Source organism: Somniosus microcephalus, chromosome 13 (assembly GCF_052327205.1).
Source record: "Somniosus microcephalus isolate GS21.2 chromosome 13, FLI_Smic_1.0, whole genome shotgun sequence".
NCBI lineage: Eukaryota > Metazoa > Chordata > Chondrichthyes > Squaliformes > Somniosidae > Somniosus > Somniosus microcephalus.
In genome coordinates this window covers 131452657-131596835 of record NC_140999.1, presented here as the reverse complement: position 1 = coordinate 131596835, position 144179 = coordinate 131452657, and positions in this window count along the sequence as shown.

Here is a 144179-nt window from a genome sequence, read left to right as displayed (position 1 = left end):
TCAAAAAATATAAATGCCTTTGGCAAATGGTCCACCTGTTGCTATTTCCATAGTGAGAGGGGGTCGAATGCCAACTGCTACGCCACTTTAATTCATTACCATTTTTATTAGCCTAGAATAACACACTGGTTTACAATAGGGAAACTACAAGCAGCCAGTAATAACAATGAAAGTAATAATATTTTAATGAAATGAGTTGTTGAAGAAAAACAAAAAGTAAAAATATAATAATGAAGACACAGTTACAATGCTCACTTCAGTAATTAACATAGAACTTAACAGTTAGAGCATTATACCATAGTGCCTCTCGAATCCCACAAAGACAGATAACTGGCCACTGGATAGTGCGAAAAATTACACGTTAAGTACAGTGCCATTTTGATCACCTCCTTACACTTAGAGGGGCTGCACATTGAATTCATTTGCTTTATAAGCTCCTAGGTTGTTTCACAGTCTGTGCGGTTAGCTCATCTCAGTTGGAGCTGCAGTGGAGGAACTACAATTGGTCTCCAGTGCCTCTGAGTTAGGGAAGAGAAATCTGCCAGAGGTCCTGCTCTTGATCATTATTAAATGACCTCTGCTGGGGAACGTGTGTGCATTTAAAGACAGGAATAGGTCTGCAGTGAAGCCTCGACCCTCATTCCCTGTTGATATTCACTACATAGCCTCACAGGTGAAGAATGATTCCCTGGAATGTACAGCATACCTAGAGCCAAGAGTCAGTGCTTTCAGAAGAGAGGTGAGAATAGTAGAACAAGTGAAAAAATAAGAATCCTCATACAAATGAATCCTGAAAAATGCATTTCTAGTTTACAAAGAAATGTAATACCTAAACACGGATTAAGCTGTGACCAAGATTTCTGTATTTTGAATTTATTTATAGCCACAAGTCATTCATTTATCAATTAAATCTAATCAAACATAATTAAAAACGTATACTGTACACAATCTCTCAAAGTGAAATGTACTGGCAGATTGACTATATTTAGTGAACTACTCACTGGAAGGAGACACTGCAGGACACACTCACTGGAAGAAGACACCGTGGGACACATTCACTGGAAGGCGACATCGCGGGACACACTCACTGGAAGAAGACACCGCGGGACACATTCACTGGAAGGAGACACCATGGGACACACTCACTGGAAGAAGACACCGCGGGACACATTGACTGGAAGGAGACACCATGGGACACACTCACTGGAAGAAGACACCGCGGGACACATTGACTGGAAGGAGACACCGTGGGACACACTCACTGGAAGGAGACACACTATGAGGTCGGGACCCAGGAGCGAGGTCGAGGCCCAGGCGCAAGGATGAGGCCCAGGAGCGAGGTCGAGGCTAAGGGGCGAGGACAGGGCCCAGGAGCAAGGTCGAGGCCCAGCAGCGAGGTAGGGGCCCAGAGTTGAGGACGAGGCCCAGAGGCGAGTGTGGAAGCAAGTCATCCTTGGTTCCGAGGGACTGCCGAAGAAGAAGAATTTAGTGAACTGAATATTCCTAACCCAAATAATTGGTTAATATTTAGGCTGGGATTGGGAATTCTGTACAAGAGAAGAAAATAGGTGACATGAATCTTGCCATTCATGTAGAAATGACATATGAAATAATACTGGGTGGCCTGCTGGTGGCACTGTCCAGGGAGAGTATAAATACTCGGGCACGGGCCCATCTTGCTCAGGACATTTTGTAAACAGGAACTAGTGAAGGACAACTAAACCTCCATGTTGGGAAACAGTTGATTAAAGCCTTGTTTAATACTCAGACCAAGTGCCTAGGAGTTTTCTTACGTCAATTTAATCAACTGAACCTGCTCCACACTCTGAGTGGTTTTGGGAACTGACGGCTATGACTCAAATGGTAGAAGGGAACCAGAGGTAGTAATCAATCCATCATGGAGAAACTAATCCGACCCACCCGTCTTGACCTAGTCCCGAATTCACCTACAACTGCTAAGGTATGGAAACATTGGTATCGTACCTTCAGCAACTTCCTCAGGGTGTGTGGTGAGAATGTTCCTGATAAGTTAGAGATACTTGCCAATTACGTATCCCCTCATGTGTTTGACTATATCGAAGACTGTGTAGACTATGAATCCGCTATCCAAATACTACAGCAACTATATGTTAAGGCCCTAAACGAAATTTTTGCTCGGCATCTACTGGCCACAACTCGACAACAACCCGGGGTATCACTTGATGAATTCCTTCAAAAGCTTCGCAGGCTCAGCAAGGATTGTAATCTCAAAGCTGTCTCAGCTGAGCAGTATCAGGAGGAGTTAATTCATGATTCTTTTATTAAAGGAATTGAGTCTCCCTTCATACGCCAGCGTTTGTTGGAGAATAAAACACTCAAGTTACAAGCTGCCTATGACCAGGCATGTTCTCTGGACTTAGCAAAAGAAAATGCAGATGCCTATCTTTTACTGCATGCCCGGTCTGCTGCTATCACTTTTGGTAACTCCTCCAATGGGCCTCGGGCGGAAGCCCTCACTGATGGTGACTCTATCCTAGCTGATGACGACTCTACCCTAGAAGCCCTCACTGATGTTGACCCTGCCCTAGCAGCATCTTGGCAATCTGGAAGGAAGTGTTTCTTCTGTGGAGGTGCATTCCACTGTAGGAAATGTTGTCCTGCTCGTAATGCAATCTGCAATCATTGCAGTAAGAAAGGTCACTTTTCTAAGGTATGCCAGTCAAGAGCCTCTGTTAGTAAGAAAGGTCACTTTTCTTAGGTATACCGGTCAAGAGCCACTGTTAGTTTTGCAGCTGCTATCTATAAAATTGCTCCTCCCACAAGAGCCACTACTCAGGTTACAGCTGCTATCTATAAAACTGCTCCTCCCCCAAGAGCCACTACTAAGGTTACAGCTGTCAAGGGTAAAACTGCTCCTTCTCCCATCACAGCTGCTTTTCCCCAAAGCCTGTCCCATGCAGTCACAAAGGTTTCGGTAAATGGACACATTTTGAGTGCACTAATCGACTCATGCAGCTCTGACAGCTTCATCAGTGAGCAGGCTGTCAGTAAGATAAAACTGCGTATTTACCCCTCGGACAGGGAAATTGCAATGGCTCTGACGACACTGACCACCAACTCTTCCGGCTTTTGTCTTGTCGACCTTATTCTCAATGGCCGCACTTACTTCCCCACCCGGCTCGGAGTGCTCAGAAACCTATGCAGTGATGTGCTCCTGGGACAGGATTTCCAGAAACAACACAAAAGACTCACTTTCAAGTTTGGAGGGTCAAAGCCGGAGCTTACTATTTCCAAAGAACCGTTCTGTGCGCTTTCAGCGGCTTTGCTCGACGAGCCCTCCTTGTTTGCCAATCTTTCCCCCCAATGTAAGCCCATAGTCATTAAATCACGACGTTTCAGCCAAGATGATCTATCCTTTATCGAGGCAGAGATCTCTCGCCTTCTAGCTGATGGTATCATTGAGCCATGTTCATCTTCCTGGTGGGCTCAAGTCGTCATTGTCAAAAATCCTCTGAAGCAACACAAGAAACGTCTTTGCATCGATTACTCGCAAACTATTAACCAGTATACTGACCTGGATGCCTACCCACTACCACGCATCGATGACATGGTCAATAACCTTGTCAACTACAAGGTATTTTCAACTTTTGACTTAAAGAACGCATACCATTAAGTACCGTTAAAGGACTCTGACAAAAAGTATACGGCCTTTAAGGCCAATGGTCAGCTTTACCAGTTTTGTCGCCTTCCATTTGGGGTCACCAATGGGGTGGCCGTCTTCCAACAGGCAATGGATAGCCTAGTCAGACAGGAGAACTTAACCGACACTTTTCCATATCTGGAAAATATCACCATTGCTGGTCATGACCAGAAGGAGCATGATGCCAACCTCCAGAAATTTCTTGATGTTCTCCGTCGTCGCAACTTAACCTTAAATGCATCCAAATCTGTGAAATCAGTGCCATCAGTCAACATCCTTGGCTATTGGGTGGGCAATGGTGTCATCAAACCGGATCCGGAGCGACTTCGTCCGTTTCAGGAGCTCTCTCCCCCTACGAATCTCGGCTCTCTTCGTCGGGCCCTTGGCATGTTCACCTATTATGCGAAGTGGATACCACACGTTTCCGACAAGATCCAGCCCCTGCTTCACGCAAAGTCATTCCCGTTGAAGGCAACGGCTATTTCGGCTTTCGAACTCCTCAAGCAACAACTGGAAAAAGCCACGCTTCGTTCCATCAATGAAAATCTCCCTTTCATGGTTGCGTGCGATGCATCGGAGATGGCGATCTCGGCTACCTTGAATCAAGGTGGTCGACCCGTTACATTTCTGTCCAGAACTTTGCAGGGTAGCGAGCTCCATTATCCTCCTGTCGAGAAGGAGGCTACGGTTATCATCGAAGCAGTATATAAATGGAGACATTTTCTCGCTCGTCGCCATTTCATGCTAATAACTGATCAGCGCTCTGTGGCCTTTATGCTGGATAACCGGAAATGCACTAAGATCAAGAATAACAAAATACAACTCTGGAGGATGGAATTCACTGCCTTTGGCTACACCATGCATTATCGACCTGGCAAAGTGAATGTGGCCCCGGATACCCTCACGCGTGCATTCTGCTCTTCCATGTCAACTTCGACACTTGCAGATCTTCACACTGACTTATGCCATCCTGGCATAACCCGTATGTTACACTTTGTGTGATATAAACATCTCCCATTTTCTATGGAAGACGTGAGAAGAACATACTCCACTTGTAGAATTTGCACGAAATTAAAACCGCAATTCTTCCGTCCATCTATGGCTCGCTCATACACGTTACACAGCCGACGACACAAAGCTGGGGGGGAGGGTATGCTGTGAGGAGGATGTCGTGAAACTCCAGCACGATTTGGACAGGTTGGGTGATTGGGCAGAAACATGGCAAATGCACTATAATGTGGATAAATGTGAGGTTATCCACTTTGGTGGCAAAAACAGGAAGGCAGATTATTATTTGAATGGTAATAGATTGGGAGAAGGGGAAGTGCAAAGAGGCCTGGGTGTTCTTGTACACCAGTCGCTGAAGGTAAGCATGCAGGTGCAGCAGGCGGTTAAGAAGGCAAATGGTATGTTGGCCTTCGTAGCAAGAGAGTTCGAGTACAAGAACAAGGATGTCTTGCTGCAGTTGTACAGGGCCTTGGTGTGACCACACCTTGAGTATTGTGTGCAGTTTTGGTCGCCTTACCTGAGGAAGGACGTTCTTGCCATGGAAGGAGTGCAGCGAAGATTCACCAGGCTGATACCTGGGATGGCAGGAATGACGTATGAGGAGAGATTGTGTCGATTGGGCTTATACTCACTGGAGTTTAGAAGATTGAGAGGGGATCTCATCGAAACCTATAAAATTCTGTCAGGCGTGGACAGACTAGACGCAGGAAGGATGTTTCTGATGGCCGGGGAGTCCAGAACCAGGGGTCATAGTCTAAGGATAAGGGGTAAGCCATTTAGGACTGAAATGAGGAGGAATTTCTTCACCCAGAGAGTGGTGAACCTGTGGAATTCTCTGCCACAGAGGACGGTGGAGGCCAGTTCATTAAGTATATTCAAGAGTTGGATATATTTCTTAAGGCTAAAGGGATCAAGGGATATGGGGAGAAGGCAGGGACCGGGTACTGAATTTGGATGATCAGCCATGATCTCATTGAATGGCGGAGCAAGCTCGAAGGGCCGAATGGCCTACTCCTGCTCCTATCTTCTATGTATCTATGTATCTATGCAGCAACTCAGCATTGACTTTAAAGGGCCACTGCCTTCCTCAACGCAAAACACCTACTTGCTTACTATGGTGGATGAATATTCACGCTTTCCCTTTGCTTTCCCCTGTCCCAATATGCTTACTTCCTCAGTGATCAAATGCCTCGATCAGGTCTTTTCCCTGCCGATACAAACTAAGCGACCCAGGGACCAAAACACATTCTGAGGAGACGTGCCTTCCGGCCACCAACGGAGATCCAAACGCACACAAAGCCACAATCTCCCCAGTCCCCCTCAAGTCGATCAAGGTGACACGGACTCTGCCAGCCCGCTGGTGCGAACTAAGCGACCCAGGGACAAAAATACGGTCCGAGGAGACATGCCTTTCAGCCACTGATGGAGATCCAAATGACTACGTCTATTCTTAGTCCGATTAATTCGGTAGAAAGAAGCCGCCGGACTTCCAATCTTTCAGGTGTGAAGAATAACATAAATCTTGCCATTCATGTAGAAATGACTTATGAAATAATATTGGGCGGCCTGCTGGTGGCACTGTCCAGGAAGTGTCAGGGTTGGGGAGCCACAGGGCCATGTAGATACGGGGCCGTGCTCTCCGGGCAAGGTAGGTTCTGGACCCAAGTGCAGAAACCAGGCTAGAGGCAGGTATACAATCTTAAGGAACAGTACTTTATTCATTACTTAACAAGATTCACACATAACTAGATTCATACAAGGAACACAACAGCATGCGTAAGAACTCGAGACAGGAACACCACATAATACATAGAACTCGAGAGAAGAACAATATACATAGAACTCGAGACAAGTTACAAAACGGCTAGTCAAGAATAGGAACTCAGGACAGCTTCCATGAGGCAACATACTTGTCCAAACTGAGCTGGGATAAGCTTACCACAAGCGCAACCAGCTTGCCGAAACGGGACTCGAGACAAGCTATCACGAGGGGCTGCCACAGGGGTAACAGGCTTCTCAATAGAGCTCAAGACAAGCGCCAACATGGCAACACGCCAGTCCAGTCCAGCACCTTATCAAGACTAAGAAAACAAGGACACAAAGTTAGTTACATCTTAAATACAGAGCTCGAGAATACATCTTAAATACAAAGCTCGAGAATACATCTTAAATACAAAGCTCGAGAGAACTATGGCAACCAACTAGTTAAAGCCAGGAGCCACAGAGCAAGGGCTAGTCCCCCCGGTTACCCAGCTAGGACTGAGCAAGGAATGAAGCAACCACAGAACTTATATACCAAGAAAACCAGGTGCAACCCATGAACAGCTAACAGGCCGTTAAGCATAAACACAGGAGGCTAGGAAACAATTAACAAAGGCCTAGCAAACAAACAAGTGAAGGTGCCATCTAGAGGTTACAGAAGGAACTGACTGGCACCCTCACAGGAAGAGTATAATTACTTGGGCACGGGCCCAGCTTGCTCAGGACATTTTGTAAACAGGAACTAGTGAAGGACAACTAGACCTCCATGTTGGGAAACAGTTGATTAAAGCCTTGTTTAATACTCAGAGCAAGTGCCTAGTAGTTTTCTTACGTCAATAGGAATTAGATATTTGGTATGAATTCTAGTCAGGCCAAGCATCTTTTTGTCTGAAGTGGTCTTATGATCTGTTAAATGGACACAAAAGATGATTGCCAAGAATCATTCGGATAGTGTTGGAGTAGGCCATTTAGCCCCTCGAGACTGTTTTGCCATTCATTGAGGTCATGGTTGATCTGATCTTTCAGAGTATTTAAGGACTTCCTTTGCCTGGAGAGGATGACAAGATGCAGAGTAGTTATGAACCCTTTGCTTATACTGTGGTCTGGGCACACTGGTACTGGGATTGCTGTTCTCCATGGTATGAACTCAAACCATCTTTCAAACTCAGCTCATAAGCATATTATCATGGGACTCCCAGTATAGTACATGATGCACTGTGAACTCACTAGTGTCATGGGGGGAGTTTTTCGGGGGGTCAGCGGGCGCGATCGGTGGTGGGATGGGTGGGAAAATGTCAACCTGCCGCCACGCGCTTTTCCCAAATGTCGGGTCTGTCAATGCTGAGCAGACCCGACATGCAGCGGTGGGGGAGGCAATTCAGGTCATTATGATCTTGTTAAAAGACCATTAAGAACTATTTTGAGCTCACCTTCAGAGTTTACCAGGTCGCTCATGTCATCTGCCACGGACGCGCCAAGCTTGGTAAAATTCAGCCCATGGAGTGGAATGTCAGCCAGCAGCTCTTAATGTGCTGATGCTCACCTTTTAAAGCCAGTCTGCTGCAGGAGAGGGGAGAAATAGCTGGAACAAGGCAATGAAGCAGAACTGTCCCATTCAATTAAGCAGCTTTAGAAGTTCTGTTGCATAAGAAATAATCTATTTTGAGGGTTTCAAAAATTATATCCAGCCAATTTTCTTCTTTATGCTCAGTTCCCAGGCACAATAGAGAGGAAAATCTGCATCTGGATCTCTACCCCATTATGTTGCCCTGGAATTACCTGTGTTCCCGCTGAGAAGAAGGGTCAGAGTGCTTGCAGCAGACACAAGCTTGCAAATAAGGTTGGAAGGATGTAACGGTGTCTCCGGACTCAATTTCTGTGTGATCACCCAGAAGCTGGCATTAGGCCTTAAGCCAAACCCATTTAAGACAGGAAGATCTGAGAGGGGCAGATAGTAAGACCTTGGATGAGCCAAAAAGTTAAGTGCTCTTTTTATCTAGGTCATTGAGCCTGGAGGCCTTCTGGCTGCTGATTTTGAACAGCAGCCAGAAGGCCCCAAATATGGTGGTCATTACTGTTACAACAGGCCTCTTGAGCCTGCAGCAGTGGTTGGATTTTCACACCCAGTTTCTAGGCACAAGGGGTAGGCCTGCACCTACTGTGCATTTTGCCTAGGTTAAAGACCTTAACCCACAAATGCCAGTGGGTTCAGGTCAGACGGTATGTACTCCGCATAACTTGTGCTCAAGCGGTGGGGGAGGAGAAGGAGGAAAATTAGCCCTTATATGTTTTAACATATCACAACTTGTGGAACTGCTATGATGTCAAATTATGATGTATAAATATTAGTGTGTGAACAACTAACATGGTCACACAGAATTCCTTTTGCCATTGTTTAAACAGAAACACTCATTTGTTTATTTTATATGAATTAACGTCTCCATCAAAAGAGTAGGCAAAGAAACTTCATATGAGCAAGTTAATCTTTCACATGCAAATATTTTTGCAGTATGATTTCAAGGCCTACAAGAGTATGATGTTTGAAAATAAAAATGAAATGCATGCTGTAATGATCAGTAACATGTCATTCTAGAATGGTACACTAGGTGGAGCTCTATGTTGCTGTATGTAGGAGCTGTGTGTATATAAGAGTGGGACTACCCATGATGCACTAGGCTACCCAGAAGGCAGTAGTCAAGATGGATGCCTGCATGGATGCTGTACAAGTCCATATGGCTGAATAAAGTGACTAGCTCAAGCTAGCTGTTCATAATGAAAATGACTAGTTATTAATGAACATAACATGGTACCAGGATTGGTAAAATCTGCTGAATATTGTGAAATGCGACATGGAGACTTTAAGGCCACCGGAGGGTTTGAAACTCACGGGGAATGTTGACTGCAATTGGCGGACTTTCAAACAACGATTCGAACTCTACATTGCTGCCATCGGATTCGGTACGAAGCCAGACACAAGGAAAATAGCATTGCTGCTCACAGTTGCAGGCCCGCAGGCGATAGAGGTATTTAATACATTTGTATTTGATCAAGAGCAGGACAGAAAAAAATTGGACGATGTGCTAAAGAAATTTGATACATATTGTTCTCCCATAAAGAACGAGACCTATGAGAGATACGTGTTCTGTTCACGGACACAGCAGCAAAATGAGACTTTTGATAGCTTTGTGACCGATCTGAAACAGAAAGCACAGGCATGTAATTTCTCTGAACTGAAATAATCCATGATTCGTGACCAGATTGTGTTTGGTATTCATGATAAAAAGGTCAGGGAACGTCTGTTAAGAGAAACCGAACTAACATTGGAAAATGCTGTGAAAATATGCCAAGCCAGTGAGCTAGCTCAAAAGCATGCGAAGACTTTCAGTGAAAATAATAGTAAGTGATAGTGCTGCTGTCGGTGCTGTGTCCTACAAAGGAAAGAAACGTGGGCAGAACAGAAATGAAAAGCAATCGGAGGAAGGAATTTTTAATTGTAAACGCTATGGTTACAAACACCAGTCACGACAATGCCCAGCATTTGGGAAAATGTGCACAAAATGTCATGGAGAGAATCACTTTGCCAAACAATGTTTTTCAAAAGTAAAAACTAAGAAAGGGTAACAAGTCAATATAATTGAGGACACTGATTTAAGTGAGACATTTTTTGTAAGAATGGTGTCATGTGACAACATAGAAAAGGATACAGAAAATGTGCAGCCCTCAGGAATGGACAATGCTGAACATAAGGTTAATGCAGTAACAGAGGACAAATGGATGATGTCACTGCAGGTAAATGGAGCATTAGTTACATTGAAACTAGACACTGGGGCAAAAGCAAACTTAATCAGTATGAGTGACGTTAAAAATATGAAAGAAAAGCCCAAAATACAGAAAAAGTCAGTACTACTGAAGAACTATAATGGACAGAAAATAGATAGCTTAGGTGTATGCAGACTTAAAGTGACAGTCAAAGACAAAGTGCATCATCTCATGTTTTCTGTTGTGGCTGAAGGACTTGATTCACTACTAGGTGACAAAGCTTGTGAGGACTCAGAACTGGCCAAGAGAGTCTACCGTATAAACTGTGCCATAAGCAGACCAGATGACTTGGTGGATTCTGTAGTGAGTAATTTCCAGGATGTGTTCAAAGGATTTGGAGTTCTACCATTCACTTACAAGGTCCAGCTAAAGAAGAATGCTCAGCCAGTGGTACATGCTCCACGGAGAGTTCCAGCACCCCTACATGATAGGCTCAAGAAAGAACTGGAGAGAATGACCACACTAGGAGTCATCAGGAAAGTCGAAGAGCCAACAGACTGGGTTAACTCCATGGTATGTGTAAAGAAAAAGAACAATGATCTAAGAATATGCATGGATCCAAAGGACTTAAATGCAAACATAAAACGTGAACACTACCAGATTCCCAAGCGAGAAGAAATCACCAGTGAAATGTCAGGTGCCAGATACTTCACAAAGCTCGATGCCTCACAAGGATTTTGGCTACTAAAACTGGATGAAGAGAGCACCAAATACTGTACCTTCAACACACCATTTGGCAGGTATTGTTTCCTCAGAATGCCTTTCGGGATAATATCTGCATCTGAAATCTTTCATAGAGCGATGGAACACATAATTGAAGGTCTGGAAGGAGTTCGGGTCTATGTTGATGACATCATCATCTGGGGCTCCACACTGATGGATGCCTGCATGGATGCTGTACAAGTCCATATGGCTGAATAAAGTGACTAGCTCAAGTTAGCTGTTCATAATGAAAATGACTAGTTATTAATGAACATAACACATACCACTCTTTATAAACAAGGGGCTAGAAATTCAGTAGGCTTTGCGCCCAGTTTTCGCCCAAAGAGGGCTTTTGCGCCACTTGCTGAGCTTTCGCCAATATTCAGCACTGCGGTAATGGCGGCGTTAGCCAGTAGCGCTGCGCCGCCACCAATGATGGCATCAGTGTGCGCAGTGCCCCGCTATCGCCCCGCTACCGGCCCGACCGCCATATTGAGTTGCGGCCACCTCTTCCGCAGCGGCCGCAAACAGCGATCAGAAAACGGGGCCGTACTGTAGCGTTAGTGGGGCGAGTTAAGGCGGATGTGCGGCTGGCCGCTTTTTCGGCGGCCGCCTGCCCGCACCTCCTTCCCCGGCCTCCTCCACCCCCCCCCGCGGCATTGCCGGCTGTTTTCCGGGAGCCCGACACTTCTCCGTGGTGCCGGGCTCATTTGCCGGCACTAGCGAGCGGCGATCTCGCTGTTGCAGGCACCCCCCCCTTAAGAGAGGGAGGAAGGCCTGCAGTACCGCAGCCTGCCGCTCCGCAGCGGGTGGCGCTGCGGCACCTAGCGCGCCGATATTCAGTTTCAGCGCCCCAAGCGGGGGCGCCGAAACCCTTGAATAGCGGCCGGCTTCGACGTGGGGCGCTGAAACTGAATTTCCAGCGGGCGCAAGTGGCACCGCGCGCAGCGGTAACTTCTGGGCGCAAGCGAGCTGGCGGGCCCAAACTGAATTTCTAGGCCAAGATGTCGTACTTTCAAAAGTGTAATTTTCAGAAATACAAAACCAGAGCTGTGAAGAATGTCCACTGAAGGTGCAGTTTCTAACTGCAGTATTTATTTTGGTTACAATGGTATTCATTAATAAGAATAATAAGCAAGTAAAGGAAGTTGATTCCATCTGTAATAGTTTGTCCTGTGTAGATCATTAATTGTACAATCAATCTCTGATCAATTGGGAGTTTCAAGCAACCAAATTTTAAGTGCCTTTTTCAAGCTCATTTATTTCCCCTTGCCAATGCCTTTTGGGATCAATACATTTCAACTCCCCACTACCTCTGCCAGTGGAAGTAGTCTAGAGTTACGAGAATAGCAGCAAAATTCTTCAGCTGAAATATACATTAATAAAAAATGCCATTAAAGAAATTATTAAAGAACTTTAATACTTTTGCTCCTGCCTTTAATTGATTTTTTATTGTAATTAGCTTCATATCATCTGCAAGTGGTGAGATATATCTGTTGAGACTGATTTGTTGGAGAAAAAGAATATCTCTGTCCTAGATATTACTTTTGGCATAAGTCACTTTGAGGAGCTGAAAGTATCTCAGTTAGGTTATTATTGTAAAGTCAAATAGTTAATCAGGGGATGGAAGCTTGCATCTTGAAAACAGCTAGCTGCTGTTATGGGCCTTCTCAATTGTAGCTAGAGGACATTGCCCTCAGTGAGTAGCACAGCTGGTTATCTAAGGAATGGGATAGGCGTATTCAAAGGTGACCTCTACTAATCACATCAACATGACAGGAACAGCAAACAGGGAGATCATTTTTCACATTGTTATGTAGTTAGTGAAAGTTGGAGAGAGATAGACGAGTGCGGTCTGAGGTGAATCTTTAATTCCTTTGAGATGAGATAGACCAAGATAAAGACATCTGATGTAACTCTAAAGTTCTTAAAGCTCGCTGAATGTTAAATATGTGATACTATTGAAATGCATACACTGAGGTGATCAAAAGTTCAGTTGCTCTTTGGCATAACCTCACTGAGACTCTTGGGTTCTGCTGACGCAAATGTTAGTCTCAGCACTGAGATAAAAGCAAGAATAGCTCATACATCCCAAATGAAACATAGTAGAAACCTTTCAACGGGAACGCCTCCATGATAACTAATTGTTCTATTAAAGAGGCACTTTTGAAAAGTGTTTGGCAAACAGTTTTACTGTGTCTCTCCTACAATTTGTGTTGAAACGTGCCATTGCACTGTGAAAATGTAATGTCCTTTGCGTTATATAATTATCATTTTACCTATTCTCTCTTCCCAGTGATACAAGCTAGAAATTGCAGCTAATCAAGACTAACTGAGCATTCCTTAAGCTTTCTGAGCATTATAAAGCACATTTGCTAACCCTTGATTTTCTTCTTTTATGGAGCAGTCATAAATTGTGCACTAGAACATATGCCAGCGGGGTCTCTAATGGAGTGAAGAGATCAATAAATAAGTGCCAGCACCTGGTAACACTGCTAACCAGCCATGTAAACCTTTTAAATAGTGGATGGGAGAGCAGCCCGGCTTTTAACAGTGCAATATTAATATGTTATGAAGACTGTAAGGCAATGGAAAACCAGGGGTGCCAACCAGATGCTGCAGGGAGTGAGGGAAATCATTTATGATGAGCAAGGCCACTCTTCCTAGGAGCACCATGTGCAGCAGGCACAGAAGAAAATTACAGAAAGGGTTAATGCTATCTCCTGAACCCAGAAGACCTGTAAGTATGTTAGAAAAAAGATGTCAGGCCTAAAGAAATCTGCTAAGGTAACCCCAAAGTACTGATCTTGTGACAGGCATCTGCCATAAGTAGACATACAACAGAATCTGATGACAGATTGATTACCCTGGGTCTTCACTTTCTTGAAAAGAACAAACAAGGAGGAGATATGGTAGAATTGTTTAAAATTAAGTTGGATCCAAGTAAGCATTTCTGCCATGTATAGAATTTACACTCAAGTGGTCATATTTACAAATTAAGAACAATAAAAGAAAATAGGACGTACAGGAGCAACATTTTTTACTTAAAGGTGGTAAGTATGTGGAACAGATTACCAGCATGAGTGGTGGAACAAGAAACCTTAATGAGTTTCAAGAAGGAACTCAACAGATTCTTGTCAACAAATAGGATTCAGTGTTAAGAGAAATGCATCAAGGGAATATGATAGACTGGTGGACTAGATGAACCAAAGCTTCCTTCTCCTGCTTTCTCCTGGTGCTATGATATTATGTTACGCTAACAGAATCTCTCACAATTAAAAAAAACCCTATTCAATCTCTCCTTAGTCTTCTCTTCTCCAGTGGAAATAATCCCAGTATCTCAACCAGTAAGGGGAGGTTAACCAGTGGCATGAGGGATTTAGGGCAATGAATGTTTAGCACAAATGTGAAAAGATTCATTGAACAAATGCACATGCCAGCCTACATGTCAGTAATGCAGGGAGCACAAGGATTGTTTGTAAATGAACCTGTCAGAATGATCCCTGTTCAATTTTGAAGCTATATTGCTGCACAGCATTATTAGTGCTCCATGAACTTTCCAAATCCTAGTACTATTCTTCTGCTTGCAGGACAAGATGGTATATAATCACTCAGTGAAACCTGGTCTGCAGAAAGAAGAGAGCCTGGATGGTAAGTGTTGAACTTTCCTTTCTGGAGTCAGGTGGAGCAGGAGTGCAAGGACAGTATGGGCCTCTGCTGTCCCGCGCTCCCCCCACATCCCACTCGTGAGACAGTGCCTATACCCTCCACCTCGTGACTTACCCATGTGCTGGTTGGCAGCCTATGATTCACCTAAACTTCGCCTGCCAGCAGCCAACAAACTACTACTTTGCACCAACTCAGGCAAGACTCTGGTCAGTGGGATGTAAATGAAGCCCGGAAGCTAAAATAGCCTGGACCCAAAATTGATGACACTGGGGGGCGGAGTGTGGGGTTCATGCAGGCCATGTTCCACATCCACCCGAAACCTGCCCCCAGTTAAAATCCTCCTATCTGTCTGATGCAAATTTGGTAATAACATGTCCTTTCAATGTCCCGAATCTAAAGAAATTAGCCTACAATCAATAGATGGTTTTCATTAAGGTCACAAGATGTAAAACTGCTACTGAACTCCAAAAGACAGCTGAAGTTCATTAAAAATCTACTGAAACACTGATTTGGCCTCAGCTGGAGTATATTGTCCAATTCTGGGCACCCCACTTGAGGAAGGATGTGAAGGCCTTAGAGAGGGTGCAGAAAAGATTTATGAGAATGGTTCCAGGGATGAGGGACTTCAGTTACGTGGATAGACGAGAGAAGCTGGGTTTGTTCTCCTTAGAGCAGAGAAGGTTGAGCGAAGATTAGATAGAGGTGTTCAAAATCAAGAAGGGTCTAGACAGATTAGATGGAGAGAAACTGTTCCCATTGGCAGAAGGGTCGAGAACCAGAGGACACAGATTTAAGGTGATTGGCAAAAGAACTAAAAGCGACATGAGCAAAAACTTTTTTATGCAGCGAGTGGTTAGGATCTGGAATGCACTGCCTGAAAGGTTGGTGGAGGCAGACTCAATCGAAGCTTTCAAAAGAGAGTTGGATAAGTACGTGTAGGAAAAAAAATTGCAGGGCTACGGGGAAAGGGCAGGGGAGTGGGACCAGCTGAAGTGCTCTTGCAGAAAGCTGGCACGGGCTCAATGGGCTGAATGGCCTCCTTCTGTGCTGTAACCATTCTATGATTCTATGGAACAATCTTACCATGTTGACTTTGTTTGTTTAAAGTACTTGTATTGGCGAAGTCAGTACCAAGCCCATTGTGAGTTCACAGTTTCAACATAAAAGCCAATCAGGTACAATTCTACTTCTCATTTTATAGTTAAATTAGAAAATTAGATGTTTGTGTAGATTTGCTTATACTATCTGCTCTGCGATGCAGGTATGTGATGGGGATTTTGTATTTATTCTTCCCTAGACAATAACCTTCAAATGATTTGCTTTGCATTTATAATGATTTATTGCATTGGCTGAGTGATATCAGTCAACTCTTTGTAATAATGTTTCACTCTATTAAAACCATGTGAGCCTCTATTATTTCAGTGACATTGAACTAGTTCTCAGATTTAACGGCCTTACACATAAATCAATGGTTATTCTATTAGAATGGATGAGAAATTAACTGTCCTGGGTAAATGTTTCCTTAATCAAACATTCCCAGTAACAGTTTTTCCATTATTGGTTTAGGAAATAGGAATAGGAGTAGGCCATTCAGCCTCTCGAGCCTACATACAGCTAAAGGTTTGTTAGAAAAGAACAGGTACAGAGTACCATGTTATCTGAAGGGGAGAAATTTGAAGGGCTATGAAGAAAGAGCAGGGGTGCAGGACTATTTGGATAGCTCCTTCAAAAAGCTGGCGCCTGATAAATGGGCCAAATGGCTGTCCTCTGTGCTATATCATTCTATGAATCTATGGACTGGATTTTAACAACCTCGGCGAGTCCATGGCGGGCGACATTGGTGACGGGTCCCAGCCTCGCTGCCAGCTCCAGCCCGCTGTCCAAAATGATGTTCCCCTGATTGGACTTGTAAAGCCCGCCCAGCACGTTTCTCGGTCAATTGAAGGTAGCGTGTGTGATGACATCATTCGATGATGCGTCATCAGCCGGTTTCCTTAAAGGGCCCATACGCAAATTAATATTGACATTTGTGCTGCCAATATTCCACAGCATTGAGGTGCTGCAAACACTGACATTGACTGCACAAAGGCTCAACCAGGCTCTCCCAGGACTCCCTCCACAGGGAGATTCCCTTCCCTTCTCATAGGTGGAAGAGACCTCCCCAGGAGACCAATGCAACCTGGGGTTGCACATTGCCCAGTTGGACACAAGCAGGGATGTCATAAGGAATACCCATTTCTCCCACACCAGTCTTTGAGCCACATTTAACTCTTTAATTTTATTTATCCTAGCCAAATTCGCTCGTGGCTCAGGTAATAACCCAGAGATTATTACCCTTGAGGTTCTGTTTTTTAATTTGATCCCTAGCTGCTCATACTCCTTTAACAGAACCGTCTTCCTTGTCCTATCTACGTCGTTTGTACCAACATGGACCACGACAACTGGATCCTCCCCCTCCCACTCCAAATTTCTTTCCAGCCCAGAAGAGATGTCCTTAACCCTGGCACCGGGCAGGCAACACAGCCTTCGGGACTCCCGCTCTTGACTGCAGAGAACCCTATCTATCCCCCTAATGATACTATCCCCTACCACTACAACATTTCTTTTTACTCCCTCCACTTGAATGGCCCCCTGTACCACGGTGCTGTGGCCAGGTTGCTCATCCTCCCTGCAGTCCTCGCTCCCGCCCTCACAGGGAGTAAGAACCTCGATCCTCGACCTCGATAAAGCACCAAAGCAAAATAAAATATGAGCATTTTATTTTGATTTCTGGGAATTCTTACCCCAGCAAGGGGACTTTTCGTATTTTTTATATAAACTGGAGTTTCACATGAGAAATATTTTGGATAAATTCACCCTCAGTGCTGGATAAGACTGCGATAGCAGAAACAACTGTACCACTTGTAACTGGTGTATCATGCAACAAGCAATATATTATATAATATTTTGCTTTTCCAAAATAGGAAGTCAATTTGTATATTTTTTAAATAATTTATTTACTCAATGGGTTCCCTCTCAGCAATGTTGTAGGTCACAAATAAACACCTTCAGTTGAGAATAAACAGAAAGAAATTAAATCATTTGGGGAAATATTGCTTTCCGATGGCAGGTACTCCAAGATATCTGAAAATAGATCAAGTGCTGAACCACATGAATAAACGTTCCTCCTCCCTTCAGTCGAGAAGTCAAAAGAAATACAAATGTTGCTTCGCAACTTTTGTTCCAGGTCTGTTTATATAGGATTACATCGGATATATAGCACAGAAACAGGCCATTCGGCCCAGCCAGTCTATGCCAGCCTTTATGCTCCACTCGAGCCTCCTCCCGTCTTTCCTCATCTAAATCTATCAGCATAACCCGGTGTTTCTCGCCAACAGGAAATTTGTTCTCCTGAGAAGAACTACTCCACTCCCTGTGTATCAATCATGCTGAAAATCGCTAAAATAATCAAAGATTATTCTTTTTTAGACAGACTTTTCAATAATGTAATTGCAGAAACATTTGACAAATACGACACGGTATCAATAAATAACACACATGTAAGAATAAAATACACATGTAAACATAAAAAAGATAAAAGCGAATAACTCAGCAGTTAGTGCTGAACAAAAGACCACAATAACTTATGAGTTGTCACTTTAGGAAAGATTAGCTGCATTGGGTGTTCAGTGGGGTGTTTTCATCTGTGTAGAATAGTACTGAGACTGGGGATGAATACTTGCATGAGTTTAGCCTGTGGATTCAGGTTCTTATCCAAAATTCAAATCTTCTGAATCCAATGTTGAATTTAATAAAGGCACTGCATGAGTGCAGGAAAATCTCTACTGCAATACCAGCAGGTTGGGTCCAGTAATGCACCAAAGACATGGACAAGTAGCCACCCTATTGCCTCGGAGGCTTGCCACAGCAGGAGAAGAGTACCAGCTGCATGAAAATTTTAATTTTTTTTCAAACATATTTGCTACTGCCCTCTGGTGCAGGACTACTATCCAAGGGCTGGATTTTAACTCGGGTGCGGGCTATTGTCGAGTTATCTGAATTTCGTGTTTCCCACACGAACCTAAATGTATGTGGGAGATTGATGCAATTTTAACTCAATTGGCCAATTGATTTCCAATGTGTAGGAAGCCTTTGCAAAAGGGTTTTTCATGACTGAATGTCCCCTCCGATGACATCATCATTACTGCTGCATTTAAGGTCCACAGCAAGCCTTGCTTCTTCTGCAGGCTTCCAAGCTTCCTCCATTTGGTGTCAGAGGGATCTGCAGGAAAGATAACAAGCGGGAGGGCAAGATCAGCTCCTCACTTTGACGAGGCGGCACTGCAGGCATTAGCCGATGGGGCTAGGGCCAACAGGGAGGTGCTGTTCTCTTCATCAGGGAGGAAGAGGCCTCCCACTCAGACCAAGGCAGTGTGGATGCAGATGGCTAAGGAGGTCAACTCCTTGGGAATCACCCGCAGAACCTGAATACAGTGCAGGAAAAGATTTCATGACCTTCAGTGCACTGGAAAAGTGAGTGTGAATTTCCCATCACCTTCAATCTGATCCCCATTGCCTTTCCTCACCAGCACTCAGCTTTAGCAATCTCTTCCTCCACATCCCACTTGACACTGACATCCATGCACCCTTACCCATTCCCTCTCTCTCTATGCTCACATTCACATAACTATTCCACCATGCAGCCCTCACACTCCCTATCACTCTGATGCTTTGAACACAACCGACAACACACAGGGAGGGCCCTTGGTCTTGCAACCTCACTCCATCTTTGTCTCCTTCTAAGTATCTATGCTATGCAATCTCTACACTCACTCCTTCATTCTCACTCAACCTCCACTTGTCTCCCTCATTGCAGGAAAAGAGAGCTCACAACAAAAGAGAGCGAGCCAGGACAGGAGGAGGGACAGCCTCATTAGCCCACCTGACCCCCTGGGAGGAGGCCGTCCTGGAAATCATGGGCATTGAGGATGATTCGCGCATGGGGGACGGACAGATGGGTGCAAAAAGTTTCCCATCTCCCTCGTTGACATTGCATGAGTCGCTGATAATGATTATGAAGCTGTAATAGATGGACTTCTGCAAAAAGCTATGTGCATGTAGCCTTTGCATCACATCTCTGACTCTTTCCTTTACTCCCCCACAGGACCATCACAAGCATCCATCCCACATAGCCAGGAAGAAGAGGCTGAGCAGCCAGAATCCTCAGAGGAAGCTGCAACCTCTGAGGGCGCAGCGTCAGCAGAATTCAGCGCACCCAGTACCAGCACAGACACTCACACCTTCGGGACATAGAGTAGTGTTGTCATCTGGTGTATCACAGCTCACAAGTGAGCATCAGCAGATTGTGGAGACAGGGACAGCAGTGGAGAGTTCTAGTCGGAGGGCGCACGACTCTGCCAGCTCGGCTCAGCAGCATGTCGACCCTCTGCCTCTGGGTCCATCCATAAGATCAGAGGTGATGGAACTCCAGGCACAGATGCAGGAGTCTCTAGCAGGTTTTGTCTCTAGGTTCGCTGCAAGTGTGGAGCGAATGGAGGAGTCCATAGTGAACATGAGCAGAGCCTTTGTGGAGTCATTGGCGCATGAACGCATCACCACGGAAAGGATAGCTACCTCCGTGGAAACAATTGCTACCTCCATGGTAAGGCTGGCTACCGTACAGGAGAGGATGGCTATGGTAGAGGAGAGGAGGGCTACGGCCATGGAGGAGCTTAGTCACCAGGGTATGGAAATCATGGTCATTGTTCAGAATAGAATGACATCTCTTGAGGAACAATAGGCATCTACTGAACAAAGAAACCAGTCCTTCATGGAAGTCCTTCTGAGTAGGACTGCCACTGCAGATACGGGTCCCCACTTGCAGGCGCTGAGGGGGACCTGACCCATGAGAGGGAGGTTGGTGGCATACCTCAAGGAAGTGGGGGCTCCTCTCCAAGCGCTCACACTTCCATGCCACTGCTGAGCCCGCGGTCAGAGCCCCACCGGAGTCCACACCCAAGTGAGATAGACGTCTCAACCCCTGCACAGCCGCAGGAGCAGCAGACTGTTGACGAGCCCTCACAGGCTCGCAACCCCAGAGGACGCCTGCCAAAGGTGTCGAAACAGGAGCAGCAGGAAAGTGAGCAAGGGGCCTTCACATCTGCTGAAGCCACAGGGGAAGCATTACGTAGGAGCACGTGTAAGAGGGAGATAAAGCACAAGTAGTCACAAGGGTAGTCACATGGGTGGAATTTTGTGTTTAGTGTAAAAATGCCATCACATCGTAATTGTACATAAAAATTCTGGTGGCAAATGTTGCAGTTGTGGCGTCTGTCATTTCGCTATTGGGACTTCCACACTGAGGCCTAAGGAATACTTGCACCTGTCAGTATGGTGGTCAGAGTGCTAGGAATCCTCTGATTCTTGGCCATTGTCAATGCTCTGGTAAGAAGCTGCGAGGCAAAAGTGTTTGATAGACTAGGCTAAGCAAATCTGGCCAGGATGAGTGCGTTCCTTGCATCCCAGGCAGCAATGTTCTCGCGTAATGCTGCCGCTGGTTGATGGGCCTCTGCAGGATGTTCGTTTTCACCCTCCTCCTCCTCCTCTTCCTCCTCCTCATCTGAGGAGGATATGTGAGGAGCCACTTGGTCCTCAGGAATCTGCAAGCCACGATGCTGTGCCATGATGTGAAGTGCACAGCAAACCACGATGATTCTGGAGACCCTGGCTGCTGAGTACTGGTCTATCCAGGCATCTGAAGTGCATCTTCAGCAAACCGATGGTTTGCTCGATTATGGATCTGGTGGACATGTGGCTGGAGTTGTAGCTCTCCTCAGTTTCGTTGGATAGGCTCCTCAATGGCGTCATCAGCCATGTCCTCAGGGGATAGCCGTTGTCTCCAAGTACCCATCCGTTAAGTTGGTCTGGCGGACTGAATAGCGGAGGCACACTACACTGGCGCAGTATGAAGGAGTCATGGCAACTGCCAGGGTACATGGCACAAACACGCAAAATTTCCTTCTTGTGGTCACACACCAGCTGAATGTTAAGGGAGTGGAAGCTCTTGCGGTTGACAAAAATACCTGGATTGCGATGGGGTGCCATAAGGGCCACATATGCGCAGTCAACGATGCCCTGCACCCTTGGAAAGCCTGCCAGATGAGCTAATCCAACCTCTCACGCCGTGACACTTGCTCGATCCTTGGTGAAATGGATGTGATTGTACGCGAGGGCAAAGAGGGCATCGGTTACCTGCATGATGCAAGTGTGTGCAGCCGCCTGGGAAATGCCACTGATGTCTGCTGCTAATCCCTGGAATGAACCTGAGGCAAAAAAGTTGAGTGCAGTGGTGACTTTGACGGCCACTGGTAATGCTTGCCCACCTGGTCCTCTGGGCAGCAGGTCTTGCTGTAGCATTGCGCAGATGTCAGTCACTACCTCTCGCGAAAGTTGGAGCCGCCTTTGGCACTGCTGCTCAGACATGTTGAGATAGGTGACCCTGCATCTGTAGACCCTGTTTGGGGGGTATCTCCTGCGCCGATGGGCTTCCAGGCGCTGGCCCCTTCTGGCCTGTGCAGCCTCAGGTGGGTGAGCAGCAGGCTGGTGCTCCTGCTGCTGCTAATGTTGCAGGTGCTGCTGATGTTCCTGGTTCTGCTGGTGCCGCGGCTGGTGCTCGAGCTCCTCTAATGCCCAGATGGGAAGGAAATAAACGGTTCCCATGCTTCTGGTATATGCCTCCGTTGAAGAAGCGCTGAGTGAAGGTGGCGAGAGGGGTTTCCCAGGAGGCCACACTGGAGATGGGTGTGAGGCTCCAACCTTCCACAGGTGTGGTTAAGCCTCGTAAAAGTTGCCCCAGACCTGAGACCACTAAGACCTGCCAGCTGCAAATGATGGCTGATCAAATCTCTTTAATGGTTGACCTGCAGTTGATAGTCAGCAATGCAATAGTGCTCCCGCCTGATTTCACATTCGTGTTTCCCACCAGGCGTGTTTTACGTGGGGAAAGGGTTAAATTTGCAAGAGCCTGTTAAAATAGGATTATGGAGGCCATTTAGTGGTTATTAAGGGCCTTAAAGACCAGTCCCACCTGTTGGATGTGGGACGGAGACGGGACCATCAGACATGCCTGAGTTAAAATTGCTACGAGTTGGGAAACAGTTTTTGCGATTTTAACCCCCCGCACGCCTCTGAGCCCGACTCCACGGCTCAATGAAAATCGAGCCCCAAGAGTATATACAAGGGCCGCTCTGCAATCAAATCTCTGAGGCCCCTTCCATTGACCTTTGAACTCTGGGGCCTAACAAGTGGCTCTGGATGTCCAGCATTTGAACACTGCATTCCCTCATTTCCATATGCTTTGCATGTGCCTGCACAAATGTCACTGGGCCCAACTTCTGGAAAAGGAGGGGCAGGGCAAAGTAGAAATGTGGTGGAGTATGTTCCAAGGACCTTTCCAACTCCACCCATCCTAGAACCAGCAGGAGGTGGCCAGAGAGACTATGCTATTTTCTCTCTTCCCAATTAGACTGCCAGTGATTTGGGAGCTAAATCATGAAATCACTGAATGCTGCATATTGTATCCTTCTATGATTTGAGTAAAGAGAAAATTTAACCAGAAGTATCATTTTAAAACTCTATGCAGGGAATTGTGATTAATGTTAACCTCCTTTATTTTCCATTCATCAATGTCAGTCTTTTAAAAATAATCAGATTTAAATAGTGAGTAGTGAAGGCATAATCAAGGATACTGGTGTGACAAGTTATACTGAAGCAACATTAAGAAAGAGCTGATTGTACATCATACAGGCATATCAATTAGCCCAAGGGTGAATCACCAGTAAACATAGCTGCTAAACCAGCCCACTTATATTTTCAGGTTTAGGACCTTATTCAAGTTTTTGTTTCTTCATTCATGGGATGTGGGCGTCGCTGGCAAGGCCAGCATTTATTGCCCATCCCTAATTGCTATTCAGAAGGTGGTGGTGAACCGCCTTCTTGAACCGCTGGAGTCCATGTGGTGAAGGTACTCCCACAGTGCTGTTAGTTCCAGGATTTTGACCCAGTGATGATGAAGAAACGGCGATATATTTCCGAGTATCTTGGAGGGGAACTTGGAGCTGGTAGCGTTCCCATGCGCCTGCTGCCTTTGTCCTTCTAGGTGGTAATGGTCGCGGGTTTGGGAGGTGCTGCCGAAGAAGCCTTGGCGAGTTGCTGCAGTGCATTTTGTAGATGATACACACTGTAGCCACGGTGTACCGGTGATGGAGGGAGTGAATGTTTAAGATGGTGGATGAGGTGCCAATTAAGCGGGCTGCTTTGTCCTGGTTGGTGTTGTGCTTCTTGAGTGTTGTTGGAGCTGCACTCATCCAGGCAAGTGGAGAGTATTGCATCACACTCCTTACTTGTGCTTTGGGGAGTCAGGAGGTGAGACACTCGCCGCAGAATACCCAGCCTCTGACCTGCTCCTGTTGCCACAGTATTTATGTGACTGGTCCAGTTAAGTTTCTGGTAAATGGTTACCCCCAGGATAATGATGGTGGGGGATTTGGCAAAGGTAATGCCGTTGAATGTCAAGGGGCGGCGGTTAGACTCTCGCTAGTTGGAGATAGTCATTGCCTGGCACTTGTGTGGCGCGAATGTTACCTGCCACTTATCAGCCCAAGCCTAAATGTCATCTAGGTCTTGCTGCATGAGTGCATGGACTGCTTCAGTATCTGAGGAGTAGTGAATGGAACTGAACACTGTTATTAGCCAGAACAATGTCATCAGCATTCAATGTTTGAATAAAAGTATCCACAAAATCAACTAAAATAGACAAAAGAAAAGGCTATAAAAGGATACTAAAGGGAGCAATACCCCATTATTTAAATGGGTTAATACCTCCACTGAGAGAGTGGATGAAGGAATGTTGCACAAGCCTTTTAAGCAATTGGCAGCAATATCACAAACAGTAATTTCTAGGCTAATATTTATGTAACTGTTTGAGTTTTAGTAAAGTGGATCACTACTTACAGGGAAACATATGTCCAAAGCAGAACTTGACCAAATTGGGAAAACTTTGATGTTTCAACAAAAAGAAAACACATCAAAATCTGAATCCTTTCCATATCAGGCTTTGACTTAGAAATCCACAAAAAGGCACCTCCACGCCCCGAGTCTGCAGTTACATGAACAACATGTTTTTTTACCCTTAAAACGATTGTTATAGAATTTCAGCACTGCAAGTTTCTGCCAATGGAAAAATTGAAAGATGTGTGAAGCCATTTGGTCTGAAAACCTTTTCAAATAAACTTAGTTTATGTCAAGCTTACATTCAGTATGACATTATGGTATAATTTTAGTGTAGACCCAATGCATGAGTACAGTCAATTATTTTTTTGAACAGCACCATGATAGCTCCCTCAAAACTTTGGCCAGAATTTTCCCGTTGCCGAGCAAGCGGGTTTGGGAGCGGATTGGCAGTAAAAATCCCGGAAATTGCGAGCACATCGGGAACCCGCTATCATCCCGCTGCCTCGCACATTTAACAAGGACCCAATCAGCAGAGTTGTGCAACCTCATTCAAGTCATTAACTGCTTGTTGAGAGACCCTTAAGAGGGTTTTTAACACCAGCTTTTGACTTTTACTGCAGGAGCACAGGATTTACGCAGCTCGGGAACCTCGCCTGTGAAGGGGAGGAGGAAGCTCAGTGGCCATTTGCGAGTCCAGTGATTGAGAGCTGGGAAAAGCACATAAATACTGCAACATTACACCTCATTACTTGCCTCATGGAAAGGCTCTTGCTCACTCCATTTTGTCCACAGATTGAGGTGTCAGCACTTTGCAGGTCATTTCTGAAACCTCAGAAGCCACTCTCACCACATTGCTACTCAGTATCAGGACATTGAGGGACTGGCCCTTTAATCTCCACTTTATCTGCCATCTACTACATCAGCATGGGAGCTGCTTATACTGCCTCACCTTGGTCCTCAGAATTGGACCAAGATGAGCCACACCAGCCACACCAGCAGCAGCAGCAACCACAACAGCAGCCTTCTCCTCAACGGCCTGATGCTGCACAGGAGAGAGGGAGTCAGCACAGGGCTGCACCGTGCCAGAGGCGATACCCCCAAAACAGGGTATACAGGCAGAGGATGAACTTCCCCAACATGTAAGAAGTCACACAACACCAGGTTATAGTCCAACAGCTTTATTTGAAGTCACAATCTTTCGGAGCGCTGCTCCTTCATCAGGTGAAGTGGAGAGATGCATAAAGACACAGCTTATATAGTCAGAGAATAATGTCAGATGTTTACAGGTAATCTTTCTAACTGCCATTTATCACACCTCGGCAGAGAGATAATCACAGCAATCAAAGGTGTGAATGGTGTCCAAACAGGTCAGTCAGGAAAACATTACATCAAAGAACAATGTGGTGGGGTCACAAGGGGTCAAATGTTGTCCCCTTGTGTGAAAAACAAAAAAACAGCACAAAAAACAGACAAAAAACATTTTTTTTGCTGGAAATCACAGCAGGTCCGGCCACATCTGTGTAGAGAGAACAAGCCAACAACGACTCGAGTCTGGATGACCCTACATCAGGTGGGGTTACATGTAGTGTGACATGAACCCAATATCCCGGTTCAGGCCATCCTCATGGGTGCGGAACTTGGCTATCGTGCCAGGTCATCGCAAACATTTGTAGCTTGCTGGTACAAGACCTGCTGCCCAGAGGTCCTGGTGGACACGCCTTACCAGTGGCTGTCAAAGTCACCACTGTCCTCAACTTCTACACCTTAGGCTCCTTCCAGGGATCTGTAGCAGACACTTGCGGGATCTCACAGTGGACCGCCCACAGATGCATCACACAGGTCACTGATGCCATGTTTCACAAGTCAGCCAATTATATTAACTTTGCCACTGATGAAGCCAGTGTTACTGAGCAGGCACTTGGCTTTGCGGCTCTGGCTGACTTCCCACAGGTGCAGGGCATCATCGGCTGCACACATGTGGCCATCAAGGCACTTCCTCATTATCCAGGGGTGTTTGTGAACCATAAGGGCTTCCATTCCCTCAATATACAGCTCATCTATAACCATAAAAAGATAATCATGCATGTGTATGCCAGATTCCCTAGCAGCTGTCATGACTCTTTTGTCCTTTGGCAGTCCACCCTCCCTCAGCTCTTTGCACCTCCAAACAGACTTGTCAGCTGGATGCTTGGAGACAAGGGCAATCCACTGAAGAAGTGGCTCATGTCACCCTTGAGGACACCAAGTACTGAGGCCGAGGAGCATTATAATGAGAGCCACATGCCCACCAGATATGTCATAGAGCAAACAATAGGTATGCTGAAGATGCGCTTCAGATGCCTTGACAGATCTGGAGGAGCCTTTCAGTATGCACCAGCCAGGGTCGCCAGAATCATCGTCGTTTGCTGCACGCTGCACAACATAGCGCAGCAGCGAGGATTGGAGCTGCTGGAGGAGCAAGACACAGAGCATACAGCCTCTTCAGAGGAAGACAAGGAGGAGGAGGAGCAGATGGAAGATGAGGAGGAGAATGAGGAGGTGGAGGAGAAACCTGAGGTGGAGATGGCACCAGCACATTGCTGCCTGGGAGGCCTTATCATGGCCAGATTTACTTAACTTGCACCAGTGCTAAGATCCCCCCACCCCGCAACAACACCATAAAGCAGCCCTACAATGACCAAGCCATTTTACTCACCCAAACCCCCAGTGCTCGAGATTAAGTAATATCCTACCATTCACCCCAAGTGACAAAGCCACTTCCAAGGTCGCAGTCAAAAATGGACAAGTGGTGCAACAAAATACATTTGTCTGTGTCATAAAAATAACTGAAATGTATCACTAACATTTGTTCATATACCAATGTGCATACCCTTGTGCATCTACTTTTGTGTCTTAATTCTTTGCTAAGCACTTCTATGAGGTGCAACCCCTGTGGCTTCAGCAGAGGTAGAGGCAGGCTGCCTACTTCCCTGCTGCAACTGGTTTGACACTTTTGGCGGACGTCCTCTGAGTTTTGGAGCCTGAGATGGCCCTGCCAAAGTCTGTTCCTCCTGCAACTGTGCAGCGACAGACTCAGCTATTGGGATCTGAGGCAGCATGTGGGGCTCTGACTGAGGGGGAGGTAATGGGGGAGAAGCATGTGCACTGTGAGAAGAGCCCCCACTTCCATGTCCCCTCTCAACATCACCCCTCTCATGGGCCACCCGCACTTCCCTGCTAGCAAGGAATGGGAGAGCACATTGCTGCACAGCAGTGGGGCGATGAAGGGCCAAGCCTACGTTTATATCCCTCCTCGAAATGAGGTTTATGAGCATCTGCCATCTGTTGTCCACAGCAAGCATGTGCACATGTGACTGGCACATTTGCTGCTTCATGCAGGTGGCCATCCTTTCCATGGAACAGCACATCGTCACCATCGCCTGCGACATGGTGGTGCTCATGTTGGAGCTGGACTCCTCCATTCTCTGAACATTTGCAGACACCGCGACTGCAAAAGCTGCCAGAACCTCATACAATTGTTGCTGCCCCTCCAAGATCACCCTCTTTCTCGATGGCCCCTGAGGTTCAGGATCTGCATGTAGCTCAGCAGAGCTTGGAGCATCCTGTGTCCTCCGGCGAGGAGTCTCCACTGCTGTCCCTATCAACACCATCTGCTCTTGCTTACTTGTGAATTGTGAGACACCAGGTGACAACTTTACTCTATGGCACACAGGACCCACTGAGATGTGCATATCTGCGCTGGTGCTGGATGAGCTTGGGCCTGATGACGGTGCACCCTCAGAGTCTGGAGCTTCTTCTGAGGAGTCATCTTCCTCCTCCAGCTGGACAGTTGGGGGGGAGGAGAGCACTTGATGGACCTGTGGGAGAGTAAAGAGATGAATTAGAAGTTTTATAATAAGAATGGGTAACATTACCATTATGCATATGATGGCATTTCACTGGCTGCTGACATCAGTCACCATATGAGTAACTGCTGTATTCCATGTGGCTGTATGAGATGTAGTTCTGTCACCAGGTTGCTGGGATGTCACCCCTCTCTCTGTCTCCCACCGCCAGTAGCTCTGCAATGCCCAATATCTCCAGGGCCCCCACCTTTGCTGGTGTCAGTTGCGTGAATACTCGACCGCCACCTCTGGTTCGCTGTCTCTCCTGCATGTTCTGGGCTCTTTTCTCCTGCAAGGAGGGAAGAAAGAGAACTTTGAGCGAGAGTGATGGAATGAGTGTAAGAAATGGATGGGTTCCATCTGTAGAGGGAGTGGGATGCCAATGCCAAATGGCCTTCTTCTGTGGTGTTACTTGCTATGATTGCATTAGGATGAGGGTAAGTGTCAGTGGTGGCTAGTCAGATGGGGATGTGAGTATGCACATAGTGAAAGAGAGTTGGGTGGACTTGCAAGGTATGTTGATGTGAGGAATGATGTGAAGGAGTAGGCTTGGGAAGGCAGAGTGATGGGGATGTGGTGACAGGCACATTAGGATGAAGGTGAGTGTGGCATTGCACTCACCTTTCCTGACCTCATGAGATCATTGAAGTGTTTCCTGCACTGGATCCAGGTCCTCCTGACCACAACTCTGCTATCTCCAACCAGGCCCTTTTGGTGTCTTTCGGAGGTCTCTTGCACCTATCTGCAGGGAACAGGACCTCTCTACATGCTCTCACTGCCTCCACCAGAATATGCAGGAATGCATCAGAAAATCGGGATGCATCCCTCTGCCTTTGAGTATCCATCATTTATAGTTTAGAACTCAGACCTTTCTATTTCACCTTCCACACTCCTCAGCAAACTTCAAATGTGTTGAGTGCAAGGCTGCTTTAAATATCGGCACTGGAAATGAGTCATCGATGACGTCATCAGACCTGTTTCATTTAATTGGGCCGGGAAACACGCAGGACTGCTTTCAGCGGGGCCATTAAGTTAAAGTTGCCCTGAAGAACACACTGAGCAGAACATCGAGTTCCCGACCCATTACGCAGTCCACACGCACCCGACCCAACTCCCTGGTAAAAATTCCGGCCTTTGTGTCAGCCATAACTCGGTGGTAGCACTCTCATCTCTGAGTTAGAAGCTTGGGGCTTTAAGTCCCACTCAAGGGACAGAGCACATAATCCAGTCTGACACTTCAGTGCACTACTGAGGGAGTGCTGCACTGTCAGATGAGATGTTAAACTGAGGCCCCATCTGCCCGCTAAGGTGAACGTAAAGGATCCCATGGCATTGTTCAAAGAAGAGCAAGGGAGTTCTCCCCAGTGTCCTGGCTAATAGTTATCCCTCTACCAACATCACTAAAAACAGATTATCTGGTCATTATCACATTGCCTATTGTGGAAGCTTGCTGTGCACAAATTGGCTGCCGTATTTTCTGCATTACCACAGTGACTACACTTCAAAAGTACTTAATTGTAAAATGTTTATGGATGTCATGAGATCGTGAAAGGCGTTATATAAATGTAAGTCTTTCATCTTTTCTTTCTTTGGGTTAGAAACATGACACTCTGCCTGATGTGGAGGGTTGGCAATTCTCTAAACTTAATTTCTGATTGTCAAAGAAATTGCCGGTAACCAGCATTCAACCCTTCATTATACTACAAAGGAAGTTCAGTGATTTGTCATTGCTAATATTGTGGATCTGTACAAGGCAAGATCACAGTATATAATGAGAACTTGTGAAAGCCATACTAAATAAAAAATAAGGTAGAGAAGGTTTAACTGGCATATCTCTGACTTAATTTCCTAAGTTGGCTCAAGTCTTATATCTATCCTTCTGTAAAATTCTTATGTGAATCGCATTCTAAAACAATGAGAATTGGCCTGAAGTCACATGTAAATCGGTAAGAAAATGTCTTCCTTTTCCACTTTCTGCCTGCATAATGAAACATCCCAAACACAGTCCATTCATACAAGTCCTGCATGTAAGAAAAAATTGAAGTTTTCTTTTCTTTGCTGTTTAAAATATTGGATATTTTCACAGGTAATTTACTATTTTTAATATTGGTTTACTTGATTTCTTTTCATCTTTTAAAATACATCTATCTACAATGTTAAATCTGTATTGCCCATCATGAATTTCCACAGGGTTCCCTTGATCTCCCACTTTATTCCTACAAGGACAGAACTCAGCCAGTGAAGAGCAGGAACGTGAGCCCTTTGTGCAAATACACTTTGTTACATGTGCTGCTCAAGTCAGTCCTCATGTGAGTGGGGCGGATGAGGTATCAGGGGAGAGTGCACAAGGTCAGATGATTCTGAGGCCCTGTGGGCTCTGCAGGGGAATGTTGTTTCAGTAACAGGAAAATTAGATTGGAAAAATTGTGATTTCTGAATTATTCTATTTTTTTACGTGTTTAGCAGTATTTAGTGAGGCAGGTGAGGAAGGCTTTTGACAAAGTTACACATAAGAAACTGGTATCAAAAATGAGAGTGCATGGAATTGGAGGCAATTGATTAGCTTGGATAGGAAATTAGTTCGGAGGTAGGAGACAGAGAGTAGGGATAATGGGTATGTACTCAAATTGACAGGATGTGACTAGTGGGGGGCCTTAGCTTTTCACTATATTTATAAATGATTTGGAGGAGGAATACACAGCCGTATATCTAAGTTTGCTGACACCACGCTTAGGTGGCACAGTAAATAGTAGATGGGGGCAGAAAGTTGCAAAGTGACGTGACTAGATTAGGTGAGTGGGCAAAACTGTGGCAGATGGAGTTTAATGTGGGGAAGTGTGAGGTCATCCACTTTGAACATAAGAAAGATAGATCAGAGTATTTTCTAAATGGCGAGAAGTTAGAAACTGGAGGAGCCGAGAGATTTAGGGGTCCAAGTACAGAAATCACTAAAAGTTAGTGGAGAGATACAAAAAATAATGTAAAAGGCTAATGGATTGTTGGCCTTTATCTCATGAGGAATACAAAAGGGTGGAAGTTATGTTACAGCTGTAGAGAGCTCTGGTTAGACCCTATCTGGAGTATTACCTTCAGTCCTGGGCACCACACCTCAGGAAGGATATATTGGCTTTGAAGGTTCACCAAAATGATACCTGGGAGAACAGGGTTAAATTACGAGGGCAGGTTGCATCGACTAGGCTTTTATTCCCTCGAGTATAGAAGATTAAGGGGTGATCTAATTGAGGTGTTTAAGATGATTCACTAGAAGGAGACACCGCGGGACACACTCACTGGAAGGGGACACCGCAGGACACACTCACTGGAGGGAGACACCGCGGGACACACTCGCTGGAAGGAGACACCGCGGGACACACTCGCTGGAAGGAGACACCGTGGGACACACTCACTGGAAGGAGGCACCGCGGGACACACTCACTGGAAGGAGTCACCGCGGGACACACTCACTGGAAGGAGACACCGCGGGACACACTCGCTGGAAGGAGACACCGCGGGACACACTCACTGGAAGGAGACACCGCGGGACACACTCACTGGAAGGAGACACCGCGGGACACACTCACTGGAAGGAGACACCGCGGGACACACTCACTGGAAGGAGACACCGCGGGACACACTCACTGGAAGGAGACACCGCGGGACACACTCACTGGAAGGAGTCACCGCGGGACACACTCACTGGAAGGAGACACCGCGGGACACACTCAATGGAAGGAGTCACCGCGGGACACACTCGCTGGAAGGAGACACCGCGGGACACACTCAATGGAAGGAGACACCGCGGGACACACTCACTGGAAGGAGACACCGCGGGACACACTCACTGGAAGGAGACACCGCGGGACACACTCACTGGAAGGAGACACCGTGGGACACACTCACTGGAAGGAGACACCGCGGGACACACTCACTGGAAAGAGACACCACGGGACACATTCACTAGAAGGAGACACCGCGGGACACACTCACTGGAAGAAGTCACCGCGGGACACACTCACTGGAAGGAGACACTGCAGGACACACTCACTGGAAGGAGTCACCGCGGGACACACTCACTGGAAGGAGTCACCGCGGGACACACTCACTGGAAGGGGACACCGCGGGACACACTCACTGGAAAGAGACACCGCGGGGCACACTCACTGGAAGGAGATGCACCGCGGGACACACTCACTGGAAAGAGACACCGCGGGACACACTTACTGGAAGGAGATGCACCGCGGGACACACTCACTGGAAGGAGATGCACCGCGGGACACACTCACTAGAAGGAGACACCACGGGACACACTCACTGGAAGGAGACACCGCGGGACACACTCACTGGAAGGAGACACCGCGGGACCCACTCACTAGAAGGAGACACCGTGGGACACACTCACTGGAAGGAGACATCACGGGACGCACTCACTGGAAGGAGACATCACGGGACGCACTCACTGGAAGGAGACACCGCGGGACACACTCACCGGAAGGAGACACCGCGGGACGCTCTCACTGGAAGGAGTCACCGCGGGACACACTCACTGGAAGGAGACACCGCGGGACACACTCGCTGGAAGGAGACACCGCGGGACACACTCACTGGAAGGAGACACCGCGGGACACACTCACTGGAAGGAGACACCGCGGGACACACTCACTGGAAGGAGACACCGCGGGACACACTCGCTGGAAGGAGACACCGCGGGACACACTCACTGGAAGGAGACACCGCGGGACACACTCACTGGAAGGAGACACCGCGGGACACACTCACTGGAAGGAGACACCGCGGGACACACTCACTGGAAGGAGACACCGCGGGACACACTCACTAGAAGGAAACACCGCGGGACACACTCACTGGAAGGAGTCACCGCGGGACACACTCACTGGAAGGAGACACCGCGGGACACACTCACTAGAAGGAGACACCGCGGGACACACTCACTGGAAGGAGTCACCGCGGGACACACACACTGGAAGGAGTCACCGCGGGACACACTCGCTGGAAGGAGACACCACGGGACACACTCAATGGAAGGAGACACCGCAGGACACACTCACTGGAAGGAGACACCGCGGGACACACTCACTGGAAGGAGACACCGCGGGACACACTCACTGGAAGGAGACACCGTGGGACACACTCACTGGAAGGAGACACCGCGGGACACACTCACTGGAAAGAGACACCACGGGACACATTCACTAGAAGGAGACACCGCGGGACACACTCACTGGAAGAAGTCACCGCGGGACACACTCACTGGAAGGGCACACTGCAGGACACACTCACTGGAAGGAGTCACCGCGGGACGCACTCACTGGAAGGGGACACCGCGGGACACACTCACTGGAAAGAGACACCGCGGGGCACACTCACTGGAAGGAGATGCACCGCGGGACACACTCACTGGAAAGAGACACCGCGGGACACACTCACTGGAAGGAGATGCACCGCGGGACACACTCACTGGAAGGAGATGCACCGCGGGACACACTCACTAGAAGGAGACACCACGGGACACACTCACTGGAAGGAGACACCGCGGGACACACTCACTGGAAGGAGACACCGCGGGACCCACTCACTAGAAGGAGACACCGTGGGACACACTCACTGGAAGGAGACATCACGGGACGCACTCACTGGAAGGAGATATCACGGGACGCACTCACTGGAAGGAGACACCGCGGGACACACTCACCGGAAGGAGACACCGCGGGACGCTCTCACTGGAAGGAGACACCGCGGGACACATTCACTAGAAGGAGATACCATGGGACAAACTCACTGGAAGGAGACACCGCGGGACACACACAGGAAGGATGCACCACGGGACACACTCACTAGAAGGAGACACCCAGGGACACACTCACTGGAAGGATACTCCGCAGGACACACTCACTAGAAGGAGACACCGCGGGACACACTCACTAGAAGGAGACACGTGGGACACAATAACTGGAAGGAGACACCGCAGGACACACATCAATAGAAGGAGGCACACTATAAGGAGGTCGGGACCCAGGAACGAGGACATGGCCCAGGAGTGAGGACGGGACCCAGGGGCGAGGTCGAGGCCCAGAAGCAAGTTCGGGACCCAGGAGCGACGACGAGGCCCAGGTGGGAGGACGGTGCCCAAGAGTGAGGATGGGACTGAGGAGCGAGGTCGGGAGCGAGGACGAGGCCCAGGAGCGAGGACGAGCCCAGCAACGAAGTCAAGACCCAGGAGTGGCGCAGAATTGACCAGCAGTGGGGTCGGGAGGTCCACAGTGCAGCCTATGAAACCCAGGCAGAGAGGACCTGCGGGAAGGAGGGAGGCGGACAGTAGAAGTATGCATGTGTGTGTATATGCTATGCTGATGTAGCAGAGCCTGGTCTCCAATCATCTTGGACCCACTTGCCATTGGACCAAGACCTTGCTCTGTCAAGCCCGTGTGGTAGCTGGTGTCTAACGGCCACCCCACATTAAAAGAATTCACACACAGGCATCTTCCACCCTTTAAAATGAAGTTCAGGACCTGGAACGTCAGGACCCTCATGGACAACCCCAACAGCAACAGACCGGAACACCGTACTGCTATCGTTGCCCGGGAGCTCAGACATTTCGACATAGACATCACCGCCCTAAGTGAGACCCGGCGGGCAGGGGAAGGCCAGCTCAAGGAGCAAGGAGGTGGTTACACCTTCTTCTGGAAAGGCAAACCTGAAAAAGAACACCGCCTCCATGGGCTAGGCTTCGCCATAAAAAATGAACTCGTTGAACATCTCAGAGGCTCCGCTTGTGGAATAAATGAACGCCTCATGACTCTACGGCTCACACTAGCCCAGAACCAGTGCGCTACGGTCATCAGTGTGTATGCCTCAACACTGGAAGCCACAGACGAGACCAAAGAGGAATTCTACTCCAGCCTCGAACAATCCCTGTGTCAAGTCCCAAGGGCAACAAGCTGAACCTCCCTGGTGACTTTAACGCCAGAGTTGGAAAGGACACAGACCTCTGGGAGGTGTGATCGGCAGAGACGGGGTAGGGAAAGCCAACTCCAATGGTACCCTCCTCATGACGAAATGCTTAGAACATGGCTTTGTCATAACCAACACCTTGTTCTGTCAGAGAGACAAGTAAAAAGCCTCATGTCAACACCCTCGCTCCAAGCACTGGCATCTGCAGGACTACGTCTTCATCCGAGCGAGGGAACGCAAGGACGTCCGCATCACCCGCACCATGACAGGAGCTGAGGACTGCTGGACAGATTACCACCTAATCCGCTCTGTCACCTCCATCAATGTAGCCCCAAAACAACAGCGGCAACAGAAGCAATGCCGCAGGAAAATCAATGCTGGAGCACTCAAAGATCCTGCTAAGAAAGCCCTATTCAGCCTGAGCCTCACAACCAACCTGACAACTCCCAGTGATGTAGAGAGTGTCCACAGCTCCTGGTCTGCACTCAAGGCCTCCATAATCAGCACCATGAAACACCAAGACTGGTTCGACGAGAATGACCAGGAGATCCAAGAGCTAATAAGCTGCAAGCGCAAGGCATTCCTGATCTGGAAACAGCAGCAGAACTTGAGAGCAAGAAAGCAGCTCTACAGAAGCCTGAAGGCCGAGGTCCAACAAAAAACTCGCAAGCTAAAGAACAGATGGTGGGTGGAGAAAGTGTAGGAGATCCAGCAGCTAGCCGACAACCACGACGTGCGTGGATTCTTTTGTCAAGACCACCTACGGCCCAAGCACCCAAGGTCCTACCCCACTGCAGGCCAAGAACAGAGAGGTACTTATCAAGGACAGAGAGGCAGTCAGTGACCGCTGGAAGGAGCACTTCGAAGATCTCCTTAACCGAGACTCTGTCTTCGACGTGAGTGTCATCAATTCCACCCCGCAGCATGCTACCCGCCACCACCTCAGCACAACCCCAGCCTGGCATGAGGTTGAAAAGGCCATCTGACAACTGAAGAACAACAAGGCCTCAGGAGCAGGTGGAATCCCCGGCGAGGCGCTGAAACATGGCGGAGGTGCGAATAATTTCTCTTATTTGGAAGGAGGAGAGCATGCCAGGGGATCTCAGAGATGCCGTAATCATGACCATCTTTAAGAAAGGTGACAAGTCCGAATGCAATAATTACAGAGGAGTCTCCCTAAGTGGAGGAGAAGCACCCGGGACGGTGCCAGACACCTTGAATCTCTTTGCCGGGAGCAAGCAGAAGCCAAGCACAAACAGCGGAAGGAGCGCACATCAACCCAAGAACCCCACCCATCCCCCCCTTCAACTACCATCTGCCCCACCTGTGACAGAGACTGTAGGTCCCGCATTGGACTCATCAGTCACCTGAGAACTCATTTTTAGTGTGGCAGCAAGTCATCCTCGGTTCCGAGAGACAGCCTAAGAAGAAGAAGTTTAAGATGATTAAAGGATTTGATAAGGGTAGATAGTGAGAAACTATTTCCTCTGGTGGGGGAGTCCAGACATAGCCTTAAAATTAGAGCTAGGCCATTCAGGGTCGATGTCAGAAAGCATTTCTTCACACAAATGGTAGTGGAAATCTGGAACTCTCTCCCCAAAAAACTATTGAGGCTAGGTCAATTGAAAATTTCAAAACTGAGATTGATAGATTTTTGTTAGGCAAGGGTATTATTATGGGTTATAGAACCAAGGCGGGTAAATGGAGTTAAGACACAGAATGCTGTAGTAGGTTCGAGGGGCTGATTGGCCGACTCCTTCTCCTATGTTTCTTTGTAACAGTCATGGGAGCTGCCTTTTAGAGATTTGTTTTGCTGGAATTTAATGTGGTAGAATCTTTTTTCCTGGCATGTGATTGGGAATCTTGCTGGGGGTGTAATGTAATTACAGAGAAAGGTTTCATGTAGTATGAAAGTAGAAAGGAGAAAAATAGATAGGGGTAGAATTTCTGTTGGGGTTCACTCCATCTCCCACTGCAACTTTGGCAGAAACCCTGGAGAAACAGCATAAATGACTATTTTGCACTCGGGCTGTGCTCGTAGGCCACCTGGGTTTCATGCAGCCGGCTGCAGCAATAAGACCAGCTGCCAAAAAGGCCCATTTTTAAATATTACTCAAGCAGAATGCTCATGTTTTGCTTTAAGTCAGTTGAAACAGTTCCTTGCTGGATATTTTGTTTCTTCTAAAACACATTAATAATATGAACTCAAAACTAAGAGAAGCTACAACAGAAACAAAATAATTAGGATGCTGTAAGTATGAAATAAAAACAGAAAATGCTGGAAACACTCAGCAGGTCAGGCAGCATCTGTACAGCAGTTTCGGTCTGCCTGGGGACTGCTGGTCTGTTGTCAAGTGTCAGCTGTGGCTCAGTGGGTTGCACTCTCTAGGTGGGAGGGGCTAGGAGTGAGCCAGGTGTGACTGGTTGCCTAATTGCAGCTGGGTGTTGGAGGAAGTGTAAAAAGTTGGTGGAGGGCTTTGGGGTGTTGTTTTCAGGTTTTAGGGCCTTTTTGGCCCACAAAAAACAGCCAGATGGCTGCTGAGGGGTCCGGAGTGCCGGGCCCCTCAGAGGACAATATTCCCGAGAGGAATTTTATTAGGGAAGAAACTGTGGTGGGAAGGGGAAAAAAAAGGCCCAAAGATTTGGGCCGGGACCTCAGGAGGTTTGGTAAAGAAAATACGGTGGTGGTGCAATGTGAAGATAAGAAGATTCGAGCCTGGGATATAATCTAGGCGGTTCATGAGGACTGTGGTGAGGGAAGCTGTTTTGCCTGCCGACCAAAACCAAATGTGGGATTTGAGGTGACGGTCAGTGGCCGTGAGGAGGTGCAAAAACTGCTGCTCAGTCTGAAAGTTGGGGAGAAATTTTAGGAGGTGACTCTGCTATATTCAGAGGAGGTGGTGGTTTCATTTTTGAACTTGCCCGTGTACATCGAGGACGAAGTGCTGAGCAAAAAGTTGGAGTCGTGGGACATTAAAATCCGTTCCGAAATAAAGAGGAGGTACTATCCGGGAACACGGGTAGCAGACGGAACCCGGTATGTAAAGGTGCGGTTCCCAGAGGGGGTGAGGTCTTTGCCTTACAGTATGAAGTTCGAGACACTGGAAGGAGTACAGTACTTTTCTGTGCTGCACGATAACCAAGTAAAGGTGTGTTACGATTGTCTGGGACATGACCATCTCGTAAGAAACTGTCCTGATTTGTATTGTTACAATTGCGGTGAGTCGGGACATATTGCGTGGAGCTGCAAGGCAGAGAGCTGTGGGGTGTGTTGTAAAGGCCCCACCCGCTGTGAGTGTGTGGCAGAAGGGAGCGAAATGAGTGATGAGGAGATGGGAGAAGGAGCAGGAGAGGAGTGTGGAATGGCCGGAGGTGCGGTGCAGTCGGAGGACACAGCCGGTAAAATGAAGGAAAAAGGAGCACAGGAAGAGGCAGAGGTTGGCGGAGCAGAGATCGAGATGGAGATGGCGGAAAACATGGCGAGTGCTATGGAGGGGAACAAAGACAGCAGCGGGCAGCAAGGGTCGAGTGCAGACTCGAGCCTTAGTGTAGTTCGGCTCCCCCTGGGGAGTCTGGTGTCTGCGGGGGGAGAGGAGGCAGGAGCGGGGGGTGTGGTGGATGTGAGTGCTCCAGGGAGAGGCGGGGAGTCAGATATTTTGGTGAGCGGGAGGGGGCAGGGCGGGGAGAGGGTGCAAGAGGCAGGAGCCTTAAAGGGAGAGCAGAATGGGATCAGCGAGATAGAGACGTCAGAAGGGAATAATTTAGGTGCGCCATTGTCCCATGGAGTGAGGGAACAAGGTGCAAGGGTCAGAGGTAGAGATGTGGTTGAAGGGGGCGGCACAGTGGGAGAAACTGCGATAGCAGGAAGACTCTCTATGGGAGATAAAGTATCTGATGGGGAGCAGGATTATGTATCTGATGGGGAGCAGGCACAGGGGGTTGCAGAAGAGCTTGAGTGTGAGGAATTAGAGGGGGACAGAGACATGGAAGTCGGGGATGGGGTGGCACCATGTGGAAAGGGAAAGGTTAGTGAGGGGCAGAAGGAGGGAGAAAGGGCAGCTCCTGGGTCCAAACTTAAGGCAAGGAAGAGGCTGAAACAGCAGGGAGGGGTCAAACAGGAGGGGAAAAAGAGCCGGAGGCTGCAGGAAAAAGCAACAGCTGCCCGAAAAGTTGAGAAGGAGCATGAGAGGAGGGAAGAGCCAGAGATTAAATGATGGGGAGATTATTGGGCATACTTCCCTTCTTTGGAGCCATGATTACATTGGTCTCGATCAATGTGAACGGACTGAGGGGTGAGAAGAAATTGCAGCAGTTGTTGCAGGGTTTTAAAGGCACGGACTTGTTGTGTCTGCAAAAAACCTTTTGGGATGAGGATATTCTAGAAAGAGTTCAGAAGGTTTGGAAGGGAGAGGTGTTTGCAAGTTGTGCAAACAATAACCGTAGCGGGGTGGCTGTTTTGGTGAGTCCGTCCATAGAAGAGAACGTTGCCTTGGTGGACAAGGACACTGAGGGGAGATTTTTACAGCTAAGGGTAAAATTGGAGGGATTTAATTATGATCTTTTTAATATCTATGCACCGAATGACCATTGCAAGTGTCGCGAGTTTTTTCGGGGGTTATTCACTGAAGCGGCAGAGGTGGAAAATCCTTGTATAGTGGGGGATTTTAATGTATTTTTATCTTGGATGGACATTTCAGCCCAGATGACCTTTAAAGAGGATAACTCCAGAGGGATGATTATAAAAATGATGGCAAATTTAAATTTGAGAGACTTATGGAGGGACCGGAACCCCATAAAAAGGGGTTCTCCAGAGCAGGTTGGGTGGGTGATGTTTTAAAACAAAGCCAAATAGATTTTGTGTTAATGCGGGAAGGGTTAAGTTCGGAGGTGATGGAGATTTATTATAAAAAAGTATTTTTTAGTGATCACTCAGCTTTGGTTCTTAGAATTAGGAACAGCAGAGTTAAGATCGGTTCAGGGGTGTGGATTTTAAACAATCAATACCTGAAGGAAAGTGCTTATAAAGAAGGGATGGTGGCCTAGAAATTGGGTATAGCCCCGCTTGAGGCGTTAGAACTGGCGCTGCGCAAAGTTTATAGCCAGACGAAACTTATCGCTGCCTGTCGAGATATTGGGTTGCATCGCCCCCAAAGGGGATTGAGGCGCTAACTCAGAGGTTGCACGGGGCTCCTAAGGCGCAAAAGTTCAGGCGCTACCCAATATCGTCGCGGACGGGCGCAGCTCAGGTGATCTCAATTACCGGAAACCACGAGACTTCCAGGCGCCGGCCGGCTCTTAAAGGGGTGGGTCAGTCAGCCTGAGCTGCTACACTCAACGCCCTGTAGGCCTCAGAATCGGCGCTCGCCCTTCTCTGGCGCAAGAAACTTGGTGAGGATGGAGAAGGTGAGACAGAGAGCAGAGCGCTTCAGCACCGAGGCCCTGGACCACTTGGTGTCTGCAGTTGAGCGCCGTCAAGCTGTTCTGTATCCTGACAATGGCAAGAGGCCGAATCAAAAGGCTTACCGGCGATCTTGGAGGGAGGTTTCTCAGAGGGTCAACTCCAACAGCTTGGCGACCAGGACCCCTGTTCAGTGCAGGAAGAAATTCAACGACCTCACTCGGGTCGTTAGGGTGAGTGTTGGTTATGCAAACTTCTGATTCCCTCCATCTGCACCTAACTTCAAGGACCCTGTTGCCATGATGCCCCAATGGCCATCCGTCAGCAAGCACCCATGGCCCTTTCTGGGCACACACATGAACATTTCACTCAAGGCCACATGTAAGGGCCCTTGCACCATGGGGGGCATGAGATGATCTCTCAAGGCCACATGTAAGGGCCCTTGCACCATGGGGGGCATGAGATGATCTCTCAAGGTATCATGTAAGGGTCCTTGCACCATGGGGGGCATGAGATGATCTCTCAAGGCCACATGTAAGGGCCCTTGCACCATGGGGGGCATGAGATGATCTCTCAAGGCATCATGTCAGGGCTCTTGCACCATGGGGGGCATGAGATGATCTCTCAAGGCATCATGTTACAGAACTTCCCCTTCTTTCCCCTGCAGTCCAAGCTGGCGATGATGCGGAAGGAGCAGCGTCGAACCAGTGGCGGACCTCCACAAGTGGTCACTCTTACGGATCTCGAGGAGAGAGTGCACCAGATTCTTGGAGGGCGTCTGTCTGGTCCTGTTACCACTGCAGCTGCCGACCCCATTCTCGACAGCGAGGGTAAGGCTCTCACCTTTTGCAACTGTCTCCTTCCACTTGGTCACCCCGCCAGCATGCTTCCTCAGTGTGCCGCAATCTGCCATGCCTTTCCGCCAACCTGTCCTTTTGCTAAAGCCACTCTTCCACCTCCCTGCTTTCAGATGATGCATCACCAACTGGGGCTCCACGCCCTGAAGCTGCCAGTGCCAGTGCCTCCGGAGGTGAGGATCAGGAGGAAGCCGGACCATCCGCTCCAATCTCAGAGGAGCATACACATGTACAGACTGGGGATAGTAGTTCCCTGGAGGGGAGGGGAGGGGGGGGGCTCTGATGATCAGGCAGTTGTCGGACCAAGCGGCATGCAGCAACGCAAGGGGGGTAGGCAAGTTCGGCCACCGTCTCCCCGGAGGGCAAGGCAGGTAGTGATGACTGCTGCACAGAGTGCAGAGGAGGTGCGTTGCCTGGCTGAAATGAGCCTGACTCAGGCACACTGAGCTGATGGCTGCAGTGGGGAGGATGCCTCAGTCAATAGATACACTGGCAAAGAATGTGTTGGACTTCGGGGCAACAATGGAGAGGACTCTCCAGGGCTTCAGGGCAACAATGGACAGGACTCTCCAGGGCTTCGGGGCAACAATGGAGAGGTCTGTCGAGGGCTTTGGACCAAAAATGGAGAGGACTGTCCAGGGCTTTGAGGCCGCTATGGAAAGGATTGTTCAGGGCTTCGGACAATCCCTGGAAATGTCTGTCCAGGGCTTGTCCGAAGCAGTGGAGCAGTCAGCACCGGCCTTGTCCAAAGCAATGGAAAGAACTGTCCAGGGCTTCTCCGGAGCACTGGCACCTGGCTCACAGGTCCTCACTGCTGCCATGCGGTCACTTGCCGGCCTCGTCCACACCCAGATTGAGGCAACGCGAACTCTCACTGCAGCCACCCTATCTGCATCAGCTAGGATCACCCCGGGCCCTTCCAGTCCCATACAAGGCCAGGAATCAGTGGAGCATGCGATTGTGGTGGATGAGCCGAGCCGGTCCCCTCAGAGAGCCAGTGTGTCATCCGACAATGGTGCAGGTGTCCTCTCTCGGCAGGTGACCATTCCACATGCCAGCGCTGGCACGTCTGCAGTGCAGCTGCCACCACCTGCAGTGCACACTGCTTCCAGCCATGCTCAGATCAAGCGTCCTGCGTCCGCACCCTCCAAGCCCAGAGGTCGGCCAGGCTGTCCCTCAGGGGCTTCTGCGCTTCCAGACAGTCAGCAGGTGTCCCCCAGCCTTCACCCCGCCACTGGGGTTCAATTATGTAGGAGCAGCAGGGAGGGAAGGGGCCGAGCGCGAAAGAGAAGTCGTTCTCCATCAAGGGGCCAGCAGTAGAGGGAGGTCCTGAGATGTTTCTTTGGCCAAACTCAAGGAGACCCTCACCTGTTGGAATTGTTGGAAATAGTTTGTTCAGTTTGGCGGCTTTGCCGAAGAGTTTACTGTTATTTTGTTTGTTATGGTTTCTGTTGACATGACATTGTTTTGCTGCAATGAAAGACTTTTGTGACAATAAAGAGAAGTTTAAAGTTTAAATGTGCTATGGTGTACGTGAATAATTACAGTGATGCTGGCCTTCAGATGCTTTCAAACATCCAAAGTGCGCAGCAGTTAAGACACTCATCATTCCGCCAGAGGGGCCTCGAGACAACTCCTCATGAGCCAGTGACGGATGGCCCTTCCACTTTCAGGAGCCCTTCCATCTTCCTCCTCCTGCTCCTCCTCCTCCTCGTCCGCATGCTCCTCCTCCTCCTCCTCCTCCGCCTGCTTCTCCAGGGTCAGAGGGAAGGTGATGAATTGATGCCTTCGCCTATAAAGGACAGCTGTAACTTGTCGGATGCAGCAGTGGACTGCAACCTGAGAGATATTCGCGATGTCCCCAATGGCTCACTGAAAGGATCCGTTGCCATAAAAATTGAGGCCAACAGTCACTTTAGCGGCCACCGACAGAGAGGTCATGCACCGTTGACACGGCTGCAGATCCTCAGTAAGCAGGTGGCACAGATCAGTAACAACGTCCATCCCGATTCGGAGCCTTCGCACACACTGCTCCTCTGACATGTCAAGGTATGACCCCTAAAGACCCTCGCAGCATACCCTCGGATTGGGCAACCTCCATTGCCCCTCCTCCTTCTGGCCAATCCCGGCCCTCTCTCCCGCCGTCTTTCTGCCCCTTCATAGTGTTCGGCCAGGAGCCCGTCACCCTCCAAAGCATCTCCCATTCCGATGCCAGTTGGTCAAAAGGCTGTTAGGTCTAGTGCTCCAACTGCTCTGGACAGGTTTGAGGGTCCCAAGTACTCTAATGCTAAAATCGAAAAACTCTGCTCCACAGTAGCTCCCCAACTCTCTCCACCAACGATCGCAATGAACAGGCCAAGTGGCTGAAGTTTCTATACTAGAGCTGTCCCCTTTAAATAGCGCCCCCCGACTCCGAGAAGGGCCTGCTAATGCTCCTTCGAACTGTCACTAATAGCGCTAGGCGTTAAGGCTCCGGGCGCCACCCAATATCCTCTGAGGTGCTCCTAAAAGGCGTTGCACCATGAAATGATGTCATTATGTGCTTGCGCTCGCGGGCGCGCGCAAACACTTAGCGCAGGCGTTAAATGTATAGTCAATATGGGAGTTGTCGCTATCTTCATTGCGCCCGCCCCAACATTAGGTAACGCCCCAATTCTCGGTCTCTTTAGGCGCTAACCGCTGGCGCAAACAACTGAAATTCTAGGCCTATAAATATAATAAAGAATGCTCAGAAGGAACTTTTGTTCTTGAAAGAAAGAAGAGTTTGGTGGGACAATTTCAAATATGAGGTAAAAGTTTTTTCGGTACGTTATGGGAAAAAGAGGGCGGCAGCTAACCGGCATCGAGAAGAGAATATAAACAAAAGGTTTACGGATGTCTGTAAAGCAGTTGACGGAGGGGATAAGGGAGCTGAGACTAAGTTCCGGGTGCTAAAGGAAGAGTGGGAATTATTGCAAGCTGAAAAATGCAAGGGGGCCATTCTCCGTGCAAAGGCTAGAGATGCATTGGAGGGCGAAAGATGCACTAGATATTTTCTAGAGCAAGAGAAGCTGCGACAGAGATTATCGTTAATTGAGGAGTTGAAGGTTGGGGAGAAGATCATTCATAAAAGTGAGGAGATTTTGGAGGCGGCTAGCAGCTTTTATCAAGAGCTATATACAAAAGAAGACATTTCCAATTTGGAGATGGAGAAGGTTACTGCTTTTATTGAAAAGGGTTTAAAGGAGGATGAGAGAAGCATGTGTGATAAAGAAGTAGGATTAGCAGAAATAAAAATAGCAATAAGTGGAATGAAGGGGAGGTAAAGCCCAGGGTCCGATGGACTAAGTGCAGAATTTTATGAGGAATTTTTTGAGATTTTAAGTCCATTGCTCTTAGAAGTTTTTAAGGAAATTAAAATTGAGGGAAGCCTGGCCCCATCTATGAGGAGAGGTATCATAAGCTTAGCTTATATAAAAATAAAGGGGATAGATGGGATCTGAAGAATTGGAGGCCCATCACACTATTAAATGTGGATTATAAGATCTTGGCGAGGGTTATGGCAAATCGTTTGAAGGAGGTGTTACCAGAGATAGTTTGGCCCTCTCAGTCCTATGGAGTCATAGGCCGGGACATCGCAGACTCTGTGGTCTCAATCCGAGATGCGATAGAGCTCATGGAAGAGAGTGGGAGGGAGGCTTATGTATTAAAGATAGATCAAGAGAAAGCCTTTGATAGGGTCTCTCATGAGTTTTTATTAAGGTTTTGGAAGCATTTGGTTTCAAGGAAAATTTCATTCAGTGGATAAGGATTTTTTATTCAAACATATTTAGCTGTGTTAAATGTAATGGTTTTTTATCCAAGTATTTTCCGATACAGAGGTCAGTGAGACAGGGTTGTCCCCTGTCCCCACTGCTGTACACATTGGTAGCAGAACCATTAGGTTACATGATGCGAAAGAAACAAGGTGTAGTTGGGATTGTGGTACCCAGTTCCGGGCTGGTGTCGGTGATACACCAATATGCAGATGACACAACCTTAACATTGAGAAATAGGGAGTCCGTGAGGAAAGCTATGGAGGTAGTGGAGGAATATTGTAGAGCTTCAGGTGCCAGAGTGAATTATAGTAAGTCCCAATGCCTGGTTGCAGGGAGGGGTAGGGGGGAATGGTTGGGGGAATGTCCCTTTAAGGTGGTGGAGGTTTTGGAAGTTCTGGGGGTGCATATGGGGTGCAAGAAAGACAGGGAAGAAGTGGATCGATTAAATTGGGAACCGAAGGTTATGAAAATTAAAAAGATTTTGGGAAGATGGGAAAGAAGATGGTTGAAAGTGCAAGGAAGAGCGACAGTGATGTCTGCTCTCCTGTTATCTAAGCTATGGTACTTATTGACGGTGGAGGATATTCCTGAGTGGGCAGAAAAGTCCATCCAAGAGGCTTGTGTGAGGTTTCTATGGGAAGGGAAACCAGCCTTGGTGGCTTACAATACCATCATTGGACGGAGAAATCAGGGAGGACTCAACTTCCCAGATATTGATTTGAAGAAAAAATCCTTTAGAATCAAATGGGTGAAGAGATTTCTTCAGAAGTCAAATTCAAGTTTTTGGAAGAGTTGTTTTGAGCCTTTTTTAAAACGAAGCGGGATAGGAGGGCAGGGGATTTTGTATATGGAATACAATAATATGTTTTTGAAATCGATTAAGCTTCTCCCTAGGTTTTATAAGGGGGTTGTAGAGACTTGGGCTCAATTTTTAAAAAGTGTGCAGTTTATGCCCAAGGGGGCTGAGGAATTTTTAGAACAGCCCTTATTTTTGAACAGGTGGGTCAACATCGAAGGAGAGGTTTTATTTAATCAAGCTTTTATAAAAGCTGGGATTATATCGGTGAAAGATGTATTATACGAGGTGATTCCAGGTTGGTTGCCGGAAGCGATAGTGAGGGACATGGTGTGGGAGGAGGATCAGGAGGTAGAAGGAAAAGCAATAGGAATCATGTATGAGAAGATTGTGAGGGCAATGCCACAGGATTGGATGGAAGAAATAAATGCGGAAATCTCCAAAGGAAGTAAAATGCGTCCTGCTTTTCCAAGCTTTGTACTGGAGAAAGGGGGAGAGTTAGTCCAATTTGACAACTGTAATACTCGAGATTTCTATGAGGTATTCAGAGAATGGAGATTCAAGACACCTGCTGGTCAGGAGTTTTGGCAGAGTATATACCCACAGCTGGACTTCAACAGGATTTGGAAGGGAGTGTGGGTGAATTTTAAATGCCCAGAATGGATTGAACTGGATTTCAAATTGGCTCATTACCGGATTTTTACCATGACGGTCTTGTGCAACATTGGACAAGTGGAGGCGGCAACTTGCCCAGTGTGTGGGACACAGGATGAGACTCTGTCCCATTTACTGGTGTTATGTCCGCAGTTAAATGACTTTAAGCACTATGTTTGACAGTTGTGTGAAGCTTTTTTGCTGGGTGGGGACCGAACAGCAAGAATGGGAATCCCGTGGGACTCAATTTTGAGATGGGGATTGCAGGAGAGTCTGCCAGAGTCTAGCGGAGCGGCAATTAATTTAATGTTCAGTTTGGCTAGATTCGTGATTGTGCAAAGAAGGAATGCTCTGTTTTTTAAGGGGAGGAGAATCAATCTAAAAGAGTATTTTAAATATAAGCTAAAAGACCATTATAAGGCTCTGCGGATGTTTTATTCAGAAAGGAATTGAAGGACAGTATTTTACAACCAATTTTTAAAGTACAATCGATTAATATATGTTACAGGTGACAAATTAAACTTCAGGTTTTGATGTTAAAATGGGGTGGCGGAATGGCTGTGCAGGGCGGTGGAATTGATTTGTATCATACAATGTAATGATCACGATGTTGTAAATGTTCTTAATGTTCAATAAAGTATAATAAAAAAAAAAAGTGGGTAGCACCCTTGCCTCTGAGTCAGAAGGTTGTGGGTTCAAGTCCCACTCCAGAGACTTGAGCACAAAAATCTAGGCTGACACTCCGGCAGTACTGAGGGAGCGCTGCACTGTTGGAGGTCTTTCGGATGAGACATTAAACTGAGGCCCCGTCTGCTCGCTCAGGTGGATGTAAAAGATCCCATAGCACTATTTCGAAGAAGAGCAGGAGAGTTATCCCTGGTGTCCTGGCCAATAGTTATTCCTCAACCAATATCACTAAAAAACATATATTCTGATCATTATCACATTGCTGTTTGTGGGAGCTTGCTGTGCACAAATTGGCTGTTGCATTTTCTACATTACATAAGCAACTGCACATTAAAAAGTACGTAATTAGCTGTAAATGCTTTGGGGCGTCTGGTGGTAGTGAAAGGAACTATATAAATGCAAATCTTCTTCCTCTTTTCTATAGTATTTCCTTCACTCCCATGTAAGTGATGTCCTTATTCATGTCGCAATCTGTCTGCAGAGAGCATCCAGACTCTTGCTGGATGGGACACTGAAGGGAACGAGTAGAGTTACCCACACATGCCATGAGGAAAGGGAAAGGTCTGGGGCTTCCAGAACCCCAGGAAGCCTCATTCACCATCCAAGTGCATTGCTTCTCCAGGGGATAGATGCCAAGAACCCAGTGACTTGCTCTCCTAACTCAGTCAGATCTCAAGTCCAACCCATCCAGTGGACCACGGGTGTTAGCTCCAAGCCAGAACACTTTCCAAGTCTCTCTCACATAATACAAAAGAAGCGCAAAGGAGAGTTGGGTATCGCTGGTGATAATTGCTGAAGATGTCACTTCTCAGTCACTGGTGGAGAGTGCAACCACTGTGGGAACTGCAAAATCTGCCAACAAATCTGCAAAGTAATAAAATGTAAGCAGTTAAAAAGGAGAAGTGTTAACTTCCAGTAAAAGGCTTCAATCCAAAGTCTTTCATTTTGGGGTGTGAGGGAATGAGCCGTAGAACCTACTCAGAAAAAGACACCATTCTAGGAAATAATTCTGGCCTTATTAAAACATGACAAACGGTGTCTGGAAATCTGGAAACCGAACGATGAAAAAGCTGTGAAAGTATTCTGGCAGGTTGGGTGATTGGGCAAAAGCATGGCAGATGCAATATAATTTGGCAAAAACAGGAAGGCAGATTATTATCTGAATGGCAATAGATTGGGAGAAGGGGAAGTGCAAAGAGACCTGGGTGTCCTTGTGCACCAGTCGCTGAAGGTAAGCATGCAGGTGCAGCAGGCGGTTAAGAAGGCAAATGGTATGTCGGCCTTCATAGCGAGAGGGTTTGAGTACAGGAACAAGGATGTCTTGCTGCAGTTGTACAGGGCCTTGGTGAGACCACATCTTGAGTATTGTGTGCAGTTTTGGTCGCCTTATCTGAGGAAGGATGTTCTTGCCATGGAAGGAGTTCAGCGAAGATTCACCAGGCTGATACCCGGGGATGGCAGGAATGACATGTGAGGAGAGGTTGGGTCGATTGGGCTTGTACTCACTGGAGTTTAGAAGAATGAGAGGGGATCTCATTGAAACTTATAAAATTCTGACAGGCCTGGACAGACTAGATGCTGGAAGGATGTTCCCGATGGTCGGGGAGTCCAGAACCAGGGGTCACAGTCTAAGGATAAGGGGTAGGCCATTTAGGACAGAAATGAGGAGGAATTTCTTCCCCCAGAGAGTGGTGAACCTGTGGAATTCTCTACCACAGAAGGCAGTAGAGGCCAATACATTAAATATATTCAAGAAGGAGTTGGATATATTTCTTAAGGCTAAAGGGATCAAGGGATATGGGGAGAAAGCAGAGACCGGGTACTGAATTCGGATGATCAGCCATGATCGCATTGAATGGCCGAATGGCCTACTCCTGCTCCTATCTTCTATGTTTCTATGTTTCTATAAAGATAAGATAGTTGTTGACACTGAATCAATAACGTTATTGAAACAGAAGGTTAAAGGCTCTGGAAGGCTGAACCTTTCGGAATCAAACAATGGTTCACCCTGTACAAGGTGTTCTAATTTACACTTCATAAAGAAGCACATAAAAGTAAGAAACATCTGCCTTCGTAAAAACAACATCAAGTAAAACACACCTGCCATAACACCGTTTTTATGGTAAACTTAGAACACCTAGCGAAGAGACATAATTCTGTAATGCTATCAGCTGAGGTGACTGTAAGAATTGCAGGGCTCATCAGAAAAATGACTAGAGATAATTAGCTTACATCAGCAGAAAACCTTAAAGGAAATACCACTGGAAAAGGGTATATATATTGAACTCTCAAATGGGATAGTAGACTTGCTTTAAAGGGGCAAAGCGCTTCTCAGCTTCAGAGGCGGCTCTGTAAGTCTCCAACTCTTTGCACCTCGGGATCAAAGGTATTTGATTTTGGTGGATATCCTGTAGAAAACTAAGAACTGTAAAATTGTAGTGAAGTTAAGATTTGAGAGTAAGGTTCTCTGATAATAGAATTGTAAGCTTTCTCTTTTTGGAACTGTTAATGTTGCGATTGACTCACCAACTGTAAATTACATGTCGGTTCTTTAATAAAACTATATATTTTTAGAATTGTCTCACATAAGACTTCTGTATCAAATTCACAAACTCAATTTCTATACACTCTTTGGTGAGGAGTTGCAGAATTCTGGGGGAGTTTTCCGGACCCTCATAAATATCCAGAACGTTACAGTCTAGCTAAACTTATTAAAAGTGCTATCTGGAGGACGGTAACATTTTCAGGTTGTTCCTTTCCTTTGGGGAGAGATAGTCCAGACCTTTAGACCCAATTAAGTGTCTTTAGGATTCGGCTACCTCAAACTTTAGTTGAAAGTGAACGTCTGAGAAATACGCCTGATCTGGGGTAGCCCTAAAGGGGCTAGGAGTAGTAATTATCCCTTCAGTGGGTGAGTGCCTGGTGGACATAGCAGCCTCTCAAACTGGTCATTCTTTTGTAGCTGCATGTTGATTTTAGAATTACAAATGTAATAATAAGCCTGCTGCCTAAAAATTGCAATGAAGTAAATCACCAGCTTCTCACTTTTTACCGTTGCTTTAGAAAGAAAGACTTGCATTTCTATAGCGCCTTTTATGATCACCGGATGTCTCAAAGCGCTTTACAGCCAATGAAGTACTTTTGAAGTGTAGTCACTGTTGTAATGTGGGAAACGCGGCAGCCAAATTGCACAGAGCAAGTTCCCACAAACAGCAATGTGATAATGACCAGATCATCTGTTTGTTTTTGTTATGTTGGTTGAGGGAGAAATATTGGCCAGGACACCGGGGATAACTCCCCTGCTGTTCTTCGAAATAGTGCCATGGGATCTTTTACGTCCACCTGAGAGAACAGACGGGGCCTCGGTTTAACATCTCATCCGAAAGACAGCACCTCCGACAGTACAGCACTCCCTCAGTACTACATGGAGTGTCAGCCTAGCTTTATGTTGTCAGGTCCCTGGAGTGGGACTTGAACCCACAACCATCTGACCCATCAGAAGGAACTCAACACTGTCCAACATCCTTCATAAACACTTCTCCACTCTCCTCACATAGCCTTCTGTTTCCCCAATCAATACTGTCTTTGGCAAGGTGGGACAACTGCATTTACTGCTTAGGTTGGTATTTTCTGTTATTATGATGTTGAAGAAAATATATTTATTTAACTGACAGGGTCACTGATAGTAAGCAATGAAAGCACTTTAACACTGTGTAATAGGAGATCATTGTAAGTGGCAAACATGCTTAGTACAGCACATTCTTGGAAGTTGTTGTTGGTTTCTTTTACTTTAGATGTCCTTGTAAGGTCATTAGATTTCCTCTGGTACTACTTTGCTAAAGAGGGGGGGTGGGTGGAGTGGGGGGTAGTACTTGACACTCACTGTCCTGGTAATCTTCCAACATTATCCTTCGGCTGCTCGTGTTAGGCAATTCAGCACTCAGTGCATAAAGAATATTGCCCTCCTCTGCCTTATTTCCTGCAGCTGTATTTGCTCTGCCCTATCAGAGAACCATAATGCTCTCTGTCCTCCTGCAATCTTGATGGCTATTCCGAACAGAAATAATAATGAAAACGACTCCCCCATTAACCTGCTGTAGGCCTTTAAATGCTGCAGAAGAACATTATTTCCCGGCCCCAAAGGGGCAAGTTCCTCATTTCTGATACAAAAGCAAAATACCATCTGAAATAAAAAAGGAAATAAAATAAAAATAAAAAGGGCTTTCAAAGGGAATTGGATAAGTATCTGAAGGAGAAAAAATTGCAGGGCTATGAGGAAAGGGCGGGGGAGTGGAATAAGCTGAAGTGCTCTTGCAGACAGCCGGCATGGGCTCGATGGGCCAAATGGCCTCCTTCTGTGCTGTAACCATTCTATGAGCCTATGAAACTAAAACAGAAAATGCTGAAAAACAGGCAGCATCAAAGGCAGCAGAGTTCTGACGAAAGGTCATCGACCTGAAACATTAACTCTGTTTCTCTCTCCACAGATGCAGCCTGACCTGCTGAGTGCTTTCTAACATTCTTTGATTTTATTCTAATTTCTGATGCTTGGAATTACTCAAAAAATTTTAATGAGCTGATCTTGGAAATTATGACGAGGCTGGTGCTCACCACTTTGGCTGGGCAGAACTCACACTCTGCCCTACCTCTGGTCAAACATGTGCCTGATCAGAAAATCCAGGCTGAACAGAGAGTGAGAGACAAGAATGAGACAGAAAATGTGTGGAAGAGAAAAAGGGAGAAAGAAAAAGAGTAGGCAATAGGTAGAAAGAATAAAGAGTGAAACCAAAACAGACAGTTGCAGCACGAGAAAGGCATTTTATTTATTTTTGTCAGTATCGTCTTAGCAGATAAACTAAAATATGCAAGTTTTTCCGCAAACAGAATACACTTTAAAAATATATGAAGATAATAGGCAACAAAGATATAGACTGCAAAAAGAAATCAATATTCTGTGAATGTTTGACTAAATACAGTGGGGATACATAAAGTACAGACTACAAAGTATTTACTTCCAGCAGTCAAGAGGTTAAATTTCTAATTCACAGATACACGAAGTTCTTAAGAGTGCTTCCAGTAATTCACTGCATTTCAAAATATAATACCAGTAATAAACAGGAGACATGGCCACTGACACCAGTAGTCTGTTACATTTACATACAATCGCATTAGTCCAGCTATGCCGTACAAACAGGAAATGTATTGATTATATAAATCTAATTTGGCTGGTACAGGATGAGGAGTAACTTTTAAATAATGATCCTTTGGCGCCGGGGAATGATCCATATTTTGAAGTTGCTTTGTGCCATGAAAATTTATCAATTTTCTCCTCTGTTGATGGCACTGCCTCAAGTGTGAGTACAAAGGCCCCACCCAAATGGCCCTTCTTCATGTGTGAGCTTAGACAATGAAGGGGCAATTTTCATCCCCATTTTCGGATGGGAACAGGGCAGCAGTGGGCTGGAAATCGGAGGGGGCTACTTACCGGCCCATTCCTGCCGAAGTCTCACCCATCGCAATTTTGGCCAGGGCCAGGAGACAGGTGAGCGGTGCTCCGATCCAAAACAGGCAGGAGCCAACTTGAATGTGTATATTGGAATCCTATGCTGCAGGAGGCCAGTGTCGGGAGGAGCAGAGAACGGCGGTACAGTGAGTACTTAAACTCACTTTCACGGGCTTTTTTACAGAGACTTACCAATCTCATAGACCGGCAGCGGCATTCCAGAGCGACGTCACAATTCAAAAAGTGACACGGGCAAGAGGAAGCAGCTGATTGGGTGAGTACGGCCAGATGAGTATTTATACTACTCTATAGTTTGACAGTTAAGAATAAGAGTTCATAAAATTTAGAAGGTCTTAATTTTTGTGGTTATAGTTTCTAAGGTCTCTGTTGTGTATCGGGGAGTGCAAGTAACCAAGGGCCCTTGAGTATAGCATTTAATTGCAGTGTAATTAGTGGTATTGATTCGATTTAATTTAATTTAAATTAATTAAAGGGTAAGTCATGGCAGGACAGCTCGGCCCCGTGGTATGCTCCTCCTGTGCTATGTGGGAAATCAGGGACACTTCCTGTGTCCCTGACGACAATGTGTGCGGGAACTGTATTTAGCTGCAGCTACTGACAGACCGCAATGCAGCGCTGGAACTGTGAATGGATACATACTGGAGCATTCACAATGCTGAGGACATCGTGGATAGCACGTTAAGGGAGTTGGTCACACCGCAGGTAAAGGCTGCACAGGCAGGAAGGGAATGGGTGACCAGCAGGCAGAGTAGTAGGCACAGGCAGGTAGTGCAGGGGACCCCTGTGGCCATCCCACTCTCAAACAGATATACTACTTTGGATATTGTTGAGGGAGATGGCTTATCGGGGGAAGGCAGCAGCAGCCAACTTCCTGGCACCATGGGTGGTTCTGCTGCACAGGAAAGGAGGAAAAAGAGTGGGTGAGCTATAGTGATAGGGGATTCTATTATAAGGGGAATAGATAGGCGTTTCTGCCGCCGCAAACGAGACTCCAGGATGGTATGTTGCCTCCCTGGTGCAAGGGTCAAGGATGTCTCGGGGCAGCTACAGGGCATTCTGGAGGGGGAGGGTGAACAACCAGTTGTCGTGGTGCATATAGGTACCAACGATATAGGTACAAAACAGGATGCGATCCTAAAAGCTGAATATAGGGAGTTAGGAGGTAAATTAAAAAACAGGACCTCAAAGGTAGTGTTGTGTATTTTGAATGTGTATCAGAATTGTCCACAGGGGATACCGTAGTTGTGATTTGCAATGTACTATGCGAAATGTAGGAAATGTAGTGCATTGACTGAAGAAGTACATTGTAAATAAAATGGCCGTTAACTAAACTCTCCACCCCGGAGTCCTTCTTAATTGTTATAAAGATAAGGGTATAAAACCCCTTGAGACACAGTATAAAACCCCTTGAGACACAACAGGTAGTAATCTCAGGATTGCTACCAGTGCCATGTGCTAGTCAGAGTAGAAATACAAGGATATTTCAGGTGAATATGTGGCTAGAGCAATGGTGCAAGGGGGAGGGATTCAAATTCCTGGGACATTGGAACCGGCTCCGGGGGAGGTCAGCCAGTACAAACTGGACAGTTTGCACCTGGGTGGGACCAGGACTGATGTCCTAGGGGCAGTGTTTGCTACTGCTGTTGGGGAGGGTTTAAATGGCAGAGGGGTTAACAACTTGTGCAGGGAGACAGAGGAAAGGGAAGCAAGGATAGAAACAAAAGACAGGAAGGAGAAAGGCAAAAGTGGAAGGCAGAGAAATCAAGGGTGTAAATCAAACAGGGCTACAATAAATAATAAGTCTAAAAATACTAAGGGCTGGATTTTCATTCAGGAGTTGGGTAGGAGGCGGGACTACAACTTTCAGGGTTGTAGACCCGCCTCCATTGAGATGTGGCCAATCCACGCGATTTTAACTTGATTGACCTTGTTGAGCCCACCCAGTGGGCTCAGCAGGCCAATTAAGGGCCACCCGGCAACAGGTGATGTCACAGACTGAAATTTCATCTGTCAAGAGGTTTTGACAGATGAAATATCAGCGTTTCACAGCTGTTTGAAGCTGTCAAACACTGACAGTCTTACTTCTAACCTGAGTCCTTCTCCACAGACTCAGTTAGAAATCTCTCCTGTCACTTTTGACAGTTCGCAGCCATTCTGCTTTCTGTACCGGTGAGATGAGGGATTCCCGAGACCTAAAGGAAGGAAGGCTGAAAAGGTAAGAAAAGGTAATTTAAACTTCTTTAATCACTTTAGACACACCAAACACAATTACCTTTGCACTCATGCACATATCACTCACCAAAACACCGACATCTCAACCCCTCCAAGTCCTTCAACCCAACGGCCCGCCCCCTCTAACTCGGTGTGGTTTGCAGCCATCGGGAATACCGCACTTCAACCTTAAAAATAGGGATTAGGCTAAAAACTGCCTGTTAACTACCTGTTAACAGACAGTTAATTGGCACTAATCCCTTCCCGCCTCGGGTAGGCGGGTCCCAGTGCGGGGCGGGTAGCTGCCTCCTTTGAAACTGGCATGGAGGCAGGTTTGGGTGCAGGAAGTGGTCGGGGCCACTGATTTCAAGATTTTAACCCACCCCACGCCTCCAAATGCGACTCCACAGCCCAATGAAAATCCTGCCCTAAGAGTGTTAATAAAACAAGCCTGAAGGCTTTGTGTCTTAATGCGAGAAGCATTCGTAATAAGGTGGATGAATTAGCTGTGCAAATAGATGTAAACAGATATGATGTAATTGGAATTACGGAGAAATGGCTCCAGGGTGACCAAGGCTGGGAATTCAACATCCAGGGGTATTCAATATTCAGGAAGGACAGGCAAAAAGGAAAAGGAGGTGGGGTAGCATTATTGTTTAAAGAGGAGATTAACACAATAGTAAGGAAGGATATTAGCACTGATGATGTGGAATCAGTATGGCTGGAGCTGAGAAATACCAAGGGGCAGACAACATTAGTGGGAGTTGTATACAGACCCCCAAACAGTAATGCTGAGGTTGGGGATGGCATTAAATGGGAAATTAGTGATGCGTGCAATAAGGGCACAGCAGTTATCATGGGTGACTTTAATCTACATATAGATTGGGCTAAACATATTAGTAACAATAATGTGGAGGAGGAATTCATAGAGGGTATATGGGATGGTTTCCTGGACCAATATGTCGAGGAATCAACTAGAGATCAGGCCATCTTAGACTGGGTATTATGTAATGAGAAAGGATTAATTAGCAATGTTGTTGTGCGAGGCCCCTTGGGGAGGAGCGATCATAATATGATAGAACTCTTCATTAAGGTGGATAGTGAATTAGTTGACTCAGAGACTAGGGTTCTAAATTTAAATAAAGGAAACTATGAAGGTATGAGGCACAAGTTGGCTAGGATGGATTGGGGAATGTTACTTAAAGGGTTGACGGTGGTTAGGCAATGGCAAACATTTAAAGATCACATGGATGAACTACAGAATTTGTTCATCCCTGTTTGGCATAAAAATAAATCAAAACAGGTGACTCAACCATGGCTAACAAGGGAAATTAGGGATAGCATAAGTTCCAAGGAGAGGACATATAAATTGGCCAGAAAAGCAGCAAACCTGAGGATTGGGAGCGGTTTAAGATTCAGCAAAGGATGACAAAGGGATTAATTAAGAGGGGGGAAAATAGAATATGAGAGTAAGCTTTCAGGGAACATACAAACTGACTGTTAAAGATTCTGTAGATATGTAAAGAGAATAAGATTGGTGAAGTCAAGCATAGGTCACTTGCAGTCAGAATCCGGGGAATTTATAACGGGGAACAAAGAAATGGCAGACCAATTAAATACATACTTTGGTTCTGTCTTCACAAAGGAGGACACAAATAACCTTCCAGAGATATTGGGGAACATAGGATCTAATGAGAGGGAGGAATTGAATGAAATCAGTTTTTGTAGGGAAATGGTGTTAGGGAAATTGACAACATTGAGGGCCGATAAATCCCCAGGGTCTGATACTACATCCTAGGGTACTTAAGGAAGTGGCCCTAGAAATAGTAGATGCATTGCTGGTCATCTTCCAAAATTCTATAGACTCTGGAATAGTTCCCATGGATTAGAGGTTAGCTAATGTAACCCCACTATTTAAAAAAGGTGGTAAAGAGAAAACAGGGAATTATAGACCAGTAAGCCTGATATCGGTCGTGGGGAAAATGCTAGAGTCCATTATAAAAGATGTAATAGCAGATCACTTGGAAAACAGTGACAGGATTGGACAAAGTCAACATGGATTTACAAAAGGTAAATCATGCTTGACTAATCTACTGGAATTTTTTGAGGATGTTACTGGTAGAATAGGTAAGGGAGAACCAGTGGATGTGGTGTATTTGGACTTTCAGAAGGCTTTCGATAAGGTCCCGCATAAGAGAATGGCGTGCAAAGTTAAAGCACATGGGATTGGGGGTAAGGTACTGACTTGGATAGAGAACTGGTTGGCAGACAGGAAGCAAAGTGTTGGAATAAATGGGTCTTTTTCCGAGTGGCAGGCAGTGACTAGTGGGGTACCGCAGGGATCGGTGCTAGGACCCCAGCTATTCATAATATATATTAATGATCTAGACGAGGGAACTAGATGTAATATCTCCAAGTTTGCAGATGACATAAAAAGCTGGGCGGGCGTGTGTGCTGTGAGGAGGATGCAGAGAAACTCCAGTATGATTTGGACAGGCTGGGTGATTGGGCAGATGCATGGCAGATGCAGTATAATGTGGATAAATGCGAGGTTATCCACTTTGGTGGCAAAAACAGGAAGGCAAATTATTATCTGAACGGCAATAGATTGGGAAAAGGGGAAGTGCAACGAGACCTGGATGTCCTTGTGCACCAGTCTCCTAAGGTAAGCATACAGGTGCAGCAGGCGGTTAAGAAGGCAAATGGTATGTTGGCCTTCATTGCAAGAAGATTCGAGTATAGGAGCAAGAATGTCTTGCTGCAGTTGTACAGGGCCTTGGTGAGACCACACCTTGAGTATTGTGTGCAGTTTTGGTCACCTTATCTGAGGAAGGATGCTCTTGCCATGGAGGGAGTGCAGCGAAGATTCACCAGACTGATACCTGGGATGGCAGGAATGACGTATGAAGAGAGGTTGGGTCAAGTAGGCTTATATTCTCTAGAGTTTAGAAGAATGAGAGGGGATCTCATTGAAACTTATAAAATTCTAACAGGACTAGACAGACTAGGTGCAGGAAGAATGTTCCTGATGGCGGGGGAGTCCAGAACCAGGGGTCATAGTCTAAGGATAATGGGTAAGCCATTTAGGACTGAGATGAGGAGGAATTTCTTCACCCAGAGAGTGGTGAACCTGTGGAATTCTCTACCACAGAAGGCAGTTGAGGCCAGCTTATTAAATATATTCAAGAAGGAGTTAGATATATTTCTTAAGGCTAAAGGGATCAAGGGATATGGGGAGAAAGCAGGGACAGGGTACTGAATTTGGATGATCAGCTATGATCTCATTAAATGGCAGAACACGCTTGAGGGGCCGAATGGTCTACTCCTGCTCCTATCTTCTATGTTTCTATATAGGACACCAATGCAGTTTTCAAGTACAAAACACAGAGTGCACGGTGGCACTGGATGTAGAGCAGCCTAACCAATCATTTTCTCCACAGAAAATGGGTCGGGTCTCTCGCTGGTGTCATTCATTGGGCAGGGCAATCACTCCACCCACTGCCAATCCGATATTCACCCAAACTGAAAATTGGCAGGAAAACCCGATTAAGTCTCATACATAACCAACAACCAGGACATCGAATTCATTATAACAGAGAGACAACCATTTCAGGGTCATTAAAGTAAATGGCTGTAATCAATTTGAACGAGCCCGCCAAAAGTTAGACAAAGAACGGACCTGATTTGGCGCGCAGATAAGGAATGAAGAATCGGGTATAATTGTAGGCCTATCGGTATTGATCACTCTCTTATCGCTCTCTTGCTCTGGCCTCTTATCGTTTGGCTTTTGGCCTGCTGCAACTCATTCTCATGCCCTGGCCTTGTGGCGGGCTCTCTTCTCGCTCACCGGGCCGCTCAACACCAAGGACGCCCATTACTACACCGAGGGCCCAAACGCGGGAGGAGAACGAGACCCGAGTTCGAAACCACACAGGACACACAGGGCACAAACGGGCAGACGAGGCGAGACGAGACGAAGAATTATGGTAAACCGATAAGAGCAGAGAAGGGCAGTGAAAGACGCATTGGGGAAACCAAACGCCTGGTTATAAGCTGGGGTTTGGTGAATAAGTTAGCGTTGCATGCATGGACAGTAAAACCCCAATTTGAAGAATAAGCTGGTATTCGAAGAGTGGGTAGCAAAATCTAGACAAAACGGCCTAGTTATAAGCTGGCGTTTGTCACATGGACAGTAATGGCCCAGTTGAAGAATAAGCTGGTGTTCGAAGCATGGATAGCAACATCATTAGGCGGTAAAGACCGCCTACCGACCCCAGACCGCAGCAATACCGTCAGCGACCGCCCAAAGGAGAAGAAGGCCCATCGCGACAAAGTACTCGACGAAGACGTTAACGGAGGAAAAGGGAGGGTGCCTTTGCACAAACAACTTCAGCGGCGTGCCCTGTGACCACGTGGCGACGGGATACCCCCAAAGGACAGGAAGAGCGGACCTCAAACCCCACCATCTAAAGCGACAGGTTTTGAATTGGTGAGCATGAATTCCTGGCCCCTCATAGCTTAATCTAGTTAGGTATAGGGGGTGGGATTAAGGATAAGGGGATTTTTAATGTATTTGTTTCCCTTGATGTGCCGTGTGTTCCCCATTCCCATATGAGTGTATTAACTGTTTTATGCCTGTAACTATACCAGTAATTCTCAGTAGTATTGTGTTTTATTCAGCCTTTTAATAAATTTTGGTTTTCTTGCACCAAACCACTTGTCTACTCGATTTTCTGTATCGCCGCCTGTACCTAAGTCCGGTGTCTAGAACCCAGGAGGTGTAGAGCGATTCGAACCACTCAGGGACAGTCAGGGGTAGAGCTGACTGGGCACACACGCCAAAAATCCCTACAGGACCCCACCCATGTGCTAGCCCCGGTGCTCATGGAAGGCCAGCTCAGAGAGGTGAACCGGGACAGTTTTGTCAGGAATTTGTTTGAACACCTTAAACAGATTCACTGGCAAGCTGCTAGCAACATGGGAAAACAGCATCGGAGCAACCGATTGCTGCTAGAACCCAACAGGCACCACGAGTGGGAGATAAGGGATCAGGTCATGGTAAGGAACTTTGCCTGGTTGGGAAGTTTCGAACCATTGTATATGGGGCCGTACAGCATTGTGGACAAGGCAAGCCCCATGGTCTATGCTATCAAAATGCCCCACCGCACAAAGTGGTTCCACATTAATCAATGCAAGCTGTTCAAGACCGAGAGTGGAGAACAGCCAGAAAGGGTTAACCGCACTTAAGTTAGAGAGCAGCAGCCTGCAGCTGTGACAGACTCACAGACCGCAAAGGTGGGGGTAGTGACGTGTGTGACTGGAGAGGCCCGCCCACCAATTAAGTGGGATGCAGGTACACCCCCAGTAACTGGAGCCTTAAGAAGGTCTCCTCGCACACCACAGCCTAAACTACCATGGTCATCCGAGAATCATTGTAAACGGTCCAGCCCCAGGAGAACCCTTAACAAAAGGGGAAAAACAAAGGTCAGGGACAAGTCTAGGGATACGGATCCCCAGCCTGCCGCCCTCCAAAGGTGAGGGACTCACAGGAGAGGTAGCGTTGGGCAGAGAGAGAGAGAAGGGTCCCCAGCCTGCGGCATCAGGCTGTGGGGAACCCAAAGGACAGGATAGGGACTTGGCAGCCACACAGAAAGGGGTAGTGTGCTGCAGCACAGGAGGGCACACTCCCCCGATTAACTGGGAGTCAGGGAAACTCCCAGTTGTTTTAAGGAGGACTCTCCGGGTCTGGTGGCACAGGTCACCTTACGCCCAGGCTTACAAGCTGCCCAGATTCCACAAAAGGTACAGGCCTAACAGGAATTAGCCTGGCCGTCCGGAGACGGGCGGCGGATGTATGTAGCTTTCTGAAGTATTTTAAGTGTGTTTTACAGTTTGGTAGTTTTGGAATTTATTTTTAATTTTAGTTTAGGATAAGTTTGAAGTTTTGGAAATTTTGATAACTGTGTCAGGCCAGAGAACCTTCTCGGGACATGGCTATTTTGTTTGTGTGTCCCTACAGAAAGGAAATCGGGATGAGAAAGGTTCTGCTCCTGCTTGCCCTGGTAGGGATGAGCTTCGGTGGCCGAGGACCTGAATTGTGTCCCAAGGAGACAGAACAGTTGTACCAAGCCCTGCTGAAGGAAATGTTTAAGAAAATTTTATGAATTCGACTTTGCCAATGTAGACAAAGCAAACCTGTACGGTTTACATCCCGAGCATAATATGGGCACAGGGAGACAAAGAAGGGGAACCTGGAATGATATTTTCACTGCCTAAAGTACAGGATCCTCAGTAATAAACAGCCTAGATGATATAGAGCTGCAAACCCAGATAAATCATTTAAAGACCCAGTTGAGAAAACTCCTAACAGAGGAGAACACAGTGGTCGGCTCAGAGCTACATGAGGACCAGGCAATGATGGTCCATTTAAAGGAGATAATTGCTGAGCTACAGAGCTATGCCAAAACAGTAAATGCACTCATGCGGGAGGACAGGAATGCTTTGGACCAAGCTACACAGAATGAGGTGTGCGTGCTATACGGGGCATGGTTGCTGGGTGAGGGCCACAGCAACCTGGAGGATTTAAAACACGATTTAATCCCCGCCTGGATTAGCAACTAGCACCTCGCAGCCCTCCACCCATTTAGTAATTTGCTGAGCCCGTGTCAGCTCCGCCTAGCCTCTGAAGCCTACCCTGTCCCAGTGGATTGTGGACATTCCAATCACACTATCATGGGGATAGTAGTGAGGATGCCGGTCATGGGTGGGACAGCCTGACCCACACCGGTATCGAGGGTGGAGAACATTGGGATCACTCAAGGGGGTGCACATGTCCGCTTTGCAGAGGTCCCACCTTATGTCATAAAGTGGGAGCATGCTATGACAGGTACCGGCCTCTTCGGGTGCCGGAGCCGGGGAGTACACATAATACTGTGTCCCCAGCACTTGAATGCCTATTCGAGACCACAGTACAGGTTTAAAGCTGTTGGCGCACGACCTGTGAACTGTAACATGGAAGTAATGGCACAAGATCCTGTTTCCCCACAGGTGGCATTCATAGAGGGTGGGACATACTTTGTCACCACAAGTGCTCCCCACTACCGGCATGGACAGCACATCTGATGTCTGGTGAGTGACAGCAGTTTTTGTTTTAAACCCGAGGCAGAGGTTCAAGTGGCCCAGGAACGGATTGTACCCATCCCTGAACCCTCAACTGTTCACCTCACTGTAAGGGAAAACATTACCAACCTGCAAAATTACGTAACCCATTTCAGCTATGAGATTCCCCCTCTACCAGAACATCTTGCCGCCCTATTTAAAGCAGTGGTCATCTCACAGAAACATTTCTATACATTAGAGCAGAAGACTGTCGAGATAGGGCCAAGATCTTGGACATTGTAGTTCCACCCTGGTGGGACATTTTTGAAAATATAGAGGTCGCTTCGTGGATTCGGCTGGCTTCACATCTTTTAGTAGTTTGCCAGCTCAACATAGTTTTCTACCTGTTGTGTACAAGGTGCAAAGGAAGGGATCAGCTGCTCCGCTCTCAACATGAGGGAGCGTGGGATGAAAATAAAGTTTACAACCAAGCATAAAACCAACCTTGACCGTTATTAAAAATAAAGTTTGATGAGTGTGTGTGTCATTACTTTTCCTATGTGTATGCAATTTTTCCAAGTGGTGCAGTGGTGTTGGACCCCCTCTATGCTTGGATGTGAATGTAATAAAAGTTTTTGTACCTTGTATGTATATTTGTTAAACACTACACCTAAAGGGGACGGGAGAGAGTGTTTTTGTTTTGGGTTTTTAGTTTAAATAATACAGGGGAAGGTTGGCTCCCGAGGATCAGAAAATTTTGCTCACAACTGCATGATACTATAGTAATAAAGTATCACAGGGGGGTGTGGAAGGCTCGCAAAATTATACAAATTCCCCCAAAGTAAGAAAAGAAGAGATATTGGACCATTTGAAATAATATTGGGCCAGAAAGGGGCTTCAAAATCAAAACCCCAAGATTTTGGCTATTTTAAAAGGCATGTTCAGGTCTGTGGAAAAACTGTGACAAAAGGAGATGGGATGAGTCCCCAAAACACAGAGAGTTTGAGTATTGGAAAAGCCAGATCGTCTGGGAATGTTCTGGGCCACCCCAACCATTCTACATAAAGACAATAAACCCACTGAAAGACTCTTCCTGCCGAAACCCACAGGGCCATTAAGAACATGAATAATACATGCCAACAGTCAACAAAAGAGAACCTGGCCCCAGCAGGAAAGGACAATCAAACGACAGTTTAAAACCAATCAGAAAGATTTCCAAAACGCTTTACACATTTTAAACTGATTTCAAGACAATCCCAAAACCAGTTAAAAGCCAATTAAAAATAGATGGGACCATCCCCGAAAACGCGATGAGAATTGAAACATATTAAAAATAACGAGCTCGCCAAAATTAACGAAGGACCAGAGATTTGGAGGTCAGATAAGCCAGGCCTCAAAACAATATAATTGAGGCCTGCTTGTTCAGGGAAAGAGATCAGAAGAGAGCAGATCATCGCTGCGTTCGAAAGACAGTACGGTTCAATCGGAGACTTGAAGAAAGAAGAATGAAACAGAAGGAAAAGGAAATCGCGGCAACCAAAGGCCTCAAGAAACCAACAACTAACAATATTACCACCAACCAGGTAATATTGGGCCACTGCGACCAACAAGAAACCAACCACCGAGAAATCGAAAAATCACAAACTTGTTTCCACTCTACAGGCTAGTCTGACTTACCCCTGGGTAAGCTTTGACACAAAAGACTCTAAAAACTTTACCTAACCAAAGAAAATCGGTCTCTTACCCGATAAATCCAACTACGCATCCAACCGCATCAGCAGACAGGCGAAGATTGAAAACCCAACGCAGGGGCAGTCTTCCACCACATCCAGGGTACTGCAGGCCCCACCCGCCACAACTAAAGAGAACCCCGAAATCACGAACCTCTACAATCTGTCAAGAAAGCCCTTTGGTGAGCATTTCCTAGTCCTCTGGAATTCAACCTAGTTAGGATAGTGGGGTTGGGAGGGTAAGGTAGTTTTGTCTATTGTAATTCTCCCTCACATATTCCAAATTGTTCCCCCTTTTAGAGAATAAGATTTATTGTATTGTATATTTTCCTGTCTCAAAAATAAAAATCTCAATTCTTTTGACCAACTCAGGTGTCTGTTGCAATTTCATTACAACCCCCAAATAAGTCCAAAGTCTAGAACCAAGGGAGTGAGAACAATTCGAACCGCTCAGGGAGTCAGAGGTAAAGTTGACCACACACACCACCCCTTACAACGGCAAGCACTGACAGTTTTGCCGTCATTACAATCGCACATACTAGGCCATTATTTTTTACCAGAGTACCAGGAAGCTTATTGGTTTGCGTGAACATGTACACAGAGGTTCAATTTTCACTTCCTTACTCCTTGGAAGGAGCAGGAGTCTCTAAGCAAAAAGATACATTTTGTACTTTTCAAAAGTGCCCATTGTGGTTAACCTTAGAACATTCCGGCATTATATAAATAGTTATTTGGAGACTATTAAGAATATATTTTTGCATCATGAAATAATAGCTTTTCAAGGAAAAGGGACCTCAAAATCATCCCTTCAAGTACTGCTTCAAGTTACCAAAGGTATGTCCAGTAATAATTCTGGTTATAGTATGGGTTTCATTGTGCAGGTTTCAAAGTCCCACCTAAGAGGTTAGTGTGCAAAATTAAAGCACATGGGATTGGGGGTAATATACTGGCATGGATTGAAAATTGGTTAACAGACAGGAAACAGAGAGCAGGAATAAATGGGTCTTTTCGGGGCGGCAGGCGGTGACTAGTGGGGTACTGCCGGGTTCAGTGCTTGGGCCCCAGCTATTCACAATATATATCAATGATTTGGATGAGGGAACCAAATGTAATATTTCCAAGTTTGCTGACAACACAAAACTAGGTGGGATTGTGAGTTGTGAGGAGAATGCAGAGAGGCTTCAAGGCGATTTAGACAAATTTAGTGAGTGGGCAAATACATGGCAGATGCAGTATAACGTGGATAAATGTGAAGTTATCCATTTCGGTAGGAAAAACAGAAAGGTAGAGTATTATTTAAATGGTGATAGATTGGGAAATGCTAATGTACAAAGGGACCTGGGTGTCTTTGTACACCAGTCACTGAAAGCAAACTTGCAGGTGCAGCAAGCAGTTAGGAAGGCAAATGGTATGTTGGCCTTCATTGCAAGAGGATTTGAGTACAGGAGCAAGGATGTCTTACTACAGTTATACAGGGCCTTGGTGAGACCACACCTGGAGTACTGTGTGCAGTTTTGGTCTCCTTACCTAAGAAAGGATATACTTGCCATAGAGGGAGTGCAGCGAAGGTTCACCAGACTGATTCCTGGGATGGCAGGACTGTCGTATGAGGAGAGATTGGGTCGATTAGGCCTGTATTCACTAGAGTTTAGAAGAATGAGAGGGGATCTCATTGAAACGTATAAAATTCTGACAGGGCTAGACAGACTGGATGCAGGGAGGATGTTTCCCCTGGCTGGGGGGTCTAGAACAAGGGGTCACAGTCTCAGGATACAGGGTAGGGCATTTAGGACTGAGATGAGGAGAAATGTCTTCACTCAGAGGGTGGTGACCCTGTGAAATTCTCGACCACAGAAGGCTGTGGAGGCCAAGTCACTGAATATATTTAAGAAGGAGATATAAGATAGAGAGATTTCTAGACACAAAAGGCATCAAGGGGTATGAGGAGAGAGCGGGACTATGGTATTGAGATAGAAGAACAGCCATGAGCATATTGAATGGCAGAGCAGGCTCGAAGGGCTGAATGGCCTACTCCTGCTCCTATTTTTCTATGTTTCTATGTACCTGCACTCTGCCTCCATCCATGATTGGCACAAGAATATAATGGTCCATGACTGCAGAGGATAGCCTTGGTCTTCTGGGAATCATTCTTCTACCTTTCCTTCATCTTTGAATAAATTGGCCTTAAAATAAAGGTTAAAAATTGTGAGGGGTCCCGGGAAAATGAACACTGACCTGCTTGATTCTGTGCTGGTGGACACATGAGGCTGGATATCGAAGGAGTAAAATCCCTTTCGAGTCATATAGAGCATAGCATTGAGTTAATGGCTAAAGCAGCCACAAGAATCCAATTAATGAATCCCCGGACTCTGGAAAAGTGAGCATTGTTGCTTTCGACCCCCATTGCTGGTTGGTTAGTGGCAAAAGTATGAAAATCATTAATCTTGCAGAACACATCTGTAGAAGGCAAACTAGTTAACATGGCAAATATGCACAGTGCTAGCTTGGAAGGAAGCTGACAGATAAAAATTGAGAGACTGTTGACTCTGATGGCCACTGGCGTACAGATGTCAGATCTTGTCTGAGTCAGCACAACTGTGTCACAGCTTCCCCAAACCCCAGCTCCCTCAGGCACTTGTCTTCTGTCATTCTCAGATGGCTTCGGCTGGTACAGTAGGCCTCTCTGTTTCGCATATCAGTGGGACCTGACAGCATACCTTCTGTGCCACCTGATGCCATAAACAGCCTTTTCCTGATCTTGCTGTTCCTCCTCTGCCAAGTCTAGTATTAGCAGAGCACGGAATGCATTCCCTGTAGCATGCAGCACTCTTGAAGTTCCAACTAAAGTATGCAATAGCTCACATTTAACTGAAGATCTGAAGACTCCAGGACAAAGATTTCAGCAATCCTGGCTCGGTACAAGGGCTGGTAAAGGTAAGCATGTGCATTGGGATACGAGGGCTAATTCAGTGATCCAGCTGAAATAGCAATGCGATCGCTGTGTAACAAGAGTGTCCAGCTGACCTCACCCAATTCTACGTGGTTAGTTCATGAATATAGTTAAAATAAGCTCCTTGGGCATTTTCAGAAGTACAGCGGCCACTACAGTATGCCGGGAGGTAAGGGTGTAAAAATAAACCCAGCAACTACAGGCAACTACAGGCCAGTCAGTTTAACCTCGATATTAGAAATAATAATCAGGAACAAAATTAACAGTCACTTGGACAAGTGAGGATTAATTAAGGAAAGCCAGCACGGATTTGTAAAAAGCAAATCGTGTTTAACCAACGTGATTGAGTTTTTTGATGAGGTAACAGAGAGGGTTGATGAGGGCAATGCAGTTGACATGGTTTACATGGATTTCCAGGAGGCGTCCGACAAAGTGCAACATAATAGGCTTTCCAGCAAAGTTGAAGCCCATGGAATAAAAGGGGCAGTGGCAGCATGGATACGAAACTGACAAAGTGACAGGAAACAGAGAGTAGTGGTGAATGGTTGTTTTTCGGACTGAAGGAAGGTGTACAATAGTATTCCCCAGGGGTCGGTTCGAGGACCACTGCTTTTCTTGATATATATTAATGACTTGGATATGGGTGTACGGGGCACAATTTCAAAACTTGCAGATGACACAAAACTTGGAAGTGTAGTGAACAGTGAGGAGGATAGTGATAAACTTCAAGAGGACATAGATAGGCTGGTGGAATGGGCGGACATTTGCCAACTGAAATGTAATGCAGAAAAGTGCAAAGTGATACATTTTCAAAGGAAGAACGAGGAGTGGCTATATCAAATAAAGGGTACTGTAGTGTATGTGCTTTAAGTCAGAACTACTTTTTACAGCTCCTGTATACTGTAGTACCGGCAGTGACCATACCGGTATATAAGCTGTGCGCATGCCTCTGTACCCCAGTCAAGAGATTACCCCCCTCCAGTAAAGACCTGTTATTTGTTTATGTACAGCATCCGTGTAATTATTTATCCACTGAACCACGGAACTAACAGTGGCGACGAGTGTCGATGCAAATCTACCTGCAACATAAAACAAAAAAACAAACAAAAAAAAAATAGTCGAGTCCAGGAACACGGGCGTCAACCGCGAGCAACCGCCCAGCAGTCAGGCTGTTCACTGGGGAGGCTGTGGAGAGCCGGGCTTGGTTCCCCAGCCACAATGAGCAGTAAGAGACCGACGACAGGTCCAGAGCAGACCCTTCCCGAGCAGCGGCGGCTGGAGCCGACCGACGGCAGAGAGAGAGAGCCGAGCAGCGTCGACAGGGTAAGAAAGAGGGTGAAGAGAGCAGGGCGCAGCCGGGGGTTGATCACTGAGCGGCGTCGAGGAAAAATACTGCAAACCGGAGAGAGAGAGGGTAAGAAACAGCCGGGTTCTAGACTGAGCGGCGTCGACAATATCAGGAGAAGAACGCGCAGAGCACAGCCAGGGATCATGGGCTGATCAGGGTCCGTGGGGCGAAGCAAGGGGAGACGCCATTGAGCCGCGGAGAAGCAGGGAGAGCACGGGAGGCGCCACTGAGCCACGGAGAAGGAAGAGCGCGGGAGACGACATTTTGCGAAGCCGCAGCGGAGAAGACGGGCGAGCGCGGGAAGGAAGGAAAGTGCGGGAGACGCCATTTTGTGCCAGCGGAGAAGAAGGGGAAGCGCGGGAGGCGCCATTGGTGATAGTTAACGTAAACCGAGGATGCCGAAGAGTGGCAGTATCTCTACGTTCGACAATGAAGTCGAAGATTGGTCGACATATGTGGAACGTATTGAGGTGTACTGCAGGGCGAATGAAGTGCCAGATGCTAATAAAGCACTGGTTCTGTTAAATTCCACGGGTGCAAAAACTTATGTGTTACTGCGAAATCTAATAACCCCAGAGAAGCCGGTAAACAAGAATTTTGAAAGCATAGTAGAAATCCTACAGGACCACTTAAACCCCACACCGCAGCTGATAGCAGAACGATTTAAGTTCCATAAAAGGAACCAACACAAAGATGAAAGCAATGCTGAGTACCTAACGGAACTGCGCAAGCTATCGAAATACTGCCAGTTTGGAGCGGGACTAGCAGACACGTTAAGGGACAAGTTTGTGTGTGGGCTACAAAGTGAAGGAACCCAGAAACGGCTTCTATCAGAAAAGGACCTTACGCTGGACAAAGCTTTCAGTAAGGCAGTACCACACGAAGCAGCCGCAAGGGGCGCTGCAGAGATACAACGGAGACCGCAAGAATATGGCACCAACGAAATGACCTATGGAACAGGAAAGTGCTATCGCTGCGGCAGAACAACACATGACCAGAAAGATTGTTGGTTGAAGGACCAAGTGTGCAGACAGTGTGGGAAAGCAGGACACATAGCAAGAGTCTGCAGGTCTGGGAAGAAAACCAACAGTAAGAAATCTCCACAGGAGAAGTACAAAAAGGTACACCAGGTGATGGACAGTGGTTCAGACGAACAGAAAAGTGACACAGACTCTGGAAGCAAGGAGCTGGGTTGTCTGAAACTACATAATGTAACCGAAATGGAGGATCACCAGGCTATCTGGGTTATACTCAAGATAGACGGAGTCCAAGTGGAAATGGAATTGGACACTGGGTCAGCTCTAACAGTCATAAATCAAAGAGACTACAAGCGGCTATTTTCACATATACCCTTGAAAGCTACAGAGATTGTCTTGAAGACGTATACGGGGCAAAAAGTCTACCCCAAAGGAAAAATAAGGGCGAAAGTGACGTATAAAGGTCAGGAAATACCTAAAATGGATATATATGTATTGCCAAATGGAGGACCACCTAGGAGGTGAATGGATCCGGAAGATACATTTAGATTGGCATTCCATACAGGCACTGAAGGTGGAGGCCAAAAAGGATGACGACGTCACACCTGGACGACTGTCAAAAATGCTAACTGACGCAAAAGAAGTGTTCCAGGAGGGACTAGGAACACTAAAAGGAATAACAGCAACAATTAAAATAGAGGATAATGCAAGCCCAAAGTTTCTGAAGGCCAGACCAGTGCCTTATGCGATCAGACCAGCGGTTGAAGCAGAGCTGGAAGGGTTGGAACATTCAAGAGTACTGTCCAACGTGGACTGGAGCGAGTGGGCTACATCCATCGTTCCTGTAATGAACAGGTCGTTGAGTAATACGCCTGGGGAACCAAAGAAGGTCCGCATCTGTGGGGATTTTAAGGAGACAGTGAACCCAGTCCTTCACATGGCGCAACATCCGCTTCCACGAATTGAGGATATTTTGGCCCCGCTATCTGGTGGTAAACGCTTCACCAAAATTGATCGAGCCCAGGCCTACTTGCAAATGGAAGTAGAAGAAGCTTCGAAACATTACCTTACGATCAACACCCATAAAGGTCTCTATCAATACAACCGGCTGGTGTTTGGAGTAGCCTCAGCTCCGGCTATCTGGCAAAGGGCGATGGATCAGGTCCTGCAAGGGATTCCAGGGACCCAGTGTTATTTGGATGACATCTTGGTCACGGGCGAAAATGACGGTGATCACCTCGCTAACTTGGAGAAGGTGCTCGCCAGATTAAAGGAATATGGGCTACGAGCTAATCGCCACAAGTGCGAGTTTTTCCACAAACAGATCTCGTATTGCGGCCACATCATCGATGAAGAGGGGTTACATAAGTCCCCTGACAAGATTGAGGCAGTAGTCAAGGCTCCAGCACCGGAAAATGTGTCACAACTGAGGTCGTTCCTCAGGCTGGTAAACTATTACCACAAGTTCTTACCAAATTTGTCTACGGTATTACACCCGCTGAACACCCTACTGCAAACAGGGGTACCATGGAAGTGGGATGACGAACGTAGATGAGCTTTCCAGAAGTGTAAAGAATTGATCACATCAAAAGAGGTGTTGGCCCATTTCAACCCAGCACCACCGATTCGTTTGGCATGTAATGCATCACCCTACAGCATTGGAGCGGTGCTGTCGCACAAATTCCCAGATGGGTTGGAGAGGCCAGTAGCCTTTGCGTCTCGGTCACTAACCTCAGCCGAGAGCAACTATGCCCAGATTGACAGGGAGGCCCTCAGCCTAGTATGGGGAGTAAAAAAATTCAACCACTATCTGCATGGATAGAGGTTCACCTTGCTGACTGACCACCAACCACTTGTCTCCATCTTTAATCCTAAGAAGGGCGTGCCAGTAATGACTGCACAGCGGTTACAAAGATGGTCCCTGTTTCTAGGGGCGAATCAATATGAAATCTATATATATAAATCGGTACTTCTGTCATTCTGTCTATCTGTCTGTCATCGCGTGTGCGTTGCGGGTATGCACTCGAAAGTTACAGGGCGTACCTACGCGCGCGTTACCTCCAAAGAAAGCTTACGCTTCCGAGACGGTTTTAAGCGTATTTACGTTTCGGCCGGGCTAAAATTGCGCCCGCGGTATCCCAAAAACCTTCAACATTCCGCTCATTAGCATCTCATTATCCGCTCATTAGCGACAGAGTGACCTCGAGCTCGACCAATCGTACGCCGGGTTGCTGGCGTGTGCCACCGGGCCAATCGGTGCGTGTGTGGCCGGGCTTTATCGTTCTGAACCGAGGTGAGTCGCCGCCATCTTGATTCCAAACTTTTCCTTTCTTTTTCCCGCTTTCTGCGTCTTAAAAAAAAACGTTGCTTTTAAAACACATATTGTTTTAAAAAAAAATGATTTAGAAAGTAATAAACTTATCTAATCTCATTAATTTTCCTACATTTCCCCGTTTTTCCAGGTAGGCCTAGAAGCCTCGGCGTCTCCTCTGCACCCACGCCCGAGCTAGGCACCTCCGGGCCCCACTCGAAGGCTGGAGGGCCGAGCCTCAGCCCAGCGCCGCTAGGGTGCGCGCGCAGCAGGAGCTGAGACGTCTCTCTCTGCCGGGGCTTGCTGAGCGTCCAGCGTTACCCTGGCAACGGGCGCAAACGGCGGTCTTCACCTCGGGGGGAGGGGGGGCTGCCGCGACCCTCGGGGGGGGCCGCGACCCTCGGGGGGGGGCCGCGACCCTCGGGGGGGGGGGCCGCGCGCGCAGCAGGAGCAGCTGAGACGCGGCGACTCTCTCTCTGGCTTGGTCAGCGTCACGGTTGCCCTGGCAACCGGGCCCGCCGGCCGAGAGAGACGCCGCGTCTCAGCTCCTGCTGCGCGCGCAATCGGCGGTCTTCACCTCCGGGGGGGTCACGACCCTCGGGGGCCGCGACCCTCGGGGGGGGGCGCCCGCCGCCCTCCCTCCCCTCCGCCCTCCATCCCCCCTCCCCTCCCCCGCCCTCCCTCCCCCCTCCCTCCCTCCCGCCCTCCCCCTCCCCCCCGCCCTCCCTTCCCCTCCCCTGCCCTCCCTTCCCCCCTCCCTCCCTCCTCTCCCTCCCTTCCTTCCCCCCTCCCCTCCCCCCGCCCTCCCTTCCCCGCCCTCCCCCTCCCCCCTCGCCCTCCCTTCCCCTCCCCCCTCCCCCTCCCCCGCCCTCCCTTCCCCTCCCCCTCCCCTCCTTCCCCCCTCCCCTTCCCTCCCTCCCCTCCCCTCCCTCTCTTTCCCACCCCTCCCCTCCCTCTCTTCCCCCCAGTCGCTCTCTCTCTTCCCCCCAGTCGCTCTCTCTCTTCCCCCCAGTCGCTCTCTCTCTCTCTTCCAACAACAACATGCCCTCGAAAAAGCCTCGGCACCGCCGGGCACTTCAGCAAGTAGAATATAAAGGCACGAGACAGCATGGGAACGCCGATGGGCTATCGCGCCTGCCACTGCCTACTGTGGAGGAAGCACCAGCAGTGGACCCTATCGAGATATTTTATTCGTCGATAATTGAACGATTGCCAGTAACAAACGCGGATATTGAGAAGGAGACCCGCAATGATCCGACGCTGTCACGGGTATATGAATTGATGGTGAGGGGATGGCCAACACATGGCAACTCACTGTTGCCAGCATTCTCATCCAGAAGAGAACAGCTGTCAGTATGCCAGGGGACAGAGATGTGTGGATCCAGAGTGGTGATTCCACCCAAGTTAAGGGAGAGAGTGCTAAATGAGCTACGTGAAGGTCATCTGGGGGGAATGAAAATGAAAAGCCTAGCTAGGGCTTATGTGTGGTGGCCAGGAATCGATCAACAAATCGAAGACCTAACTAAGAGCTGCTTAGGATGCCAGAAGGTCCAAAATGCACCACCACATGCCCCTCTACACCCATGGGAGTTGTCCTTCTCTCCATGGCAACGGGTGCACATTGATTTCGCTGGTCCATTCATGGACTCAATGTTCTTAATAGCAGTGGATGCTCATTCAAAGTGGCCTGAGGTGATAAAGATGTGTTCAACCACTACAGAGAAAACGATTGCAGTCCTACGGACCATATTTGCCAGAAACGGTTTGCCAGAGCAGATCTGCTCTGATAATGGACCACAGTTTGTGTCCGCCGAGTTCCAAAAATTCATGAAAAGGAATGGGGTAAGGCATTACACATCCGCCCCGTATCATCCAGCCACCAATGGATTGGCTGAGAGGTTCGTGCAAACCTTTAAGAAGGCGATAAAGGCCATGTGCGATGAGGAAATTCCACTACAGCATAAGATGGACAATTTCTTATTACCCTACCGAAACACGACACATGCAGTTACCAACCAGACCCCGGCCATGATGTTCTTTAACTGAAGGTTGAGATCTCATCTGGACTTGCTCAGACCAAATGTGTGAAGAAATGTTGAGGACAAACAATTCCAGCACATCAACGAGAAGCCGACAAGGAGCTTCAATGTAGGGTAACCAGTCTTGGCCCGGGACTATCGAACAGAGAAGTGGCAACCCGGAACAATATGTACAAGGCAGGGGCCATTAATGTACACAGTGGATGTCGGGGAGAACATTGTGAGACGCCACGTCGATCAGATCTTAGCATCACAAGAGTGCGTCAACCCCATGTCTCGAGTACTGGGGGATGAACCCAACATACCGGTAGCATCTACTTCAGACCCAGTAGCAGTGGAACCCGATGAACTACCCGATGAAAGGGGGGTCAGAATCGCCTCTGCACCAAGAACAAGAACCTCCGGAAAGGCGCTATCCCGAAAGGGTCAGGAAGCCGCCCCAAAGACTGAATCTATAAATGGACTTTTGTTATTGAATGTACATGTAAAAATGTAACTGTTATTTGAATATTAAGGGGGTATTATTAATCTTAAAAGGGAGGAATTGTAGTGTATGTGCTTTAAGTCAGAACTACTTTTTACAGCTCCTGTATACTGTAGTACCGGCAGTGACCACACCGGCTGTGCGCATGCCTCTGTACCCCAGTCTAGAGATTACCCTCCTCCAGTAAAGACCTGTTATTTGTTTATGTACAGCATCCATGTAATTATTTATCCACTGAACCACGGATCTAACAGGTACAATCCTAAAGCAGGTGCATGAGTAGACAGACCTCGGGGTATATGTGCACAAATCATTGAAGATGACAGGGCAGGTTGAGAAAGCCATTAAAAAGGACTACAGGATCCTGGGATTCATGAATAGAGGTATAGGGCTCGAATTTCCCAGGGCTGTGGAGGCGGGAATGGAGGCGTGTGGGGTGTTAAAATTGCAGAATCGGGGGGCACGAACCCTTCCTGCCCTCAACCCGCCTCCATGCCCGTTTCCCAGGAGGCGGGTACCCGACCTGTGCTGGGAGCCGCCTCCCCAAGGCGGGAAGGGGATTAGTGCCAATTAACTGCCTGTTAACAGGTAGTTAACAGGCAGTTTTTGGCCTAATCCCTATTTTTAGCCCTGAAGTGTGGGCTTCCCAACGGCTCCAAACCACACCAAGTTAGCGAGGCGGACCGTCGGGCTGAAGGGCTTGGAGGGTTCGAAATGTCCAGTGTTCAGGTGAGTGATGGGTGCATGAGTGCAGAGGTAAGTGTGTTTGGTGTGTGTAAAGTGTTTAAATAAGTTTTACTTACCTATACTTACTAATGCAGGCTTCCTTCCTTCAGGTCTCGGGAGTCCCTCATCTCACCGGCACAGAAAGCAGAATGGCCGCGGGCTGTCAAAAGTTGCAGCCTCTGCTTTCTGTTCTGGGGAGATTTCTAACTGAGTCTGTGGAGAAGGACTCAAGTTAGAAGTCAGATTGTCTGTGGTTGAAAGCTTCACAGAGCTGTCAAACGTTGATATTTCATCTGTCAAAAGCTCTTGACAGATGAAATGTCAATCCCTGACGTCACCTGTAACCGGGTGTCCCTTAATTGGCCTGCTGAGCCCGCTGGGTGGGCTCATCAAAGTCAATCAAGGGAAAATCGCATGGGTTGGCCACAAATCGATGGAGGCAGGACTACAACCCAAAAACTGGGAGTCCCAGCTCCATCACGTCCCCATTGACAAAATCCAGCCCATAGAGTACAATAGTGTGGAAATTATGATGTACCTGTATAAAACACTGGTTTGGCCTCAACTGGAGTAGTGTGTCCAATTCTGGGCACTGCACTTTAGAAAGGATGTGACAGCCTTGGAGAGGGTGCAGAAAAGATTTACAAGAATGGTTCCAGGGATGAGGGACTTCAATTACGTGGATAGACTGGAGAAGCTGGGATTGTTCTCCTTAAAGCAGAGAAGATTGAGAGGAGATTTGATAGAGGTGTTTAAAATCATGAGGGGTCTGGACAGAGTAGATAGAGAGAAACTGTTCCCATTGGCAGAAGGGTCGCGAACCAGAGGACACAGATTTAAGGGGATTGGCAAAAGACATAAGAAAAAACTTCTTTACTCAGCGAGTGGTTAGGATCTGGAATGCACTGCCTGAAAGGGTGGTGGAGGCAGACTCGATCACAGCTTTCAAAAGGGAGTTAGATAAGTACCTGAAGGAAAAAAGATTGCAGGGCTACGGGGAAAGAATCGGGGAGTGGGACTAGCTGAAGTGCTCTTGCAGAGAGCTGGCACGGCCTTGACGGGCCGACTGACCTTCTTCCATGCTGTAACCATTATATGATTCTATAAGATCCAGACATCAACACGTCTTAAAGGACTGCTTCATTTCTGGATACAGCAATGGGCCAAGGGAACATGTGCAGAACTATCCCTTCTGATGAAGACAGCCTGGATGATCTCTTTGAAGAGGTGCAGCAGAGAATTGTAGCCATTTTTGGGGCTAAGGAACATTCTTCTTTTCACCCCAATGTGCAGCGAGCATGACAGGAAGTTGCAGATCAATCAATAGCGTTCCCCATGTTCATAGCTCAGCTGTTGAGGGAAAAGAGGAAGAGTGCCAAGAGAAGGCTGGCCAGAATTTGCTAACTCTGTGGCATATGGCCATAACATGCATGCCACAAACAGCATACTCCTAACATGGTGCAGGATCAACAGAAGAACATGGTAAGCACTGACCCAACCTTTCACATCTTTCACACCTGCAGGTCCATCTTACTGCAGGACAAACTTTGTGGTGACACTCAAAAATGCTTTGTTTGCATGTTGTGGACCCAAATCAAACAGCCACCTGAAACGTCCTGCATGCTGATTTGTCATGCATTGGGATGTAGGCTAGGCACTGGAGTAGCATTCTTTGCTCTTCCAAATGCTAACAGTTGTGTTTGGTACGGCTTTAAAGGAGGAGGCTGTCCACAACCATAAGGAGACAACAAGGACTATGCAGGGTGCTCTGAACTTCTCTAACAACTGCATGAAGCACCTCTGCTCATTAATTAACTTCTTTCTTTAGGCAGCCTCTGTAAGGTAAGAATCTCTGGCCCTAGCTGAGGAATGTCTGGGGCTAGGCCTCCATTCAGCTGGTTCCTGCACCTCCACTTGCTCCTCCTCACTCATGCTGCTTGTTCATCGTGTGTTCACCTCCTTACCCTCACTACCTAAAACTCCTAAGGTAGATTTATTCTGATCAAGTGCCTGCTTAATCTGGAGTTTGAGACAGGTGCTCATGGAATGGACAGACTTCCTGATTAACCACAGTGCCAACCATATCATCTTGGGAGCCCCCTATTAAAAGAGAAAAGGAACATGGAGTGGAACTTTTCTGAAGATTGGGTTCAAGGAGACAGCATAACTCAATGAATGCCTCCCCCATGAAACATAGTGAGATCAGCAAGAATAATAAGATAAAGATGCAAAAAAGCAAAACAAAAGAAAAACGTTTGATTCAATACTAAGCAGTCAAACACACCTTTAAGAAGCAAACTCACAAAGGCCATTGCAACAAATCCCAATAGCAACCATCCAACAGGATGGGTGAGCAGGTGAAAAGCATCCGTTGGACCCATTTACATGAGATTACCTTAAATAAGGAGCAGTGAGTCTTTCACTTACTTATTACAAGATCTCCAAAAACATTGGAAAATTTTGAATTTGTGCTGAATTCAGCACCCCATTCATTGAGTCATGCTTCCAGAATGCGTGGGTCTGCTCACAGTTTTGAAAGATGCAGAGGACAGAAATTCAGGATGGTGGTTATCTTTCTCCCACCCACAGTGCTGTGGTCAAGGTTGTCCGCTGGTCAGATTCCAGCAGGCATCCAGCAACCCCATCACAACCCCCTTGATGAATTGGAGCCTGCAAAATCAGTCCTACATGTACATTCCCAAGTGTGCCCGGGTCTGTCAACATGACTTCATGGGTAAGGACGGGTATGGGCAGACTATCTCTAGTGCACAGACAAACATCCCTTCTTTCATGCTCCTCTTCCTGCAAAAAAAACTCTCCAGCAGAGAAGAGCATTAAGTGCAATACTCAGTTCACCAATTTTTGTAGCAACAATCAAAAGTAACTGAACTCCCCTTTAAAAAAAACACTGTAACTGGCCTTTATCTCTCACTATATAGGGGTGGGTTGTTTGCACTGTGCGATCCACTTGGAAGAAATGGGAAAGTGACTGTTTAACATGTAATTAATTTAGGATTGCCTTCTAAAATGAAGCTCTCACAAGGTCGGCTGGATTTGTGAAAAATTTGTTTCAAAGCCTAGGTGGGAATTTTTCAGGTGCCACCGGACATGTTTGGGGGTGGGTCAAATGGGAAATACTTTTTTTTTGACAGTGGGTCGGGACCCCACTGTCAACCCGCCGTCATGCGCCTTTTCCAGATGTCAGACCTATCAGTGTTGAACAGACCCAACATGCAATGGCAGGAAAGGCAATTCAGGTCTGTAGGGGTTTCGCAAAATTCCCCTATTTTTCCCTGAAGATTGAAAATATTGGTCCACATCGTGGACGAAGAATTGGGTGATGTGACTTGTCTACAATGTTTTAAAATGTGCCTAGAACTGCAAAAGACTGCTCTGAGATGGAAAGAACGTGGACAACACCGGACTCGTGGAGCTCTGTGGAAAATATTCACACACCTTAAGACAGTACTTTTATTAATAAAATTGTTCCCTGGAGTTTGGGCAATCACAAAAGGTTTTAAAATGGACACAGAAAGCATTGGCCAAGAACAATGGGGCTTGAAAAAAAAAGCAGCTCGAGTTGTCTGTGAAAAAGTGGTAGGATACAGTGGCAGTCAAAGACCTGCCAATCAAAGGGAAGTTCCCTTCAGAAGCACTTGAAGTTGCTTATTGACATAAGAGATTAGCCCACTTGAGACTAACCGCAGGACAATCGATTGAAACTGCTTCTGTTTACACAGCCATTCAAAGCACTCACAGACAATGAGATACTGAAACCATGGGATGGATTTTTTATGCAACAGTTTAGGAATCGAATGGGTTTTTGAAGCACCCATCATTCTGGACAATAGGGCAGTTGCATTCCCTTTTGTTTTAGCCCAGGTGAGCTCCAGATGTGGGCGGGAACATTTCGGCCCCACAATGCAGACACATTAACCCAGTCCAACCACTTTGAATCAACCAATCATCAGCGTTTCTCTTGTGTGTTGGAACTTTGGGCGCAAATTTTGCAGACAGACTTTTCCAGGTATAAAGATAGCTCCTGAGAAGCTATCTCTCTCTTGGCTCTTACTTCGCTGGACCACAGGTGAGCAGGGTTTCTGACTCCTCAGCAAGGCAACCTAGTAAGGAGTTAGGGGTGGTAATTAAGGGGGTATTGCTAAGATTGTTAAATCAACATTGTAGCCACTTACCCCTCGTTTTTGCTGTCTGCCTTCCTCCATTTAAGCAATTTTACTGTAATTACTGTGTTCGTGTGGTATAGTTTCTTTTAGTTAATAAAGCTTGATTTTTCTCTCATCCAGACCATTTGTCCATTTTAATATCTTTAATTATAAGTCCTTCAGTCAGAACTGGAAGGCGGGGTAGCGATTCAAAGCCGCTGTTTGAAAATTGGTTTATTGGAAATTGGTTTACAGTGTAGCAGCAGGCTGCCTGACCAGGTGAATTACCGTAAACCAGGTAAAAGGTTGGAATTGGTCAGAGTGCAGGCAAAGGCTGCAAGACCAGGTAAATTACCTTAAACCAGTTAATAGATGCCCCCCTACAGGTCATTATGACCTTGTTAACAGCCCATTAAGAATATTTTGAGCTCACCTTACCATTTTACGAGGTCGTCCACGGGGTCGACACCGCTCAGGGATCATGTCAGGTAAGGAGGACGGGAGTTGAATGGCCATGGAATCATCTCATTACTTGACAGCTGCAAATGTGCTATAAAAGCTCCCATTTCACAGCTGTTCACTTTCCAAGCTCAGAAGCTGTTGCTTACTACATTTGGAAGACAGATTGAGCTTTATGCAGGTTCCAAGTGCTTGGAGTAAACTCTCTATCCAGTGTCACCTCATTGGAACAACCTCTCTCACCATTGACAGATCGCTTCAGTCATCTCAAGTTCACCTGCCATCTATTATATCAGCATCGGTGCCCTTGAAATTATCTCACCTTGAAAGAAAGAAAGACTTGAATTTATATAGTGCCTTTCACAACCACTGGATGTTTCAATGCCCATTACAGCCAATGAAGTACTTTTGCAGTGTAGTCACAGTTGCAATGTAGGAAACATGGCAGCCAATATGTGCACAGCAAGCTTCCACAAACAGCAATGTGATAATAACCAGATAATCTGTTTTTGTTATGTTGATTAAGGGATAAATATTGGCCAGGACACAGGGGATAACTCCTCTGCTCTTCTTCGAAATAGTGCCATGGGAACTTTTATGTCCACCTGAGAGAGCAGACAGGGCCTCAGTTTAACGTCTCATCTGAAAGACAGCACCTCTGACAGTGCAACACTCCCTCAGCACTGCACTGGAGTGTCAGCCTAGATTTTTGTGCTCAAGTCCCTGGAGTGGTCCTCAGAATCCCACCACAATCAGCCCCAACATCAGCTGCACCAGGCACACCAGCAGCACCAACAACACCAACCTTCTCCACAATCACCTGATACTGCACAAGACAGCGGGCATCAGCGCCCAACCACATTGCTGCCCGGGAGGCCAGGTATGACCTCACCATGACCAGATTTACTTCACTTGATGCTGTACATCCTGGCTGCCACATGATGCACCAGGTTGGCACCACCCCACACCAGCACCATAACGCATCCCTATAATGCCCAAGCCTTTCCTTTCACACTCATCACCATTGCGGGTGGTACCGTTATGTCTCACCATTCACTGCAACTCACAAAGCCACTTCCAAAGAACGCAAAGTGTTGAAAATAAAGGTTTCAATGTTTGACACCACATTAACAAAACCTTTACATGAACATTGTTTGGTGGGGGGGCAGAGGGGGAGGGGGGGCAGAATTTTGAGGGGGGTGGGTACAGCGTGGTTTAAAGGGTCAGCGGGGTGATCACGGGGTGGGTAGGAGAGAGAATGGGTGTAGAGATGGGGGGGTCAGGAAGAGATTGGAGGGAGAGATGGGGGGTTGGGGAGTGTCAGAGATTGTGGAGGGGAGGTCGGGGATCATGGATTTCAGGGGAGATTGTGGAGGTGGCAGGGAAGGGTTTTCAGGCTTACTTGTTGGGCTGGGGGAAACACTCAGGCTCCTCATGGCCCACAAGTAGTGTTGTAAAGGCACTTACCTGATGGAATCAACCCTTTTCGCCTCCTTTAACTGGTCAAGTTTCCTTAGGCCTGGGAAACCCAGCCAACTGTGGTTAAAAATAAAAGCAGTTAAAATGGAGGCATGCAGCTGCCTCAAAAGATGTCAATGACTGACCCACCTTCTGAGAGCGGATTGGTCACCTGCCCCTTGTCCTGCCTCCATTAAAACTGGAAGTGGGTGAGTTTGAGGTTGATTGGTTCCTGTTTCAGATTTGTAACATTTTAACTTCCCACCTGATCCAAACCCATCTGTTTTGGTGGTTACATTTACCCCCAGTGGGTCTGCATAAGGGTTCTTTATTCTGATTGGTTGAAGAGACATGCAGCAATGGCTCTCTAACTACTGAAAGTTGCCACGCAAAAGCCCACTAAATGTCTGTGGGTAGCTGTAAGCGTGATGAACATTAAATGCCATTCGTTTGCTGCTGACCGCAAAATCCGAGCCACTATAGAAGATTGTTCAAAAATCTGAAATCAAAAAAATTAATCAGACATTAATCTTTTGAATCAATTAGCATTGGTTGCATTTTATTATCAAATTGCTTCTTAATGGCTGCAATCGCTCACAATCTCAGATATAAGGCCATAAAGGAAGGGGAGACAGAGTTCTCAGGTTTTTCCAAAGAAACCTTATGACTAATTACCTCATAATGTATGGTAATAGCATAATAATTAAGATAAAAAATTCTGGAAGATAATAGCTTGGAGTATGCTACAGGCCAATGACACATCAAACTGAGATCAATGTCATCTGAATCCTGTGATATTTTACTGCTTATTTTGTATAACAATAAAGTAAAATTATGTTCCCAACTAAAAAATTTGGAGGTAATGAAGTTTCCAGGTAACTGGATCCGTACGGACAAGATGCACTGAACAATGTGGTCGCAATATGCATTTTGGGTGGTAGCGCAAAATGAGCGATATTGAATTGGCAACCCGTTTTAAACTCTGCCTGGTATTCTTATCCATTAACTTCAATGATTGAAGTTCTTAAATGGTGAAGGGATTGTTACCAGGATATTTGAGATGGAGACGGAGTTCACCGCCTGTACCACTCAACTCAAAGCGCAGTGATAGGTACATTATTTAAGAAAGAGAAAAAAGGACTTGCATTTATACAGCGCCTTTCACAACTATTAGCCATCCCAAAGCGCTTTACAACCATTAAAGTACTTTTTGAAGTGTATTCACTGTTGTAATGTAGGAAATGCGGCAGCCAATTTGTGCACAGCAAGCTCCCACAAACAGCAATGTGATCATGACCAGATATTGGCCCAGAAATTCAGGTCGGGGGCTTCCCGCGGTGCAAGCCCCCGATCTGCACTTACCTTGCGCGCCGGCCGTTGAGCGCTGGGCCCCCTTGGAATTCCAATCCTGGGCCTGGTCCAGCTGCCGGCACGCAGTGTTTGCGTATCCCAGGGGCGCAGTTAGTTCGAAGTGTCCCCTGGGATCACGTGGGCCATGGGGAGCCAATCGGAGCAGGGAATGCTCCATTCATAAGTCTGACAGGAAGTGCTGTCAAGACTTATAAATACTACGGCCCCAAAACATCACTAAATCTTCAAATAAATTTTCTTTTTAATCAAATTTTTTAAATAAACGATAAATTACATGAAATAACTATTTTAAACAATAATTTGAATTTTTGAAAAAAATAATTTTATTTTCTAACGGGGCTAAAAATAAACGTACTGTAGCGGTTCGTGTAGATCGCCACTAAATAAGAGAGTTTGACTTCGATGAACTTTTAACAAGTTGTTTATTTACAGGAACAGACTAATTACATCAGGTAAGATGGCAGGTAAGATGGCTGACTGTAGGAGCACCGTGGTATAGGTCTTGTCCCAGCGGGGACTCCACGAGGACTAACTAGAAGTTTCCCAGCTCAACTGCCAGCAGGTTCCGAGCTCAACTGCCAGCAGGTTCCGAGCTCAACTGTTGGAAGGTTCCGAGCTCTGATGTCATGACGCCAGAGTACAGGAGAGAAGCCTGAGTATAGTAATAGACACATACAGTAAGGTAAGTTAAAGGGAGTTATGTATCTCAATGTAAGGGACAACCAGTGGTACCGCCACATAGGCCCCCCCAGAATTCGCTTTAACGAAAGTCCAAGGATGAGATGGTCTGACGAGCTGGTGGTCTCGGTGGTCCTGCTGTCTCGGCTTGGCGAGCGAGTTCCGAAGATGCTGCTCTTGAGGGGATCCGTACGCGCGTCGTGGCGAATAAAGTGTATCCGTCAGGCGAAGGACCGTGGAGACGTGCGAAACAGCAGGCCTTGTCAGAGTGACGGGCAGGTTGGGCGGACACGGGCGATGACTCTGTTGATGTTGGAACAAGTCCTTGTTATAACGAACTCTGCAGGAACGCCAAACGAGCGATCCAGAAGGACTTGACAGGCGAGGTCGGTGTACTCGCCGACAGGTGAGCGAAACCTTCGGGAGGCTGGAACGCACGGAACGTTGCGTGCCATAGTGCTACGACGATAACACAATGGAGGGTGAAGAGTTGCTGCGTTGATCAGTGATCGGTGAGGCCAGCAACTTTCACGTGGCTGATCGCGGCCGCAGGATGCCCGTTGGACCCGTCCTCTGTGTGCAGCTTCAGTAGACGTTTGCGTTTGTTAAAGGGAAAACTGGAGAAAGGGCGGCAACGATCCGGGTTGTTGTTGCTTTCAGGAGGGGTCAACTCTGCCTGGAGGGCGGCAACACTTGTAACTGTTGTAGATTTAGGAGAACACAGCCGGGAGGGCGGCACGATTTTTGTTCACGCCGAATCGTGTAGTAGGTAACACAACCAGCAGGCTGAAGGGCTGGTGCGTCGTCGGCGGAGAAGGAGTCGTCGTTTTTCGCGAGGGATAGGTCCTCGTGGTTCGCGAGGGATGGGTCCTCGTGCGCGAGGAGTGTGTCCTCGTGTTTCGTGGGGGTGAGTCCTCGTGGTATCCCCACAGGGCGTGCTCCGATTTTGTGGGCCCGAACATGCTGTACCCCGCACTTGGAGAGATTTATACTTGCTGTTGCTGTGGACGTAGAGGCGGACGATCCGTGTGGCGGTAGGAAAGACGAGTACGGGGACCGTGAGCAAGTGCGTAGTCGGCGCCGCATCGATGTTCTCGTCGAACGGGGCTTCTACCAGTATAAAGCACGAGGGAGACTGTGGCTCCCTGGATTGCGGTAGTGACAGCAAAACGGCTGGTGCTTCCATGGCGTGCTTCTTTTGTGAAAATTGCTCACAAAAAAAAAAACGGGGTCCGGTTGAGTTTTGTCCGTGTCAAACGGGATCTGCTCCAGGCTGCGCTTACCTTGCGAATACGTTCGCAATGACGGGGTCGCCTTTGGCGGAGTGAGGCGGTTGCTGTTCCGTGGTTGTTCGTCGGTTGTGCATTGGTCGTCTTGTGGGAAGACGAGGTTCAGGCGCGCGTTGCTACCGTGAAAATCGTTCACGGATACGGGTTCACTAATTGTAGTGTTGGAATTGATGAGCTCCCGTACTCACGTCGTTGGGTCACCAATGTAGCGGTTTGTGTTCGTCGGTCGTCTTTTGTGAAGACGAGGGTCAGGCTGCGCTTTGCTTCCGTGAAAATCGTTCACGGATACGGGGTCACCAATTGTAGTGTAGGAATTGATGAGCTCCCGTACTCACGTCGTTGGGTCACCAATGTAACGGTTCGTGTAGATCGCCACTAAATAAGAGAGTTTGACTTCGATGAACTATTAACAAGTTGTTTATTTACAGGAACAGACTAATTACATCAGGTAAGATGGCAGGTAAGATGGCTGACTGTAGGAGCACCGTGGTATAGGTCTTGTCCCAGCGGGGACTCCACGAGGACTAACTAGAAGTTTCCCAGCTCAACTGCCAGTAGGTTCCGAGCTCAACTGCCAGCAGGTTCCGAGCTCAACTGTTGGAAGGTTCCGAGCTCTGATGTCATGACGCCAGAGTACAGGAGAGAAGCCTGAGTATAGTAATAGACACATACAGTAAGGTAAGTTAAAGGGAATTATGTATCTCAATGTAAGGGACAACCAGTGGTACCGCCACAGTACCTTGCTTTGAAGTATTTAAAAATAATAAACCTGTGGAAAAAATGCTTTAATTTTAATTAATTCACCACTTACCTTGTAAAAAGCAGGCCTTATGCCTGGTTTTTACCTTTCTAACTTCTGCAGATTTACCCTCCCGGGAAAACCTGTAAAAAAAAACGAAGTTCGATGCACACGTGCAGCCCCTCCCGCGCACGTGCGTGCTCACCCGTGGAGACCCGAATTTCTGGGCCAATATGTTTTGTTATGTTGTTTGAGGGATAAATATTGGCCAGGATAGTGGGGTTAAATCCCCTGCTCTTTTTTGAAATAGTGCCATGGGATCTTTTACGTCCACCTGAGAGAGCAGACTGGGCCTCGGTTTAATGTCTCATCTGAAAGACAGCACCTCCAACAGTGCAGCACTCCCTCAGTACTGCACTGGAGTGTCAGCCTAGAATTTTGTGCTCAAGTTTCTGGCGTGGGATTTAGAACCCACCACCTTCTGACTCAGAAGCGAGAGTGCTACCCACTGAGCCACAGCTGACACCATGCTTGCATTTACAGTACAATTTAGCATTGGAATGAAGTAATTTTGGCTTCAGACCAATGCTAAACTGGCAGTGTAAATCTGGAGTCACAACTCAAACTGATTATGCAGTGAAGTGGAGTAAGACTCTCTGGAGGGGATATTCACACACCACTTTGGCTTGACAGAGGATGGAGAGTCAAACCAGTTCAGTGTCAATCCTCATTTACAAAGACCCCAGAAGGTCCATAAACACTATGGGAGAGAGCTCTGTCCATGCCTGTATCAAGGCACACACAGCTCCCTCCTAAAGCAAAGCCATCACAGTTCTAGCCAGGCGATGTGACTGCAACTTAACTCTTTGCCTATGTATTTTTTTAATTTTTTTTATTCATTGATGGGATGTGGGCATCGCTGGCTAGGCCTGCATTTAGTGCCCATCCCTAATTGCTCTTGAGAACATGGTGGTGAGCCGCCTTCTTGAACCGCTGCAGTCCATATGGTGTAGGTACTGTAGTGTATGTGCCTTTAAGGGGAGAACTACTTGTTACAGCTCCTGTATACTGTAGTACCGGCAGTGACCACACCTGTATATAACCCTGAGTAGGGATCTGTATTGTTTAGTTTTAGAGCAACCCTTATCCAGTAAACACCTGTTGATTGTTCCTCTGCAGTCTCTGTCGATTATTTGAAGGACACACAACCTAAAGATTCATGGATTCAACATTGGTGACGAGGAGATTCGAACCAACCTGCAACGCTGCAGAAGAAGGCCGATTCCATCAGTGCGGGCGTCGACCATCCTGAGAGGACTTGAGCAGGCAGAGGAGGCTGTGGAGAGCTGGGCTTGGTTCTCCAGCCGCGACGATCCAGCGCAGCGGGCTGGCAGCAGGTACGGTGCAGACCCTTCCCGGACAGCGGCAGCGGGAGCAGACCGACAGCACAGAAAAAGGCCGAGCAGCGTCGACGGGTAAGAGAGAGGGTAAAACGCACAGGGCGCAGCCGGGGTTGAAGACCGAGCGGCGTCAACGAGAGAGGGTGAAGCGCGCAGGGCGCAGCCGGGGTTGAAGACCGAGCAGCGTCAACGAGAGAAGCACGCAGGAAAACGCGCAGAGCGCAGCCGGTGTTCAAGGGCTGTGCAGCATCCGCGGGGGAAGAAAAGATAGCGCGGGAGACGCAATTTGGGCTGCAGCAGAGAAGAAAGGGAAGCGCAGGAGACGCCAATTTGAGCCAGCGGAGAATAAGGGAGAGCGTGGGAGATGCCAATTTGAGCCAGCGGAGAAGAAGGGAGAGCGTGGGAGACGCCATTTTTAGCCAGTCTAACCACACCCAGGGGTGCAGAAGAGTGGCAGGGTCACAGCGTTCGACAATGAAGTCGAAGATTGGGCGACATATGTAGAATGCATAGAGGTGTACTGCAAAGCGAATGAAGTGCCAGATGCCAGGAAAGCACTAGTATTGTTGAATTCCATGGGTGCAAAAATGTTCAGCTTACTGCGAAACCTAGTCACCCCAGAGAAGCCAGTGGAAAAGGATTTTGAAAGCATAGTGGCAAACCTACAGGACCACTTAAACCCCACACCGCTGCTGATAGCAGAAAGATTTAAGTTTCACAAAAGGAACCAGCATAAAGACGAAAGTAATGCTGAGTATTTAACGGAACTGTGCAAGCTATCGAAACACTGCCAGTTTGGAACGGGACTAGCAGATACTTTAAGGGATAAGTTTGTGTGTGGGCTACAAAGTGAAGGAACCCAGAAACGGCTTCTATCAGAAAAGGATCTTACGCTGGACAAGGCTTTCAACATGGCAGTATCACATGAAGCAGCCGCACGGGGCGCTGCAGAGATACAACGGAGACCGCAAGAATATGGCACAAATGAAATGTCATATGGAGCAGTGAAGTGTTATCGCTGCGGCAGAACAACACATGACCATAAGGATTGTTGGTTCAAGGACCAAGTGTGTAGACAGTGTGGAAAAGTAGGACACATAATAAGAGTCTGCTGGTCGGGAAAGAAAACCAGCAGCAAGAAACCTCCACAGGAGAAGTACAAAAAGGTACATAAGGTGGCGGAGAGTAGTTCAGACGAACAGAAAAGTGATACAGACTCCGGAAGCAAGGAGCTGGGTTGTCTGGAACTACATAATGTAACCAAAATGGAGGATCACCAAACTATCTGGGTCACGCTCAAGATAGATGGAGTCCAAGTGAAAATGAAATTGGACACAGGATCAGCCCTAACAGTCATAAACCAAAGGGACTACAAGCGGCTATTCTCACATATACCCTTGAGAGATACAGAGATTATCTTGAAGACGTACACGGGGCAAAAAGTCTACCCCAAAGGAAAAATAAAGGTGAACGTGATATACAACGGCAAGGAAACACCAAAAATGGACTTATATGTATTGCCAGATGGAGGACCACCACTACTAGGACGTGAATGGATCCAGAAGATACAGTTAGATTGGCATGCCATACAAGCACTGATGGGAGATGCCAAAAAGGATGAAGACGTCACACCTGGACTGTAGTGTATGTACCTTTAAGAGAGAACTACTTTTACAGCTCCTGTATACTGTAGTACCGGCAGTGACCACACCTGTATATAAGCCTTGAGCATGCCTCTGTACTGTTAGTCTTTAGACTACCCTCCTCCAGTAAACACCTGTTGATTGTTAATTTACAGCCTCCGTCTAGTTATTGGAAAACATCATACTTTATGAATCTCGGAGTCAACAGTGGCGACGAGATCGATTCGAATCTACCTGCAACTCTGCATTTCCTTTCAAGGATTCGCTCCGGGAGGACGGTGGAAGAAAGTCGAGGCCCGAAGCACGGGCGTCGACCATGAGCAACCGCCCAGTCATCCAGCAGAGAGTGAGCATCGCAGGGGAGGCTGTTGAGAGCTGGGCTTGGTTCTCCAGCCACGACGATCCAGCAACAGACTGGCAACAGGTACAGTGCAGACCCTTCCCGGGCAGCGGCGGCTGGAGCCGACCGACGGCACAGATAAGGCCGAGCAGCGTCGACGGGGTAAGAGAGAGGGTGAAGCAAACAGGGCGCAGCCGGGGGTTGAAAACCGAGCGGCGTCAACGGAAAACAAAAAGAGAGAGAGGGTAAAGCAGCAGCCGGGTTCAGGACCGAGCGGCGGCAACGAGAGAGGCACACAGGAGAACGCACAGAGCACAGCCAGGGCTCAAGGGCTGAACAGCGTCCGCGGGGGAAAGAAAGGAAGCGCGGGAGATGCCACTGAGCCGCGGAGAAGAAGGGAGAGCGTGGGAGACGCCATTTTAGAAGCCGCAGCGGAGAAGAAGGGCGAGCGCGGGAAGAAAGGAATGTGCGGGAGATGCCATTATGTGCCAGCGGAGAAGAAGGGAGAGCGCGGGAGACGCCATTTTAGACAGTTTAATCACACCCAGGGATGCTGAAGAGTGGCAGTATTACTGCGTTCGACAATGAAGTCGAAGATTGGGCAACATATGTGGAACGCATTGACATGCACTGCAAGGCAAATGAAGTGCCAGATGCTAGGAAAGCACTGGTTTTGTTGAATTCCATGGGTGCAAAAACTTATGGCTTAGTGCGAAACCTAATAACCCCAGAGAAGCCAGTGGATAAGAATTTCGAAAGCATAGTGGAAATCCTACAGGACCACTTAAACCCCACACTTCTGCTGATAGCAGAAAGATTTAAGTTCCACAAAAGGAACCAGCATAAAGACAAAAGTAATGCTGAGTACTTAACAGAACTGCGCAAGCTATCGAAACACTGCCAGTTTGGATTGGGACTAGCAGATACGTTAAGGGACAAGTTTGTGTGTGGGCTTCAAAGTGAAGGAACCCAGAAACGGCTTCTATCAGAAAAGGATCTTACGCTGGACAAGGCTTTCAGCATGGCAGTATCACACGAAGCAGCCGCACGGGGCGCTGCAGAGATACAACGGAGACCGCAAAAATATGGCACCAATGAAATGTCATATGGAGCAGGGAAGTGTTATCACTGCGGCAGAACAACACACGACCAGAAGGATTGAAGTTTCAAAGACCAAGTGTGCAGACAGTGTGGAAAAGCAGGACACATAGCAAGAGTCTGCAGGTCAGGGAAGAAAACCAGCAGCAAGAAATCTCCACAGGAGAAGTACAAAAAGGTACATAAGGTGATGGACAGTAGTTCAGACGAACAGAAAAGTGATACAGACTCCGGAAGCAAGGAGCTGGGTTGTCTGAAACTACATAAGGTAATCAAAATGGAGGATCACCAGACTATCTGGGTCACGCTCAAGATAGATGGAGTCCAAATGAAAATGGAATTGGACACAGGATCAGCCCTAACAGTCATAAACCAAAGGGACTAGAAGCGGCTATTTTCACATATACCCTTGAAAGCTGCAGAGATTGTCTTGAAGACGTATACGGGGCAATAATTCTACCCCAAAGGAAAAATAAGGGTGAACGTCATATCCAAAGGCCAGGAAATACCCAAAATGGACCTATATGTATTGCCAGATGGGGTACCACCACTACTAGGACGTGAATGGATCCAGAAGATACAATTAGATTGGCATTCCATACAGGCACTGAAGGTTGAGGCCAAAAAGGATGACGACGTCACACCTGGACGACTGTCAAAAATGCTAACTGATGCACAAGAAGTGTTCCAGGAGGGACTCGGAACACTAAAAGGCATAACAGCAACGATTAAAATAGAGGAAAATGCAAGCCCAAAGTTTTTAAGGCCTTATGCGATCCGACCAGCCGTCGAAGCAGAGCTGGAAGGGTTGGAACGTTCAGGAGTACTGTCTAAAGTAGACTGGAGCGAGTGGGCTACACCCATTGTTCCTGTAATGAAGAGGTCGTTGAGTAATACGCCTGGGGAACCAAAGAAGGTCCGCATCTGTGGGGATTTTAAGGTGACAGTGAACCCACTCCTTCACACGGTACAATATCCACTTCCACAGATTGAGGATATTTTCGCCTCGCTATCTGGAGGTAAACGCTTCACCAAAATTGATCTAGCCCAGGCATACCTGCAAATGGAAGTAGAAGAAGCCTCGAAACAATACCTCATGATCAACACTCATAAAGGTCTCTACCAATACAACCGGCTGGTGTTCGGGGTAGCATCAGCTCTGACTATTTGGCAAAGGGCAATGGATCAAGTTCTGCAAGGGATTCCAGGGACCCAGTGTTATTTGTACAATATCCTGGTCACGGGCGAAAATGATACTGATCACCTCGCCAACCTGGAGAAGGTGCTCACTAGATTAAAGGAATATGGGCTACGAGCTAATCGCCACAAGTGCGAGTTTTTCCAGAAGCAGATCTCGTATTGTGGCCACGTTATTGATGAAGAGGTGTTACATAAGTCCCCTGAAAAGATTGAGGCAGTAGTCAAGGCTCCAGCATCGGAAAATGTGTCGCAACTGAGGTCGTTCCTCGGGCTGGTGGTCTACTACCATAAGTTCTTACCAAATTTGTCTACAGTATTACACCCACTGAACACCCTACTGCAAACGGGGGTACCATGGAAGTGGAAAGACGAATGTAAACGAGCTTTCCAGAAGTGCATAGAATTGATCACATCAAAAGAGGTGTTGGCCCATTTCAACCCAGCACTACCAATTCGGTTGGCATGTGATGCATCACCCTATGGTATTGGAGCGGTGCTGTTGCACAAATTCCCAGACAGGTTGGAGAGGCCAGTAGCCTTTGCGTCTCGGTCACTAACCTCAGCCGAGCACAACTACGCCCAGATCGACAGGGAGGCCCTCAGCCTAGTATGGGGAGTAAAAAAATTCAACCACTATCTGCATGGGCAGAAGTTCACCTTGCTGACTGACCACCAACCACTTGTCTCCATCTTTAATCCAAAGAAGGGCATTCCGGTGATGACTGCACAACGGCTACAAAGATGGTCCCTTTTTCTAGGGGCGAACCAAGATGAAATAGAGTATAAGGGCACGAAACAGCATGGAAACGCTGATGGGCTATCACGCCTGCCACTGCCTACTGTGGAGGAAGCACCAGCAGTGGACCCTATCGAAATAATTTATTCGTCGATAATTGAACGATTGCCAGTAACTAACGCGGATATAGAGAAGGAGACCCGCAATGATCTGACACTGTCTCGGGTATATGATTTGACGGTGAAGGGATGGCCAACACATGGCGACTCACTGTTGCCAGCATTCTCATCCAGAAGAGAACAGCTGTCAGTATGCCAGGGGACAGTGATGTGTGGATCCCGAGTGGTAATTCCACCCAAGTTAAGGGAGGGAGTGCTCAATGAGCTTCACGAAGGCCATCTGGGAGGGGTGAAAATGAAAAGCCTTGCTAGGGCTTATGTGTGGTGGCCGGGGATCGATCAACAAATCGAGGACCTAACAAAGAGCTGCTCAGGATGCCAGAAGGTCCAAAATGCACCACCACATGCCCCTCTACACCCATGGGAGTGGCCCTCCTCTCCATGGCAACAGGTGCATATTGATTTTGCTGGTCCATTCGTGGACTCAATGTTCTTAATAGCAGTGGATGCGCACTCGAAATGGCCTGAGGTGATCCAAATGTCCTCAACCACTACAGAGAAAACGATTGCAGTCCTACAGACCATATTTGCCAGGAACGGCTTGCCAGAGCAGGTTTGCTCTGATAACGGACCACAGCTTGTGTCCGAAGATTTTCGGAAATTTATGAGAAGGAATGGGGTAAGGCATTACACATCCGCCCCGTATCATCCAGCCACAAATGGATTGGCTGAGAGGTTCGTACAAACCTTTAAAAAGGCGATAAGGGCCATATGTGATGATGAAATTCCATTACGGCATAAGGTGGACAATTTCCTGTTAGCCTACAGAAATGAGACACATGCAGTTACCAACCAGACCCCGGCCATGATGTTCTTGAACCGAAGGTTGAGATCTCGTCTGGATTTGCTCAGACCAAATGTGCGAAGAAATGTTGAGGATAAGCAATTCCAGCACATCAATGAAAAGCCGACAAGGAGCTTCAATGTAGGACAACCAGTCCTGGCCCGCGACTACCAAACAGAGAAATGGCAACCCGGAACGATATGCACACGGCAGGGGCCATTAATGTACACAGTGGATGTCAGGGAGAACATTGTGAGACACCACGTCGACCAGATCCTAGCGTCACAGGAACGAGTCAACCCCATGTCTCGCATACTTTGGGATGAACCCGACATACCGGTAGCATCTACCTCAGAAACAGTAGCAGCGGAACCAGATGAACTAACCGACGAAAGGGGGCCAGAATCACCTCCGCACCAAGAACAAGAACCTCAGGAAAGGCGCTATCCAGAAAGGATCAGGAAGCCACCCCAAAGGCTGAATCTATAAATGGACTATTTCAGGTTAATGTGCATGTTAAAGTGTTAACTGTTATTTGAATGTTATGGGTACTGTTAATCTAAAAGGGGAGGAATTGTAGTGTATGTACCTTTAAGAGAGAACTACTTTTACAGCTCCTGCATACTGTAGTACCGGCAGTGACCACACCTGTATGTAAGCCTTGAGCATGCCTCTGTACTGTTAGTCTTTAGACTACCCTCCTACAGTAAACACCTGTTGATTGTTAATTTACAGCCTCCGTCTAGTTATTGGAAAACATCATACTTTATGAATCACGGATTCAACATGGACGACTGTCAAAAATGCTAACTGATGCACAAGAAGTGTTCCAGGAGGGACTCGGAACACTAAAAGGCATAACAGCGACGATCAAAATAGAGGAAATTGCAAGCCCCAAATTTTTTAAGGCCAGACCGGTGCTTTATGCGATCCACCCAGCCGTCGAAGCAGAGCTGGAAGGTTTGGAACATTCTGGAGTACTGTCCAAAGTGGACTGGAGCGAGTGGGCTACACCCATCGTTCCTGTAATGAAGAGGTCATTGAGTAATACGCCTGGGGAACCAAAGAAGATTCGCATCTGTGGGGACTTTAAGGTGACAGTGAACCCAGTCCTTCACACGGTACAATATCCGCTTCCGCGGATTGAAGATATTTTCGCCTCGCTATCTGGAGGAAAACGCTTCACTACGATTGATCTGGCCCAGGCGTACCTGCAAATGGAGGTAGAAGAAGCCTCGAAACAGTACCTCACGATCAACACTCACAGAGATCTCTACCAATACAACCGGCTGGTGTTCGGGGTAGCATCAGCTCCGGCTATTTGGCAAAGGGCAATGGATCAAGTCCTCCAAGGGATTCCAGGGACCCAGTGTTATTTGGACGACATCCTGGTCACGGGTGAAAATGACAGTGATCACCTCGCCAACCTGGAGCAGGTGCTCACTAGATTGAAGGAATATGGGCTCCGAGCAGATCTCGTATTGTGGCCACGTTATTGATGAAGAGGGGTTACATAAGTCCCCTGAAAAATTGAGGCAGTAGCCAAGGCTCCAGCACCGGAAAATGTGTCACAACTGAGGTCGTTCCTCGGGCTGGTGAACTACTACAATAAGTTCTTGCCGAATTTGTCTACATTACTACACCCACTGAACACCCTACTGCAAACGGGGGTACCTTGGAAGTGGAATGACGAATGTAAATGAGCTTTCCAGGAGTGCAAAGAATTATCACATCAAAAGAGGTGTTGGCTCATTTCAACCCAGCACTACCAATTCGGTTGGCGTGTGATGCATCACCGTATGGTATTGGAGCGGTGCTGTCGCACAAATTCCCGGACGGCTTGGAGAGGCCGGTAGCCTTTGCGTCTCGGTCACTAACCTCAGCCGAGCGTAACTACGCCCAGATTGACAGGGAGGCCCTCAGCCTAGTGTGGGGAGTGAAAAAGTACAACCACTATCTGCATGGGCAGAAGTTCACCTTGCTGACTGACCACCAACCACTTGTCTCCATCTTTAATCCAAAGAAGGGCGTTCCGGTGATGACTGCGCAACGGCTACAAAGATGGTCCCTTTTTCTAGGGGCGAACCAATATGAAATAGAGTATAAGGGCACGAAACAGCATGGAAACGCTGATGGGCTATCACGCCTGCCACTGCCTACTGTGGCCATGATGTTCTTCAACCGAAGGTTGAGATCTCGTCTGGATTTGCTCAGACCAAATGTACGAAGAACTGTTGAGAATAAGCAATTCCAGCACATCAATGAGAAGCCGACAAGGAGCTTCAATGTAGGGCAACCAGTCTTGGCCCGCGACTACCGAACAGAGAAATGGCAACCAGGAACGATATGCACACGGCAGGGGCCACTAATGTACACAGTGAATGTGGGGGAGAACATTGTGAGACGCCATGTCGATCAGATCCTAGCGTCACAGAAATGAGTCAACCCCATGTCTCGCGTACCTGGTATTGAACGCGACATACAGGTAGCATCTACCCCACAAACAGTAGTATCGGAAGCTAATGAACTAACCGACGACAGGGGGCCAGAATCGCCTCTGCACCAAGAGCAAGACACTCAGGAAAGGCGCTATCCAGAAAGGATCAGGAAGCCGCCCCAAAGACTGAATTTATAAATGGACTATTTTCAGTTAATGTTGCATGTTAAAAGTATTAATTGTTAAATGAATGTTATGGTACTGTTAATCTAAAAGGGGAGGAATTGTAGTGTATGTGCCTTTAAGGGGAGAACTACTTGTTACAGCTCCTGTATACTGTAGTACCGGCAGTGACCACACCTGTATATAACCCTGAGTAGGGATCTGTACTGTTTAGTTTTAGAGCAACCCTCATCCAGTAAACACCTGTTGATTGTTCCTCTGCAGTCTCTGTCGATTATTTGAAGGACACACTACCTAAAGATTCACGGATTCAACAGGTACACCTACAATGCTGTTAGGAAGGGAGTTCCAGCATTTTGGCCCAGCGACAGTGAAGGAAGGGCGATACAGGTCCAAGTCAGGATGGTGTGTGGCTTGGAGGGGAACTTGTAGGTGGTGATGTTCCCATGTGTCTGCTGCCCTTGTCCTTCTAAGTGGTAGAGGTCGCGGGTTTGGAAGGTGCTGTTGAAGGAGCTTTGGCGAGTTGCTGCAGTGCATCTTGTAGATGGTACACACTGCAGTCACAGTGCACCGGTGGTGGAGGGAGTGAATGTTGAAGGTGGTGGATGGAGTGCCAATCAAGCGGGCTGCTTTATCCTGAATGGTGTCGAGCTTCTTGAGTGTTGTTGGAGCTGCACTCATCCAGGCAAGTGGAGAGTATTCCATCACATTCCTGACTTGTGCCTTGTAGATGGTGGAAAGGCTTTGGGGAGTCAGGAGGTGAGACACTCACCGCAGAATTCCCAGCCTCTGGCCTGCTCTTGTAGCCACAGTATTTATATGGCTGGTCCAGTTCAGTTTCTGATCAATGGTAAATCCCAGGATGTTGATAGTGGGGGATTCAGCGATGGTAATGCCATTGAATGCCAAGGGGAGATGGTTAGAGTCTCGCTTGTTGGAGATGGTCATTGCCTGGCACTTGTGTGGTGCGAATGTTATTTGCCACTTGTCAGCCCAAGTCTGAATGTTGTCCAGGTCTTGCTGCATATGGACACGGACTGTGTCAGTATCCGACGAGTCTCGAATGTTGCTGAACAGTGTGCAATCATCAGCGAACATCCCCACTTCTGACCTTATGATGGAGGGAAGGTCATTGATGAAACAGCTGAAGATGGTTGGGCCTAGGACACTGCCCTGAGGAACTCCTGCAGTGATGTCATGTGATTGAGATGAATGACCTCCAACAACCACAGCCAACTTCCTTTGTGCTAGGTATGATTCCAACCAATGTAGAGTTTTCCCCTTGATTCCCATTGACTTCAGTTTTGCTCAGGTTCCTTGATGCCACACTCGATCAATTGCTGCCTTGATGTCAAGGGCAGTCACTCTCACCTCACCTCTTGAGTTCAGCTCTTTTGTCCATGTTTGGACCAAGGCTGTAATGAGGTCAGGAGCTGAGTGGCCCTGGCGGAACCCAAACTGGGCATCAGTTAGCAGGTTATTGCTGAGTAAGTGCCGCTTAATAGCACTGTCGACGACACCTTCCATCACTTTGCTGATGATTGAGAGTAGACTGATGGGACGGTAATTGGCCGGGTCGGATTTGTCCTGCTTTTTGTAGACAGGAAATACTTGGGCAATTTTCCACATTGCCGGGTAGATGCCAGTGTTGTAGCTGTACTGGAACAGCTTGGCTAGGGGCGCAGCTAGTTCTGGAGCACAAGTCTTCAGTACTATTGCCGGAATGTTGTCAGGGCCCATAGCCTTTGCAGTATCCAGTGTCTTCAGCCGTTTCTTGACATCACGTGGAGTGAATTGAATGGGCTGAAGACTGGCATCTGTGATGCTGGAAACCTCAGGAGGAGGCCGAGATGGATCATCCACTCGGCACTTCTGGCTGAAGATAGTTGCAAATGCTTCAGCCTTGTCTTTTGCACTCACGTGCTGGGCTCCACCATCATTGAGGAAGGGGATATTTTTGGAGCCTCCTCCTCCTGTTAACTGTTTAATTGCCCACCACCACTCACGACTGGATGTGGCAGGACTGCAGAGCTTTGATTTGATCCGATGGTTGTGAGATCGCTTAGCTCTGTCTATCGCATGTTGCTTCCGTTGTTTGGCATGCAAGTAGTCTTGTGTTGTAGCCTCACCAGGTTGACACCTCATTTTTCTGTATGCCTGATGCTGTTCCCGGCATGCTCTCCTGCACTCTTCGTTAAACCAAGGTTGATCTCCCGGCTTGATGGTAATGGTAGAGTGAGGGATATGCCGGGCCATGACGTTACAGATTGTGGCTGAATACAATTCTGCTGCTGCTGATGGCCCACAGCGCCTCATGGATGCCCAGTTTTGAGTTGCCAGATCTGTTCAAAATCTGTCCCATTTAGCACGGTGGTAGTGCCACACAACACGATGGAGGGTATCCTCAACATGAAGATGGGACTTCGTCTCCACAAGGACTGTGCGGTGGTCACTTCCACCAATGCTGTCATGGACAGATGCATCTGCAACAGGTAGATTGGTGAGGACGAGATCAAGTAGGTTTTTCCCTCTTGTTGGTTCCCTCACCACCTGTCGCAGACCCAGTCTGGCAGCTATGTCCTTTAGGACTCGGCCAGCTCGGTCAGTTGTGGTGCTACCGAGCCACTCTTGGTGATGGACATTGAAGTCCCCCACCCAGAGGACATTTTGTGCCCTTGCTACTCTCAGTGCTTCTTCCAATTGGTGTTCAACATGAAGGAGTACTGATTCATCAGCTGAGGGAGGGCGGTAGGTGGTAATTAGCAGGAGGTTTCCTTGCCCATGTTTGACTTGATGCCATGAGACCTCATGGGGTCCTGAGTCAATGTTGAGGACTCCCAGGGCTACTCCCCCTGACTGTATACCACAGTGGCACCACCTCTGGTGGGTCTGTCCTGCTGGTGGGACAGGACATACCCAGGGATGGTGATGGTGGTGTCTGGGACATTGGTTCTAGTCCTACCATCCGTATCCATCCAAAGTAACCTGAGAACAATTCCTTCATCATTTTAGGAACCTCAATCATATCATGCCAGACTTCATTTCTCTAAAATAGCTAACTCTGGAAATAAATCCGTTCTTGTCATTGGTGTCCTTCCCCTTAATGAAAATAGTGCTCAAAAAATTGAACATTTAGATATAGAAAAAGCAACAGCAAAATTGTAGTCAATGAAAGCTTAATTTTCTCACAATAACTTCAGAAAAATTTTACAGAACCAAAAGTATATCATAATATAACAGCAGGAAAACTGCAATTTGCAATGTTATTTAGTCTGAAGATTTCCATGTGGGGTGGGTGTAATTAGCATGTTTACACTTCTCAATTGCTCTTGGCAGAACAAATAAAACCTCCTACTAATTCCAATAAAACCATGCATAGAATTATAGGCAGACACAGAAAAAAAGATGCAAACATGTTTTGCTCTGAAAAAAAATTATCAACGTGCAATTTTCAGGGATTGGCAGATACTTGACAATTAAGCCTGAAAGGAACATTTCAGTGTGTTGCTGAAGGCCATGGCTGAGGTACAATGCTAAGATTAAGAGAATGGTAGTTGAAAATTAAATCAATGCCTTTTACAAAGGCTATTCTTAGGAATGTGGAGCCTGGCAGAGACAAGAACAAAGTAGAGCTGTTTAATGCCTCAACACAGCCAGACTTTACCGAGCAACTGCATTCCCCGAAAGAAGTGGATGCCACTCGCAATTGTAATGTTGATTTTTTTGGAAACATTTCAGTGAGGCATGGGCACAGTACTATGTTGGTCTTGTTGACCTAACAGCGTATCTAAAGTAATATTTCATAACTTTAAAAAAAATTGCGCACAAACAAATAAGAAATTTGGGGCAAATTCCAAGTTGATAGAGTTTTTTTGTAGGTGCTTGTGAAAAGCAAAAATATAAAGTTTTGAAAATGTAGCTTGTCTCAGTGGATAGATGCATTGAGTAGTGTAACACTGAATCACACAGACTGGAATATCCCAGATTCCATCCTCTGCTTTGCTGAGTTAGTTGATGTCAGCCAGAGCAGCTCTAGGGGCGCGATCTTGCCAGCCCTGGGGAGGCGGGTATGGAGGCAGGACTGTTGGGAAAATGGCAGAGTCTGGGGGCGGGTGCCCATCCCGCCCCCAACCCACCTCTGTGCCATCTTGCCAGGAGGCAGGTAGCCGACCCATGCCGTGTCCCATCTCCTTGGAGGCAGGAAGGGGATTACAGCCACTTAACCAAATATTAACAGGTAGTTAACAGGCAGATAAGAGGATTATCCCCATTTTACCCACTCAAGTGCGAGCTTCCCGAAGGCTCCGAAACCCGCCAGGGTCTGAGGCGAGCAGAGGGTCTGTGGGGGTCGGAGGGGTGCAAAAGTGCGCTGTGAAGGTAAGTGATGGGTGCAAGTGTGGAGAGGTGAATATGTGAGGTAAGTGGAAAGTGATAGTAAAAGTGTACTTACCTTTATTTCTTCCTGCAGGCTTCAATCGTTGGGGATGTGGAGAGTCTTGCATCTCCGCGGCAGAGATGACAGATGGCTGCTGCATTCTCCAATGCAACAACCATCTAATTTCTGCTAATGAAAGAGGTTTGATGAGTCTTGAATTCAAGAACTCATCAAACTACAGAGAATGTCAGTGTTTGACAGCTTCACAGAGCTGTCAAACAATGACAATTCATCTGTCAAAATGCTTTGACAGATGAAACGTCATACGCTGACGTTCTCTGTAACCGGCTTCCCCTTAATTGGCCTGCTGAGCCCGCTGGGCGGGCTTAACAAGGTCAATCAAGGGAAAATAGTGTGGGTTGGCCAGAAGTCGATGGAGGCAGGACTAAAACCTGACAAGTGGGAGTCCCACCTCCAAAAGCTTCCCATTGTCAAAATCCAGCCCTAGGTCACTATAGGGGAGAAATTCAGTATCGCCCCGTTTGGGGCGCCGTTATCGGCCGTGCGCAAAGTTTAGCACCTGGCGCTAATTATCGCCTCCGATGGTAAACTTGGCTTTTATCGCCCCTGGAGGTGATTGGAGCGCTAAATCAGGCACTACACACCTGTCTTAAGGCGCAAAGGCCGAGGAACGAGGCGCTACCTTAGAGCACGGGTGCAGCGCAGGTGCTGTCTGTTAGCAATTGAACACAGACACACTGGCGCTGGACAGTTCTTAAAGGGGAGGGTCGATCTTGCTCTGCAGCCACACCCTGCTCATTGGAGCCTTGAATCTCAGCCTGGACAGACCAGTGGCTAAATCTTGCAGGCAAGGACTATGGAGAGAGCCAGGCAGTGAGCACAGCGCTTCTGCGAGCGGGCCTTGGAGGCTCTGGTTGGCGCGGTGGAGCGCAGAAAGTCGATACTGTACCCAGAGAGTGGCAGGAGGCCTTTGCTGCGCGAGTACAGAAGAGTGTGGAGGGAGGTGGCTCAGAGCATCTTCTCAAGGAGCATGGCGCCCAGGACCCATATCCAATATAGAAAAAAGTTCAACGATCTCACTCGGGTTGTTAGGGTGAGTGGCTTTTTTTCAATACCTCTCCATCCCTCCATCTCAACCTCACTCAATGGCCAGAGGGTCTTAAAATCCCAATGCAACAACACTCATCCAACACCTATGGCCCTTTCATCAAACACAGACGCACATTCCACACTTTGCATACAGTAAGGGCTATTCAACTATGGGAGGCACATCAGGCAAGACCATGGCTGCATACAGTAAGAGCTATTCAACTATGGGAGGCACATCAGGCAACACCATGGCTGTATATTTACTCAGATGCCGTCCTTTTTCTTGCAGACCAAGCTATCTCATAATAGGAGACAGCAGCAACGGACAGGTGGAGGACGGCCTCAGCTGCAACCCCTTTGCGATCTTGAGGTGTGCGTCCACAGGATTGTGGCAAGCCAGGTGATCGGTCCCGTCGCCACTGGAGACTCCGACCCCGTTCTGGTAAGGTCATCACCTTTTTGTCCTCTCTACTTCCACTTGTCCCTCACAACACCAGCCTTTGACACTTTCAATCCAACTTACTAAATTGCTGCAGTCATTCCTCCCTTACTGCCACCCTGTCCTCACACTAAAGCCACTCTTGTACCTCCCTGCTTTCAGATGATGATTCACCAGCTGAGGAGACAGGCCCTCAAGCTGCCAGTGGAAGTGAAGCTGCAGGCGAGGAGGAAGAGGAAGCAGGAGCATCAGCGCCACCCTCTACCGAGGAAGCCCATGCCCACACTGGGAACACACCTTCCCTGGAGTGGAGTAGGGGGGAAGGGTCTGATGAGGGTGAAGCTCCAGGACCCAGCGGCTGCAGCAACGCGATGGGGGTAGGGAAGCTCGGGGGCCTTCTCCCCGGAGGGAGAGTATGCCAGTGAGTCCTGCTGCACTGGTCGCAGAGGAGGAGCGGCTCATCGCTGAAATGAACACCCTGGCAGTGGACATGCACACTGAGCTCATGGGTGCAGTGGGAAGGCTGCCCGAATCCATTGAATCACTGGCAAGGAGTGTGGAGCACTTCGCTGTAGCACAGGCGGATACCACGCAAATGCTTAGTGCTGCAATTCAGTCACTGGCTGCCATGACTCCATCTCAGACTGCTCTTATGCAGACTCAGATTGAGGCCACACGAGCACTGACTGCTGCCACCCTCGCTGGTTCAGACACATTTCCCGGGGCTCTCACGCGCCGCAGCAGGCCAGCAATCTGTGCTCCAGCAGATTGCTCCGGATGCTGAAGTGCTGCCCCGTGGGAGTGCCAGTGTGTCGGTCGAGCAGGGAGTTGCTGTCCTCTCTCAAGATGACAGCATTCCTGCTGCCACCACTGTCACTTCTGCACTGCACTTGCCACCGCCTGTAGGACAGATTGCTGCCGCCCATGCAGAGTTGGTGCAGTCTGCAGCCGGGCCCTCCAGGCCCAGAGCTGGTCAAGACTGTCCTTCAAGGGCATCTGCAGTCTCAGGTTCTGACATTCAGCAGCCTTCCACCAGCTTTGCTGCAGCCACTGGGGTCCCATTACGGAGGAGCAGTAGGGCGGGAAGGGGGGAAGTGCGCAAGGGAAGGAGATCACCCTCGAAGGGCAAAAAGTAGGAGGTGTGACAAAATGTTATTCATTTTTTTATTAAAGGCCGAGGTTCGTGGTCAATTTTTTTTTAGTGTTTTGGACATTATCTCCAGGTTGTGAGAACCAGTTATGTTAATGATTGTTTTTCTGTGTTTCTTTCTATTAGTTTGTCATGCGGAAATGACACACACAGAGTTTGTAAAATAAATACGTTTCTTTATTCAAAATGTACATGTTTGGTCTTTGCAATCATTGTTGCCTTGGCCGGCTTCGTGGTTGCGGGTTGGTTTCATTCATGTTGTTCTCAATGGCCAACGGGAGGCGCAAACCAACTGAATTTTCCCCCTATAACTTTCCCTGGACTCTATGGGCAAGGGAAAAATCTGGTGCATTATTTGCTCCTTATCACTAAGCCTTGACTTATGCTGGAAATGTAGGTGAGAATATGGTGGAGCTCAGCTGAACTGCTCCCTACCAGGCTGCTTTACATTAGCAAAAAATTGAAAGGAAAGAATTATTAATGAAAAAAAAACATTCCTGTTAACGAAAACAAAAGACGAAGTTTGAACCCAACAGTAGAATTAAAAACTGAAACCAAAGGCACTCTGATTAAATATTACAATATTATGTCTCAATAAGCATCAATAGTATCTGTTTGTGGTTTGTTTTACTGATCTAAAGTTGAAAATAAAATAGAAACCAGAGGGTAAAATTGGTAATGGTCCATTTTTGGTCGCATTACTTATGGGACACAGACAGCGCACGTCCCAACCAGGAGGGCTGGGCCTTGCCTGAGATTGAGCCTAAGACCTCTTGTAATAATCAGGGTGAGCTGCCGAGGCTTATTGAGCCTCCAGGGGCAGCTTGCCTATTGTAAGGGTTTCAATATCAAAGGATCTACCTCACCGGCAATGGCCCTAAGCTAAGTCCTGGGAGGGGGGCGTGGAACGACGACAGGAGGGGACCCAATCATGGGTCAGGAGTGCTGTGGAATTGGGAGGAGCATTCCTGCTCCTCCTGGGCTCTGCAGGAACGTTTATTTTTTAGAAACACAAACCTGCGGTGTTGGTGGCTGCAGCAACCACTGGAGAATCTTGAGTGGAGCAGGCCCAGAGCCTGCCCTGCTCATTGCTGACCAATTTAGTGCAGGAGTCCTGCATTTACATATGTTAGTTCCCTTATGCCTGTTTCAGGAGTGCACTTCGGGCACCTGGGCAGCCACTTTTGCCTATATGGTGGTACCCATGTCCCTGGCTCTGATTGGGTGCAGGATGTTGCTCCACAAATTGGCCCGTGTTGTGCCTGTTTTTCACCCGTAATACAGGCACAACGAGATGCAAATTCTACCCCTAGAACTTGTACCAAACTAACATGAAAACTCTCATTTGACACCCAAAACTAATAATAATAGAAACTGTAATTAATAACAGGAATCTGAATTCACTCTGCCCATGCAGTCAAATAGTCCACAACACTTGTGCCTTGAAGTTAATTTATTTTAAACCGATTACAGCCTCTATTACAATAACAAAAGAATCACAAACTAATTTGTTAGATGCGCATTTGCTTATATTCACGCTGCATAATTTCAAGGCCTCATTGCCTAGACAGGATATTGGAAGGACTCATGATACCATACCCTAATATAAGTCAGTGCCTTCAGGAGAAGGGGACAGAAAATTGGGAAGAATTATATTAAGTGATTTGCTAGAAAAAAAATGAAGTGCTACAATCTTAGATGTGCAGTGACTCAAAAACTTAATTCTTCTTCAATTTTCTACATTCCTTATGGCACCAAATGGGCATCACTCAAGCAGCTGCCAGCAATGTGAGATAATTTTCATGTCTTTTAACGAGTGTTTCCCACTTGCAAATCTCACCACACTTTCCATAAGCAGACCTTGCATCTCCTATGAACTGGAAGCTGCAGCCCTGTGGGTTTTTGCCCCCATTAAGACTCACCCACTCCTAGATCGTCAGCACTTCACTTCTCTCCACTCGACTCTGAAGATCGTATTATCAACACACAACACACTTAACCTGGGCTCAGAATCCTAATTAACTAAGTTGTTTTATTTACTGAAATGAAATAATTAGAGCCCACTCAGAACAGCACAAGTTGTACATGACACTAGATAGTGCCAGGCCTTTTACATCTGCAATCTGCTCCACAATGGTCAATGTACTGTAAAGAGTTTCTTTACCAACGGTCAGTAATATGCTTCAACATTCACTTTCAATTTTTTTCACCCTAGTTCAGTTTGCCTCTCTCCTGTCTCTCAGACCAATGGTTTGAATGTTCCTTTTGCACTTTAAATGCAAGGAATGCATGCCAAATTCTAGATAGATTTAAAATTGTGCATATTGATGTTACAGATCTAATTGCATCATTTTTCTTCTGAAAGTCCCATTTTTGGGTTGAACGAGTCACAGGAGAGAGTTGTTTGTGCCTCCCACTTGAAGTGTTCTTGGCTCAATTAACACATTGGCCCAGAAATTCGGGTCGGGGGCTTCCCGCGGGTGCAAGCCCCCGACCTACACTTACCTAGCGCGCCGGCAGTTGAGCTCTGGGCCTGCGTAGAATTCCTCTCCGGTGCCTGGCCCAGAGGCCGGCACGCTGTGCTTGCGTGTCCCAGTGGCGCAGTTAGTGCGATGCATCCCCTGGGATCATGTGAGCCATGGGCAGCCAATCGGAGGAGGGAAAAGCCCATTCATAAGAGTGACAGAAAGACCTGTCAAAACGTATGAATGCTGCGGGCCCAAAATAGTAGTTAACCTTCAAATAATTTTTTTAAAAATCACACTTTTTAAATAAACTATAAATTACATTAAATAACTATTTTAAACAATAATTTAAATTTATGAAAAAAATAATTTTATAAAAAAACGGGGCTAAAAATAAACTTACCTTGCTTGAAAGTATTTAAAAATAACAAACCTGTGGAAAAAATGTTTTAATTTTAATTAATTGACCACTTACCTTTTAAAATGCAGTCCTTACGCCTGGTTTTTACATTTCTAAAATCTAAAGACTTACCCTCACGGAAAAACCTGTAAAAAAAACGTAAGTTCAAAGCGCACGCGCAGACTCCCGCGCGCACGCGTTCGACCTCTGAACCCCTTCGTTCAGAGGATCAGAAGTGCCGGTTTCCCGCGCATGCGTAGTGCATGCAAGAAACCGGCACTTCCATCAGGTCCACGCGTGAGTACCCCGTGCGTACTCACGCGTTGGGACCCGAATTTCTGGGCCAATAATTCTGTCTGGAGGCTGAAGACAAAAGCCACCTTCTGGTAGTCAGCAATGTGGGAGCCGAACAGACACCTTAGACCTTTCTTGCTCTCAAATTTACCTTAACACACTGCACAACGTGTTAATTTATCTTTATATACACAAAGCTAGTTCTGCCTCGACCTAACTATATGGAATGACACTACCATGGAATTTGTCACACCCTCCTCCCCTGAAGGTGCTGGCACTCGCTAGAGTATGGTATCCAACACCAGCATTTCTCTAGTATCTCCTTCAAGTAGCCCTTCATGTTTAACAATAAATGTTGGCAGATTTTTCAGTCACAGGGCATCACAGCTGAGGCTGATGTCCATGCACAGAGACTTTCCAGCAAGAGACACTGAATGGAAATCAGGGGTAGCAATTGTAGTCGATTTTTTCTATCTCCAGCCCAGCAGCACTAAGTCCAATCGTAATGCCCCAGTTGATGCCGTAGCTAAGATGAGCTAACTCAGCACAGACAAGGAATCAAATATGGATCCTTCTGGTCTGTATGACTTAAGAAAACACTGGGCACTGCCCATCCAATCACCTTCTGTGACTCAAACTTGCAGAGTGTGTGCAGCAGCTTCTAACTGTGATCTGCTTTTGTCCAACTCATTTACGCATCTCTTTTCCATATTTATCACTTCCGTTGTATTCTAATTCAGCTGGTGAGGAGATGAGCAGACCACTAAACCTCCAATGTCTGTATTAGCAATGGCCAAGTTGAGGGTTTTGCAGTCCTGTGCCCAGAACACACGGTGCCCATTTTATGGGTGATTAACCTTGCTCTGAAGGGTCCAACATGGTGAGTGGATACATGTGCTCATTCTGCAGCAGGTATCCACCACACACCCTGTAGTGTATGTACTTTGAAGAAGGAACTATATTCTGCAGCCCCTGTATACTGCAGTACCAGTAGTGACCACACCTGTATATAAGCCTGTACAGTAACTTTGCATAGTAGTTCCAGTTTTGTCTCCACTCAGTAAACACCTGTTATAACCAACTCCTGCAGTCCGTGTCTCAATTACACATGGACGTAACACACCCTATTGGTTAGTGCGCCCTAAGGTACCCACCTGAAACAAGTATTAGGCCCAATGCCTATGCAGATCGGGCACCTAACAACTATATCAGGCCCATTCTCAAAATTGGTTGGTGCCCGATCACAGCAGGCGCTTTCTTCCCTCCTGATCTTCATCCACTTCGTGACCAGCACACTGCCTCTTGGGATCGACTGGTGTCCCCAGCTTGTTGGTCACATCATGATGGTATAATTGGAGCAGTTTTGCGTTGTCCTTATTGTAGTGTATGTATCCGTCTACCTTTAAGAAAACCATTGTATGTAACCGTTCACCTTTAAGAGAACTATTTTAGGTGTGGCACTACCTTGTTGGCTTCTGTATACTGTAATACCGACGGTGACCACACCGGTATATAAGTGCTGTGTCAGGATTTATTTGGCAGATTCGCCCTGACCTTCGAATAGTAAAGTCCTGTTTTAAGTTACTCTGGTAGTCTGTGTATTAATTAACTAAACAACCCACAGACTTTACAGTGGCGATGAGTCCGATCGTACCCTGCGGCAACAATACTTCCGAAGCAGTTAACGAGCGTCGAGAAGAGGCAACCGCCCTCGTCATTCTGCTGGGAGAAAACTCGAGTCTGCAGAGCTGGAAAGGAGGAAGAATTCAGAGACAAAGACTTCCATCAGCAACAGGCACTGACTGTCCCTTCTGCCACAGTGAGGAGTGAGCCGATCAGCATGAGAAGCAAGCCGGCCACGGTGAGTGTGAGTAAGGGAAAAGTAAAAAGAATAACCGGAGGATAAGGGCGGTGCACTCGACCACGGTCGAGGGGGAAAGGAGCCGGACAGAAGTCGGGTCCAGAGGCGCTGAGACTGGGGCAGCGTGGAGCAAGGAAGCCGCGGTACGGACAGGCTGGGGATGCAACGGCGTCGTGAGACAGCTAGACTGCGACCGGCGAAAAAGGCCGGGCAGCGACCGAAGCCACAAAGCGCTGCGACCGGGAGCGTAGGCGCGGGAAGATATAAAAACTCAGCCGCAGCCGGGGAGGGAAGCACCGGACTGCGAGAGGGCTGGGAGGCGCGATTGGGAACCGAGCGAGCGGGAGAGGCAGAGCCGATCAAGGGAGACTGAGCGAGAGCCAGTCCAGCGGCTGAAACTGTTCACCGTCAACGGGGTGTACCCAGCGCCGGTAGAGCCGAGCGAGCGGGAGAGAGACAGAGCCCGAGCAAGGGGAACTGAGCGAGAGCCAGCCCAGCGGCTGAAACTGTTCGCCGTCAACGGGGTGTACCCAGCGCCGGTTGCCCTGCCGAGAAAAGGAAAAGCACTGAAGCCGACGCGCAGGCTGTGAACCTGAAAGCCAGCGGCCGTCGCCCGTGGGGAAAGTGTACCCCTCCCGCCAGGGGAAGAAACGTGGGAAGCCGCCATTAGGTGGAGAAGAAGACAGAAGCGGGGAACCGCCATTGAAGTGGGCGGGGAGAGAAGATAAGCGCGGGAAACTGCCATTTTCGCGGGAACCGCCATCTTGAAGAAAAAAAAAGAAAATTTAAAGAAATAATCCGTGGTGTTATCAGGAAGAGAGGAAGATGCCTAAGTGTGGTAACATCAACGATTTTAATTCCGAGGTAGAAGACTGGGCCACGCATGTGGAAAACATTGAGATCTATGGTGAGGCCAATAAAATAGAAGAAGATGACAAAGCTATAACCTTGCTAAACTCGATGGGCGCGAAGACATACGGGCTCTTGAAGCATCTACTAGCACCAGCTAAACCGGCGGATCAGACTTTCGATGATATTGTGACTGTTCTGAAGGATCACTTGAACCCCACACCGTTGATGTTGGCGGAACGATTCAAATTCTATGCGAGAACGCAAAGGAAAGACGAAAGCAATGCAGAATACTTGGTTGAACTGCGTAGACTAGCGAAACACTGCCAGTTTGGAGGGAATCTGACAGAGGCATTGCGAGACAAGTTCGTGTGCGGGTTGTCAAAGGAAGGAACGCAAAAGCGACTACTCGAAGAGAACGACCTTACACTTGACAGGGCTGTCCTTATTGCAGCATCGCACGAAGCCGCAGCGAAGGGAACTGCGGAAATGCAGCTAAAGGCAGCGGCACTCAGTGTGGATCAAATTACCTCGAGTACAACAAAATGCTATCGTTGTGGGAAGACAACACACGACCAGAACCAATGCTGGTTTAAGAACCAGGAATGTAGGAAATGTGGCAAACTGGGTCACATAGCTAAGGTATGCCGGTCAGGGAAGAAGACCAACAACCAAAGGAAGCCATCACAGGAAAAGTACAACAAGGTACACAAGGTGGCTGAGAAGAGTTCAGACGAACAGAATTCGGACTCAGACCCAAACGGCCAGGAGCTGGGCAGTCTGAGAATTCACAATGTGAGTAAGGAAGCTGACCTACAAACTATCTGGGTCATGCTAAAAATAGCTGGAGTCCAAGTGAAAATGGAGTTGGACACTGGATCAGCTCTATCAGTCATAAATCGAAGGGATTACCACCGGCTATTCTCACATATACCCTTAAGAGATACCAAGTTCATATTGCAGACATACACGGGGCATAAAGTATACCCCATGGGGAAGATAAAAGTCAAGGTGAGAGATGGGGGTAAAGAACACCCAAGAATGAACTTATACGTACTACCTGAGGGAGGACCACCACTTCTGGGATGGGAGTGGATCAAGAAAATAGACATGGAATGACACTATCTAAAAGCCATAACGAGTGAGGACTCGGTGCAGACAATCAGCTCAGATTCTGAAACGGATGACGATAAGACCAACCCAAATATGAAAGACAAGGCTAAAATGGACTTGCCGACTAAGGTTGGAAGAACGAAGGCATGCATAAAGGCTTATGCTCCAGAGAAGAACAAAGTTTCAGAACAGAACTCCACCGAACAACGACAACATAGTTTGACAGAGAATTCTGAGTCTGTTCAGTTTACGGACATATCCATGACTGACGAACACCGAGCTCGGACTCAACTTTATTTCAAATTACGACAGCAAGTAGAACAAGTGAGTTACCGTCTCGAACAAGAGATGAAAACAATGAAAAAGTTCTATGACACCGAATGGGAGAATCTGGAAAGACAACAGAAGCAGCTAGCTCAAGCAGAGAGCGACCATAGAGCCATTGTGACCAATTACCGATCACATCTCCCTTATGCTGTTCAGGAGTTAGAATATTTGCAGGAAGGAGCAAATGAAGTGGAATCTTCAGGAAGCCAGGATTTTATTCCCGTTCTTCTCTACGACTCCTTACAAGCAGAGTTTGAGAAGTTGAAGGAACAGTATGAACAGGCCCAGGCTACAATCCTGGAGGGGATTAACTCGGCAACCTCCGAAAAGCTAGTTTCAGTAGAAGCATATGAGCAACTAAAGGTTGAACATGAGCAAGAAGTCCAAAGGCTGCAGGAAATTCTTGATGAGCTCAAGGCCAAGACAGACTCATCGGTAGAAGTTCCATCCATAGATGAGAAATTAGAGGTGAAAGACATGGCAGAACATGAAAGACAAGATGTCCAAGAACTCATAAAAATATTGAAGGAAACCCAAGACAAATATGAGGCGGCAATGACCGAGGTTCAACAACTTGAAGAACAGATTCAACTGGGAATCCTTTCAGTGGAAGAAAAGGAAACTGTAAGAAACACAGAGACTGTAAGAATGGCCCCTGAACATGAGCTAGAGAGCATCAAGGCGCAACTTCTCCGAGCGCTGAAAGCCAAAGTATAAGAGGAAAAGGTGAAAGCATTGGAGGAAAAGGTGGATGAAATGGAGAAGACTCTGATCCACAGTGTTCCCGTGGAAGAGTTAACGGTCAGCCAACTCCTTCATATGCTGAGGGGCAAGACTCTGCAATGGGAACAATCTGAACACGAGCTTCAATCTTCAAAGGGAAGGAGTTCGGAGCTCTCAAAAGTTATGGAAATAGCTGAGGTTGCAACACAGATTTTACTGGGATGCCAAAAGTACGCTGAATCACGTCTATGTGAACAACAGAATGTTGAAACAGCTGCTCCAGTAGAAGGATTGAATAGCCCGATCAATCAATCCCCGATGGAAGGGGAAGTATTGAAATCACAAATGAGGTCATTAGTGAAGGATTTGCAGGAAACCCAGGAAGAGCGGGATGAATATGAACGCATGAAGAAGGCTCTTCAGGAAAGATGTCTAGGGAGGGAACAACAGTCGGCTAACGTCCAGTTGGGTACGGAAGAAGTAGCAGGCCCTCTCGCTAGACTAGCTCAGGACGACACCGAATATTACCATGACCTGTTGAGTGACACGGAATATTACGAGGACTTGGTCTGCCCAGCTTGCGATGAAAACTCCCAAAGTGCAGAAATCAGGATGAAGCACTTAAAGTCTAAGGAACATAGGGAGATGGTGGCGCTATAGCTGGCAGCTGATAAGGGAGCCCCGAGAGTCTCCAAGAAGCAGAAAAGAAAAAGACGAAGCAGAAGGTGATAACCATCTAAATCATTATCACTTCTACCAGATCATGTACGTGGGCCCTACGAAGGGAGCCAAATCAGTTGGCAAGCAGGAAAAATTACCAAGGCAGTCCAGCTGTTTGTAAAAGTCAGCACTGCTGGTTCAGCAGGACGGAAGTTCAAGCTGTTAAGTCAAGGGAAAGACTATTGGATGAGTCACGCTAGCAATGTGAACCGGCTACACCACAGAGATGTTGTTCGGACCGAGTCAAGACCAGAGACTGAATCTGTGAACTGTTCCCGCAGAGACTGAATCTGTAATCTGTTTCCCGCATAGATTATACCTGTGAATTGGTTTACATGAAGTTGAATATATGTTATGTTTAATGGGGGACTAAGTATGTTGTAAGCTAAAAAGGGAGGATTGTAGTGTATGTGTCCGTCTACCTTTAAGAAAACCATTGTATGTAACCGTTCACCTTTAAGAGAACTATTTTAGGTGTGGCACTACTTTGTTGGCTTCTGTATACTGTAATACCGACGGTGACCACACCGGTATATAAGTGCTGTGTCAGGATTTATTTGGCAGATTCGCCCTGACCTTCGAATAGTAAAGTCCTGTTTTAAGTTACTCTGGTAGTCTGTGTATTAATTAACTAAACAACCCACAGACTTTACACTTATGTTCATCAGTCTTGGCGTGGTGGTTCTCATTCTCATCTTGCCGCTGGGATCCTGAAGCCTGCCGTAAACCAGTTTCTAGGCTTCTGTGTCACTGAGTAGTTTATTTTCAGTTAATCGGTGCCACTTTTATTTGTCCTAGGCAGACACCTGCTTTGCCAGGAAACGTTATATTTCCATTTAGGCTTTTCTTTGATCAGGTTTTCTCTAAATTGCAGGTAAAATATCCTAACGCTATACCGTTGGTGCATTTTTTTGATGAACTTCTGACAAACATTCATAAACAATCACAGGTATCATTTATAAAATCTATCAAAAGACTCTGACATCACATTCATTGACATTGACGTACAAGAATAATTGTGGAATCTTTGGGGTGGTAGAAGTGGTGAAACTTAAAGCGGAACAGAATAATAGACTGTTTACCAATGCCCATGAAACTGATGTTAGCTCAGAGTCACAGGAGAAATTCAAGGAAATGGACTGCATAAAGTCACATTTAATAATGAATCATAAAATAAAGCATCCACATTCATAATTCCCTTTACAACATTGCTTTTGCAGGATAGAGATGAAGGTCACAAAAACCCTTGAGATTTGAATGAGTTTATTATTAATTCGAGAAAGGAAAAGGTGGAAAACACCTCTATTAGAGTTCTTAATAAAGTCTGTCATAATATATCTTAGCTTTTTAAATTAAAACTGAAGGCTAAACTCAATATATTTTTTGTTTAATATCCGTTGGTCATTGCTCCTTTAAGCTGAGTTTGTTTAGGAGCTGCATCAAGTCACTGCATATTGACCCAGTAATTTAATTGTTTATTTGATAGTGCCCTTGGGTTTCACCATTGCGTTCGTCATGCCTTCTTAAAGCTGCACTCAACTTTTGTGATCCGGGAGCCAGAACAGTAAGGCCCCTCATTGTATGTACTGGATAATACAATGTTGTACATGCCACCACCTGCGTTCTCCTGTCTGTTCAGAAGGCAGATTGATAAACACTCGAGTATGACAAGGCCAATTGTAAACCAACAAACAGGTTACTTTATTTTACATTAAATATATGAGTGAGCAGAATGCTATTTTGAGCAAAGTGATTGAATCAATTTCCTATCATTCCTTGAGGGCAAATTAAACTTGGGTAGGGTACAAAACGGGGTGGTGTTCCAAATGAAACAGAATGAGGCTAAATTCACAGACCCTCAAAAGGAAAGAAACTGCAAAAAAGGAGAATAATGAAACAGGTCAACAAACACGGATCCAAGATCTGGGTGTACACCTTTAAATGTTTTGGTGGAAAGCGTGTCATAAGTTTTTATGGTGCACAGCAATGACATCACGTCAATGGGATGACACGTTGGAATTTATGAATTCATGGGACATGCCCCCAACCTGACATGAATGCATACATTTTATAAGGCCTGTGTCATGGAACATCATAAGAACATAAGAACATAAGAAATAGGAGCAGGAGTAGGCCAATCAGCCCCTCGAGCCTGCTCCGCCATTCAATAAGATCATGGCTGATCTGATCCTAACCACCAATCCACTATCACACGAAATAGGAGCAGGATCAGGCTACACGGCCACAGGGCCATGACCGATCCGAACCTAGACTCATGTCCAAATTCCTGCCCGCTCCCCGTAACCCTTAATTCCCTTTACTTCTAGGAAACTGTCTATTTCTGTTTTAAATTTATGTAATGATGTAGCTTCTACAGCTTTTTGGGGCAGCATATTCCATGGACCTACCACCCTCTGAGTGAAGTAGTTCCTCCTCATCTCAGTTTTGAAAGAGCAGCCCCTTATTCTAAGACTATGTCCCCTAGTTCTAGTTTCACCCATCATCGGGAACATCCTCCCCGTATCCACCCGATCCAACCCCTTCACAATCTTATATGTTTCAATAAGATCGCCTCTCATTCTTCTGAACTCCAATGAGTAGAGTCCCAATCTACTCAACCTCTCCTCATATGTCCATCCCCTCATCCCCGGGATTAACCGAGTGAACCTTCTTTGTACTGACTCGAGAGCAAATATGTCCTTTCTTAAGTATGGACACCAAAACTGTACGCAGTATTCCAGGTGCGGTCTCACCAATACCTTGTACAACTGAAGCAATACCTCCCTATTTTTATATTCTATCCCCCTAGCAATGAAAGCCAACATTCCATTGGCCTTCTTAATCACTTGCTGCACCTGCATACTAACTTTTTGAGTTTCGTGCACCAGGACCCCGAGATCCCTTTGTACTTCAGTACTTTCCAGTTTCTTGCCATTAAGATAATAACTTGCTCTACGATTTTTCCTGCCAAAGTGCATAACCTCACACTTTCCAGTATTGTATTCCAGTCTCTTCTGCACTCAACACAGACCCCACAGAAAGACCAGCACATAAACACTTTCACGGTATTAAGCAGACACTTGTGGAAGTTTCTGTCCCCCCTGTGCCCGACACATGCTTGTGCCACCAATGAATGGGAACAGGATTGCAGCCCCACAATCAGCATGTATTATGGAGAAATGAGCATATTGGCCACTTAATAAAGCCTCAGTGCTCAATATGTAGAATCCTGGTGCCTGGAAGAGCATGTGGCACTTTGGTGCTCAATATCACATTATTAGTCCCATAATGCCCCTTCTGCTCTCTTCACATGACAAGACAAATGAAGTGATCATTGATTCAATGGAAATTAAATCGGGCGGAGTGTAAAACGGGACTGCTGATTCACTATTGTCTGTGTTGCACTACTGCCCAAGTCATAATTTACTCCCAAATTGTTTCTAATTGCCATTAATAGTGAACAGGAGGGGGTGGAAAATCCTACACACAGTTCTGTAATGTTTCACAAAACTGAGGTCAATCTGAAAGCCTGTGCAACTCACAAAGAAAACATTAATTATTTACCTAAAATGTTTGTCAGAATTAATTACTTTGTAAAATTATGAACCTTTTCAGGTTAGCAATCAGCAGCATCAGGATCAGCCTAACTCGTGATTAAGGAGGGACCTTATTGAGACATAAAATGGTTTAGATAAAGTGACCCAGAATATTGCTTCATGTTACACTAGGAGAATAGGATCAGAGTGAAGGGATAATTACTAGTCCTAGCCCTTTTTGGGCTACCCCAGATCAGGCATATTCCCCAGATGTTCACCTTCAACTAAAGTTAGAGATAGCCAAATTCTATAAGACGCTTAATTGGGTCTAAAGGTCCAGGCTATCTCTCTCTAAAGGAAAGGAACGACGTAAAGATGTTACTGTCCTCCAGATAGCACTTTTAATAAGTTTAATTAGACTGTAATTTTCCAGATATTATGAGGTCCGGAAAACCCCCCAGTATTCTGCAACTCCTTACAAAAGAGTGTACAGAAATTGAGTTCGCGAGTTTGATACAGAAATACTACTTGAGACAATTCTAAAAATATATAGATTTATTTAAGAGCCGACATACAGTTAACAGCTGTTGAGTCAATCGCAACTTTAACAGTTCAAAATACAAATAGCTTACATTTCTTATTCTCAGAGATCCTTATTCTCAAATTTTAACTTTGTACATTTTTACATTTCTATCATTCTTAATCCAGAATATCCACCAAAATCAAATGAGAGTACCTTTTTGATCCCCGAGCCTCAAAGAATTAAAAACTTACAGAGCATGCCTCTGAAGTTGAGAATCTCTTGCCCTTTCCAGCGACTTCTGACTTTCCATCTGGAAAGCTCTATTTTTATACCTTTATTTAGTGGTTTATCCTTTGAAGTTTTCTGCTGATGTAAGCTCATGGGCCTAGAAATTCAGTATCGTCACGTTTGGGGCGCTACAGCCGGGCGTTCACTAAATTTAGCACCCGGCGCAACTTAGTGACACCATCGCCGAAATTGAGTCACATCGCCCCAAGAGGCTGCTGCTGCGCTAAAGCAGGGGATGCACGACTATCATAAGGTGCTAAGCCGGCGAGCCGAGGTATTAACACCGAGGGTGAGCGCAGCGCAGATGCGGCGAGTTGCTGATTGAGGCAGACACGCTGGCGCCGGTCAGCTCTTAAAGGGGGAGGGTCAATTTGTTTGGCTGCCACGCCCTGCGTACTGCAGCCCTGAAGCAAGGCCTGACCATTGCTGGTTCAACAGTTTAATGCTCAGGACAATGGAGTAGGCTAGGGAGCGAGCGGAGCGCTTCAGCGAGGGTGCCCTGAGGCTACTGGTTGGCACAGTGGAGCGCAGGCGACCTGTCCTCTTCCCTGACAGTGGGAGGAGGCCGCTTCCCAGCGAGTACCGAAAAGCCTGGAGGAAGGTGGCAAACAGGGTGACCACCAACAGCATGGTTGCCAGGACTCCAGTTCAATGCAGAAAAAAGTTCAATGACCTCACTCGGGTTGTCAGGGTGAGTACCCTTTCCACTATCCTCTTCATCCCTGCACGTGCACCTAAGTTTCTAGCCAAAGGGACCTGAAAGCCCCAATGCCCAGCCCTCATCCAAGAGCTATGGGACTCGCATGAAAGCCACTTGCACATTCAGCACTTTACACACTGTCAGGGCTATTCCACCATGGGAGGCAGTGCAGGCAAGATCAGGGCTTGACACTGTCAGGGCTATTACACCATGGGAGGCAGTGCAGTCAAGATCAGGGCTTGACACTGTCAGGGCTGTTCCACCATAGGAGGCAGTGCAGGCAAGATGAGGGCTTGACACTGTCAGGGCTATTCCACCATGGGAGGCAGTGCAGGCAACATCAGGGCTTGACACTGTCAGGGCTATTCCACCATGAGAGGTAGTGCAGGCAAGATGAGGGCTTGACACTGTCAGGGCTATTCCACCATGGGAGGCAGTGCAGGCAAGATGAGGGCTTGACACTGTCAGGGCTATTCCACCATGGGAGGCAGTGCAGGCAAGATGAGGGCTTGACACTGTCAGGGCTATTCCACCATGGGAGGCAGTGCAGGCAAGATCAGGGCTTGACACTGTCAGGGCTATTCCATCATGGGAGGCAGTGCAGGCAAGATGAGGGCTTGACACTGTCAAGGCTATTCCACCATGGGAGGCAGTGCAGGCAAGATCAGGGCATGACACTGTCAGGACTATTACACCATGGGAGGCAGTGCAGGCAAGATCAGGGCTTGACACTGTCAGGGCTATTCCACCATGGGAGGCAGTGCAGGTAAGATCAGGGCTTGACACTGTACTTAGAGGCCGTCCTTTCTCTTGCAGGGCAAGCTTGCCCACAATCGCAGGCAGCAGCTACGGACCGGGGGAGGCCGTTCTGACCTGAAAGAGCTCAGCGATCTGGAGCAGTGTGTGGAGCACATTATGGCAGGCCGGCTGATTGGCCCCGTCGACAGTGGAGATGCCGGCCCTGTTCTGGACAGCAATGGTAAGGTCATCACATTTTTGACCTCTCTCTTTCCACTTGTGCCTCACACCAGCATACTTTGCCACTATCGAACCAATACAGTGCATAGCAGCACTCATGCCTCCCTCGCTGCTGCCCTGTCCTCACTCTAAAGCAACTCTTGTTCCTCCCTGTTTTCAGATGCTGATTCGTCAGGTGAGGAGGCGGCCCCTCAAGCTGCCACTGTCAGTGATTCTGAATTCGAGGAGCAGGAAGAGGAAGCCAGCCCATCAGTGCCACCCTCAGCCGAGGCAGCCCATGGCCATGATGGGGACACGTCTTCCCTGGAGGGGAGCAGGGGGGAAAGGTCTGAGGAGAGTGAAGCTCCGGGGCCCATCGGGCTGCAGCAACACGGGAGGGGTGGGGAAGCTCGGCGGCCTTCTCCCCAGAGGGTGAGTGCGGCCTCCAGTCCTGCTATGGTGAGTGCAAAGGAGGTGCGGCTCCTTGGTGAAATGGGCGCCCAGGCTGAGCGGAGGCACATTGACCTCATGGCTGCAGTGGCAAGGATGCCTGACTCCATAGAGTCACTGGCAAGGAGTGTTCAGGAATTCGGAGCAGCACAGGCCAGGAGTCTGCAGGAATTCAGTGCAGCACAGGCGGCTTCCAGCCAAGTGCTCAGTCGTGCCATGCATTCACTGGCTGGTGTGATGCAGACACAGATCAAGGCCACACAGGCACTAGCTGCTGCCACCCTCGCTGGAATGGCCAGGCATCGCCGGGGCCCTCACCGCACCGCAGCAGCCCAGCAGTCTGTGCTTCAGCAGATTGCTGCGCATGCTGCAGTGCTGGCCCGTGCGAGTGCTAGTGTATCAGCCGACCAGGGAGTGCCTGTGCTCTGTCAGGTTGGCAGCATTCCTGCTGCCAACACTGTCACTCCTCCACTGCAGCTGCCACCACCTGTAAGACAGACTGCTGCCGCCCAAGCAGAGTTGGAGCAGTCAGCAGCCGGGCACTCCAGGCCCAGAGCTGGTCCAGGCCATCCCCCAAGGGCATCTGCCGTCTCACCATCTGACCCTCAGCAGCCTTCCCCCAGCCTTGCTGCAGCCACTGGGGTCCCATTGAGGAGGAGCTGCAGGGCGGGAAGGGGCCACTCGCGGAAGCGAGGCGGATCACCCTCGCAGAGAAAAAAGCAGAAGGTGTGGCCAAATATTGTGTTTATATATGAAGGCCGAGAATGTTTTTTTTGTATATGAAGGCCGAGACTGTTGTGTTTGTTTTTTATATGAAGGCCGAGACTGTTGTGTTTGTTTTTTATATGAGGGCCGGGTATGTTATGATTGTATTTTGTATGAGGGCTGGGAATGTTGAGTTTGTTTTTTATATGAAGGCCGAGGATCATGGTCATTTTTGTTTAACTGTTTTTTTCATTTTCTGAAGGTTGTGAGTGCCAGTTATGTCTCTGACTTTTTTTGGGGGGGGGTTATCTGAATTAGTTTGTCATGCGGGAAGGGCACAGAGTTTGCACAATAAAACATTTTCTTTATTCACATTGTCCATGTTTGCACTTTGAAATATTTGTTGCCTTGACCGGCTGAGGGTTTGCGGAGCGGCTCCATTCATGTTCTTTCATTGGCACAAGCCATTCCCTGAGAGGGGCCCTAGAACCGAGTTGCAATAAGCCGCCGATGGATGGCCCTTGCACTTTGTGCCTCCCTGCCGTCTTGGTGCTCCTCCTCCTCCTCTTCCTCCTCCTCCTCCTCTGGTGGTCCTCCAATGTCTGCTGGCAGTGGCTGAGTCCTGAGGATAGCCAGGTTGTGCAGCATGCAGCACACTACAATGAAATGGGAGACTCACTCAGGCGAGTACTGTAGGGCTCCTCCGGAACGGTCCAGACAGCGGAACCATTGCTTGAGCATGCCGATTGTGTGCTCAATTATGTTCCTGGTAGCTTGATGGCTGTCATTATATCGCTCTTCAGCAGGGGTGCTGGGCGCACGGAGCGGGGTCATCAGCCAGGTGCACAAAGGATAGCCCTTGTCCCCGAGAAGCCATCCTTGTGGGTGAGCTTGGGCTTCGAAAATGTCTACCACAGAAGTCTGGCGCAGGATGAAGGCATCGTGGCTGCTGCCTGGAAAGCGGGCATTGACAGCTAGTATGAGCTGCCTGTGGTCACACACCAACTGGACGTTGAGTGAATGGTAGCCCTTCCAGTTGCATTAATCCTCGGCATTCTGTAGAGGTGCCCACAAAGCCACATGCGTGCAGTCAATGGCGCCCTGGACCATGGGGAAGCCCGCTATTCTTCCAAATCCCATTGCACGCTCTTGCTGCTTGTCCAGGGTCATGGGGAAGGAGATGTACTGACGTCTCCTTCTGAAAAGGGCATTGGTCACCTGGCAGATGCAGCAATGTACCGCGAACTGGGAGATGTTGGCAATGTCCCCAGTAGCGGATTGGAAGGAGCCGGTGGCATTGAAGTTGAGAGCCACCGTCACCTTCACTGCCACCAACAGAGATGTCCTGCTCCTCAGCTGTGGCTGCAGATCTCTGCAAAGCAGGTGGCAGATCTCAGTGACCACCTCCCTTCTGAATCGCAGCCTCCGAACACACTGCTCCTCAGACATGTTCAGATATGAGAACTGCTGGCGGTATACCCTGGGTGGGTAAGGCCTCCTGTGCCGACGCCTGTTGGCCCTTCTCCATCTGGCCATGATTGGCACTCTCTCACGGCATCTCTGAGCCCTTTGAATGCAATGCAGAAAGCCAACGTTTCCACCCATTGCAGCCCCCATTATATGTGGCGACTCTAGGCTATGGCACTGAAAGTTAAATCCAAGTGCAAAGCTCTGGCCTGAAGCCAGAAGTACCTGTGCGAGCGCTGAGTCAAAGCAGAAAGCTCTCTCCCTTTGTCTCTCTCCAAATATCTGTCTCTCACACAGAAGGATTGGCACAAAATGGCTGCCACTTATAATGCAGGAGGAGTCCCCTTTAAATAGCGCCCCCCGCGCCCCGCAGCAACTGGGAACCGTTCCCCTCCACCAGTCGCTGGGGGCGCCAGGCGCACAGAAGGGGAGCACCACTGAAGTTCCAGATTGGGGCGCACCAAGTGCATTGCACCATGAAATGATGTCAGGATCTGCGCGCTCATCTGAGCGAGTGCTGTGGTTTTGTGCCGCCGCTAAATCTTGACTGAAGTACGCGAGAGGCGCAGATCGCGCTGCACCCGGGCGCTAGCAGCTTAGCGCCCCACTTCTCCTCCTCCTAAGGTGCTAGCGGCTGGCGCTAACAACTGAATTTCTAGGCCATTATCTCTAGCCATTCTCTATTGAATTCTTTTCTATTCTTACTGTCATTTCAGCTGCCAACTCTCAGAATCCTGTCTGTTGTTTAGGCATTCAAAATGTATCATAAAAAACAATATGTCAGTCGTATTTATTTGATGTCATTCTTATCGAAGGTCTTCCATTCAATTCTAAAATCACCTAGCTGGTTATAATCAGACATCGTGACTCCTATGTGTTCCATTTTCAATACAAAAACCATGTGATTGCTTGGTGCATCTATTGAAGTCATATCTACAAAGTCTTCTGTTTGTGTACATTTTACAATATGTAAATCAAAACTACTTCAACCAGGGTGTTCCATGCATTTCTTAGCTACTTCAATTGGTTGCATATATAATTGTGTTTCCTGTTTCTCATTTGATGTTACTTTTATGAAGGCACACGTTTTTTTAATATTCTGTGTACCTGTTCAAAGTGTTTGATTTTAACACTTTACTTGGGCATAGTTGGTTCCAAACAGCAGACATTCTGGAAGCTGCAACTTGTTGTTCCAATAGGGCTATTGTCTTAGCATTAACAATCAATTCCCATTTCAAAAGCTTGTGTGGTGTTTACAGCTTGTTTTAACAACTGTTCTTATCTCAAAAGCCTGTGTTGATAGCCTGTGTCGACGAGGATTTCCAAACTTTTAAACCCAGTATGTCATGTATAAATAATATCAGAAATCTGTTCAAAGGATGGTCTATCTCTTGGAATATGGCTATTTACTTTACAAGAGAACATATTTTTCCACTTGGAGAAGTACATTGTTAATGGGCTGGTATTAGATTTCTCTTTGAACTGTTTTTAGACATATTTTAATTCATAAGAACATAAGGACATAAGAAATAGGAGCAGGAGAAGGTCATTTGGCCACTTGAGCCCATTCTGGCATTCAATTAGATCATGACTGATCTACCTCAACTCCACTTTCCTGCACTATCTCCATATCCCTTGATTCCCTTAACATCCAAAAATCTATCGATCTCTGTCTTAAATATACTCAATGACTGAGCCTCCGCAGCCCCCTGGGGTAGAGAACTCCAAAGATTCACCACCCTCTGAGTGAAGACATTTCTCCTCATCTCAGTCCTAAATGGCCGATCACTTATTCTGAGACTGTGACCCCTGGTTCTAGACTCCCCAGCCAGGGGAAACATCCTCTCTGCATCTATCCTGTCAAGCCCTGTAAGAATTTTGTATGATTCAATGAGATCACCTCTCATTCTTCTAAACTCTGGAGAATATAGGCCTAGTCTACTCAATCTCTCCTTATAGGGCAATCATCCCATCCCAGGAATCAGTCTGGTGAACCTTTGTTGCACGCCCTCTATGGCAAGTATATCCTTCCTTAGGTAAAGAGATCAAAACTGTACACAATGCTCTAGGTGTGGTCTCACCAGGGCCCTATATAATTGCAGTGAGATGTCTTTACTTCTATACTCAAATCCTCTTGTAATAAAGGCCAACATACCATTTGCTTTCCTAATTGCTTGCTGTACCTGCACGTTAACTTTCAGTGATTCGTGTACAAGGACGCCAATGTCCCTCTGAACACCAACATTTCCCAGTCGCTCACCATTTAAAAAATACTCTGCTTTTCTATTTTTCCTACCAAAGTGGATAACTTCACACTTCTCTACATTATATTCCATTTGCCATGGTCTTGCCCACTCACTTAGCTTGCGTATATACCCTTGAAGCCTCTTTGCATCCTCCTCACAACTTACATTCCTACCCAGCTTTGTATCATCAGCAAACTTGGATATATTACATTTGGTCCCCTCATCCAAATCATGATATAGATTGTGAATAGCTGAAGCCCAAGCACTGATCCTTGTGGTACCCACTAGTTACAGCCTGCCAACCTGAAAATGACTCGTTTATTCCTACTCTGCTTTCTGTCCGTTAACCAATCCTCAATCCATGATAGTATATTAACCCAATCCCATGAGCCCTAATTTTGTTTTAATAATCTCTTGTGTGGCACCTTATCGAATGCCTTCTGAAAATCCAAATATACCACATCCACTGGTTCCCCCTTATCTATTCTGCTAGTTACAACCTCAAAAATCTCCAACAGATTCGTCAAACGCGATTTCCCTTTCATAAATCCTTGTTGACTCTGCCCAATTCTATTATTATTATTTTCTAAGTGCCCTGCTACCACTTCCTTAATAATAGATTCTAGCATTTTCCCTACTACTGATGTCATGCTAACTGGTCTGTAGTTCCCCATTTTCTCTCTCCCTCCTTTCTTAAATAGTGGGGTTACATTTGCTACCTTCTAATCCATGGGAACCATTCTAGATTCTATGGAATTTTGGAAAATCGCAACCAATGCACCCACTATCTCTATAGCCACCTATTTTAAAACCCTAGGATGTAGGCCATCAGGCCCAGGTGATTTATTAGCTTGCAGTCCCATTAATTTCTCCAGTATTATTGTTTTACGAATACAAATTTTTTTCCGTTCCTCATTCTCGCTAGAGCCTTGGTTCTCCACTATTTCTGGGAAGTTTTTTGCATCTTCTTCCGTGAAGACAGACAAAGCATTTGTTTAATTTCTCTGTCATTTCCTTATTCCCCATTATAATTTCTCCTATCTCAGCCTGTAAGGGACCCACATTTACTTTCGCTAAACTTCTCCGTTTTACATACCTATAGAAGCTTTTACAGTCTGTTTTTATGTCTCTCGTTAGTTTACTCTCATATTCTATTTTCCCTTTCTTTATCAATTTCTTGGTCTTCCTTTGCTGAATTGTAAAATCCTCCCAATCCTCAGGCTTACTATTCTTTCTGGCAACATTATAATCCTCCTCCTTTGATCTAATACTATCTTTACCTTCTCTTGTTAGCCACGGTTGGACCACATGTCCTGTGGGGTTTTTGTGCCTTAAAGGAATGTATATTTGTTGTAAATTATGTATTAATTCATTAAATGCTAGCCATTGCTTCCCTACCATCATAGCTTTAAATGTCATTTCCCAATCTACCTTAGCCAACTCACCCCTCATACATATGTAGTTTGCTTTGTTTAGATTTAAGACCCTAGTTTCAGATTTAACTTAATCACTTTCAAACTCAATATAAAATTCTATCATATTATGGTCATTCTTTCCTAAAGGCCCCTTTATCACAGAAACCCCACAGTGCAGATAGAGGCCATTTCGGCCCATCGAGCCTGCACCGACACATATCCCACCCGATCCCCGTAACCCCTACATCAACACATATCCCACCCTATCCCCGTAACCCCACGTATTTAATCCCCCTAACACTAAGGGTCAATTTATCATAGCCAATCAACCTAACCCGCACATCTTTGGACTGTGGGAGGAAACCGGAGCACCCGGAGAAAACCCACGCAAACACGGGGAGAATGTGCAAACTCCACACAGTCAGTCACCCGAGGCCGGATTCGAACCCGGGTCCCTGGCGCTGTGAGGCAACAGTGCTAACCACTATGCCACCGTGCTACAAGGTTACTACAAGGTTATTAATTAACCCTTTCTCGTTGCACAATACTAGATCTAAAATAGCCTGTTCCCTAGTTGGTTCCTCAACATACTGATCTAGAAAACTGTCCTGCATACATTCCATGAATTCGTCCTCCACACTGTTACTGCAAATTTGATTTGCCCAGTCTATATGTAGACTAAAGTCCCCCATGATTACTATATTACCCTTTATACATATGCCTCTAAATTTCTGATTTATACTCTGCCCTACATTATAACTATTGTTTGGGGGCCTATAAACAACTCCCACTAATGTTTTCTGCCTCTTGCTGTTTCTTAGCTCCACTTGATTCTATTTCTTGATTTTCGGAGCCAAGATCCTTTCTCTCTATTGTGTTTATTCCATCCTTTATTATCAGGGCTACCCCTCCTCCTTTTCCATTTGGCCTATCTCTTCTAAAAGTTAAGTATCTTGGAATATTTAGTTCCCAACCTTGGCCACATTGCAACCATATCTCTGTAATGGCTATTAGATCAAACCTATTAATTTCTATCTGTGCTATTAATTCATCAATGTTGTTGCAAATGCTTCGAGCATTCAGATATAGTGCCTTTAACATTGACTTATTTATATTTTTCCCTGATGTCACCTTAGTCACTGATGCCTTATTACCTTTGTTACTCTCTCTGTCCCTTCCTGACCTACTCTGCTTATTTTTACCCAAAACTCTACCCTGCTCTAGAGCCTTGACATTTCTCTCGCTGCTTTTAAATTTACTCTTTCCTGAATCCTCCCACCACCAGCCCCCTTCATTAGTTTGAAGAACTGTCTACTGTCCTATTTATTTGGTTCACCAGGACACTGGTCCCAGCCCAGTTTAAGTGGAGCCTGTCCCAACAGAACAGCACCCTCTTTCTCAAGTACTGGTGCCAGTGCCCCATGAACTGAAACCCCTTCCTCCCACACCACTCTTTGAGCCACACATTCAAACCTTTCATCTGTTTGTCCCTATGCCAATTTGCATGTGGCTCAGGTAACAATCCAAAGATTATTATCTTTGAGGTACTGCCTTTTAATTTGGATCCTAGCTCCTCAAACTCCCTCAGCAGAACCTCATTCCTAGTTCTACCTATGTCATTGGTTCCTACATGCACCACGTCAACTGGATCCTCCCCCTCCCACTCCAAGTTCTCCTCCAGCCATGAGGAGATATCTTTAACCTTGGCACCGGGCAGGTAACACAACCTTCGGAACGCTTGGTCGTGGCTGCAGAGAACAGTATCTATCCCCCTGTCCTCTACCACAGCTACATTCCCATTCACTCCCCCCACTTGAATGGCCTCCTGCACCATGGTGCCATGATCAGCTTGCTCATCCATCCTGCTTGCTTTTCTCTCATCTACACTGTTAGATCCGTGGTTCAGTGGATAAATAATTACACGGATGCTGTACATAAACAAATAACAGGTCTTTACTGGAGGAGGGTCATCTCTAGACTGGGGTACAGAGGCATGCGCACAGCTTATATACCGGTGTGGTTACTGCCGGTACTACAGTATACAGGAGCTGTAAAAAGTAGTTCTGACTTAAAGCACATACACTACAATTCCTCCCTTTTTAGATTAATAATACCCCCTTAATATTCAAATAACAATTACATTTTTACATGTACATTCAATAACAAAAGTCAATTTATAGATTCAGTCTTTGGGGCGGCTTCCTGACCCTTTCGGGATAGCGCCTTTCCGGAGGTTCTTGTTCTTGGTGCAGAGGCGATTCTGACCCCCTTTCATCGGGTAGTTCATCGGGTTCCACTGCTACTGGGTCTGAAGTAGATACTACCGGTATGTCGGGTTCATCCCCAGGTACTCGAGACATGGGGTTGACGCATTCCTGTGATGCTAAGATCTGATCGAAGTGGCGCCTCACAATGTTCTCCCCGACATCCACTGTGTACACTAATGGCCCCTGCCTTGTACATATTGTTCCGGGTTGCCACTTCTCTGTTCGATAGTCCCGGGTGTAAGATTCGTGAAATTTTCATTAAATAATCACGTAGGAAAGTAGGGTTAATAAAACAGCTTTATTGACCAAAAGAAGCTTTTACAGAGAAACCTTTGAAAAAAAGGGCACACAAAATGGCCGCCAGACCTCGTGACCAGCTTCTGGGACCATTTGAATTTCTGTTACTGCAAGCCAGACAGGCTTGTGGATTGAGGACATTAAAAGCCTGCGAAAACCAGTTTCGGGAAGTCGAAACTCATGGAACTGAGTATACATATTGATTAGATTACAAGTACAGGACAGATTTGGGTGGCAGGATGAGACCCATCAAGAAATGGGTGGACAATTGAACGAACGCTTAAGCCCATTACACTGTACAAAGAGAAGCCGTTTAACAGCCATCCAGGGCAATCTCCAGACCGATCAATATACAAACCAAGTTACGGTAACAAAGCAAAGACATTATCGGCCCAGGAAGGCCAGTTCGGCTATCACCGACTCCCGTTATGAAGACAAAACACCCCTGCAGAGAGTTCTGCCCGCCAAAATTATTACAAAGACAGGACTATGATTTGGCGGGAGATAAGAATGTTCCAAAAGGGTATAACTGTGGATTGAGTAAAGTCCATCAGTGAGTTCTCCATCGGTATGCTTCGGGACAGACTCCATCGGAACCAAGCAGCACTTCGGTTCGGACCGTGCTCGGTGTTCGGCCAGGCAAGGCCCGGCCACGACGAAAGGACGACGAGAAGTTTTCGGCTTGGAAGCCAGCTCGGCCAGGCAAGGCCCGGCCACGACGAGAAGGCGAAGAGGGAGGCCCAGGTACTTTTGTCGGGAGATCATCGACGACCCAGGCCGGAGAAGAAGACACTCAGGGCCCAGGTACCCCAGCTCTCAGAAGGACAATGATGACTGTATAAAGAGTCATCGGGAGATCATCGGCGACCCAGGAAGACACCCAGGGCCCGGTACTCCAGTTCGTTAACATCGGCGAGCGCTCATCGCAGGAGAACCAAGAGGAAAACAAGCTGCGCCAGAAGCTTCCAAACCCACATGACGACAGAAAGCTGAGTCAAAAGACTGCAAAGCCTTTTTCGCAATTCTTAAAGTGGTGAGCATGATCCCGAGTCCCTCAAATCGAAACTTAGTTAGGTTATAGGGGAGGGGGTTAAGGGTAGTTGTAATGTGTTACCCCTTTTACGATGTGCCGTGTGTTCCCCATTTCTATAGAGTTAAGTTTATAGATGTGTGCATGCTTGTAGTTGCTTTAATCTGTGCATATGACATGTATTTTATAATGCTGCAAACTGTTCAATAAAGGCATCCATTTCGTGCTATTCGACCTGGTCTATTGAGTTTTTCTGCACTACAGCTCCCTGCACCTAAGTACAAGGTCTAGGACCATAGGGGCGAGTGGGTCAAACCACTCATGGGTAATTATTGCAAGAAGCCTGGCAGGAGACCAGAGCAAGCAAGAGAAACACCCTACAGTGATGGCGACCGCGGCAGGACCTTGGCAGCAGGAATGTAGTGTGTTAGATCAAGGTCTGAATAAACGAAATGTGATGGATGAGAGAATAGCGGATTATGTTTTTGGGAAGGTAAACCTTACAAAACAGTGGATATCCGACCTATTAAGAGATAGGCGCCCGCTAGACGCAGCCATCAAGTGGACAGAAAGCAAAGAGCACAAAAGACCTGTAGAAAAGGCGGTCTGGCTGATGTGCTACAAGAAGCAAGTCCAGCTTTTGGACCAAGTCGTTGCAGCACAGACGGCCCAGGTCAAAGGGTTGCTAGCAGAAGTAGAGGAAAAGGTTGCGGGAGGAATGAGACTGATTGCATCGCTCAACGTGCTGAATCAGGAACGCCAATCCGCAACCAATCGCCATGAGACCAAGATAGATTACTTGGAGTGTCAGGTCACTGAGGCCAAGATCAGTGAAGGAAGAACAAGAGACAGGTGTGTCCGCCTAGCTCAGCAGGTAAAGGCACAGGAGGAGAGTATTCTGGGAGCTAGAACAGCGTACAAGATGGCCATCGAGGATAGGTCTGAGAACGCCGACCATAGCACTTGCCAAAGGGAGCTAGAGGACCTGAGAACGGCCCTAGCGAAGGCAAACGGCTTGGTGTGTCTTATAAACCCACCAGCGAGCCATCTACAGTTAGCCAGGGAATCCAAAAGACCGATTCCGCGAGAGGCAGTTGGGGTAGCAACCACCGAGCCCTCGGCACCTCCCAGCTATAATGAGTCTTGGGTTGCGGGGGAGGAAACGGTGGAGTTAGTCGAAGAAATTCCTGAGGTAGAGCAACCCCAGGTAGTAAGGTCGAAGCCGGCACCGATGTGTCCCGCTAGACACCGAAGGCTCGGTCCGGACGACGCCAATGGCGAGGACGGACCCCTCGTGAATCAGATCGTAATGCCCCACAGCGCACAACAGCTAAGGGCAATGATAAGCCACATCCCAAAACTCTCCGAGTCAGGAGATCCCTCCGTCCATTTTAGGGACGTGGAGCAGACCGCAGCAGTTAATGACTGCGACGGGAGAGAGCAGTCCAGAATGCTGCTGTTCTCCCTGGACAGCTCGATCCTCCAGTGTCTCTCTGACGAGTGCAAGAGAGGGCACAGGGTGTATGAGGATTTACGGGACGAGGTCATGGAGGTTATGGGGGAAAATGACGGAAGTCCGTTCCTCCGATTGGATAGGACGGTACAGCTAGAGGGAGAGCCCCCACGGGTTTTCGCCAGAAGGTTGTGGCCAGTGTATCGGCGCAGCTGCCCGGGCGGGCCGGCCCGAGACGGGCTGGACGCTGGTCAAAGGGCTCATTGGCTCCGGTGCCTGGTCACCAATTGCTTGCCACAAGTGAGGGAGCAGGCCAAAACATGGTTTGACCCCAATAACCCCCGCTCCACGGAGGAGATAGTACTTGATCAGCTCACGATAGGTTACAGGAACAGCAGGAGTAGGGAAGTGCCTCCCCCGAAGGGAAAGGTGCATGAGGTGAGGCCTGCAGCTCCTGTTAAAAAAGAGTGGCATCAGGAGGGGAATCACCCTGTCCAAGCCAAGCTCAATTGCTACGGGTGCGGGAAGGATGGACATTGGCGCAAGGACTGTAGAAATCCGTGGAAGGATAATAGAGGGAAATTTCCCGCAGTCCAAGCCCAAGCCCAGACCGCCGCCTCAGCACCAGCCCAAAACCAAACCGTAGCTCCTGCCCTAGCACCAGGAGCTGGTGCAGTTGTGGATCCCGCTGCGATTGAATCGCAGGGGAAAATAGCTGTCACCACCGGCCTTGTCGTTCCCGTAACCCCGACAGTTGTGCCCAATTGACTAGAGCCAGCGCAGCCTGTCGACCTGTGTCCTCTAGAAAGACATGCACAGGAAGAGACCTCCTGTAAAATGGAGGAATACCTGCGGTGCCAGGTTGCGAAGGCTAACTTAGTTGAGCAGGTTTTAAGGGAGGAGAACGCCAGGTTAACAGCGAGGGCTGGCAGTTTAGAGGGTCAGCTAAGGGTTTTTAAAATGGTTCATGACCAGTGTAAACTGTTTAAGCCAGGTGCAAAAGAACCAGCAGGGAAAGCCAGGTCTGAGAGTAAAAGCAATAAGCCTGAGGCAAGTAAAGAGTCACAGACCACACAAGCTGGCGTTGCAGCCTGCTTGAGGGGAGGAGCCATCCCGCCCACCTGGGAGGTTTCCCCGATGGCCTGGGACTCGGACGAGGAGGGACCCGAACAGCAAGGTCCCGCCCTCGACACGATTCTGGAGGAGGAGGAGTCGGAGGACGGAGGTTCCGCCCTCGACTCGAGCGTGGGGGAGGTAGAAATTGGGGGCAGAGATCCTCCACCTGTAAGGACAGGTGGGGAGGAGCCGTCTGCCACAGACCCAATTCCCGAAGGGGCGGAGCCTGAGGGGAGGGAGCCGAATCCCACAGTCGTGGAAGAGCCACGGGCTGTGAGAGCCAAAGTCCCACCCAAAGGTCCACTCGCCAAGGGAGCCTGCCCAAATCCCAAAGGGGCGGAGCCTGAGGGAAGGGAGCCGAAGCCTACTGTCATGGAAGAGCCACGGGCTGCGAGAGCTGAGGTCCCACCCGAAGGCCCACTCGCTAAGGGAGCCACGCCCAAAGTACCTTCTCGCAGGTCGGCCCGAACGCCTCAGTCTGTAAAGTCTTGGCCCGAGTCACCCACTCCCAGTAGACACCGACTTCAGAAATCATTAAGAAAGCACAGTCCTCGTTTAACAGCAAAAGGCTGCGGGGAACCAGAGGTACAGGTCACTGCAGCCCCGCCACAGGGAGCGGTGAGCTGCAGTCCAGAACCACAGGTCACTGCAGCCCCGCCACAGGGAGCGGTGAGCTGCAGTCCGATCAGGGATTAGGCAAGCCGCCCGGGGACGGGCGGTGCTGTACATAAGTTTAGTTTAAATTTTTAGGTGATTCGTTGTTTGTACACTGTAAAAAGGTCAAACATTCGCAAAAGTATGAGAATAGAGGGGAATGGAGGGAGCATTATGTGCGGGTAGAAGAAGAGACACCCGTTTAGATTTTGCTGCTCTGTATAAAGTTAAAGTTTCCCTCCCTCCTCTGTATTATTTTTTTGATGTGTATTCATGTGTTTTTGGATTTTCGTATGTATTTCATTTTATTATTGAAGTTTATTAGACATGATTATTATTATTTGATAATGTGTATGTACTAGGTGATGTAGGGGTAAAAGGCTCCCCTCCATGCCTGGAAGTAAGTTGTAAGATTTTTTAACTCCAAGGTATTGCCATCTATAGATGCTTAATGTACACTAGATTTTTCTGAAATGGGAAATGCATGTGTCGTGGGGTCATGGATAGGTAAACACTGGGGATGGTTAGATTGTGGAAGGACAGAAAATTTTGCTCACCCGGAATTATGATACTCCAAGCAAGTTACAGTATCATCAGGGGGGAGTGTAGGATTCGCAAAATTGGATTTCATATTAATAAGGATCAATGGGCAGAAGAGGCCATGATTTTAAAGACTGTTTTAAAAGAAGCCCAGAAAAGGGGGGCATACAAAATGGCCACCGTATCATGTGACCAGCTTATTGGGACACTTTAAAATGGTTCCTGCACAACCACAGACAACTATGTGGATTGAACCCATAGCAAGTTCTGGAAGCTGTTTTCTGAGAGGAAAAAAAAGCCAGACCCAAAGGCATGCATATGGATTAGATGCTTGGAGACAGAGGCCATCTAAATGTTGACCCAGATGAAAGAGACAATAACATATTCATGAGGACAACACCAAGGGCTCGGTAACAGGATCAGCACGAAATTAACAACAATGAAAGCCATTTCAAACCAGAGATGGGCCTGTTACCAGCCGCTTAAAATGATTTTAAATATAATAACTGCCCCGCTGTGCTCAAAGCCCACCAAAAGTTAAAACAAAGACTCACCTGATTTTGGGCGGGAAGTGAAGCCTCAGGAAGAAAGGTATAACTGAAGAGACTTTTCAGCAGTTGAGACAAGCAGAAGCACCGGGTTGGAAGCGACACTCGAGGCAAGCTGAACAAGCAGCTTGGAGGACACGGCAGTGGGACACGACTCGACAGGGGCAACGACCCCAGGGACAGCTTGGATGAGTTGAGACACAGGACCAGGACGCAGCACCCCGGAACGCAGCTTGAGGAGGAAGACACAGCTTGGGAGAAGACGTTGGAGGAAGCTTGAATCAACAAGCTCGGACAGTCACAAAGAGAGCGGAGAAAAAGGACAGTTTAAAATCGGACAGTCTTTGCAGCCCCAGCAGCCTCGTTTTCAAAACCTTGCACTTCCTAGTGGGATTGGTGAGCATGTTTCTGGCCCTTCACAATCAGATCTAGTTAGGTTTAATAAGGGGGTGGATTTAAGGGTACAATTAACATGAGTTGTTGTCCCTCGATGTTCCATGTGTTTCTTTATTTCATGATGATCTTTGTAGAGTATAAGATGCCTATATTTGCCTTAGTTAGTATAATGTCGTTATGATTTGTTTGTATTTGTTTTTCCCTCCCATGTACCATACTCTTGTCTTTGTTGCAATTGATTTGATATTTTTCCATTTGCAATAAAATTTCATTTTTATTCATCAAACTTGGTCTACAAGAGTCTTCTCTGCATTGCAGTTCCTGCACCTAAGTCCAGATTATAGAATCTAAGGGGTGAGTGGGTCGAACCACTCAAAGTTTTACTGTGAAAGAGAGAGAGGCCTCTAGAGAGAGAAACCTCAGGGAAACCTCTCGAGGAAAACCCCTTACACGGGCCAAGACTGGTTGCCCTACATTGAAGCTCCTTGTCGGCTTCTCGTTGATGTGCTGGAATTGTTTGTCCTCAACATTTCTTCGCACATTTGGTCTGAGCAAGTCCAGACGAGATCTCAACCTTCGGTTAAAGAACATCATGGCCGGGGTCTGGTTGGTAACTGCATGTGTCGCGTTTCGGTAGGCTAATAAGAAATTGTCCATCTTATGCTGTAGTGGAATTTCCTCGTCACACATAGCCTTTATCGCCTTCTTAAAGGTTTGTACGAACCTCTCAGCCAATCCATTGGTGGCTGGATGATACGGGGCGGATGTGTAATGCCTTACCCCATTCCTTTTCATGAATTCTTGGAACTCATCGGACACAAACTGTGGACCATTATCAGAGCAGATCTGCTCTGGCAACCTGTTTCTGGCAAATATGGTCCGTAAGACTGCAATCGTTTTCTCTGTACTGGTTGAAGACATATTTATCACCTCAGGCCACTTTGAATGAGCATCCACTGCTATTAAGAACATTGAGTCCATGAATGGACCAGCGAAATCAATGTGCACCCGTTGCCATGGAGAGGAGGGCCACTCCCATGGGTGTAGAGGGGCATGTGGTGGTGCATTTTGGACCTTCTGGCATCCAAAGCAGCTCTTAGTTAGGTCTTTGATTTGTTGATCGATTCCCGGCCACCACACATAAGCCCTAGCTAGGCTTTTCATTTTCATTCCCCCCAGATGACCTTCATGTAGCTCATTTAGCACTCTCTCCCTTAACTTGGGTGGAATCACCACTCTGGATCCACACATCACTGTCCCCTGGCATACTGACAGCTGTTCTCTTCTGGATGAGAATGCTGGCAACAGTGAGTCGCCATGTGTTGGCCATCCCCTCACCGTCAATTCATATACCCGTGACAGCGTCGGATCATTGCGTGTCTCCTTCTCTATATCCGCGTTTGTTGCTGGCAATCGTTCAATTATCGACGAATAGAATATCTCGAAAGGGTCCACTGCTGGTGCTTCCTCCACAGTAGGCAGTGGCAGGCGCGATAGCCCATCAGCGTTCCCATGCTGTCTCATGCCTTTATATTCTATTTCATATTGATTCGCCCCTAGAAACAGGGACCATCTTTGTAACCGCTGTGCAGCCATTACTGGCATGCCCTTCTTAGTATTAAAGATGGAGACAAGTGGTTGGTGGTCAGTCAGCAAGGTGAACCTCTGTCCATGCAGATGGTGGTTGAATTTTTTTACTCCCCATACTAGGCTGAGGGCCTCCCTGTCAATCTGGGCGTAGTTGCGCTCGGCTGAGGTTAGTGACCGAGACGCAAAGGCTACTGGCCTCTCCAAACCGTCCGGGAATTTGTGCGACAGCACCGCTCCAATGCCGTAGGGTGATGCATCACATGCCAAACGAATTGGTAGTGCTGGGTTGAAATGGGCCAACACCTCTTTTGATGTGATCAATTCTTTACACTTCTGGAAAGCTCGTCTACGTTCGTCATCCCACTTCCATGGTGCCCCTGTTTGCAGTAAGGTGATCAGCGGGTGTAATACCGTAGACAAATTTGGTAAGAACTTGTGGCAATAGTTTACCAGCCCGAGGAACGACCTCAGTTGTGAAACATTTTCCGGTGCTGGAGCCTTGACTACTGCCTCTATCTTGTCAGGGGACTTATGTAACCCCTCTTCATCGATGACGTGGCCGCAATACGAGATCTGTTTCTGGAAAAACTCGCACTTGTGGCGATTAGCTCGTAGCCCATATTCCTTTAATCTGGCGAGCACCTTCTCCAAGTTAGCGAGGTGATCACCGTCATTTTCGCCCGTGACCAAGATGTCGTCCAAATAACACTGGGTCCCTGGAATCCCTTGCAGGACCTGATCCATCGCCCTTTGCCAGATAGCCGGAGCCGAGGCTGCTCCAAACACCAGCCGGTTGTATTGATAGAGACCTTTATGGGTGTTGATCGTAAGGTAATGTTTCGAAGCTTCTTCTACCTCCATTTGCAAGTACGCCTGGGCTAGATCAATTTTTGTGAAGCGTTTACCACCAGATAGCGAGGTGAAAATATCCTCAATTCGTGGAAGAGGATATTGCACCATGTTCCTAGAGGGGGAGTTTCCTAGAGAGCAAATAATACAAATGACAACAGAGAAGGTCATAGACTTAGGTAGCAGTGGGGAAATTAAAAACCAGAGCATGTCAGGAAGGGGCAGAAGGTATGGAGTAAAAGGTAAAGTAATAAAAAGGGCAAAAGCAGGAACTAAGTGTCACAAAACATCTTTGAAAGTTCTCTATCTGAATGCACGTAGCATTCGTAACAAAATAGATGAGTTAATGGCACAAATAACTACATATGGGTATGATCTTGTGGCCATTACAGAAACATGGCTGCAGGGTGACAATGCCTGGGAATTAAACATACCAGGTTATTTAACGATCAGGAAGGACAGGCAGGAAGGAAGGGGAGGTGGGTGGCTATGTTAATAAAGGAAGGAATCACTGTAATACAGAGAAATGATATTGGGTCAAAAGATCAGGACAATGAAACAGTTTGGGTGGAGGTAAGGAATAATAAGGGGAAAAAAACACTAGTGGGCATAGTCTAAAGGCCTCCGAACTTTGGCAACTCTGTTGGACGGAGTATCAATCAGGAAATAGTTGACGCTTGTAATAAGGGAACATCTATAATTATGGGGGATTTTAACTATCATATTAATTGGACAAATCAAATTGGGCAGGGCTGCCTTGAGGATGAGTTCATTGAGTGTATTAGGGATGGGTTTCTTGAGCAGTATGTAACTGAACCGACCAGGGGGCAAGCAACCTTAGATCTGGTCCTGTGTAACGAGACAGGATTCATTAAAAATGTCCTAGTAAAGGATCCCCTTGGAATGAGTGACCATAACATGGTTGAATTCCATATTCAATTAGAGGGTGAGAAGGTTGGATCTCAAACAAGCGTGCTAAGCTTCAATAAAGGAGACTATGAAGGTATGAGAGCGGAATTGAGTAGAGTGGATTGGGAAAATAGATTAAAGGCTAAGACGATACATGATCAGTGGTGTACATTTAAGGAATTATTTTACAACTTCCAAAAAATATATATTCCACTGAGAAGAAAGGGGTGTAAAAGAAAAGACAGCCATCCGTGGCTAAGTAAAGAAATTATGGATAGTATTCGACTAAAAACAAGGGCATATAAGGTAGCCAAATCTAGTGGGGGGATAGAGGATTGGGAAAACTTTAAAAGACAGCAAAAAATAACAAAAAGATTGATTAAGAAAGGGAAGATAGATTATGAAAGTAAATTAGCAAAAAATATAAAAACAGATAGTAAGAGTTTTTATAGTTATATAAAAAGAAAAAGGGTGGCTAAAGTAAATGTTGGTCCCTTAGAGGATGAGACCGGGAAATTAATGGTGGGAAATATGGAGATGGCAAAAACACTGAATGAATATTTTACATCAGTCTTTACAGTAGAAGACACTAAGAATATCCCAACACTGGACAAAGAGGGGGCTAAAGGGGGGGAGCAGCTAAACACGATCAAAATCACTAAGGAAGTGGTACTCGGTAAAATAATGGGACTCAAGGCGGATAAATCACCTGGACCTGATGGCTTACATCCTAGGGTCTTGAGGGAAGTGACGGTAGGGATTGTGGATGCATTGGTAATAATTTTCCAAAACTCCCTGGACTCGGCAATGGTCCCGGCAGACTGGAAAACTGCTAATGTAACACCCTTATTTAAAAAGGGCAGTAGACAGAAGGCTGGAAACTATAGACCGGTTAGCCTAACATCTGTGGTAGGTAAAATTTTGGAGTCCATTATTAAGGAGACAGTAACAGGACATTTGGATAATCATAATTTAATAAGACAAAGTCAGCACGGTTTTATGAAGGGGAAGTCATGTTTGACAAATTTGCTGGAGTTCTTTGAGGAAGTAACGTATAGGGTGGATAAAGGGGAACCAGTGGACGTAGTGTGTTTAGACTTCCAAAAGGCATTTGACAAGGTGCCACACAAAAGATTATTGCTTAAGATAAAAAATCACGGGATTGGGGGTAATATTCTGGCATGGATAGAGGATTGGCTATCTAACAGAAGGCAGAGAGTTGGGATGAATGGTTCATTCTCAGACTGGCAATCAGTAACTAGTGGTGTTCCGCAGGGGTCAGTGCTGGGTCCCCAATTCTTTACAATCTATATTAACGATTTGGAGGAGGGGACCGAGTGTAACATATCAAAGTTTGCTGATGATACTAAGATGGGGGGGAAAGTAGTGAGTGAGGAGGACATAAAAAACCTTCAAGGGGACATAGACAGGCTAAGTAAGTGGGCAGAGATTTGGCAGATGGAATACAATACTGGAAAGTGTGAGGTTATGCACTTTGGCAGGAAAAATCGTAGAGCAAGTTATTATCTTAATGGCAAGAAACTGGAAAGTACTGAAGTACAAAGGGATCTGGGGATCCTGGTGCACGAAACTCAAAAGGTTAGTATGCAGGTGCAGCAAGTGATTAAGGAGGCCAATGGAATGTTGGCTTGCATTGCTAGGGGGATAGAATATAAAAATAGGGAGGTATTGCTTCAGTTGTACAAGGTATTGGTGAGACCGCACCTGGAATACTGCGTACAGTTTTGGTGTCCATACTTAAGAAAGGACATACTTGCTCTCGAGTCAGTACAAAGAAGGTTCACTCGGTTAATCCCGGGGATGAGGGGATGGACATATGAGGAGAGGTTGAGTAGATTGGGACTCTACTCATTGGAGTTCAGAAGAATGAGAGGCGATCTTATTGAAACATATAAGATTGTGAAGGGGTTGGATCGGGTGGATGCAGGGAAGATGTTCCCGATGATGGGTGAAACTAGAACTAGGGGGCATAGTCTTAGAATAAGGGGCTGCTCTTTCAAAACTGAGATGAGGAGGAACTACTTCACTCAGAGGGTGGTAGGTCCATGGAATATGCTGCCCCAAAAAGCTGTAGAAGCTACATCATTACATAAATTTAAAACAGAAATAGACAGTTTCCTAGAAGTAAAGGGAATTAAGGGTTACGGGGAGCGGGCAGGAATTTGGACATGAGTCTAGGTTCGGATCGGTCATGGCCCTGTGGGTAGCGGAGCGGGACCAGTGGCCGTGTAGCCTGATCCTGCTCCTATTTCATGTGTCTAATTCTGTTAGATTCAGGAGATGGTTCTGTGATAGTGGATTGGCGGTTAGGATCAGATCAGCCATGATCTTATTGAATGGCGGAGCAGGCTCGAGGGGCCGATTGGCCTACTCCTGCTCCTATTTCTTATGTTCTTATGTTCTTATGTTCTTATGAAGGACTGGGTCACCTTAAAATCCCCACAGATGCGGACCTTCTATGGTTCCCCAGGCGTATTACTCAATGACCTCTTCATTACAGGAACGATGGGTGTAGCCCACTCGCTCCAGTCCACTTTGGACAGTACTCCTGAATGTTCCAAGCCTTCCAGCTCTGCTTCAACCGCTGGTCTGATCGCATAAGGCACTGGTCTGTCCCTCAGAAACTTTGGGCTTGCATTATCCTCTATTTTAATTGTTGCTGTTATTCCTTTTATTGTTCCTAGTGTCTCCTGGAACACTTCTTTTGCGTCAGTTAGCATTTTTGACAGTCGTCCAGGTGTGACGTCGTCATCCTTTTTGGCCTCCACCTTCAGTGCCCGTATGGAATGCCAATCTAAATGTATCTTCCGGATCCATTCACGTCCTAGCAGTGGTGGTCCTCCATTTGGCAATACATATATATATCCATTTTAGGTATTTCCTGACCTTTATATGTCACTTTCACCCTTATTTTTCCTTTGGGGTAGACTTTTTGCCCCGTAAACATCTTCAAGACAATCTCTGTAGCTTTCAAGGGTATGTGTGAAAATAGCCGCTTGTAGTCTCTTTGATTTATGACTGTTAGAGCTGACCCTGTGTCCAATTCCATTTCCACTTGGACTCCGTCTATCTTGAGCGTAACCCAGATAGTCTGGTGATCCTCCATTTCGGTTACATTATGTAGTTTCAGACAACCCAGCTCCTTGCTTCCGGAGTCTGTGTCACTTTTCTGTTCGTCTGAACCACTGTCCATCACCTGGTGTACCTTTTTGTACTTCTCCTGTGGAGATTTCTTACTGTTGGTTTTCTTCCCAGACCTGCAGACTCTTGCTATGTGTCCTGCTTTCCCACACTGTCTGCACACTTGGTCCTTGAACCAAAAATCTTTCTGGTCATGTGTTGTTCTGCCGCAGCGATAGCACTTCCCTGTTCCATAGGTCATTTCGTTGGTGCCATATTCTTGCGGTCTCCGTTGTATCTCTGCAGTGCCCCTTGCGGCTGCTTCATGTGATACTGCCATACTGAAAGCTTTGTCCAGCGTAAGGTCCTTTTCTGATAGATGCCGTTTCTGGGTTCCTTCACTTTGTAGCCCACACACAAACTTGTCCCTTAACGTGTCTGCTAGTCCCGCTCCAAACTGGCAGTATTTCGATAGCTTGCGCAGTTCCGTTAGGTATTCAGCATTGCTTTCGTCTTTGTGTTGGTTCCTTTTATGGAACTTAAATCTTTCTGCTATCAGCAGCGGTGTGGGGTTTAAGTGGTCCTGTAGGATTTCTACTATGCTTTCAAAGTTCTTGTTTACCGGCTTCTCTGGGGTTATTAGATTTCACAGTAACCCATAAGTTTTTGCACCCGTGGAATTTAACAGAACCAGTGCTTTATTAGCATCTGGCACTTCATTCGCCCTGCAGTACACCTCAATACGTTCCACATATGTCACCTAATCTTCGACTTCATTGTCGATCGTAGAGATACTGCCACTCTTCGGCATCCTTGGTTGTGCGTTAACTATCACCAATGGCGCCTCCCACGCTTCCCCTTCTTCTCCGCTGGCACAAAATGGCGTTTCCCGCGCTTTCCTTCCTTCCCGCGCTCGCCCGTCTTCTCCGCTGCGGCTTCGCATAATGGCGTCTCCCGTGCTCTTCCTTCTTCTCCGCGGCTCAATGGCGCCTCCTGCGCTCTCCCTGCTTCTCCGCGGCTCAATGGCGTCTCCCCTTGCTTTGCCCCATGGACCCTGATCAGCCCGTGATCCCTGGCTGTGCTCTGCGTGTTCTTCTCTTGATATTTGTCGACGCCGCTCAGTCTAGAACCCGGCTGTTTCTTTCCCTCTCTGTCTCCGGTTTTGCAGTATTATTCCTCGACGCCGCTCGGTGATCAACCCCCGGCTGCGCCCTGCTCTCTTCACCCTTTTTCTTACCCCGTCAATGCTGCCCGGCTCGCTCTCTCTGCCGTCGGTCGGCTCCAGCCGCCGCTGCTCGGGAAGGGTCTGCTCTGGACCTGTCGTCGGTCTCTTACTGCTCTTTGTGGCTGGGGAACCAAGCCCGGCTCTCCACAGCCTCCCCAGTGAAGTTGGATCTCTGCCTGACTGCTGGGCGGTTGCTCGCGGTCGACGCCCGTGTTCCTGGACTCGACTATTTATTTATTTTTTTTGTTTAATGTTGCAGGTAGATTCGCATCAACACTCGTCGCCACTGTTAGATCCGTGGTTCAGTGGATAAATAATTACACGGATGCTGTACATAAACAGATAACAGGTCTTTACTGGAGGAGGGTCATCTCTAGACTGGGGTACAGAGGCATGTGCACAGCTTATATACCGGTGTGGTTACTGCCGGTACTACAGTATACAGGAGCTGTAAAAAGTAGTTCTGACTTAAAGCACATACACTACATACACAGGCAACAAGAACCTCATACCTGTTGGACAAGGGCAAAGGCTGAGGCTCCTCCAGCATTGCACCTGGGGTCCCCTTACCTGCCTGAGTTGCAGTTACACCCTCCTGTCCCTGACCACTAACCAGACCTGTACCACTACCTAACCTAACGGGTTTGACTGCCTCCTGGATCAAAGTGTCCAGGTAACTCTCCCCATCCCTGATGCCCTGCAATGTCTGCACCTCAGACTCCAGCTCCAGAACTCTGAGCTAAAATTCCTCAAGATGCAGGTACTTACTGCAAATTCATTTAAATTCACTTAAAAGAAACATTATAGTATGAGTGTCTGCAATGTGAACTTTGCCAATCGGAAAATATGCATCAATGAATTCAAATTAGTGAAAAGTAAAATTAAGACAGACATTAGTAAGAGCTTTACTCATGAGGGAATACATGCTTGGAATAATCTGCTGGGCAGATAGCTGAGACATAAAACAATAAGAAAGCTCAAAAATGTATCTGGATGCTGCAGTGAAAGGGTTAGAGTGATGAGCTTTAACGGGCTGAATGTCTTCATAGTATTAGGTACCAGGGATGAGGGACTTTAGCTATGTGGAGAGTCTAGAGAAGCTGGAATTGTTCTCCTTAGATCAGAGAAGGTTAAAGGGAGATTTAATAGGCACAATGGGCCAAATGGCCTCCTTCTGTGTTATAAGATTCTAGACAATACAAAAGGAGGCAATTCAGCCCATTGTGCCTGTGACAGCTCTTTGAAAGAGCTATCAAATTAGTCTCAGCCCCTGCTCTTCTCTTCATCCCTGACTTATCTTTGTTACTGTCAATCATAAAGGGCGCGATCTTGCCAGCCCTGGGGAGAAAGGTTTGAAGGCAGGACTGCCGGAAAATGGCAGAATCTGAGGGCGCGTACCCATCCCGCCCCCAACCTGCCTCCGTGCCATCTTCCCAGGAGGCGGGTAGCCGACCCACGCCAGGTCCTGTCTCCTGGAGGCAGGAAGGGGATTACAGCCACCTAACTGCCTGTTAACAGGTAGTTAACAGGCAGATAAGGGGATTATCCCCATTTTACCCACACAAGTGTGGGCTTCCCGAAGGCTGCGAACCCCGCCAGGGTCACCGAGGCGAGCAGTGGGTCTGCGGGGGTGGAAGGGGTGCAAAGGTGTGCTGTGAAGGTAAGTGATGGGTGCAAGTGTGGAGAGGTGAGTATGTGAGGTAAGTGGGAAGTGATAGAAAAAGTTTACTTACCTTTGTTTCTTCCTGCAGACTTCAATTGTTGGGGATGCGGAGAGTCTCGCATCTCTGTGGCGGAGATGACAGATGCCTGCTGCATTCTCCAATGCAACAACCATCTAATTTCTGCTAAAGAAAGAGGTTTGATGAATCTTTAATTCAAGAACTCATCAAACTACAGAGAATGTCAGTGTTTGACAGCTTCATAGAGCTGTCAAACGATAACAATTCATCTGTCAAAAACGAAAATTCATACGCTGATGTTCTCTGTAACCGGCTTCCCCTTAATTGGCCTGCTAAGCCCGCTGAGTGGGCTTAACAAGGTCAATCAAGGGAAAATAGCGTGGGTTGGCCAGAAGTCGATGGAGGCAGGACTAAAACCCGACAAGTGGGAGTCCCGCCTCCAAAAGCTCACCAGCGGCAAAATCCAGCCCAAAGGCTCCAAATTAGTCAGACTAATAATGTGCATATTAGATGTGCTTGGGTTGTGTAAGTTTGGATTCCTGTTGACCACCATTCTGTTGGAGCTACACCACAACCTGAGCTCTTGGCATTTTCTTTGTAATATCATGAAAACATTCAGATAGCATATTTGCCTCCATTTTTCATTTGTCTCCCCACTCGTAATTTTCTCGCTCACCTAATAGTGATATAACAGCTGAACAAGGGTTTCATGGTCCATACCCAGGAGAGTTGCTTTTGAGGCTAATTTCCTTGCATCCATTTTACAGTGGGAGAAAAAGTGGTGATAAATGATGAAAATAAAAAGAAAGAAAGGATGGGAATGCTGTAAATATACAGCAGCTCACTCCGCAAAGAGAAAAAGACAGGGCAACGTCACAGGTGTAATCTTTTATCAGAACTGAAAAGGAAATGAAAAGCAAGCATTTTAATAAGGTTGGAAAAAGAGAGAGAAAAAAGGAAAGGGCCAGAAACAACAGATACCCCAATGACAGGAGGGAACAAATGCATCAAATGGTCTGGGAGATCATTTAACCCATTTATACCCTTTTTATAAAGAATGGAAAATGTGTTCCCATTTTCCACCAGTCTTGTACATCTATTCACTCACCCATTCCACTAAGCCTAACTCCCAAAGGCAAAATATATTCCTTGAACATATAAATAATGCAATGATTTCATAAGCTGCTGTAAATATGCATTACAGATATAAATTTGATTTCAATGTTTCATACTGATAATGCTTATTAGTAGTTATGACATGAATAAAACTTAGAGAAAATTTGGAAGTTATACTGCCAAACTCAATAAATTTAAAATGGAGGGTACATAGCTGCCTTAATTGGGAGAAGTATCACATCTTGCGTATGCAGAATTTGTTAGGCTGGTTGCAATCCTGAGAGTCTCCTATATCATGGGCATTTCCACAAATGTATTTATTTATTGCTGATTTTCTCCCCTCCTTCCCCAAATGCCCTGATCATGTGGTTCTAATGGACAGCAGCCGCTCTCTGTTACCTTGCCCACGTAGGCACCTTTCACGTGTGAGCCTAGGCAGTGAATGTTGGAAGGCTCTTCAATTGTGGAAGGCATCAGAAGCCCAATCCTGTCGAGTTTTCCCTACTCAAGGCCAGGGGTGGCAATGCCAATTGTCGCACCCTAAATACTGTTTCACTAAAATCAGCTAACACAGCACATACCAGTAATTGGACTTAGGGCCTTCTGGTCTATATAGCTCTCTCAGCATTGCACTGGACAGAACCTTTAGTCATTAGACCATCAGGAAAACTAGTAACCACAAATTTAAGTGGAATATTTGAGTTTCCCCCATCACCCAAGAAATATCTGGTTTGCAGCAGTCCAAAAACAAAGTACACTGTCAAGAGTTTTAAGAAGATGCAGTGGCCGCAAACTTGAATGCAGCTTTGCTATTGTGCTTTGAAACTACAGAGACACATCTATTTATTACAAAAGGAACAGTTTCTCTTACTAACATGCTGGTAGAATTTGATGGTTGCTATAGGATACCAAGATCTTTAGGTCGCATCTCCTAGGCTTCAAAATCACTTTGTTGCTTGTGTGCCTCAGAATAATTCCAAAGAAACAAAAAATCCTGTCATCTTTAATGCTCGTGACAACGTAGACAATTGTTAAAAGTGATAGATTTAGGCAATCAGCGGTAATGGATTATTTATCCGTATTTAGTGGATTCTTTCCTCTCTGAAAAAGGATTAAGAAATATTAGCAAACAAAGCTGTTTGTGCTTGTTAAATATATAATCAAGGGATACACTTTTAACATTTCTGCCCTTTTAATCAGTTGAGTTATTAACTCAGATCAGACTGCATGTAAGTCAGGTTTTTAACTGTAAGATATAGAATAATCAGGCACAGGAAGAGAGAGTAGCTCATAGAGCTAATCTATTGGTCAAAAATAGGACTTCATGCATACTGTCGGAGAAAAGAAGTAGTAAATAAACATATAAATATTTGATTATAGTAGCATATGAATGGCTATTCCATTCTACTTTAAAAGCAACTATTCTGGGCTGCATAATGGAAGTGTAAGGAAAGATAGATATTCTGCAGGTTTGTCTGATAATCTTAGTTGGCATTTTAAAATATAGATTAACTCTCGCTCATTCACTCATTCTCCTTCTGCCGAGTGGCCGATAGGGCTGCAATAAGGTTCCTCTATTCAGCTTGATTTTGTGTGACTGTTTGTGCATTCATCCACTTTGTCCAACCCATTTTGTTGCGCTCTGGCACAACCATTTCTCTCCATGTCAGGAGAAGTCTCCTCTCCCCGCTGTTGTTCTGCCAATTGGTGTCCATATGAGGATTGTGTGTGGAATGTTTCTTTTCATCCGTAAATGTTTAACTTAAATGTAAGTTAACTATATGATGAACTATCAAGAACAAAAACATTTTCCATGTATAATTATCTTAAATTTAGTTCAGGTCAGGCTCAAATTGAGAATGCTTTTAGTCATTAATATGGGGGAGGATTTCCTCTGTGTACAATATGTAACAAAATCGTAACCCCATTTAGAAAGAGTCGGTTTAATATTTCATTGCAATTAGCCCACAAAGGAAATCCTTCTCCTATATCCCACTCATCATTTAAAGAACTTATTGACAGTTATTA